The following is a 139,515-nucleotide window of genomic DNA, read 5'->3' as shown; positions in this document are numbered from 1 at the left end:
GATCGTTTGAACAATCCCATCATGTTTGAAAGGACATGGGGCTCTGGGGACACCTGTGCAGGCATTTGTGTGACCCAGCCTGTGTGTGCGGATACCCCAGGGTCTGAGGTTACAGCGGTGCATGCAGGGGGTTCTGGCATCTCTGCTCAGGGCTGTGCAGCCTTCCACGCCCCAGAATAATGCATGGGGCCATCTTTGTATTTCCCTATCCTCGTACTTCAGGGTGGAGTTGCAGGTTGAGGCTAGGAAGACCTTCAGCTGCTTTGGGATCTGTTAGTTGCCTGGGGAGGTCTTTTTGCACCTCGGTGCTCAGGCTGCCACAGCCTGCGCCACAATTCTTCCTCTCAACCCACCAAGAGGGTGAGGGGCTCTGGCACAGCAGACCCTGGGTGTCCCTTAGCTGCCAAGAGGCCGAGGGCCGGGCAGCACCAGAGCTGTGCTGCGTGCACTTGCTGCCGGTAGTAATTATGTTGTAGCTGGGTGAGATTAGGCAGGCTGGCAGGCAGCCGTGTCTGCGGTGCCGTGAGAAGAGCCTGGCTGCCGGGGAGAGGGCTGGAGAGTGCAGAGGGAGCGGGAACCAAACCCTGGCTCAGTGGCTGCCAGTTGGAGTGACACCCCAGGCATGTGGAGAGTTTGACCTTCCTCACTGTACTGCTCCATGTCGCGGGAGGATTGCTTACTGGGGAATAACTCATAGCTGCGTGTATCACCATGGATCATGGGCAGATCTCCCTTCCTGGGCTCTGCCTGTTCTGCCAGGCACAGGGGCTCTTTGGCTGACTAGGTTATCTGGTTGAAGAGATGAGCTGCTGTTTGGGAGCATCACAGGTTTTGGTGCTATCTTCTCCGCTGGACTGCTGAGACCGTGGGAGAGGATGGTCTTGGGGACTTGCACTGACTAATCCGTGATTTAAGAGTTTGCATTCGCCATCATCCAGAAAACACCACGTGCCAAAAATGACTGGAATTCACCCCATGGTACTGGTGAAGGTTCACATCTTCAGGCTGCAGCAAGCTTCTCTCCTGTCAATCACTGCCTTTTCCCCAGGCATCTAATTCCAGCCCTGGGAAGAGTGGGGAGCTGTAGCAAAGGACTCTGGGGAATGTGCAAGGAGAATGTTACACCAGAAGAGGAAGGAGAAAAAAAATATCTCTCTTGAGCAGAAATGAACCATCCACTGCTGAGGACCCTGGAGAGGAGGGGTGTCCATCCACCAGGAGCACAGGGAATAGTATGTACCGTTCACTTCTCATTAGCTGCTCTTTGCTTCTCCCCGAGGACCACTGGGAGACAGTGATGGTCCCTTCCAAGCAGGTTTATCTTGTCCTGCTCCCCTCCACTCTCAGCTTTCCAGAGCAGCTAAATCAACGTCCTCAGGGAAAACAAAGTGGGATAAGACACAAACCTTACAAAAATCCAGTCAGCGCAGCTGGCGGATTTGCTTGGTTGTCAGCGCCTGTGTGCCAAGCCCTTTCCTTCTTGAAGGGGAGATGGGGAGAGGAAGGGAAGGATGGGACTCCTGAGGACCCTTGCCTGAGTCTTGGGTTCAAATGCCAATTTCCGTGTGACTTCAGGAATGTTCTCATTCTCCTTTTTCTGCTGAGCCATTGGAGTATTTTCTTTTTCCTGGTGTATCATGACTTTTGTGGTACAGAAAATTGATTGAAAGCCCCCCCCCCCTTTCCATTCTTACAAAGAAAAGGAAACCAAAGTCCGCTGTGGGGGTAAAGAGCAAGACTCCTCTGATAGAATTCTAGCTGTAAATATTGGAAGGTGAAGAGAGGCATCCTCCTCCCTGACCTCTGGGAGCATCTCCTAGCCCAGGTGAGCTGCTAACTCACATGTTGACTGTGGTGGAAATCCTATGCTAGGAACACACCTGACTTCTTCTCTTTGAAGGCAAAACCTCTGGCCAGGCAGGGAGCTGTGCTTCTCCTGCTTCCCTGTGCTGCCCTCAGGGTGCTTCCCTGGGCTCCAGTGAGCTTGGATTTTACAGATTTGGTCATGAGAATGCTGCTTTTGTGCCTCGCTCTCTTTCTTGCTCCAGGTGTGTGGGCAGCGCTGAGCACCCTAAAATAGAAACTCACTTGGGTTCCTAGCTCCACACTGAGTTTGTATCTAAAACAGAACGAGCCATTGCCAAATGGCTAAAACTTCTATTACTTTTATTTGCATCCCAAGAGGACCTGAAGGCAGGTCCCGCAGCAGCAGACTGCTCTGAGCAGGGTACTGTACAAACACAGAGGCAGAGGAGGATGGGGGAGGTCTGTGAAGGCTCTGCTGAGTTGCAGGACCTGCAGACCTCTTGCTGCAAGGGAGATCCACCTCTGGACAAGACTGTGCCTGTCCCAATGAGTTTAAAGCCTGAGCAGATGGGACAGCTGTGGAGTGAGGGTGGATGGACACTTGCCCAGGTCAGTGGCACGGACGAGGAGCCTGCAGACCTCCAGCTCCCACCACTTTTCCCTGGAGAGGGAACTAGATGTGGTGGAAAAGCTTCTCTCTCCTCGATGCAAGAAGCCCCTCAGTGGCTGAACACTGTATAAACAGCAGCAGCAGGCTCCCTCCCCCTTTCCATTTCTGTTTGTTAAACACACGCTCCCTGCCTTTCTCTCATTCAGGAGCTAACACAGCATCCAGCTTTGTGAGACTGGGGCTGTCAGTCACCCTGCAAGAGGGTGCTCTCCAGATGCTCACGGTGGGGTACTGAAGCTACCCCCGGTGATGAAGCACCCTCCGGCAGCCCAGATCCTCGCCTGACTTCCTCACTGTTCCGAGGACAGTTGCAGAAAAGTGCTTTTCACCCCTTTGCCACAGGTTGATTCCCAGTGAGTGGAGAGGACCAAGCGCTCCGTCCTGGCCAGCAATGAGACGATAACTCAAGGTGAGCAGCTCGGTTCCTGAAGGAGAAGGATACTCTGGCCTTTGCAGGTGGGTTGGGGAGGGCTCATCTGAGTGGCAGGGCTGAGACGGGACCAGGTCTTGGCCATGCCACATAGTTCAGGCAAAAAAGGTCCAAGCATCTTTGGGAAATGGCATTTGGGGATGAACAGCCCTGAGAGCTGGAATAGAAAGTGAACAAGAAATACCAGTAGGAGAGTTTTGAAAGATCCCTGAGCAGAAGCAGGGAGTCTGGGAAGCAGGATGCTAAGCAAGAGCAGTCAGGAGAGCAGATTGCTCCAGGGGGCTGCAGAAACCCGGCATGTACCGCTACAGAGCAGTGTGTTGCAAGTGTGGGGCTGAGGTGCGTGGCTGCCTGAGAAATCCTGATCTCTCCCACAATCTGCCTCCTCATGGCTTGGTACAAACCTCCCGTCAGCTCCTCCGTGCTGGGACTGCACACGTTGCTGGCACTCAGCTCGCTGCCAGAGATCAGTGCCCTCAAAGAGAGAGATGCAAAGGGAGATAGGGGACTGCAGGAGGAGGAAAATTCGTGCTTGCTTGCTTTCTGCACTTACTGCATGTTAACTGTTGAACAGAGAGAGCCTCTTCTAGTCCTGTTGTAGCTCGTGTTTCACCTACAGAGTTTCTGGTCTGTCCCAAAGCAGGATACTGAGTTTTCTCCCTGATTGTTCTGTTAGGGACTCCTCCTTTGCCTCATCTACCCTGGACTCCATAAATTTCAGGGGGTCAGAGACTCCCCAGGTTAACCAGGATCCTTCCACCAAGCTGTCTCTTCCCTCCTGCAGCCCCGGCAGCTGGTGTGTCTCCATCGCAGCATCACCCACTGAGCCCTTCTCCTAGCCAGCCTTGCTCTACTCCCATGGCACATCCCACAGGGCGGAGGGCTCTGCACTGTCCCACCCTGCTTTCTGTAGGAGAAATTTCCAGGAGAAAGTGTTTATCCTTGCCAAATGGATCTCTTCTCATCACCTTCTTTTTCATCCTGTCTTGAGCTGAGTGACTAAGACATCCTCCTTGCCTCATTGCCTTCAGAGTCTTCCATGGCTCCAGCCTAGGCAGGAACATGCAAATATTTAGAGTGGGGAACCACAAGAAATCCCTGGTGTATCTCCACCTCCTTGCACTTTGTCTCCCAGTGCCAGTTCCATGCTGGGATTCCCAAAGAGCAGCTCTGGGGCCCTGGAGCTTTGCAAGTGCAGGGGCGGCAATGCATGCCTGATGCCATTAGTTTTTGCATCAATGGGCCTGATCTGGATAGATAATTTACAAAGCTGCAGCAGATGATAGGCAGGTTAGAGGGTCTTCCCTTCTCTCATAGTGTCAAAGTAGGGTGATCACTCCTTCACTGAAGATGGAAGAACCTGGGACAATTTCTGCCTGTTCTTTGGCTTCAGGAAATCATCCCAGGGGTGCTGTTTGTCCTGAAACCATCCCGTTGCACAGAGAAGGCAACCCCCCCTCCCCTCTGTCACTCACATGTTGCGTTTCCATGCAGCTCCTGAAATCTACATTCAGGTTTCATCCTGACAGATACAGAGTCCTCTCTGGTGGTGAACACAGGAGGCTGGAGTTAGCAAACTTGGGCTCTGTTTCCAGCCCTGCAGTGGATGTGCTGTGTGGCCTCTGGCAAGCTGGTTAACCTCCATAATATTTTAATTATTTATTATTATTATTAACATATAATAAGCATATATAACATATAAGAAAGATAGTTTATTGTGTTCTCCTCCTTTAGCGCTGTGCTGTGAGGTATAGGGCTGAATGCTGCTGCCTCACAAATGCTGTAGGGGAACATGAAGGTGGTAGAAGGTGGCTTGCCTCAGGGTGACAGCTGGGTTCTGGTGATGAGGGATGGTCTCAGACCTCCTTGCTGTGGACACCCGCGTGCTGCCAGGTATGGGGCTGGGGATGAGATGAGTCAGTGCTCCAGACTGGGCTGCTGGAGATGAAGGGCTTTCATGGAGTTGAGCTGCTTTGAGGGAAGGACACAGCATGAAACAAATCAGTGAGACAAGCCGTGAAAGTATCCATCAGCCTCAGCCCTCACACCCCAGCGCTGCTGTAGAAAGATTTGGCTGTCATTAGCCAGAGAGCCTAGCTGGCCCAAGCCCCTCCACTGCCTCCTTTCAAATCAATGATAACTGTGATAGAATTGTAATTCCTGGCCACGCTCAGAGCAGTCTTTGTCCTTACCTCCCTCTTCTGCGCACCCCTTGTCCCTATGCTGAGTGCTTGCTGGCTGCAGCAGCCCCGGTCTCACTGCTTGGGACAAAAAGAGGAAATTAATTAACAAGCTCTGTTTTCTCCAGCACTCTGTCCACAGCTCCAGTCCTGCTTTCTGAACCCTGCCAGGCTTTGAAGATGGCTCTTCCAGGTCTGGATGTGCCCTGGGGCTGTGGCAGGGACACAGGAGGGAGCCAGGGTGTCCCCAGGAAGCAGAAGTGCATGTGAATCCCGGGGCACCCAGTCTAGGCACTCTGTAGGAATGGATTTTGGAGCTATCACAGTGGTCGGTGGTCGCTGTCCCTCTCGGTCATTGACAGCAGTGTGCTTAGCAAAGGGCTGAGGTTTTGCACCTCCTCTGTGCTTTCTGCCTTCCCAAAGGCTGAAGCCTACTGGTGCAGGGAACAGCTCTCTGCCTCGTTGGGGGCCACAGAATCATAGACTCATCCCCCTGGGTCCCAGCCCTGCCTCAGGCTGAACCTCAGTTGGCAGAGAGGATCCAGGCAGTGCTCTGTTTCTGCATCCCTTCGTAGCAGCTCAGCACAGAGGAAAGGGCTTAGGGTAGTATTTCTGCCTCCTCCTGGTCTGCCCTGCTCTTTTCTCCCATAAGCAGTTGGCTCTCAGCTCCAAGGATTTTTCCATCTAGCCTGGCAGGCCCACTGGGCACAGGAGCATGTGCTCGGCAGCAGCCTACACATATGCCAGCACTTCCATTACTTGCTGGAATGGACCTTGGTCTACTTCTAGCAGCATCCCTGTGACCTCCAGGCAGCCCCTAGAGTGGGAACATTTATTATGACCATTTTGTCTCTTAATTAAAATGCCTTAATTGATTTTTAATAGTTCCCCTTTGGAAAAAAACATAGCAAAGCAAAGCAAATAATAACTCCATTAAGGCCATTCTGTTAGGAAGTGAAACAGCTCCAATAACCATGATGTTCCTGGCTCCTCTCAGATGGTGGATAGCTGCCAGTCTCTAGCGAAAGGAAATAGCCTGAGATGTGAACACGGGAATTAGCAGCGAGTTGGTGGGTGAGATGGGGAAAAAGGGAGGGGAGCGTCCATGGTGTCGTGCCAGGACTTGGGTACTGAAGATAAATGGGACAGGCAAGCCACAGAAAAGGGGATAACGAGTGATAGTGATAAAGACTATTTGGAAGGTATAAAACCCAGACGGAGAGCAAGCAGGGAAAGCACAGCCACTGAAAGCATGCCCAGCGCTCGCCCTGTTTCCTTCACTGATGTTGCTTCTTGGGCAGTAGGGTTTGCTTTGGGGCCAGCTGCAGCATGGGTGCCTGCGGGCTGCTGCTGCACGTGGGTTGGGTTCTGTTGAAGAGGCTGTGGCTGTGCCACCTTCCCGGGGCCCTGCCTGTTCCCCTGCTCTGTTTCCCGCTGTGTCAGCTGCATGGAGTGGCTTTCAGCTTCTTTCTCCTGCCTTGGAAGCTGGGACCTCCCTTTGGTCTTTGGGGCTGCCTTTCCAGGGCTGGGGGCGGTGGTGGAGGTCTGAGATCACCCTTAAGCAAACCCTCACCCCAGCAAATCCACCCCTTTTTCCCTCCCGCTGCTTAAAGCCACCTTCCTCCCCTCTTAGTCGTAGCTATATGGTCTCCATTATTATGGTATCTGAGCCGAACAACTTCATTTACAGGAATCGTTGGCATAAATCAACCAGCAGAGTTAGGCAAGTCAGGCAAGCCAACAGACATGGAGAGGCCAGGAGGAAGCAGGTGTGCCAGCAGGGGCGGTTTGCCACGGGCAGCTCCTTTCCTGGGTCTCTAGAGGGACCTGGGTTTGCAGCTGGTCAGGTGGATTCCTAGGAGCATCTCCCAAGGGGGACTCACAATCCTTCCTCTGAGGAGCCATGAAAGAACAAGCAGCCATTTATTATCCATTGCAATGTAATTGCTGCCATATTTACCATCTTGCCACCACTATTTTATGCTATTTGTTTAAGGAACTAGCTGACACGCAGGTGTTCTGCCCAGAAAACATTCTCCTTTCTGAAGGACAGGCTGTCCTTAAATATTTGGCTTGCAGGACACGGGACTTGTGGGAAGCCTGCCAGCAGTGCTCCCATCACACCTGGTACAAACCCAGACCAATTCCGTCCTCAAGGATGCTGAGAAGGTACCCAGCAGTCTGCTGCTAATTCCAGCTTCATCTAAGTCCTTTGCCTCCCTCCTGCAGTGGCAGGGTGTTATTCCTTCTCTCTGCGGGTCAGAGAAAACACGATGCTCTGCAGACCCCCTGTTTGGGACAGCAGGATGACTTGCTTACTTTTGGTCAAGCGTGCAGTGGGAGTGAGAGCCCCCCCAACAGTGCTGGGGAGAGGGGATATGTGAGGGGCCATGTCCACCCCTCTCCACATACCCTGGCAGCAATTCCAAGACATGGAGGCTGAGAAGGAGCCAGTAACAGAGCTGGCTTTTCTCCTGCTGTGTTTGGACCCAACGAAAACCCTGCTGTGACAACACTCTGCTGTTACAATGGCACCAAATGGCAGTCCTGGGCTCCAGACCGAGTCAGTGCTGGCTCATCAATCAGGCTCCCTGCTCCCAAAGCCACAGTCATGCAGACATGGGAGCACCACGTGGCAGGAGGCCGGGGCTTTGGCTCTCAGGCCTCTGTGCCTGGATGCTCAGCAACGACTCTGCGGGAGGCTTGTTCACAGCTTCAGCAGTTTGCTCCCTGCACATGCACGTCCCAGCAGGAGCTCCCTCCTCTGCAAAGCTGGCGGATGCCTGAGTGTCACTGACACTGAGAGGACAGACAGGTTCTTTCGGGGATCCTTGGCAGAATGGTGACAACACTAAATCGTGGTTACAATTAAAGCTTTAGTTCCTTAACAGGGTATTATGATTAGTATAGCACAGAATTTATGATTGGAACAGCACAGGATTTCTACAAGCGGAATCAATGCAGTACAGTCTATGAGTAGCATGATACAGATCTATAATACAACTTAACTTATGATTTCTAATCACCTGAATAACACAGAATTTATAATAAAACTTATAATTTATCATCACCTGGACCCTCTGCAGATCAGGTCAAATCCCAATACATGGTTTGCTGTATCAGTATAACAATCATAATCTAGACTCGAAAATCCTATGAAAGAACACAAGTCAGTCCTCCAAAGAAGCAGAGAGTGGGGGTGTCCCTGGCCATGGTGGGTCATGGGTGTCACTGTCCAGCAGTTCCCCTCTGAGGACTTGTAACTGCTTGCTGTTATGGACAGTGCTGTTACACTTCCCTGTCCTGTGACAGGGTCACTGACAAGACCGAGCTGGCCGGGTGCCTGGGACCTTCAAGGCCAGCAAGAGAGGGAGTAATCATCCTGGTGCCCAGCAACATTGATGCTGGCAGGGAGGGGAAGAAGGAAACTGGTTTATCTAGTTGGTTCACAGGACCTTTAGGGCCAAATAATGAGGGAACGGGAATGAATCCATGACCCAAGCAGCAAGAGAGTGGCTGCTTGCCTCATGAAATGACATTTGTTATGCTAACCACATTACCAGGGTCGGGAGCAGGGGGTACTGCTCCACTGGGTTAAGTTGAGTGGTAGCATCACTAGCAGGAGCAGTGGTGGAGACTCATGCAGAGACAGGGTGACATACTTTCACCCAGAGAGGTGAGAAATAAGAAACGGGAAGAAAAAGTGGTGCATCATCTGGGAATAAATTTTTATAGGGAAGTGGAGAAGAACACCCTGAATTTAAGTGTCTTGTTGTTTTCCTCTTTTCCCAGTTCTTAAGGAATTAGGGCATTTTTGTAGGCAAGTAAATCTCATGAAAGATGACTGACATCATCACTGATTTCTTCTGTACAGCTCCAAGAGGTCCCAAATTTTTGGTTTGTTTGAAGCAACTTCCCTGTTTTCCAAAGCCTGGCCTGAAGAAGCAGGAAAGGCAGTGTGCAAAGGGGTTCCCTCACCAGGAGATCTTTTCTGAACCTACCAATCTGGCTCTGACTGGTTGAGGGGTTTTATCCTGTTCAGTTCAAACAAACAGAATCTCAGAAACTTGTGTGAAAAGTTACATTTCCCCCTGACTTTTCCTTGGGGAATTGGCATTCAACTGATCATAGGCTCTAACAGGAGGTGTAAGAGAGCTGGAAGGCTATCCAGTGTGAGGAAGGATGGGGGGTAAGGGAGAAGGAAGGAGGATGTCCCTGCTGCTGCTGTTTAGCCCAAAATGCCATGTGGGACATGCCCTTTGAATCTCAGTTCTTGCAGGTGCTCTGCTGTCTCCCATGCTCTCACTTCTGCCTGTGTCTGTATTCCAGACCTCCTTTTCCTACTGACGGAAAGTCTCAGGCCAGGCATGGGACCATTGGAGGGAGCCAACAGCACCCTCACCGTGGAGAAGACAGTGTTAGAGAAGAAGCTGTCACAGGGCTGGCATGACAAAGACTTCGTCACTCCTAGCCAGGATCTCTCTGGATCCCGCAGTGTTATGATGGACAGCACCAAGATCCTGGGGGTCCAAGTTGTTCTGATTGCTGCGTACTCCCTCATCATTCTGCTGGGGTTCGTCGGCAACTCTTTGGTCATCTACATCATAGTGAAGTACAAGACCATGAGGACCGTCACCAACTTCTTCATAGCTAACCTGGCCCTGGCAGATCTGATGGTGGACACACTCTGTCTGCCTTTCACCCTAGTATACACACTGCTGGACGAGTGGAAGTTTGGAGCTGTTCTTTGTCATCTGGTCCCTTATGCTCAAGCTCTGAGTGTTCATGTGTCCACTCTCACCTTAACCGTGATTGCCCTGGATAGGTATCGGTGTATTGTTTTCCACCTGGACAGCAGGATTTCCAAGAGGCTCAGCTTCACAATCATAGCTATCATGTGGCTGGCAGCAGCTGTCCTAGCAGGTCCTCTGGCCATCTTCAGAGAGTACCGATATGAGGAAATTCCATCCATCAACCTCAAAATGGCTGTCTGCTCAGAAAAATGGCCTTCTGGTAATAACAGAGATGCCACTATCTACAGTCTGTCCATGCTCCTCCTGCAGTATGTTTTTCCTCTTGCAATTATTTGTTATGCCTATACCAGGATCTGGTTCAAGCTGAAAAACCATGTCAGTCCCACTTCTAGGAATGAAAACCAGTGCCGGAGGAGGAAGACAACCAAAATGCTAGTGATGGTAGTTGTGGTATTTGCAGTTTGTTGGCTCCCCTTCCACATATTCCAGCTTGCCATTGATCTTGATCTGGTTCTTATCTTCCATGAGTACAAACTCCTGTACACTGTCTTCCATGTCGGGGCCATGTGCTCTACCTTTGTCAACCCCCTGCTCTACGGATGGATGAACAAGAACTACCGGAACGGCTTCCTTATGTTCTTCCGTTGCCAGAACAAGCCAGAAAGCATCCACACTGAAGGCTCAGTTAGAGGGAGGTCATACATCTTCAGGGCCAACACCCTAAATGGGAGCATCAAACAGACTCCTGGCAATGGACCACTGCCCACAGAGGTTTAGGGATGTGACATCCACCTCCAGGACTGAGGCTGACTGAGCCCAGAGACATTCTTGGGTAAATGCCTTTTTTTTGGCAAAACATTGTGTTGCTAAAACATTATATCTACCACAGCCACATAGAAGTACCCCCCTGTATCTCTCAAAACAATAAATCTGGTGTATTTCTGTCTGACCAAACAAATGAATTTTTCCTTTCTCTGCGTTCAAGTTATGCATGCAGAAGCATGAAAAATTACACACAGAGGAGACTTTCATTTGGCCAGAAAAATATGCCCCTTTTTGCTATTTCCATTTGCCAAAGTGGGTTGCTCAACCTTTTACTTCCTGACATATTACGCGTTACAAATGTGGAACCTTTATTGTGTGTGCTTGTTCATCTGTACATCTACCCAAAAGCCTTAATGATCCATCTTTAGCTAATGCCTCCAAGGGGAGGGAGACCTAAACTCCTCTGTGAAAAGGGGCTGGTTAGTGCCATTGATCCACAGGCCTGGGGCGGGAGCAGGCTGGTGCAGGTTGAAGCTGGGCGGTTCATGATCTCTTGCACAGCGTTTGTATGAATCTGTATTTGCAAGCCATGGGAAGAGCTCTAGTCCTCAGAAAGCCCAGGAGGTGGCAGTGATACTATTTACCACAGTTTTCTTTGAGGACACCTCATTATCTAGAGCTTGTGAGCCAGTGCCCTGGATTTAGCAAGGAGGAGAGGAGGCAGAGAAGCAGATAGGAAAGGAAAGAGCTGGGGCAGTTATCAAGAGGACTGAAACAGAACCTAGGCGACTGGCAGAGGTGATCTCCTCCAGACCCTAAGATGTGGTTTCTGCCATGCAATAACTTGATGGGTGCCAACACGACCAGGGAGGAAAAACTGCCAGTGTCACCATTCTCCAAGGCACTCAGAGGGTTGTAAAGCTTTACTCTTTCTGGGGTCGGAGGTAGTATGGGTCTGTACATGGGTGCTTCAGTTCAGAAGACAGAGGTAACTGATTGCATGGTTATCACAGATGTGGTGTCTTCTGGCAGAAGAAGACATGGAGACAAAGGAAGATGTATTCTTTCAAACCAAAGTATATGTTCTCCTCCCAAAGGCTGTGTCAGCTGGGGAGCGTATTTTTAGCTCTGCCATCAAAGGAGCCTTGATTGCTACTGTATCTCAGCAGCTTGTCATTGGTGTTGTCTCTGAAAGTCAATGTTCATCAGATTGCAAAGTAACTCCCAGATGCAGGAAAGAGACTCAACGCAGACCTCCTCATTAAAGATAAAAAGGAAAGAAAAACTTTAATTTGTAGGTCTTCACTGGAGCAAGGACAAGAGGTAAGAGGACTTGCAGTACTGAGTATACCAGCTTGGATCAGGCTGCTGGGCCATCACACCTGGAGTCCTCAAGAGATGAATTGTCAAAGGGCTTATTTGAAAATCCATCTCTCCTGCCTCCTCCCCAGCTTGACATGCCTCTGGCCTTTGTTTTCCAGCTCAGTTTCCAACTGCCACACTAGATTTTAATCTCCCTGTTTGTTTCTGCTCTCTGATCCTTTGCTCCATTTTCCTATATAGGTACAAGAAAGTGGTGTCTGGTTCCTGAGACCATCACAGCCAGGCAGGAGCTGCAGACCACACTCCACACTTGGAGGCATGGGCATGCTCATGCCTAACAACCTTCTTAGCACCTGATCCTGCAGATCACAGCCCATCTTTCTTTTCAGGGAGCTTCAGGATTTATGAAAATCCTGTCAGGATGTCATAGATGTTCCAGTAAAAGGGCCATCTTCTTCCTGACAGGCCAAGACATGATGAGAGAACCAAGACACAGGCAAACCTTCCCTATGTGAAGTGCCATGCCATGGTGGTGGGAGTTTGCTTTTTCATCCTGATGCAAGAAGGAGGATATTCTCCTCCATAGCACTAGTAAATTCTGTCCCTACCTAATGAGCTGGTCATTTCTACAGTCCATCCTCTTGAAGAACTCTCCCCATATTTCCATCAAACTCCAAGACACAAGGAAATATTTTTGTTTCAAAAGCAGCTTAAATGAGTGGAAAGAATTCAACTATTGCCAATAAACACTTCAGAAAGTGATTTAACACTCAATAATATATGTCAGAGTAAAATAACACATTTAGCAATGCAGGCTTGGAAGCCAATCACACTGCCAGCTGAGATGGATGAGGAGCTAAATTGCTCTTCTAGGGGCCTTGCCAAAGGTTTTGTCCTGTGACACCACACACAGTATCTGATTGTGGAGCAAGGCAGATAATGACTTTATGACTGACTGTTTAATTTTGAGCCCAGACTTTTAAACTAAATATGGATAGATAAACAAATAAATAGATCACATCTCTTTGCAAATAATCACTGGCAGTGGCATTTATAGGGCAGAGGGATTTTTAAGCTGGAGCAAACTGAGAAGGAGAAACTATTTACTTGAAGTTTAACAGCAAAGTTCTGTTTGCTTTATTTAATAGACTTGTGCAGATTTACTGATAAGACTTCTGCCTGTGAACTTGCTGCTTTTTCCTTGCCATTGGAAAAAGTTACAACTTCCCACAGCCACTACTGGCAGGAAAATTGGCTCTCAGTTGTGTGTACTTGCCCCTGTGGAAAACCACAATGCCTCTATTGAGGGAAAGTGGCCCTAGCGTCCACTGTCAAACAGAACAGGAGAAGGCGGAGAGCAAGGAAGCAAAGCTTCTTACAGGAGATTGATTTGGGCAAATAAATAGTATGTTATAGAATTTCATGCCTGCACAAAGGCAGGAGTAAATTTGTTTCTATGAAACAGAAATCTCTTGGAGATGAAGATTCCCCAAATATTATGCTCCACTAAAGACAACCTTACTGCCATGACCAGTTCCATGAAACCACAGACCAGAAGAATTTTAAGTTTTTGTACTATTCAGAGCTCAGGACAGGGTATGACCCTGCTCTTTTGGTGTCAAGGGCAGGTCCTCTAGCCGTTACAGATATTCTTAGAGTCAAAGGCATCTTCCCACTGCCTGCTCCTTGCCAAAGGTGCCTCAGTGAATGCCTGCTAAGCTGGGCTCCTCTCTGCAGAGCTGGCCCTGGTGTTACTGACATGGGATGGAATGACTCATGTCAGTGGCACAACAGCTGGTAGGGATGAGGTATTTCCCTACAGAGTGAGAAGCCCAGTGACAAAAATGAAAATGACCAAGTGTTTCATCAAACCTTGTCTGGAAGACAGTGCTGTTCCCGGTGACCAAATGGATTTCCTCTAGGGCTCTTCCCAATTCTTGCTGACATTCTCCTCAAAGTGCTGCTTCACTGAGGTAACTCAAGGATATTTCACAGCTTTTAGGAGGGAGGTTCTGAATTCCCTGAGAAACACACTATTTCTCATGCTAGGACATGCTTTCTGGTCACTTAATACAAATCTTGTATTATAAAATGTACCACTGAACAGTTCTTAATTGCCAAGCGACCCCTAGCAGATGATTAACTTTGAGTAGACACTGCAGGTGGGGATGCCTCTAACTGTCCCATGCAGCCATTACTCACATGCCAAAGACAAGAACAGCTGAGACATGGCAACATCATCATTTAAAAACAGCAGCATCAGTAACTGTTGTTTCCTATTACAGGCTGCTCTAAGAGCTCTCGAGTCCCAGAGTCTCTTCTCAAAATTTCAGGCTTGACAAAGCACGTAAAAATTTGCAGAGCAAAGGCAGTGCTTTGGACACAGGAGGCTCTCTGAGCACTAGAAACTTTGCCTCTAAAACACTTGGTTTGCTCTGAAAATCCCTTCTCATTTGATTTCCAAAGCATATATGTCTATAACAAGGTAATGCCTGTAAAGAGAGCAAAGGTTTGGGCTTTTTACTTTTCCTTGTCTTGAGGCTATATATACAGCCGGTATTTAGATCAGTGCAGGGTGAGCTGGGTCTTTCAGTCGGGGCTCTGTTAGAATCAAAGATGTGGCACGCTCCTGCATGTGCTTCATCCTGCTCCTGTGAAGGCCAGGTCCATCCCCTCGTGGCTCTCTGCCCTGTAGTAACATGTGCCCTCTCCCATTACCCATGGCAGCGCAAGCAAACAATGTTAAATGGCACATGTTTTATTCACTATGCCCACAAACATGTTGGCAGAAACATTGCTCTGAGCTTTTCACAAAGGGTCTGTAGGGAAATACATACTAGACTGGGAAAGAGACAGTTCCTCTAATATATGCTAATGTGAGAGGGGCTGGAGTGCTATTCTGCTGAAGGAGGTCACAGACAGCTCAGCCTTTCCTCTGATATCAGGTGTTAATCTTATCATTGTTACAGCTAGCATGATCTGCAACCAAATTAGCTTTTGTTTGGGCAGGAGCTGTGGAGCTGGTGCTTTCTTTGCGTGCCTTTGTCTTTTGGCTCTGTTACTGCATGATTTCACCAGGGTGTCTGAAAATGCTGGGTTTTAAATAAGGCCTCAGGATCAGCTGACCTGGTGAAATCAGGAATTACTGCAATAATCCAGAAAAAAAGAAAGGTTTCTGGGTTCATATGGGTGAGCAGAATTTGGTCCCTTGCATCTGAAAAAACAGAGCTTTGTCTTCTTTTCAGTTTTCCCTTATCTAGCTTGAGATTCTTCAAGTGCCAAAAATAATATTGCATATTACTGCCAGAACACTTATCTTCTCTTTGAGCTCATTTCAGAGAAGGGATTTGTTCAGGAGGGCCTGGGAGGGGAAGAAGGCTAGGTTTTTAAAGCTCATCGTTATCTCTAGGCTCAGTGTTTTGTAAGTTAAAAGACAAATCAGAAAAAGACAGTCACACACACACGCCGAGGGAGGTACCCATTTATCTTCAGACAACACAACCTCTATTTAATTTTCTATCCAGACATCCCAGCACCCTTTGCCAAAGTGTTGTATGTATATGGGCTGAATGAGGTTGTGGGAGGAAAGAATTTTTCTGCTGCTAATGGCAATACCTTAGTGTCACTCATGATTTATAGCCAGCAAAGAATGCTTTTTCTGGTCTATGTTCTTCTCAGTGTAATGAGTACAGAAGGAATAGTGCAGATGCCTCATGGAGCTCACAGGAGGAGATCTTCATTAGTTCAGTCCTCTCCAGTGTGCTAGCAAAGACTGTGAGCATTAGAGGAGAAACCCTTTTGTTTATTACCAGCTTATTGAAGTGCGTGAGCATGGAGTACTCACCATGTCACTCTGCTAATGTGTTATGAACTTTCAGACACTGTTCATCTTGAGGATATGCAGGCAGCTCATCTGCAAGGTGCTTCTCCTTGCTGCTGCAAGGAAGGAAGAAGGAAAATAGGTCACAGAAGAAGATTTCAAGATATTCTGATTCTGGAGAGGATGCGCCCCTGGATGAAACCTGGAGGTTAATACAGTTCTTTATAGAGGTAGATTGTTGGCTCTATTGGGACCAGGATGAGGGGGAGAATGAACTCTGCCATGGCGCAGAGCCTCTATCAAATTAGAGACAAGTAAGAAGTAACAGCAGGTATAAAGTATTCCTTTCTTTTATCTGTTAAAACAAATCCTCTGATAGTTTCAGCAAATGCTCTCTGCTTCCAGTACCGTGGGGCTTGCTGAATGGCAGCTGAACCACTGCTTGCCCAGTGCCACTTTCATTTTGTAAATCTTGATGCTGTCCTTCTTCAGCTTTCTCCAAGTTCATCACATCTTCTTCTAAGGCAGCTTCTTCATCCCTGATCATCTTATTTTCTCTTCTGTGGATCTCTAGTTCCACAAATATTGCAATATGCTGCATTTTGCTCCTAATTCCTGTGAAGGAGTGGGATCTATCAGCTTTGTTCCAACCTTGCTTGACATCAACCATATGTGTTTTTAAGTATGTGGGGGGGGAAGGACATCTCTTAATAAAATGTCAGGCTGCCTTTCCCTGGCTGCAGCATCACTGTGTTCTTAATGAAATCTCATTACACTGGTCACTAAGTCAGTTCACTGAATCATGATACGCATCCCCAGTTTTGTTTTTGAAGATGGGAGCCACAAGGGCAGTCAGATCCCTACTTCACCTTGAACTCTGTATTCAATAGATTTATCAAGGGGCAAGACTGGAGTCCAGATGATCCTGATCCCAGACTCATGTCCTAAATCACAGCTTCATCTGTCCATTCTACAAAACAGAAAAACGAGGAATTGTGCATTTCAGGAAAAGAGTGATGAGTTTTGTTACTTGGCAACTGTCACTCCCACATATTTTAGAAGAATCTGAGAACATCCTGCACCTCAGAGAAATCAACCAGCTTAGGTGAGGAGGAAGGGAACTGGCAGCAGATCCCCAAAACTTTCAGCTGGAAAGATCTCTTGGAGCTCATGGAAGCAAAAAGTGCTTTATGTCTGCATGCTCCTTCAGCTTGTCTCCTCAACATGTCTGTCTGCATCAGTTTCTGGGCTCTTCATGGTGAAATAATCCGTTGTTCTGCCATTTCTGTCTCATAGAGGCATTTCACAGCCATCTGAATGTGCTCTAATCCACCTGCCAGCTGCAATCAGCACACAGCACGGTTGTGCTCCTGTCAGCCAAGATTTGAGCACCAGAAACAAAAACCTTCAAAAGAGGAATCAGCAAGAGATCTCCATGTGAAAACTGGGGAGGGGGCAGTCAAACCTGCGGGCTTGGTGAGTGTACACACAGTGATAGCAAACCCAGGCAATGAGGCCAGCATAAAATTTGACTTGCTTTCTGCTGTGGCTGTTGACTTCAGACAGGAATTCAGACATGATTATTAAAATAATAATTTACGGCTTCAGTTGCTGGGAGCTATCTCCAAGGTTGAACTCAGCAGATGGCTGTGTAAGTGGACCCCAGCTACTGCATTTATGCAGTGGCTCAGCATTTTTGGTCCAGCATTGTTACCAACAACTTCGCTATATGAAATCCCATTTCTTATTCCTAGATAAAAGAATCTAGTGGCTTCAAAGTGCAGATTTCAACTCTCCGAGACAAGCCTGCAGTTCGCAATTAAGTAAAGCTAAGAGAGCAAAACTAGCATGGCAAGAACTGATTGAAATTGTCTGTTGCTTCAAGGAGTGCAATAACACGAGACTGCTACTGTGGCAAAGACATCTTACCAAAGCATGGGGTTCACTGGTCTTTGTAAGGTCTGCCTGGCACTGCAGTTCTTTGTTGTGCGAAATTCCAACTGGCTTCATGCATAATTAGTAGAATTGGGTTGCTAATACCAAAAAGTTTGTTTGGAATTCTGGTCTTTCTAATTACGTCATTAAAAGGACATGAGCTAATCTCACTGCAACCCAAGCAGCTACAACAGCCTAGCAAGAACTTCTCTCTCTGAAATGCAGCTATTGAAGTACTTCTCATAGATTTCCCAGACAGCAAGGACATGTTCTGGGGTGTTTTAGTCATGTACATACTATAAGAATAGTATAAGAAAAGATCATAAGAAATAAATGGAAGGGAGTTGGAACTCCTCTGGCTAAATCACTGCTGATTGCAGGGTGTCTCACCTCTTCCAAGGCTCCTGTGATGGAGATTCCATCCACTCCCTGCACAGTCTGTTCTGAGCCCTTCCTAATGTCTAACCAATAAATCTCCTTTACTGCTATCTGTTACTTCTTGTCTCCTGGCAGACACAGATAATAGTTTACTACCTTCTATACCTCACCTTTATATATTTAAAGGGTATTATCATGCATCTCTTCCACCCCCTCCAGACTAAACCAAGTCATTTTTTAATGTCCTTCCTCACAGGGCTCATTTGCTGTACCTCTGTTTGTTCTTGCTGCTCTCCTCTGGACTTTCCGTGTTCAATAGCCAGTAGTTTTGCAGGTAAACAAAAAGACTGAAGGAGGTGAAAAGGTTCTGCAGAAACATTAGGTTCTCTGAGCAATCACTCTGTATACTAGAATGCATAATCGGGAACTGCTCTTTTCTGAACACAGTGACTGCCTCTACGCTATGGCAGGAGACCAGGGTCTTTGTTTCGCTGTCAGCAGAGCTATTTCCATGTTCTGACTCATTGATGGCTGTTTCTACACAGGTAAAAGCTGCAGCACTTTGCAGCATTATTCAAGCCCTCACAGGTGAAAACAACTATGAGGCAAAAGTCTCCCTACAAGTCGCATCAGTCATGTGGAGTTTTGCACCTCGTGCATGTGCAGCTCTGGGTATGTCCATAGCGTGACCATCCATGTGGCCCTGTTCTCTAGGATGCAGGGACACAAGCAACAAGAGGCCACAGTCATCACGTCCAAACTTGCCTCTCCTGAGGAATCTGGTGCCTCGCACACGTGCCTCTCTGAGTCAGCCTCAGGACTATTTCTTGTGCTGCTTGAAAGCTTTCTGCACTCCCCATCCCTGCTGTGAGTGCAGCAGTCACTTCCTCACCCCCTTCCATTTACTAACAAGACCAGGGAAACTTCAGGCTGTGGTTGGACCCCCACTCTGGGATCCAGTGGGACCAGTGGAGGTTGCAGTCCCCAGCCCCACAGAGGTGCCTGAGCAAACAGCTCTGCCAGAGGACCACCAACAGAGGGGCAGTGCTGACTTCTCACTGTCCCTGGCATCTGCTGTTCAGGAGACCTTTAATTGCTACTTCTTCCACTTTGCCTTGAAGAACAGCACTTATATTGTATTTTCTTGTATTACGGATAGAAAGTAAAACTCTTTTCAGCTGGTTCTCTTTTCCAGCTTTGTCAAATCCTAGATAAGCTCATCTTAAAATGCTGAATCTTGCTTTCCTCTTCTGTGGAACAGGACAAATGCAACACCCAGAGGCTTGTAAAACATGTCATATGTGCCAGCTGAATAGCACTGCTGCAGTAAAAAGCATTATTATTGAACACAACTTACAATAATTATGTTTTCATCAGTTGTGTATTAAGGAGGCAGACCTTACTTGCAAAGTACTGTTAAATACTCCGAGAAAAACAAATTTCGAGTTCTCAGGGGGGTAAATATTTATTCGAGACTCTCAAAAAAGTAATGATTTGTGAATCCAGGTGTGGGAAGGTTTTTAATGGTGACAGTGCCTGGAATTTTTCATCAGCATCTACTGCTTTCAACGTGGAGTACGAGTATTGACTGAAGGATGACCCCAGGCTTTGCTCCACTGCTCATAAGCATTTCTGAATTGTTTGGACAAGAATGGTTCTAAAGAAATACCAACACATTTGTTTTCTGTTCCAATGAGACTAATTCAAAAAAGCAGGTTTTAGCCAATTCTTACGGTTTTGTGCTTCCCTCCCTGATGACTGCTAAGATGTGCAGTTGGAAGAAGGAGCTTCCTCTGCTGAAACCACTTAGGAAATTGATAAGCTCTGGTCTGCAGCATCAGTGCAGCCTGAAGAGAAGGATGAGGCGCTCTGGCTGCAAAGCAAATTTACAACATTGGGTGCATACCTTAGCAATCCGCATGACAAAAAATTAAATTTAGGAGGAGTGCAGGGGTGACCTTCTGAGGCAGAACATCTATCACAGCCGGATTAGGACACTAGAAAGCAACCTGCTTTCATGGTTCTTATGATCAGGCCATGTATTTGCTCATCTGTGGTCCATGTTGCACCAATTATTTGAAGAGAAATTTATTTCTCCTTTTTTTTTTTTTTTTTTTTAACAGAATACTACACCACCATCCCACCCCACCCCAAACTTGCAAGCCTTTTATTCAAGGGTCTCAAGATTCCCCAGAGGCTGGAGTCAATCCTGGTAATTGTTTGAACTGCTCCTTGTGAAAGTGTGAGCCGCAACTCATAACAAATACATTTGCTAAGAGTTCAGTGAGCCACAGAACAAGGAAAACCAGGTTTCCTGACGGCCTTACACTTGCTGCCTGTCTCTCTGGTGTCTAATAATGCACCAGCTCACACAAGTGGCACTCTCTACCTGCTGTGCTCTTGCTCAAAACTTTTCAAATAAAACATCGTGAGACCTTGACCCCTCTGTCAAATTTTGTTGAGATTCACCAAGTGGTTTAAAAGTTCAATAGGGTTCAGTTGGCTCTCCATGAATTTTGCAGCCATGGAGCATGAGGGTAATTGGCTTTCTAACGAACTGTATCTTGAAGTTACCCTTCACCACAGGACACCCTAAAAGATGTCAGTTGTTATGTGCGTGTCAGCAGCCTCTTCTTCTCTTTTTCCTTAAAGGCTCTTGTGGCCCCCTCCTGGAATTTTTAACCTACTTCTCCACTATTAAAGACAAATCACAAATCTGAGCTCTGGTTGAGACTTCTCATTAACAAGCACTAATGGGCATGGCACCAGCCGCACAGGAGTCCTGTCAAATGGAAGAGCTGGGGCAGAATTTCCTTGTTCCCTCCGGTGCACTCGTTACTGTTTTGTCTCTTCCAGTTCTGTTTCAAGTCATGGGTTTCCCTTGGTTCCTTACAAGGCCATTCCACAGATGAATGGATCCTACTCAGAGAAGCTGCTTTCTGTTTCTCAGCATATACTTCCCCTTTGTTAACAGTGTTCTCATCAGGTCTGGTCATGCTCCCATGTATTCTGGTATTTCTGGTACCCTGCACCATATTAGGAGAAATAAGTGAATAATGTACTTCCTCACATGCACACATTTCACTGTGCCCACTCAAAAACCAGAATGCCGGTTCTGTGGCAAAAGTTCTTCAGTTATGCATTCAAATGACAGGTGATTTATAAAAGCAAGTTAAAAATTAGGTTCCTAAACAGAATTTAATATATTCTTGTTGTTGCAGTGGTTGTAACTCAGTGCAGATTCGATGTTTTCAATCCAGAGTTGCAAGGATATGCATTCTTTTATCAGTCTGTTTTGAGTTAAAAATTCTTATCTGTGTTGTACTGTAGGCTCAACCTACTGTATTAATAAACTGCCTCTTGGATGTTTATAGCCCTTTGATAATAGCCAGGACTTCTCGAGTTTGATGGTTAGCACAATGCTATACAGAGCTCATACCTTATATTCCCATGTGGTTGGGCTAATAAATACGAGATAGATGCCTTTTGGCATTAACAAACAGGTGCAGCCCCTACAGTGCGACAATGATTTTGGCTGGGACTTTCCAGTAGTATATTATCAGAGGGGATTGTATAAACAAGCCAGCACTTGTTAGAAGGAAGCATGGGGATGTGACTTCATTCCTGGATATCATCCTACCTTAGAGTCCACAAACCCTCTGTAAGACACTGGAGGTCTGAAGGCTGGAGGCAGCTTGACTGTGTCTCTCCACGCAAACTGTGCAGCTAAGAGTTTGTTCAGGGACTCTCCAGAGCGATGGATATGCCAAGTCACTCCAATGTATTATGTGAAAAGAGACCCTGGCACCGAGTTCTGCTTGCCAGAGGCCTGCAGACATTTAGAAATGCTCTGTCAATGCAAGCTGAGCCACAGCTCCGAGTTCTTTTAATTCTCGTCATCAACAGACAACTGCTGAATGTGATAAGGCAAGGGCTTCAGCTCAGAACGGACTGGGGAACAGGGAGGGGAGAGGAGACAGTAGGCAGATACCAGGTAGGAGGTGCAGATGTTAAAGCTTTGATGTTCCCCTCTTCAGTGGAAAGGGTAGAGATGAGATTAGCAGTGTTGCATGCAGTAATGGTATTACCCTGTTCAAAACACCAGGAGATGCAGTTGTTCTGAATGTCACTGTAAAAATGCGAACTGTCAGGGTACTTGATTCTCCACTCAGTTGCTCTGTTTAAAATCAGATTAGCATCCCGCAGACCCAGGATTGCACTTTTTGTATTTGACAGTTGCAGCTGCTTTTTGTATTCAGAAAAACTGCCTCCTTGCTGGGGTGGCACTCCAGTACTTGTCGCAGAGCACTAGGTGGTGTCAGCCATCAGCTACCACTGAAGGGGAAGCCGGCGGATTTCTTTCCTAGCCATGCTACTGAAGGCCTGGCAGTGGTGCACACTGTCAGCATCCCGGACATACCTCAAACACGTTGAGAGCAAACCAGAGCCTCCTTGTTTTCATACGCACTGCAGAGCAGGCGAATGAGCAAGACTCTGGGGGGATTCACACATACTCTATGCAGCACAGACTAGCTGTACCAGTATCTGTACTCTTTCCAATATAGCATTAAGTGATTCACATCTCTCCTGTTGTTCATTCTCCCATTGTATCTCCAGAGGAAGATAAGTGCAAGGATTGTCCCATTCTCGTGGCTATCTCTAAAAAAATTATGTACTTAATTATATTGCAGGAGGCAAGATTTAAAAAAAAACAGCCTTGCTGCTTTTGGACCAGAAATTAGTGGAGTTTATTGCAGCTCCCAAGTCTTGAGGGAGCTCATTTTGCAGTCCCAGCTCAGCCCTGAGAAGGCTCTGCTCTCACCCACCCAGTCAGGCTTTACCCTTTATTGCGGGCAACCAGCTGTGCGGTGCCAGGAGAGAAGCTGTTGGCTCTTGCTTTCACTCCTGGCACTGTGCTGCCTTTTACTGTACATCCACACTGCAGTGAAAAGTGTGGCCATAACTTCTGTCAACCTTTCTGAGTAAGCTTTAATTTAGCAGGGGTGGGGACCAGCACCGCTGTGACACAGTGAAGCTCAGTCTTCCTGAGGAATCTTGCCCAGCTCCTTCAGAGCAGCTTGCTGCTGCAGCTACCAAATCCCTACCAATGCTGGCTGAGGTACAGCCATGCATGTAGCATGTGGGTCTTTTGTCTGCGTTGTAGAGACACTTTAGATAGTCTCAGCCAGTGAATGTGGGCCAAGACCTTGACTTGAAGATTCCCTTTCTTTCTGGCTTTGCATTTCTGAGAAGGAATTAAGTTACGGTATGGGGCCACTCTGGGGTCCTGCTGTTTTGGTGACAGCTGTGGCTGTGAGCAGCTGTGCTGAAAGGTGTAGTTTCACAGGGACAGGAACAGATGTTTATCTGGATCCAGTTGACTGATCTCAGGTTGAGAATATTTTAGGGCATCCCAAAAGACATGCTTGATTGTTCTGAACTCTCAGGGATGCAGGTGTACAGAAAGCTGTAGGATACAGATGGATAAAGCCTTTACAAATGTGGTTTAACGCCAGGTGGCAACTAAGTACCATGCAGTGGTTTGCTTACTTGCCCCCCTGCCACCTCCTGCAGTGAGATGTGGAGAAGAATCAGGGAAAAGGTAAAACTTGTGGGTTGAGATGAAAGCATTTTAGTAATTGAAATAAAATGAAATATAATAATAATAACAACAACAGCAACAACAATTGTAATGAAAAGGAGAGGGAGAGAGAAATAAAATCCCAAAGAAAAAAACTCCAAGTGATGCATCACACAGTTGCTCACAACACACTGATTAATGCCCAGCCAGTCCCAGAGCAGCGATCCCCAGGCCCTGGCCAACCCCCTTTAGTATGTGTATTCAGCATGACATTCTGTAGTGTGGAATAGCCCTTTGGCTAGTTCAGATCAGCTGTCCTGGTTGTGCCCCTTCCCAGTTTCTTGTGCCTCTCAGCCTTCTTGCTGGCAGAGCCAGAGAAACTGAAAAGGCCTTGACTTAGATAAACATTACTTAGCAACAACTAAAAACATCAGTGTGTTATCATCATTACTCCCATACTAAACGCAAAACACAGCATTGTACCACCTACTGAGAAGAAAATTAACTCTGTCCCAGCCAAAACCAGGACAACAGATTTCATTATTGTATGGCCATTCCCTGTTTGTTAAGCTGGGGGTGCTTTCCTCCAGCCCTGGCCCCAAACTGACTGAGATGGTGTTAGAACCAACAATTTGTGTCAACCAGTGATTGACCTCACCACATTTGTGAGGTATCAATCTTCAGGTATTCTTTTTCATCTCTTTGTGCTTCAATTTTTTCATCATTAAAATGGGGAGTGAGAAGCAGCGTTTTCCTGCCTCCCATCACATACCTAATTACTACTGTTGAGTAGATTTCACTGCTGTTGCTGGTTAAGTGTCATATTAGAGCTGCAACCCCAAATGACAAGTCTTTGAGTAGCTTTTCCTTCACAAACCACATAGACCAAGTCAAGCTTGTCATACTTAGCATGCCAGGCACAAAGGACACTCTAATTTCACAAGCTGCCTTCATAAGGCATTAACAAATGTATTTACCATGTACCATAATCAGTGAAATACATTTTTGTACTTCATAAGCTGTGAAAGTATCTGAGCAAACACATTGCTTTGGGAACAACAGGAAAAAACCCAACATGGAGCAAAATAGATAACACATCATTAAAGGAAGGAGGCGTTATCTTGATAGATTTCAGAAAAATGTTACAAGCTACTTAACAAAACTGTAATGAAATAAAGCACTACGTCCTGTCAGAGAGAGCAGCACAGCACAAATGCTGGAAAATAATAACAGTTCCACAGCTGCAAATGGCAGGAAGGACAGAATTCGCATGCTTGCTGGGAATGAGCTGTTGGGCCCAGCGCGCAGCCCTGTGCTGGCTCCATCTGCTCTCATTTACTACCATAAGATAATGACTCCCTCCTCTAATGCAGGTGCTGCTCCCATCCAAGCACAGAGCTGCTGCGCCGGCACACCTGCCCTGTTGCTGGCTGGCAGTCTTGCCTGCTCAGGAAGGGACGACGGTGCAGCAGCACTACCAGGGATGCTGGCTTTCTGCCAGGCCGATTCTTCCACAGCTGCACCAAGGCCTGGGCACTGTCATGAGCGTGCCACAGAAAGACCATGCAGCACCTCAGGGCCTCACTGTTTTTGGGGGTTTTCTTGCAAGCAAATAGTGAACATAACTTACAGATAGTGGGAGAAAACTCAGAATCTTTCTTGAGGCAAAACCATTTTTCTAGTTCTCTGGGGAGAACTTCAGCTACAACAGGGACAACAGCACGTTGTTCCTGACGTTCCTGGGGAAAGAAATGAGTAGGATAGAGATGTTTGTTTAAACAAAATATATTCAGGACTCTATAAAGTGTCAGACCTAGTCAAAGCTCTGTCTTTAATAGCCACCAGCACTGCATTCAACCCTCACCAATAGATATGAGGCCTTGGGGAACTTTTTCTAGTCCTTTAGATAGTGGTGAGTTTATTCTTTAAAGTTTTTTAGCTCCTACTTGTTCATCCCAAGGCAGTTTTCTAGATAGGTGCATTATCCATGTGAAGTTTGAGTTCTGGATACTTGCTGATGTGCTGCACTGTGCTGTGATTAACTGGCAGCAAAGCTGTAGGAATTTCTTCCTGTGAGCTTTGAGTGGTTATGCTTCAATTTCACTTTGCAAATCTGAATGAAATTAGAATTTTCAATTTCAAAAGCTATCCCCTTTCCTTTATTGGCAGTAAAGAAAAAATAGGAATGCTTGCCTAGCCTGTTTGGTACTGTTCATTATTTTACACAAATGCATCACTAGGTTTCTCTTCTCCTTCATAAACTCTCTACAGACAATGTTTTTAACTGTGCCTTTTCTCAGAGCTTTCATTATTTTCATCACCTAACATATCATACTTTTATACCTCGTTTAACAGAAAACTGTGTAGACATCAAATTTTAGTTTAAAATAGGAAGGTCACCTCCAAGCCTTGTTAACAATTTTATTGGAACAACTAGAACAGAGAAGTAATATGAATCATTGCTCCTATTTTACTGTTTAGGAAAAATTGAATGAATATCTTGAAAATGTTTTATGTAACCTTTGTACAAACGTATTTCACTTGCTGTAAAATGTGTGCTAGTTCAACTGCTGTTGAATAGATTGGTTGGATGGCAACTCAGAAATGAAAGCAATTTCAAAGAAGAGAGGTGGGTTCTGTTTTATAAACAGGAACCCCAAGTGCTACATGCAGCTATAGCCACCTCTCAGAGAAATTGAAATTTTTATGATCCTGGAAGACTAAATGAGAGGGTGGTACAACAACTCTTACTGTTTTAATGGCTGCTTTGTTTTGGATAAAACAAGAAGATAACCTTTTGGTACCTAAATCAAGTATATCACTTTTGGTCTCTTTTCTCATTGGATAATTTTGTGCTGAGAGTTACCTGTTCAATAAAGACAGCTACATATTAACACCAAAGTTTGGTTGTTTTGTAAACTCCCCACCACCTGAAACCTGTATATATAATTAGAAACATTGGAAATGTTAACATTTCTGAGATCCCTGATGTTTGTTCTTGCAAATAGCTCCCAAGCATACCAGGATTCATCCAAAATGTAACAAATCCCGTTTTACTTTTCCACTGGTGCCATTTTAAAAATAGTAACATCTTTATTGCAACATTTCTGAAGGAAAAGGGGCTCCTTTAGCCTTCCACAGACAGGCAGACGGTCCTTCTTTGTCTCCAGACCTCTGACTGCTGCTCTATCATGCTGCTGCAGTTACTATCAGCACAAAGACCATGGATGGCAGAGAGAAATGGGAGCTATAGCAGATGTGTGCAGAGCACAGAGGAACGAGTTCAGTGTGGTTTTACTCTCAAAGGAAAGCATAACCCCACGGTCATCAGGGTAGTGTCCTAGCAAATCTTAAGGTTTAAAATGACTTAGAAGGATTAATGAAACCTGTCACTGGTGACTATAGCTGATAACAGGTCTGCCTGACTGCTCCTAAATCCCCCCCCCACCTCCTTCACCATGGAGGAGGCTCAGAGTAGGTCCCATTGGGGTTTTAAGCCCTCCACCTCCACTGTGAAAACAACCCCTGAAGCTCTTGGCAGTGTTTTCCTTCTTGCTGTCACTCTGTCTCAACCTCATACAGCTTTTGTTTCAGGGGCTGGTGCCATGAAAGCCTCTTTTGGTGCTATTTGAGGGCTGACACAGAGATGATGTCAAATTGTACTCAGAAAAGATGCCTCGGCCCCACTTCACTTGCATGACAACATTGTGTTGATTGAATAGGAGAAGGGATTGAGCCTTGGAAGGCTTTGCAGATGAGGGAGATGGAGCTGGATGAAATTAATAATAATCTGCTACGATTTCTCATCTATTTAAGCAGACTCTGAAGTCAGCTCTTCAAAAGTAAACGCTGGTACCTGCTGTAATTCGGTGTGCCTGCCTGTCTTTTGAACTCCTTCAAAGTGGCCCTTTTACTTTATCAGGGAAATGAAGAGGGAGATCCCTGTGTAATATCCATCGTTACCTTTCATTTCTTGAGGTAATGATGCATAAAGTGTCCTTGGGGGAGAGTGCCTTTCCCCTCCTGACACAGCAGGTATTCCTTTATAACTTCTCTCAGGCTTACAATAGATAGCGCTAAATAGAAGCTTCCCCTGTTCCTCAAAATACTATTACAGCATAGTTAAAATTATATATGTCCTGTTAATATAATTTTTCTGAGATAAAGCCATATGTCCATGGAAGAGTCAAAATGCCAAATATAGGAAAGCGTTTGAGTTTCTAGCACCATCAACAGCATGCACGCCGTGAGAAACTCCTCCATGAATGACAAGGGACACATGGCTGCTTTTCTTCAAGTTTTTCCCCTTAAATTATTTTTTCAGTTGTTTGTTAGTTCTGTAAAGCCAAACAGCTTTTTTTTTCCCAAATATCTGTCTAGGTAATAATTCCAACAAAATTATAGTGGTCATATATTGATCCAAATAAAAGTATGTAGCTTTGGAAAAGTACGTGGGTTGGACAAAGCCACACAATGTTTGACATAGAACAGTTTGCCAGCAATTATTGCACATAAACCCTAGCCGAGCACATACATGACTGCAGGACTTTAGGAGAATATCTAACTGGTTGCAGATTTTGTACTGGCTGTTCTATCACTGCTTTGTGGGTTTTATTAATGACTTACTACACAAGAGGAGCCCTTATTCTGCTCCTCAAAGATCTGAGAAGGCACGAGATAGATGTGGTTTACATTTCTCTAAAGTTAGAAGTCATGATGTAAAACACAGAAATAGATATGAATAGACAAAAAAAGCTAAAATGTGTAATTTGAAAAACGTGTTAAAGCAATAGCTGCCCAATATCCCACTTTCCAAAAGATTCAAAGGAAGAGGGTTACGGGCGATGACAAACAGCCAAAGGAGGATTGCAAAGCCAGCAACCGATAAGGCTAACAGGACCCAGATACAGTGACTCTGAAGATTCAACGTTGTGGAATTAAGACAAGAGAAACATTTGCTGACCCATCAGTTGCTGAAACAAGCTCTACCCAAAATAACTTTTCCTCATTATAATATGATCATAATGGTAAAAAGTAACTCCCCTTGAGACAGAGACTTTAAAAAGGTAGCCCCCCACACCCTCTGGGGCATGTGTATTGTATATAACACTACATAATGAGTTATAGCCAGTCATGTTTTACAATGACTAATTCACATTTGTGGAACTGTATATAGACCTCCTACACCCAAGAAAAGTTGGGCCAGCTTTGCAGAGTTACCACCCAGCACCCACCGCTGCGCAGACATGAAATAAATGTTTCGACTCTGTGTTTCTATTTGTCTTTTGCACACCGGGTGAAGAACCTTAATTTTTGGGCAACATTTTCTGGTGACCCAGATGGGACAGCCATAAAGCCTTGCTCGGGCTGTCTTGCCATCCCCAACAGCCGATTGGACTGGACAGAGCTCCCACAAGCACTGACCTATTGACTGGGGACTCCTCCAGACTCTCTCCAAAGTCACGGTGACGAGTGACTCAGAGGTGCGATGCTCAAATAGGTATTTGCACTGGGGTGAAAGAGGGGTGAATCCTTGGATGGGTAAGTGTAAAATTTAATTATAAACTCAATTTCTTCCATGAAGATTAAAGTTGCATGTAGATGCTCATCAAGGGTTGCCTTAATTGACCAGTGGGGTCAGAGCTGAGTATGCATAGGGAGTAATTGGTATAAGGTGCAGGTAAATAATAAATATAGGTGATTGATATGGGATCAGGCCAATTCATGATTCCTCCCTGTAGCCCTTTGGGTTGTTTTTTGAAAAATTGGAATAAGTTTTGGGGTGATCTGATACTAAAGAGAAGACAACATGGTATTGTAATCAGTGGTGGCCTAATTATAAACTAGGCGATGGTGAATGATGACCAGAAAATGGATCTTCATAATACAACACAATATTACAACTGATGTTGTTCTGTCACCAGCTGGGAAAGTGGGATGAAGTCCCATATGTTGATGCATTCATGACTTTGTATAGAAAACCAGATATTTAGAAAAAGTGTAAACTGTGGGGAGATATGTTGATGCCGTGTGTGCCAGTAAAGGAGGCTGTATGTGGAAACAGTTGTAATAAGAGTGGGACTGCATGTTGTGGAGGGGAAGGAACCAGGATGTACAATTGCTGGTGCTCACAGCCCTGCCTCCATACAGTACAAATGCAGAAAAATCATCAGAAACTTCCAAAACACAGTTGGGTGACAAAAATTTTAGTCCTGTTTCTAGCAGGACAAGGAGGAAAAACCCAATCAGCAACTCTGAGAAAAGCAGTGGGAGTGGAGGGCTTGCCAGTTTTTGTACATGCACCCTTCACTACCTCTGATTTATTGAACTGGCAACAATCTGCAGATCTTATTGAGAAAACCTCAAGGGAATTTATCAGCTTTGGGAAAATATAATGTTAACACATAATCCTAAATAGGAAGATGTACAAGCTATGTTGAATACTTTCTTCAGAGCAGAAGAAAAGAGACTAGTATTAGATAAAGCTAAAGAGGAGGGTGGGAGGAAGGGAGAAGAGAGAGACAGCCTGCATCACCATAGTCTTCACCACAGGCTGCAGGGGAATCTCCGCTCTAGCACCTGGAGTGCCTCCTCCCCTTCTTCTTCTCTGACTTTGGGGTCTGCAGGGCTGTTACTCTCACATAGCCTCACTCCTTTCTCTCACTGGCACAGATGTATGCGGGTTGTTTTTTTTCTTCTTAATAGCAACTTTGTGATAGCCTACCACCATTGCCAATTAACTCAGCCTTGGCCAGGGGTGGGTCCATCTTGGAGCCAGCTAACATTGGCTCCATTGAATGTGGGGGAAGCTTCTAGCACGTTCACACAGAAGCTACCTCTGTAGCCCCCCACTGCCAAAACCTGGCTAAGCAAACCTGTTGTAGCACAATCAAACTAGCTGCAGCAAGGCTTTACTACCAGTCAATTCCTACTGCCCATACTGCTTCTCCAGAGACCAAACCCCACTCCTGCTCCTCCATCTAACCCCCTCTCCCCCCATCCTCAGTGCTATTTAACTGCTTAACAGGAACAAGCTACAGCTGCACATCTTCCATGTCAATCAACCCACTGCCTTCGTTCCTCAAGGCCACAGCTGCATATTATCAATGCTAATCAACCCACTGCCTTCCTTCCTCTACACAACCCACCATAAATAGGCAGGAAGACGCTTAGGACTATTTACCACTCAGGAAAAACCCTGAATGGGATCCCAATACAGGGTTAGGCAAACCAAAATTGAAACAGTATTAGCGGTTTTTTATCATACAGAATTGAGTATAAGGTGCCTGAACCAACAAATTTGTCAAAGTTACATGAGGTGAGATAGAGTCCTAAATAAAGTCTGTCAGCTTTTTGTGAAAGGTTATGTGAGATAGTTAAAAAGCAGACAGATTTGAATCTAGATAAGGAAGCTAATCAGAAAATGTTTAACATGTTATTTATTAGATAACTGTCACAAGATACAAGAAAAAGTTGCACATTGTTAATGGGGCGGGAGAAATGTCTATCTTGCAGTTGATAGAGGTAGCATATAAAGTATATAACAACTGAGAAGACAGAAAGGAAACAAAAAAAGTAGGATAAAATTGTAAGCATCTCTGTTGACAGCAGCTGTAACTGAGGCTGCTACAGGTAACAAAGGAATAGGTAGAGGAAGAGGAGAAATAAAGAGGGGAAGGGGAAGAATGGGATCAAGGTTGGGAAGAAAACCCTGAGGCTGACCACCTTTGGGACCAAATCAGTGTGATATTTGTAAACAGGAAGGACACTGGAAAAATTAATATCCCTAGAGGGAAGGTAAAGGGGAGCAAAATCAATCAGGAAACACTGACTTTACCATGTTGGAGGGTTAAGATAACAAATGAAGAGGACTGGAGGAGAACATTAAGGCTGCCCCAGCTGATCCCTTGGTTCCAATAAAACTGGAGAATGAGATTATGTATTTTTAATAGACAGTGGGGCCACCCACTCAGTTATAACTAGTTGCAAAGGGCCTCTCAGTAAAACTATGATCCCAATTGTGGGGGCAATGGGAAAAAGAATTTTACAGCCATTTTTACAACCTATGGGATGCATGACTGTAAATACTAAATTAACTTATAAGTTTCTACATATGCCTGAATGCCCCCTTCCTTTACTAGGATGAGACTTTGCAAATTAAATGCTCAAATAACTTTCTCTGAGAACACCATACTGCTCCACATCCCATCCGATATAGCCTGGAAAGCACAGATTTGCTTACCGATGGATAAAACTTCAGGGGAGCTTGAAGACAATATCCCAGAGGTGGTATTGAATGTGGTAGCCCTCTGGTGTGGGCTTCAAAGAAACCAGGTAAAGCAAAAAATATAATCCTGATTAGAATAGAACTGAAACCACGGGTAAGACTGGTAGGGGTAAATCCATCCCCTATTAGACTGGAAGCATGTAAAAGATAACAGCCCCTGATAAATACTTTTGTACAATATAGACTACTTAGAGAATGTCAGCCTGAGTTCAGTACAGTGGTCCTGCCTGTAAGGAAACCTTGCTCTCAAGAACATTAACTAGTACAGTATTTAAGAGTAATAAACCAAATAACAAAAGGTGTACATCCCACTGTACCAAACCCAACACCTTTGCTTACTTTACTGTGTTGGATCTGAAAAACAGTTTCTTTTGCCTTCCAGTGGATAAGCAGAGTCAAACTATTTTTGCCTTTGAACGGGAAAACCCTTCTACAGGAAGACACAGCTGTGCTGTACTGTTCTTCCTCAAGGTTTTAAAAGCAGCCTTACTTTATTTGGTAAGGCATTGGCCAAAGATTTAGAACAGTGGTGAAGAGACGGTGAAGTTACTCTTTTACAGTGTGTGGATGACATTTTGATCAGAGCTGACATGGAACAAATCTGCATGGAAGCAATGATAAATGTATTGAACTTTTTGGGAGTAGCAGGATACTGAGCTTTGAAAAGGAAAGCTCAGATTGCAAAGGAAGAGGTCTGCTATCTTGGCTTCAATGTATGTAAGGGACAATGAGCATTGGGAGAAGAAAGGGAAGAGGATCTATGCTGGATTGTGGCACCAAAGACTAAGAGACAACTAAAAGGATTCCTGGCAACAGCAGGATTCTGTTGCATATGGATCCCTAATTTCGGACTAATAGCTAAACCTTTATATACCACAATCACAGGTACAGGTAAGCTGTTGGAATGGACCCCAGAATGAAGCAGTTTTGATGAAATTAAAAAGAAATCAATGGAAGCCCCAGCCTTAGGCCTCCCTGATATGAGCTGTAACATAACTAAACCCCAAGCCCCATGAGTGATGGAACTTATATATAAGCCTTCAGGAAACCAATGCACTAACACTCCATGGGGCTGTCAAATTCCCCCAGTCTGGGAGGCCCCACAAACAGAAGACTGGGAATATGCTCAAACAGTTAAATGGTGTATCATATAGGAGGGAAATAAAGGAAATCCCGAGGACCCCTTGCAGGTAAAATTAGTGTACCCTAGTATTAATAATGCCCAAACCACCCTCAAATACCAAAAAAAAGAATTTGAATTGTACTAAGACATACAATTGTAATAGCTCAGACCCAAGGTACAAAGCATAGCCCCAGTTGCCCAGGCTTTACAGTTACGATGCATATGTCAAAACTATACTACTCCTTTGAATGATACCTGGTCTCTTTTAATGAATAATAATACCTGACCAGACAGAGATTGTACTCAGGTAGGGATTTTAGCTTTAGGACACACTGTATGGATTAGTAGTGGAGGTGAGTGGATAACTCATCTCCCAGTTGCAGGTCAGAACCAATACTGGACATTAGAATTGTTCACCTTATGCCCACTTTGGAGAAAGTAACTTTTGGGACCTGCCTTGTGGCAAAGGACAAAAAGGGAAACAAATCCAGAACTTTGGCAGTATCCTAGTACAGGAATTGTTGTTACCTGGGTACTGGAATCAATCTTTACACCCCAGATTGCAACCCTTGAGAATCCATTAATACCACACAATCTAACTTTACAAATGGAGGTGTTGGCCAATGCCACTCAAACTGGGATGGAAGACCTCTTTTTCTGTTGCAGGCCATTTCAAAGACAGCTTTACAGAATCAGCTGGCACTAGACTTCTACTACATGAACATGGAGTCTGTGGTTTCCTAGATCTTACAAACTATAGCTGTTGCATACATATTCCTAACATTACAGAGAATCTAGATAAACAACTAGATCAAATGAAACGAATAGCCCAAATTGATTTAATGAACAGTATGGAAAGTGGTTGGTTGAATGAAATCCTCCACAATTTAGGGTTTTCTTTGCGTGGTTGCAGAGTTTATTGCAAAATCTAATCATGCTTATATTGTTTATTGTGGTACTTCACATTGTTCTTGGATGTATGAAAAATTTAATAATGCGGTCTCTGTACCAACAGTCACAACACAAAATGGCGATGAGATTAGAAAGAAAAAGGATATACAAAGACATCAAAACGAAAGAAAGAAAGAAAGAAAGAAAGAAAGAAAGAAAAGAAACAAGAATAATGTCATCTATCAGAAAATATATCTAAGTCTCAAAGTGGGGAGTTGATGCTAAACAGCCAGAAAGAGGATTGCGAAGTAATGCCAGGAACTGATAAGGCTAACAGGACCCAGATACAGTGACTCTGAAGATTCAACGTTGTGGAATTAAGACAAAAGAAACATTTGCTGACCCACCAGTTGCTGAAATAAGCTACTCCAAAATAACTTTTCCTCATTATAATATGATTATAATGGTAAAAGTAACTCCCCTTGAGACAGAGACTTTAAAAAGGTAGCCCCCCACACCCTCTGGGGCATGTGTATTGTATATAACACTACATAATGAGTTATAGCCAGTCATGTTTTACAATGACTAATTCACATTTGTGGAACTGTATATAGACCTCCTACACCCAAGAAAAGGTGGGCCAGCTTTGCAGGGTTACCACCCAGCACCCACCGCTGCGCAGACGTGAAATAATATGTCTTGACTCTCTGTGTTTCTATTTGTCTTTTGCACACCGGGTGAAGAACCCTAATTTTTGGGCAACATGGGTAGAGAGCCCTATTTGTTCTTTGGAGAGAAAACCGGTATTTTTTAAGCGTTCATGAAAGCTGAGAAAACTATTACTTTGTTACGTATGGAAATTTCTATTTTTCAAAACTCTGAGAAAAATGTTGATAAAAGAAATGCTGGGACTCAAAGACATACCTGGGGTGGGTCTTGCACCCACAGGCATATTTCCTGCTGGGACCTGTGCCGGGGTGGCTTCCCAATCAGCTGGCTGTGGAACAACCACCCCTCAGCTGAGTGGCACCGAGCTTTCTCTGGTGGAAAAAAATATTTTTTTCAGCTGGATCTAAATATCAGGTTGCCACTTCATCTGCCTCAACACCGGGAAGTGGGCTGACTGCATTGGTGGGCTGACAGGGTCAAAGCTGAGGAGCACGGCTTCGTCCTGCTGCCTCCCTGCTTCACGAGGGGAAGGGCTGGACCTCTACCCTGTGCTCCGGGAGAAAAGCTGTGGGAAGCCAGACCGAAAGCCTGCCCAGCGCCGGTGAAGAAGGCAGGGACACGATGCTGCCCTGCGGAGCGCAGTCCTCGCTAACAGCGGCCCGGGACCTTTCTAAACGCGCGGTGCCCGGCCGCGCGCGCCGCCCTGAGGAGAATCGGCGGGAAGAGGGAGCGCGCGCCGCCGCTCCCGCCAAGCCGCCCGGGGCGGCCGCGCGCTGCTCCCGCCCAACCCGTCCCGGCCCCGCCCAACCCGTCCCGGCCCCGCCCAACCCGTCCCGGCCCCGCCCAACCCGTCCCGGCCCCGCCCAACCCGTCCCGGCCCCGCCCAACCCGTCCCGGCCCCGCCCCCTCGGCCGTCACGCCGTGACCCGGATGCTGTTGCGGGCAGCATTTCCGGCGGTGGCGAGCAGCCGCCGAAGCGAGGGGCCCGGTGCTGTCCCGCCCCTGACGCGCGGCCCGGGCCCGGTCTGGCAGCCGGCCCAGCATGCCGGGGCGGCCCGCCCCGCCTAGCCCGCCCGCCCGCTCTCCTCTATGCAGCTGGCCCGTAGCTCCGGCGCTGCCTCCTCCGCGCCGCTGCGCCCCGGCTGGGACGTGACCGCAGCTCGCTGCCTGTCCGGCCGCTCATCCCCGGTGCTGCCCGGTGAGGGAGGGAGGGAGGGGAGGGGAGGGGAGGGGAGGGGGGGGGGGGGCAGGTTCACCGGGGCCGGAGGCGGCCCCGCCGCCCCGCTTCACCTCGGGCGCTGTGGAGGGGACAGGACCTCGGTTTAAAGGGCTTTGGCTTGCCTGGGGTTAGAGGCTGATTGGGCCGAGGTGCGGGTCGTGCGTGGGCCGCCCGCGAGCACAGGTAGTGTTGTTGTTTATCTACTGAGGCGTCTGGTGTGCTCTCTGCCGCCCAGCACCCCGGGCGCTAAGCGAGGAGCCCCAGAGATGTGGTAAGTAAGAGGATTATGAGGTTTCCGTGTTTATTCAGCCTCTGGCCTTGCTTTTGTGAGTGTGGCTGTGATACCTTGTAGCTGGACACCTGCTTGCTGGGCGTAAGGCTTGTTCTGGGTTACCAAACTTATCTGAGAGGTTCCTGGGGAATGGCAGCTTTTGCGTGCAGATGCAGCATGTTTGCAGGGAGCTGACGGTATTGAGGTCATAGTAATAAAGATGGTTTTGTCTGAAAATAGATAAATAGCTAACATGTAATTATATTGGTTAATTAAAGTCAAACTTACATGCCAATGATGCTGTCGGTTTACAAAGATGATTAAGAGCCATTTTTGCTGGGAGAAATGTATAACTTGGCAAGTGTGTAACATAAAATATGTATTTTTAGCAATGGAGGCTCCATATGATGGCACTGAAGTAACTGTGGTAATGGAGGAAATAGAAGGCACTTACACTTACGCATCACCGGTGCCATCTAAGAAGAAAAAGAAATATAAAAGTACTGGTGATCATGGAGAAAAAGCCAAAAAGCCTAGGTAAGTTCCTTCTGTCTTCATTTAGCTCCTGTGTAGGGTATGGGAGCAGTTTTCCTTGTTTCTGATGAGACTGAGCTTTGCAGTACACTTGGAATACTCCATGATGTAAAACATCAGAGATATAAAACATTAATTTGACCCTTTGGGGCTGCTCTGACATCCTTGTTTCTACAGGTACTACCAGTGCTGGAGTTTGTATCCTCCAGAATAATTTACCTTAGGTTCTTTTTGCTTGCTTCAGAGGTTCTCCTCAGTATCTTCGTTTTCATTTGATTAAAAAATTCATTTAGAAGTAGAACTGGATGTAATGTGCTTGTCATCTGACCTTGAGATGAACATTAACATTGTGGATTTCTTTGTCCAAAGGAGTTTATGTAGAATGGAGTTAATATTCTGTTTTGTGGTTGTTTCAGATCTGCTTACCTCCTCTACTATTATGATATTTACTTGAAAGTACAGCAAGAGCTCCCACACCTCCCTCAATCTGAAATCAACAAAAAGATCAGTGAGAGCTGGAGGTTGCTCAGCGTGGCTGAAAAAAGCTATTACTTGGAGAAAGCCAAGCTAGAGAAAGAGGGATTGGATCCAGTAAGTCATCTTTCTGGCAGTTCTTTGCCATGTGAAGAGGCATTTAACTGCTTACACAGCACTGTGTGTGGGAGAATCATTTAACTGCAGATTCCAGTTTGTATTTCTGCTTACAACAGCCTACAAAGAAGCAGTGTGCGAGGCCACTGCCCCTTGTTTTTGCCTTCTGTTCAGTCGAGGGATAATGTTTTGAAATTCAAGATCGATATGTCTAGTACCTGCTGATGGGAATGGTAGTTATTTTTGTGCCATTTCATCAGGGTGGTAAAGTTTGATTGATGGTAAAGTGTAAAACCAGGGCTGGGAGGGATTCTACAGGCTCTGCCAGGTGGAGAAATTCCCAGCAGACTGTGTCAGGAAACTGTTTGAACTTTGGGCACTAAAATAGTACGACTGAGAACTGAATCTGTTCCTTTTCTCATATTCATTTATTCCATATTCTGATTTTGCCAACAGAACTCCAAGGTGTCCACTCGAACTGCAGTAGTTCCAGACATTCCAGGTTTCCGTAAGATTCTTCCTCGCTCAGATTATATAATTATTCCCAAAACCACTCTTCAAGAAGACAGGAGCAGGCAGTCACTGGAACGGTGCGTGACACAGGGTCAGGCAGCACCCGAAGGTTTAACAGCTTCCACTAACATCACAAATGTCTCCCGTGATGCTGTGCAAAACGTCCTTCCTGTGGACTCGAGCCATGTTGGCATTTCTGAGCAATGCATCGCCATTGAAGGACTAGCAGAAGAGACTGCTTCCTTTGGTCAGCCAGATGCTGTGGAAGAAGCGGTTGCGTCAGAGGTTCTCTCTCACTATGTTGGGCCGGTGACAGAGAAAGTGGCTGGAGATATCCTCTTGGATGAGGCTTCTTTGGAAATAGAAGGGCAACCCTATCAGGCAGCTCGGGTAGTTATTGAAGAGACTCTAGTCAGTGGCTCCACAGATGTCTCCAACGGGAGCATTGCTGTGGCCCGTCCTCAGGTTTCAGACGGTGTGTCTGTGGTGACTGTGGTGAGGGTAAGTTTTTCTAGTGAGACTTGGGCTCCTTCCAGAGTCTCACCTGAGTCCTGTTTAACATACTTTGCTTAAGATCCTTGATGGCTGCAGTAGATCCTCTGTTGCCCAGTGTGCTTACGCTCAGTGGTGAGGGAAACAGCAACTTTTGTAACTCGGTGATTACAGTGTCTGCTTGCAGGTGCACTCTGCCATATGCTGATATTGCTTGTGTTGTAAGATGACTGCTTGAGGTTTTTTAATTGTTTCTTATAACAATACTTGAGGTGGGTTCTGCTGTTGGACTGCAAAATTTTGGGGAGGAAAAAATGTTACCTCTGTGTTCCTGATCGCTGTCTTCTCAGTTGCAGAGGGGTAGAAGGCAGTCCTTTTAAGTTGAGCTGTTAGGGATTGATTATAGAAAACTACTCTGTAAAGAATCGGATCTGCTGTTTACAATTTCAAGCTGTGAACAGTTTGGTTGTTTCCAGAGTAGACCTGGTAAGGCCATTGCTTTTGAAATGATCACTGCTCTTTCCTGTTTTCTGGTCTCATCAGTCCTTAAGACATGTCTTCAATAGCAGTGTTCATGAGAGGGTGGGACACAGGTCATAATGTCTCTTGTTTTCTGCAAGTATTTTCCCTTTGTCTTCATTTTAGGATACTGAAGAGAGTAGTTCCTCTGCACCTGCTACGCAGTTTATTATGTTACCTTTGCCAGCTCATTCTGTTGTGGAGAACCCAGCATCAATTAAATTGGTAAGAAATCCAGTCTTCTGTGATAGAAAGGCATGACTATACTACCGTAGGTTTGTCATAAAGGTGCTACAGTAGGAAGGGTTTAATCATGGTTCAGTTCTTAAAGATAATCCAATTTGGAGTCCTCCTGTAAATTTCTTGTCCCTGGTGTTATGCCTTGTGTGTGCTAATAGGGTCTCTGACTTCCTAGAGTGTCTTACTGGAGCCTGTTTCTGCTGCCACCTTTCTCAAGGAGTTCTTGGAAGCAGATAGAGTAAATAATGCTATTGCAGCACATCTGGCCAGTAGCAGTTTCCATGTTGCTCTTTTCAGGGTCTGTGTAGCCATGTATGTCCTCTACTTGGATGCTGTTTGTCTCATAAAATGCCAGAGTCCATCCTTTCATGGGCAAGAATCTGCTCTTATGACAGGAAAACATGAGCTCCCGAGTCTTACGAATGGCTGTTGCTTTGGCCACGTGACAGGACTACTGACCTAATGTTTTGAGAACCCACATAAAAAGTTTTGCAGCCCATTGCATGAGGAAGAACAATATTATTTCTCTAATCTAACCACTCCATTCGCCTGTATTTCTGTAGTCACTGTAGGACTTCATTGTACAGTCAGCACTGCAGCTCCTTGTGTTGTGTAAGCTAGCATCAAATCCTGTTTTCCAAGTCTTCTGTGCTTCTAGCTGGTGAGACGCTTCAGATATTTATAGTGGCAGATAGTGTGATATTCTTCCAGGTATCTTGGGGAGAATGGAAATATCTCAGGTTTTTGTTCCTGAGAAGCACCTAACTTAAATTGTCTCATTTTTTTGAGAGGAGCACTTGCATTTTCAGAAGAAAATGTACCTAGTTAGGGACTTATAGCACAACAGCTCCCTTGGGAGTGAGTACAGAATATTGAGTGGTGTTGTGCTGACAAAACCTCAATTTGTTGGTGTGGTTGTCCTGACAAAGATGACAGATTCTGCTTTAGCTGTCTTTGTAAACAGTGCCTGGTGATGCTGCAAGTTACAATAAAGCACTGAGGAGTACTTGACCACTGCATACAATGACAAATTGCGGATGAAAATTGTTTCTACTTCATGAGTGCTTGTCTTCAAGTCTTGTCACCCTGTTGACATGAGTCTATTAATCACATCTTGCCTCACTGTGGACTACTGTTTGAATCATTTTTATACCATCTTACTGTGACTTATTCATAAGAGAACTGTTCTAGCACTGTGAATGCGAGGTTCGCTTCTCCAGTAGGTTATATGCATTGTTCATCTGCACTCTGCAATTTGATCTGAATTCTGGTGACACTGGAGATTTGTATAGACTGAGCATTGAGACTCTAGAGTAGTTATGGTGCTTACTCATGGTGATCCAGGTGTGTGTGGGCTGATCAGTAAAAGGAATCATAGTGGAAGGCTGATGATTTGCTGAATAACACTTGTGCTTGTAAGGAAAGAGGGAACAATGAGCCTAGCTTTGTGGGTTTTTCAGTTCTGTAGGAAAATTCTTGACAACTTTTGTTTCAGACAACCACCTATACTCGCAGGGGACATGGAAATTGCACCAATCCCGGCTGTTCCTTCACTTACGTCACCAGGCATAAGCCACCAAAATGCCCAGCGTGTGGGAACTTCCTGGGAGGGAAATGGATCCCAAAGGTAAATTTGCCTTTCCTTCCCCAATTTTCAGACGAAAAGTGCTGTTTCTTTGAATGCCTGTGATATTTCTAGACCTGTAGATTTGGAACAGGAGGTCAGATATACCAGAACTGATCCCTGCACTTAGGTTCCAGTGCTTGTGCTGGGGCAAGTACCATTGAAGAGGACACTTGACCAAGGTGAGACAGACCTGAAATCACCACACCTTGGGTAAAGACGTCACTTGCAACGGTGTCAGAACAGATGGGGCTGCATTCAGTAACTCTCTGTCATTGAGAGGATACACTCTGCCTGCATTATAGTTCCTGTGGCTGGGAGGCATTGCCTGTTCTTCCTGCTGCAGCTCTACCTAAGCTCAGGAACTTGGTTGAACTATTTGTTTTGTGGTAATTTATCTGTTTGAAGTTCTTCTACAAGTGGAGATTTCCTGTGGTCTTTCAACATTGGTTTTTCAGCAGAAAGAAGGAATAATTCTCAACTATAGTAGGTGTGTGATCCTTTGGGAGCTAGGTAATGAAGTTGATCTAGTAGAAGCTGAAGTGCTGTTGGCTCATGGCCATGTGTCTGATCATTCATTATGTTGTGACCTTTGACTGTAAGGAAATTCCCAGCTGTTGGTGGAGTTGTGAAATTGTTTGAATGGAAAAGTCTTTCTCCACACAATACCTATTTTGCTTAAGTTATTGGCATTTTTACTAGTTGTATACAGCAAAAAACAGTCGTTCCTTAGACCTTGGCAATGTCATGGTAATTAATCTGCTCTGAACAGCTGTGTGTTTATTACATTTGTCTGAAACAGCTTCTCAAGCACAAGTTAAAGGATGTTTTCAATATGAAAATTTGCACTGACATTCAGTGGCTTTATGTGGATTTGTTCTGAACCTTCATAGTTCTGTGTCTAGATCCGTTAAATGTTTAGGGGCAAGAACTTTTTCAGGCAGTTTACAAACTCTGTAGTGTCTGAGCTGATGGCTGGCTTTTCTGCGTGGTAGGATACAAATAGTGATGATGGTGTCTTAGTTTTTGTTCTGTAAACCTGCTGAAGTAGGTAGATGGCTAACTGCAAAAACATGTTTCTACCAGAGTATGGCATGCCTGCTCCTGTTAAATCCTACGTTAATTAGAACTGAAAGGTTTTAGAGGAGCTTTCTTTCTGTCTTCCCATTTTCTTCTGCTCTTCTGGGAACACATTTGCATAAACAGTTCCACTTGTTTTTATGGTGTCATGCCTTGGGGAAAAACATGCACCAGCAGTTTTATTTTAACCAGTAATAACATCAGTAGAACCGAAACTAAATATATACATACCTTCCTGTTTTGTAGAAAGGAAGGGACTTGGTTATGTCTGTTTTTAAAAGTCTAGATTATCCTTCTGAGATTGAACTCTATAGAGAGCTTAGAATTAATGTGTTTATTGTGCCAGAAACTCTTGGTTCCATTTCTGATACCTTCTTGCATGTTACCAATCCAGTGTTGCATCATGCTTTTATTGACCTCAATTCATGCCTTCTGTAGCCTTAGTCTTGAAGGTAACACTTTTCTTAAAAGTCAAAAAGCCTTCCTGAGTAATCCTCTGTTTCCTGACTTGCCAAGTGCATGTTTTTCTGAATGCATGTATCCAAAAGTTGCAAGTTCTCTATCTAGCTCCCTTTGGTTCCTGAATAGTGTGGAAGAACAGACGGTGTGAGAGAGCTGAAGCTATGCAAGGGGAGTGTAGGAGGTGGGTCCCTCTTACAGAGGGTAGTGGGTGAGTTTGAGTTGATGCTAACGACGGTACTTGAGGGAGTTTGAGAAAGACTGATTCTTCAAAGTAAACAGTGTCTAAAAATAATACATGAAGGGCCAGGAGGCTAGATAAAATGTTAACAGGGACTTTGCTGTAGTAGGAGATGATGTCTTCCTGCTCTTGTACAATTCATTGCTTAAATACTTAGAATTTTGCTGTTTTGATCCAGCATTAAATAGGCCACGGCAAACCTGGCATATGTGAAGGGAGCTTACTTATCTGTGAAAGCCTAAAGCTCTGAAATGTGACTATCTCTTTGTTTCCAGGAAAAGCAACCAAAAAGCAAATCTGAGCCAAATTCAGGCACCTCTCTTAAAACTCCAGCAGCTAAAAGAGGTCAACAGTCAGCATTTATAGAACCAGCAGCTGTTAGTGAGAGTACCTCCAAGTCGGCCTTGGAAAGCTCTGAAGCTGTCAGCCAGCTGCTGAATGCTGTGCCTGTTGGAGGGCAAATGCAGGAGATGGAGTGGGAGGAAGTGATCATCTCTGAGGCTCACATTCTTGCGAACAATGTGCCTGCTGAAGACAAACGGAGTGCTGTTGGAGTGATGCTGGGTCAAGAAAGCCAAAGGCTAGGAGACTGTTCTTCAGAGCAGGCAGAAAAAGAGAGCGTAGGGCTGGGGATCCCACCATCTTCCGAGATGCTGAGTCCAAATGCCTCTGCGAAAAAACCAACGGGGTGAGTCAGTTTTCCATATGTTAGGGGAGTGTATGATGTCTGTTGTGTGCTGATGAGGCTAATCCAAGAAATTGAAGGCTGTTGGCAGTGTTTCCAGTAAGACCTGTTCTGTTTGCTGTCTGTTTTGTGCCAGTTCAGGATTGTTCCTTTGAGATTTTGTCCATCAGAGCTAATTTTTTTTAAGTGACAATTAATTTGTAGTCACAGGGCAGATGTATCTTTAGCACTTTTTCATCTTTCTACTGTAATAGCTGTGATTATTGTGCTAATAAAGCACAGTTCAGGGAAGAGAAGAAAATTGAAACTGAGGGGGAATCAATGGAATATTTTTCCAATTGTAGCTCTTGTCTTTCAGAATCGATGCTCCAGCTGCCGCACACAAAGGACAAGAAGTAAAGAGTAAACCAAGACCCAAGCCCTCCTTGCTGGCTGCAGCGAGACCCATGCGAGCCATTCTGCCCGCACCAGCCGGCGTGGGGAGAGAAGCCAGCACTGAGCAGCCTAGCAACAGACAGGCCTTTGCGAATACCGGTAAAAGCAGTATACTCTGGTAGGGTTTGGGAGCGGTTGTCTTTCCTCGCTATGTTGAAGTGGTCTCTGTCAAGTAATAGGTTATGTCTGGAGGGGGACAGTGGCCTATGCTAAGAAAAAAACTCTTCTTGCTCTCTAACTGAGAGTAAATCGCCCATGAAACACTTACTTGGGTCATCTCAAGTTCAGAGAAAAAAAAAATCCCACATGACTATGGTGGCATTTACCAAAGATGTCAGGACGAAACAGGACCTGTTTTCTCCTAACTTGCTGCATCCCTTTCCTTCTTCAAGACAAGCATTCCCCTGTGAGAACATCAGGCTTGAAGCCCAGTACGCTGAAACAATTGGGCCAGTCAATTCTGCAGCCACCAAGTGCAGAGGAGCGAAAGGTACCTATGGTTTGTTCTTCAAATGTATATTATTTTCCTGGGTGTTTTTTTCCCCACAGGATGAGGGATATGACCTGAGTGGTGAGAAAGAGAACATTAAAATGTAGCAGCTTTATGGTGATAAAATCTGTGACTGACAGTTTGTATGATATGGCTCAGAAGTAGCATGAATGCTAGATGGGTGAGTGTAGGAACTGAACTGGGAGGTGCTGTTGGACAACCTTTCTGCTGGCTGCTTTGAGAACCCCTCAGCTACTTCCAGAGGATGTTCTGAGGATCTACTAGTGTTTTGATAACCTGAGGTGCAGTACTGAGTCTTTCACCTGTGAAATATGACTGAGTATGCCAAGGTGCTGAAATGCTTCTGTTTGAATTGTAATGCCTTAGTATGCAAAACAGTGTGTTGTAGTCCTCTAATATTAAATGAACATTAATTGATTTGGGGGGGGGGGGGGGGGATTGCTAATAGTTATTGCTTACAGGCTTACAGGATGTGTGTATTTAGTAGTAGGTGTCTTATGGGTGTTGCTTTTTCTGCTTTCAATCTCTAGCTCCACAGTGCTTTGACCAGCAGGGCATCTCAGGTGAAAGTAGTGGAGGTCAAACCAGACATATTCCCTTCCTACAAGTACAGCTGCACCGTAACTTTGGTGAGAATCTTGCAGTTGCTCTGATTTACACGGTAGGGAGTGTCATGTCTGGGGTGAGACTGTTCTGTGACTTCTGTTTTACTAACTTGCAGAAATGTAACTCGTATTAAATGTGAGATGATCTGTAGTTTGTATGTCACCTGTTGACCTAATCCAGGGTGACTGTACTGTGTTGCAGTCATGTCTGGGGCCTTGTTAAGAACCAGGTTTTTTTCTTCCATGTCTTAGTATAATCTCCATCCCCTCTTGAGTTCAGTGGGGATGATCAGTGGTTTCTGAATGAATTTAATGTGTGTTTCTGGTCTCTGGAGGTGGCCCCAAAATGTTCAAGTGCTAGTTAAAGTGCTCTGTGCAAAGTGACAGCGCCTGCTATTTGACCTTTAAACAAGGTGTTACAAAGTGGTGAAAAAACATGTGATATTCAAGCAGACTTTTCTAGAATCTTGTTGGCATAGAATCATTTAGATTGGAAAGGACCTTTAAGATTGTGTCTGACCATTAGAAGTCTAAGACATCTGAAAGTCAGGGTCGGCAAACGGTATTTTTTTTCTGTGTCATTCAGGATTTGGGATTGGCAACATCACGTGGCAGAGGGAAATGCAAGAACCCCTCTTGTAGTTACGTGTATACAAACAGACACAAGCCACGAATCTGTCCAAGCTGCGGATACAATCTTGCCAAAGATAGAACTGAGAAAACGGCAAAATCCCTGGTAAGGTTCGGAATAGTTTGTTTTATCAAATGGCTATTGTGGGGATTGGCAGGGAGGGACCTTAGTTTGCAAATGCCCATGGGAACATAATCTTTTTTCATGATGGTAAGCTTTCCTAACAGAGTAGTGTCCTACTGAAGATACTTGTGTTGATGTTTGTGCTATTCCAACTGCTGCAACAATGGTGCTTCAGGCTGAGAATGAGACTGAGTGCGCTCAGTTCTACCACTGGATGTCTCTGTAGCTTAAAAATGCTTACGGCATGTCGGTGCATACTGGGGAGATCACCCCTGAAGACACATTTGTTGTGTCAGCTTTGTTGACCTTCAGACTTCATCAAGGAAGCTTCCAATGTGCTCTGCTTTGTGACCAGGTTGTAGCTAATGTCAATTAAGTTAGTGCATCTTAATTAGAGCTTCCTATTTTTAGGAGTTTGTAGTGCAGCTCTACTTCCAGCCTGAATTTATTTCTGGATGTATTTTATTTCTGTTGTAGAAAGATGTTTTTCAGTTATCTGGTGATCTGCATGGATGTAAATACAGACTTCTGGGTTTCATTTGTTTGGGTTTTCTTTTTTGCATTTGAAGTTTCAAAGGTTAGCTTTTCTCATATGGAATTGTTTTGTTTGTGAAATTAAAAAAAAAAAAAAGAGTTGTCCTGTCCTTAGCTGAAATGGCCACTCAGCATACAGGCAGACTGCGTTTCAGTCTGTGTGGTAATATGACTCTTCCACTTGCTCTGTTTTATTTTGAAGAACATAACTTTGTGTAGTGGTTTTTTTTTTTAAAAAAAACCAAACAAACTGAAACAGCCTGTGTGAAGTACACGTAAGCAGCTGTGTAAGGAACAGCAGCATGCTTGGCTCAGCTTGCATTTTGAGAGGCATGTGGCTTGTCTCTTCCTCATTTAGTTTTTTCTTATTTTCTGGTTCTAGATGTGTTTAACATTCCTATCACACAGTTCATTGTTTTCTCTGGGCTTTGGACCGATCATTTATCTCGCTGTTAGACTAGACAGAAAAACAGGTTGAAATATTGGCAGAAGAGTTTAAGTGATTAAACAGATAAGCCTGTTTGCATTCTTGCTATTCTTCTGAGCCGCCTAGACTTTGGCTTTCCTGTGCTTGTGTGTTTTGTCTTGATGTCCTGGCTTTGGCTGGGATAGAGTTAATTTTCTTCCCAGTAGCTGGTGTAGTGCTGTGTTTTGGATTTAGGATGAGAATAATGTTGATAGCAACAACTAAAACATCAGCGTGCTAAGTAACGGTCAAGAAGTCTTCAGCTTCTTATTACTGCCCTGCCAGCAAGAAGGCTGGGGGGCACAAGAAGTTGGGAGGAGACACAGAGAGGACAGCTGACCCAAACTGGCCAAAGGGATACACCATACCATATGATGTCATGCTCGGTGTATAAACTAGGGGGAAAGCTGGCTGGGGGTTTCTGCTCAGGAATTGGTTAGGCATCGGTCAGCTGGTGGTGAGCAATTGTATTGCTCATTATTTGTTTTATATATTCTAATTCTTTTATTGTTAGTATTCTTTTCCTTCCTTTTCAATTAAACTGTCTTTATCTCAACTCATGAATTTTACTTTTTTTTTCTTTTTGAGATTCTCTGTCCTATCCCATGGGGAGAGGTATGTGAGGGAGTGGTTGTGTGGTGTTTAGCTACCTGCCAGGTTAAACCATGACACTTGATCGCCTATGTGTTGGGGCAGGGGGTGTCAAAGGACTATAGCTGATCAATTCTAATTTATTAGTGTACTCTGTATATCACAGCACCTAGTTCTCATTTAGTGCTTGTTTCCTGTAGCTTCTGGAGAGGTGTGCAGGCTGCCATGGCTGGCTGATCATGTTATACAAGAGAATGTGCCTGATAACCTGTGGAGAAAAGGCAGTGATGTTTTCCAGGATTATTGAGGTGTTTATGTTCCTGTTGGTGGTTGTCCTCACCTTGTTGAACTTCAGTCCCTGCACTAACAGTCCAGTTTAATGGCAAATCTGTGATGGTCTAGCACTATAATAGGAGTTCCTGAAAGGCTGGGCTGTAATAAAGTATTTTTGGTGAAGTAACTTAGGCTTGACGCTACTGTCTGGAGTCAAGGATTGATCAGTGGAGTAGAAGTCAAATCTGCTGGGTACATATGTTACTGTGTTTCTGCTGCCTTTTATGACTTTGGGCTTCTCAGTATGTCATCCCCATGCTTGCCTAGTTGAGTATGTGAGTGTTCTACTTGCTTTCTAGGAGGTCACTCCGGGTCAGTCTGATGTGCTGAACACCAGCGAGCCCCTAACCCCATCCCAGAAAGAGATCCAGCGTCAATCCACCCTGCAGCTGCTGCGCAAGGTAATGCAGATCCCAGAGAACGAATCGGAACTGGCTGAGGTCTTCACGCTCATCCATGAACTCAACAGCTCGCGTCTCATCCTGTCCAACGTGAGTGAGGAGACAGTCACCATAGAGCAGACCTCCTGGTCAAACTACTATGAGTCTCCATCTGCGCAGTGCCTCCTCTGTAACAGCCCATTGTTCAAAGGGGGACAGAAGTAAGATTCTGTTTTAGACTTGTGACTCTTTCAACCTCGTGTTGGTATTCTATGTTAGAAGCGTGCCTGAAATAATATTTGCTTTAGCGTCAGTGCTGAAGCTGGTGTAAGTGACAATGAATAAGCTACATGTGTGTGAAAAGGGTTTAGCTGCTTAGCAGTAAGCTGATTCTGTTTCTCCTGTGCAGTGTAGTTTGTCATAGTTACCATTTCTGTTAGCAGGAGAGCTTGATCAAAGAGTGACTGCTAAGTCTAGTATTTTTTTTCTTGAAACAGAGTCTTTTTGTTAGTCATCCCTTCTTTGTTTTCCATTCTGATGTTTTGAGGCTGACAGAGGCAAACCTGTGGGATTGTAAATGTGCATTATGTGATCTCCCTTTTTTCTCTCTTCCTGATCTGAATATTTCCTGTGTGGATGCTTATGGTGTTTTCGTTCTTTTCATGGCTTAGTGTGGGCTTGAGTGAATCCTATTTTTGAACAAATATCCAAATTGAAACCTGAAGGACTTTCAGAAACTACCACTGTATAGGCTAGATTACCTTAATTAGACTTTTATAAAAGCCTGTAGGATATCTTCTCACTGGGTTTGCCAAACATCCTCCTGTTGCTGAAAGCATAAGCTAAAATGTTTCTCACAGCAAAATGTTGGGAAGTTTTGTGTTGTGTTTCTTTCTTCAATGATAAAGATTTTCTTGATACCAATGATGGATGTTTGTTTTGGTCAGGCTAGTACTAATTGAGATTTTTCCAACAGAGGTACTTTTTATACTCAGTAATTTTTGCAGAACAGTGCTGTCTTGCATCCTGTCTGTCACTTGTGACTTACCAACCTGCACATTGTAAATCCTTGCTTCTGTGCTGGGCTGCTTTGCAATGCTCTGTGTGTGGGACTCCCATGTGTGCCTGCGTAGGCTCTAATTAAACCCCTGCCAGTGGGAGGGAGCTAGCTTTGACTCTGATTCCTATTTTCTCAGGTGGATGGCTATATTTCTGCCACTAGGGCACAACTAGCATTTTCTTGTCTGAACTTCTTCCTCGGCAGCTGTACTGTAGAGGAGCAGACCTTTCTGAATCTTTGTGTGTGCAGGGACAGGCTGTCAGGTAGAATGTGTTACTAGTCACCATTTGTTGTCCTACAGCAATAGGGCAGCAACAGAGCAGCTGGGACCATAGATTTTCTCCACCGTTCAAATACTGTAGAGCTGGAGAGATACTGTAGTGCTGTTAAAAGAATGTGAGCGGTGACCTGACTTTGCCGGTGGAATCCATTTTAAAATGTAAAGGGTTTTTTTCTCTGCTGTGAAATGATGTGAACTGGCTTTCACTGACATACTAATGAGCTCAATTCAACTAGAACTTTTTAAGTTACTGCAGGACTGGACTGAAAAACCTGTTGGCTTGGCTCTCTCAGTTTTCTTTTGTCTGTTACAGTTCCCTTGCTGGTCCTCAGGAGTGCTGGCTGCTGACAGCTAATAAATTACAGGTGGTTACAGCTCAGGTCAAAGTGTGCTTGAACCTGCAGTGCCTGGCTCTCCATAGCTTCACTGATATTTACACAGGTAGGAAAATGTAAGCATACCAACGTAAGGCATGAGTACAGTCTAAACCAGGGGTCCTCAAACTACAGCCCGCGGGCCGGATACAGCCCTCCAGGGTCCTCAATCTAGCCCCTGGTATTTACAGAACCCTCCCCCCCCGCCCCCCGACGGGGGTTGTGGGGGGAAACCAAGCAGCCGCAGATGACTGCCTGCCACTTCATCCGCGTGCCGGCCCCTTGGTTAAAAATTTTGAGGACCCCTGGTCTAAACCCTTCAGAAGCCTTGGGGCTGTGTCAGGGCATTGTCTTTGCACAGAAGAGCCTATTCCCTTCCCAAGTGTATTAGTTGTGAATTATTTTTGACTTGCACTATTCTTCTGCTGCTTCTGCAAGTAAATCTGTATTTGTGAGGAAAAAGATGTGTGAATACTTTGTTGAGGAAGACTGTGCCTTGCTTCGCTGATGTAGATCCCCTCTGTGTAAGTGGTAAACGTTGAGTTCTGCAAGGCAGCCCCTGAGAGCGTAGTCAGAGACACCTCTGCAGAGTGGTGTTTCTCAGTGTTGACTGGTGAGATGTGAGTGGCAGTCGCCGTGGGCCTCCTGCAAGGCAGCGTGGAGCTGAGGAGATGGATTGGCTGCTGTTCCTTGTAGCTTTTTAAATGTAAAGGCAAGTCTGTGAAAGGAGCTCATCTTGCTGATGTGCAGAGGGAACAGTCCCAGAAGCACTACTCACATGTTTCCATAATCCTCTGAACCATGCTTGTGTGAGTATGTTGCCTATCAGTAAGGAATATCTTTCTTTGTGAGGAAGATCTGGAACCCTACAGATAATAACAGTCTTGTTTTAACTGCAGGCCTTTTCAATGTGGGTAACAAGCTGCTAGTGAGCTTGGATCTTCTGTTTGCAATCCGAAACCACATTAAACTTGGAGAGGATCCCAGAGTGGCTGTTGGCAATATTCTTGACTCTGTTCAGGAGCAAACTGGTGGGTTGTCCTTCTTGTTTTTTTACCATGACACTTCCGCAAAACTGTGACCTGCTGATTGTTAGGTTATAAAAAGGCAAACCTCACCTATTGTAGTGTGGTATGTTTCTGTTAAATCACTTCCTAAACCCAACAGTACCTCTGTGACCAGTTCTTCGTAATGATCCTCTGGAGGACAGGTTTGATTTTACTCTGCATATAAGAGTTCTGCTACCTCCACTGTCTTTAGGAAGTGAAAGTTCTAACAGTGGCATGTTTACTTTTCAGAAAAAAGCCTGAGCCCTGATGAGCAGGTTCAGCTCCAGGAACTGCTGTGCAATGGCTACTGGGCCTTTGAATGCCTAACAGTTCGGGATTACAATGATATGATCTGTGGAATCTGTGGCATAACCCCCAAGGTGGAAATAGCCCAGAGGAATGTGGAAAATGTCCTGGCACTGAAAAATACAGAGGTAGGCTTTTCACAGGCTTCACATCCTGTTAGTGTTCAAAGCAGATCATAATGACTTTTGCTGACTCTGATCTTCATAATGCACGGTAATTACACGAGACCTCTGTGAGCAGTTTTCTGCTGATGCCTGGCAAGAGGATGTGGCTGGAGTGGTGATGCCTGAACTTCCTCTTAGAGGTGTTGATGTATGATTTGGGGAAAACAAGATACTCTGTCCCTGGACCACAGCTTTTGTCCAGCAGCCTCTGACAGCTGGGACCTGGAATGAAAGTTGCTAAACTTGGCCATCTTGCCTTGACACAAAAGCTTTTTTTTTTTCCCAGCAGCAGTTTCCTTGAGGTGCTGTCTTTTCTAACAAGGGAAAAAGTCCTACTAGTAGTATGCAGCATATCTGTCTTTTATGTCAAATAAATGGTTTTGACTCTCACTCAATGAAAAGTGATTGTGGGGAACTTTAGGAGCCTGAAGCCATCTTGTTATATTTGAGCTGAGCACTCCCCTGGGTAGCAGTCCTCATGCCTTGAGAGAGGCTGACATGGAACTGTCAAATGAATTACAGTTACTTGTATTTGACCAGTGTGTTTCTTGCTTTTTCTAGTTTACTTGGCCAGAATTCTTGCCATCGAGTGAAGTGAATGCGGAAGACTTCTGGTCCACAATGGAGACAGAGGTGATTGAGCAGGTGGCTTTTCCTTCTAGCATTCCCATCACAAAGTTTGATGCCTCTATTGTTGCTCCTTTCTTCCCTCCACTGATGAGAGGAGCTATGGTGATCAATACTGAGAAGGACAAGAACCTGGATGCGCAGCCAGTGCCAGGTAACTGCTGAGGTTGTGCTTATTAAGGGAGAGTACTTAATGTGGTGGAGACTTCAGTCTTTTAGTGTGATGTTTAGAGTTGAGAATTGATCGTTGTGTGACTCTTGAATTTGCTGAGAGAGGGCAAGAACACTGGTGTGAGTTCAGCTGTTCTCAGGATACTTATAGCTTGAGCTTTGGCCTGCCCAGTGAAGCTTGAATGCACTGGTGTGCTCTGATGCATTTGAGACATGGGGGACATGAGAGCACTGCACCCCAAATGAGATATGGTCTGATTGCAGAAGGATGCGTGCACAACTTGAATGCCAGCCAGTATTTGTTTCGTATTAGACTGATACTTGGACTGTGAAAGCTGCAGACAGTGCTTGGTATCTCAGTACCACGATCTCAAAAAAGGGTGTTTAAGTTCTTGCAGAACTTGTCAAAAGAGTAGGAGATGGATGTGCTAGTTCTGTTGTCACCATTCAGTATATCCAGAGCACTGACTGCATGTAACAAGAAACCATGAGATGAATAAGCTCAGATATGAGAGAGCTAAATTTAGTTAGCACCTGGTTCCCTTGACAGTTCGAGTATGAGGTATAAGAAGGAAAACTGGCTTTGCAAGCTGAACGAGTATATGAGTTGGCTTTGCAGACAGGGCTGCAGGTATTGATGAGCTGAACTGCAGAAGGGCTACAGGGGCTTTTGTGGAAGTGGAGCTCCAGAGAAAGAACCAGGGAGGAGATGTGAAGGGTAAGCCTGGAGCTGCAGTCGGGAGGCTGCAGTCACATTGCTCTGTGCTCTTCTGTCACTTGTTTATCCTCATGTCAGTCCAACCAGTCATTTGAAGGTTACAAACAACAGGGCAGACAAGTTAAGTGCTCATGGAGTCTCCAGCTCTGCTGGGTTCAGTCTGGTGACCTCACTAGCAGAGGGTTGCGGAGAAGTGTGGGCTGTGACGCACTTGTGAAATAGGACTGTTCGTGGCTTTCTCTTGCCAACAGTTGGTTGTGCAGTCTCTGCTTCTGTAGTTTTCAGAAAAAAATATTTTGGTGACTTCCCTTCCTGAGAATGAGTGCTGAGACTTGTTTCCTGCCTTTGCAGGTAATGGGAGTGCCTTGGTGAGGCTCCTTCAGGAAGAAATCTTCAGGCTTGAGCTGATCAGTTCTTACAGTGAGGAAGAGCTGCAGGGCTTTCTAACACAGTGTGGCATCCCCTGGAAGGCTTCAGATACAAAGGTAATGGCTTGTTTGCCCACATTCAAGGCCCGCAGGAGTGGAGCTGTTCCTCCCTGACTTTCCCTCATTCACACTTGCCATCCTAGATAATTAACGTCTCATCTGACTACACTAAGGGCAGGGGTGGTTTTGAAGCGAGTGCCTGCAGATTATAGGGTAACTTACACATGGTGAAATAAATTGAACCTTTGTGGGCTAGAAGAAAGGAAGCCTGTAATTACCTTGTCACAGGCTCAGCATCGTGTAATTGCTTGTCATCCTCATGGTGCTGAGGGTGGGATTAGGAAGTTATTGGATGAAGTGCAAATTAGGATTTAGGTGACCTTGCCTGCAGCATTCTCCCTCTCTGGAGGAGTCCGTTACTTTTAGCCACATACAGACTTTCTCTGGGCCTGTCTTTTCTAGGATGAGCTCTGCTACTCCCTCCTGGCTCTCTACGAGTTTGTACAGAATGGGACAAGCATCACACCAGCCTCTACTCATCACACAGGAGGGAAGATCTACAAAGTTTGTCCACACCAGGTAAGGGCAGGTGGAGTCAACAATCTTACCTTGCTATTGACGACTACCTGACTTACCAGTGTGGAACTCCCTCATTAAATCGAAGCAGTGGAGTGGGCCTCTCTGAGCCTTGGGAATGAAACACAGTGCCTTGGGGGCTTGGAGTAGGAGCGGTCCTGCAGGAGATTTCAAGACTGACTAGTGATCTGAAGCCCAGTTTTGATGTTGCTGCTGAGGTGGAATTGAAAATCACCTCTACCTGAACAAGATAATGTGAACATGTATGAGGAGGAAACAGAGTATCTTTAGAGAACGTAGCTGTGTGGTTACTGCATTGTCTGGAATACCTGAAAGGAAGCTTGAATTTATTTTTTTTTTAAGACTGAGTTTTTTTTCCATAAGCTTTCAGTGTTACTGTAATGTTTGGTCTTAATCCTTTTCTTTCCAGGTTGTGTGTGGCTCAAAGTACATAGTAAGAGCAGAAAATGCCCGGGATCACGTGGACTTGTTGGTTTCCTCACGTCACTGGCCTCCAGTGTATGTTGTTGATACAGCCTCTTCAGTGGCACTGTGTGCAGACATCTGCTGTCCTGGCCTGACTTCCCAGATGTGGGGGAAAAACCAGGGCTGCTTCTCTGACCCCATGGATCCTCCAACAGTAAGTTGTGCCCACCTTTGCACTCTGCTATGCCTGTCCGATATGGAAAAGTTTCAAGTGAGATTTAAAATAAGTAAATATTTTTTAAAAAAATTATGTGTAACATGCATTGTGCCTCAAGATAATTTGACCTACTGAGTGTCTCCTGATTCACAGCTTTGCCAGTGTGTAGCTTCTGAGCATAGTGGAAAGCTTTTCATGTTGCTTGGGGTATTGTGTTAGGTTCATGCTCTGTAATAGGAAGCGCTGTGCTGGAGGTGCATTGTAACAGTTCAAATCGTGAACTTTGGAGTGTGTTGCTTATTTTGACACAGCAACTCAATTCTCTCAAACTGCAGCTATTATTTGAGAAATGGGAGAGGAAGAGGGTTGTAGTGCCTTGGGATTATCTCTGGGGGCATACAAGTGAGGAGGGAGTGTACAGCACCACCTTTGTGGCATTTAGGGGAAGCCTGAGCCAGTTAGCCCTCCCTCTATCGTGTGTCGCAGTGCTGGCTGGAGTTCAGCCAAGCAGTAATTTTGTCATCATCGTCTTAGTTGTGGGAAAGTTGCTTCTCGTTCTACCTGGTCTGTGTCTCTCTCTCTCTCTCTCCCAGTATGTGTCCTGCCCTGAACTGCTAGACCAGCACTACAGCGTAGACATGACTGTGGCAGAGCACTCTGTTCAGCACCCAATCACCAAGTCATCAGCACGCCGGATTGTTCACATGGGTTTGGAGCAGAACAGCCACCAAGATCCAACAGCTCGGCATCACTGCATCTCCCTGTGCCGAGAGCTGGAGCCTTACAGCGCCATCATTGCTGCTATCAATGACAGCAAAACTAGCAACATCCGCCAAAGGCCCATCACCTTCGACAATGCCACACACTATTACCTCTACAACCGTCTCATTGACTTCCTCACCAGCAGGGAAATTGTGAATCGGCAGATCCAGGAGATTGTACAGAGCTGCCAGCCTGGGGAGGTGGTAATTCGTGATGCTCTGTACCGGCTCGGAGTGGCTCAGATTAAAACGGAAACAGAGGAGGATGAAGAGGGGAAGCAGGAGGATGATAGAGGTTGCTGAGTAACAAAACATCTTGTTGGTTTGTCCCTGGTTGTGTGGATGGGTGGGCTGGGCCAGCTTCTGCAAGGTTTGGGCAGCTATCTGGCTTAAGAGTTTATTTTTACAGGTTGGAGATGTGATGCTGGTGGCTTTGACTGCTATTAATGACCAAAGAGCTGTGTGCTTCCGTAGTGTCATGATGGCTGTTGTGAGCATGGGTCTGTCACCTGCCTTGGTGAAGGTGGCAGCTGCCTCCCCAGGTGGGTGACAGACCTGCTGTTCAACGGTGTGAAATGTTGCCCTCCCTATAACTGGTGAGTGGAGAAGGGAGAGGCACTGCTGGTAGACGGGGAATATGCATGGTCAAGTACACAGGTTTTTTAATTCTGAGTCTTGCTTGCTGACTTCTTTGTGTGTATTGGTGGTAGGGCTGGGGATGTGGGAGGAGGCACAGAAGGCAGAAAGCTAATATTTCCCCAAAAACGTTCTGAATAGATTAGTCTAGGACACTGACTCCTGCTTGGAAATCTTGCAGAGGTCTTGTATGCATTGGCTGCGAGGAGCCTTTAGTTGAGGAGGAGGAGGAGCCATGCAGCTTTAACAAGCTGTATCTGGGGAACCTCCATGGAGACTGCACTCCTGGGTCCAGGATCATGGATGCTTCAGCTGCAGAAAGTTTCTACAATTGTCTGTCCCTTCACATAAGCACTAATAATTTAGAAGCTGAAACATGCAGTGAGTGAAGTGTGTTCTGTGTGTTAAGGTAAGAACTGACTGGGTGAGCCTCAGGGGAACCAAGCTCGATGGAGGGCTGTATGACCACTGCGTAAGGTGGGGGCTGTGGAAAGGGGAAGGACGCTGAAAACTTCTGTGCTGTCCTCCTGGATGCTTCTTTTTTTTAAGCAGCTTCATTCTGTTCAAGGACTTGCATTTCTTTGTCCTGCCCTTAGAACAGAATCATAAAGGCTGTCTGTGGGTTCAAGGAAAAACGAATGCAGTGTCACCAGAGCGAGCAGGGTGTGGTGTTCCATCCTCAGAGGAGGTGCTGGGAGAGCTGTATCCACATGTGCAATTTCAGCACTCTGTCAGATGTCCTATCTGCCTTGCCTGTGTCCACACAGTGCTGTGTGGGGTAAAGAAGTCTCATGCTGCCCAGGTTGCTTTATCAGCTCCTTGAAAGGAGGTGGGCTGAGACCTCTGCCCCCACAGCGCAGCGGAAGAACGCCTTGGGCTGCAGCTGCTGCCAGCTCCCTTCTGGCGTTGCTGGTGATGAAGGTGGACGGATGTTTGCTGTGACCTGCAGAGGCGGGAAGCAGGATGCTAGCCTGCCAAGTCACTGTCCAGGGAGTTTATTTTGTCTGAGTGAGCAGTGGGGAAGATTCAGAGGCTTGTGGTGTGGTTGAAAACTCCCTTCTGTGAAGGGGAACCTATTGAGTACCATACTGTTAAAGTAAATGTATTAAGTCTGAGCAAATGCAGTAATCATGGCTTGGGGTTTTTCTGTTAAGAACATTAACTTATTATAAGAGACATTAGTGACTTTTTTCAGTCAGTGATAAAGTTTAATAAATTATCTCCAATTTTTGGGGTGAAACTGTGGCCAAGTTGACTTGGGTTTTTTGTGTACAAGATCTGGAGGACTGTAGCAGGAAAGGGCACAAACAGTGTGTACATGTATACCAGGATTCCAGTCTGCACTGCCATGCAGTGGGGAAAGGCCTGGTATTCTTAGAAGCAAGGTGTTCTGAGAGGGAGGAGTTCAAAAAATTGCTTGGATGTCAAAGTTATCCTGCTAAATATAGCTGAAGTATAGTTCAGTAAGTGGCAATGAAGTAGCTTCTGCAGATGGCCAACTCCAAGGGCTGTGTGCTCTTGCTCTGCATTTCCCTGCACAGGGCAGCTCTTGAGGTGACTTTGATAGGAGAGAGGCTGCAGCAGGTGACATAACTTCTCTTCAGGGTGTGTTCAGTAGCCTGGGCTGGGGCTTCAGCTGCATCAAAGCCACTGCTGCAGGAGGTTCTGCCACAGTAAGCGTCAGTCTCTGGTCACCAGGGCCCTTCTGCGTCTACCCTGCCCTTGGCATTCCGCTGCCACATGCCCATCTCAAATGCAGTGACTGTTGTCACGTCATCACAATTGAAATTGCTCCCCCATTACATCCATGTGCAACAGGGACTACTTCATTTTTTTTCTCCAATTACACACAGGCCACGCAGAGCCCAGCGCTTTAAAACCTTGCTTTTATTAAGTTTCTGCATTACATGAGATTGAATGGTTTTGAGAACTGGTAATGAGAAATGTGTCTGAGGAATTGGAGCAGAGCTGGAGGGTGTGAGAGGATGGACCAGTGCATCACTTGTGCTCTGATCTGTTCCCCCCTGAGAACAATCCTTAAAGCCCTGGAAGAAACTTACTTTGTTAAACATCTTATTCTTTATAACGCTGACAGATACAAATACATTAGCTTTTTACTTAGTAAAGAGGAATGAATTGGTGTTAGCATAAAACCAGGTTTAATATAATCAGAAGTGGCTCATGATATAATTGCTCACAGTATGACAAATGCCACCTGTGATACAGGAGTTCTGTCTTGTAGTTTGCCTGAGCCCTGTCAGTGCTTGTACCTGGAATACTGATCCTTTGCCTATGGAATGAGGTGAAGCTAAGAAGGTTACTTAGCTACTTCTGATGGCTACACAGGACCAGGTAGCTGTGGCATTAGTAACCTAAACCAAGAGCTAGACAAGAAACAAGTTTAAGGGCATTAGGCTCCAGCTTATGGGAAAAAACAATAGCTGTACTATTAAAAATACACTCAGGAAGATATGTACAAGAACATGTCTGTAATCATGACAAAGGCAGTGATTGCTACATGTTTAATAATTCAGAAGTTTTGTAGGATGTGTTATGTTGATCATTTCCAGATCTGTTTAAGCTGCCATTCTTTCCTGGATTGGGTTGTGTCCAGTGCTCTTGTGGAAGGGCACTGGTTACTTCTGTGTTCTACCTGAGAGACAGCTGTCCCTCTGTCCTGTTACTGGGGCACAAGTTCACATAACTCCGGGGTTGTCTCCCCGAGCTTCACAAAACACTCCCTGCAGAAGCATCATCTGCAGAGAGGTAGATTGCATGAGGAAACACAGGCTAATGCATATTTAATGCCGAGTAGGGGGTTTACCTGTATCTGAACACTCACTCTGCAACATCCAGGGTCAGACTGACAAAGGGAAGAGAGCACCAAGAAAGAGGGCTGCTGCATGAGCAGTTCCAGCTTCAGGACTTAGTTCAGGACATGCTCATAAAACACAGGGGTTTAGTCATGTGAGTGACTTTTGGAAACTGCTTACTTGGCTACAACTAGTATTTGAAAAAAAAAAAACCACCAACCTACAAAACCCAAACTCTCCACAGCCTCCTTGGGGGCTCTCTGTACCTTGTAGAGATGGAGCATGTTACCGTCCTAACAACTCTATGCTATGCTTGTGGTAAGACCTTGGGGACCCCATGGTGCGTCTTGGTTTTGAGTCACTCCAGCACTGTCCTTTCAGCGAGGGGAGGTGGTAACACTTGTATTTTGGAAATCACAGAGAGGAGGGCCAAAGCAGGAGGCACCTGTGTCCTAGGGCAGGGCAGAACTGTGCACTCTGCAGAACTGGGAGGACTGGGATCTACCCTGGGGTGGTGGTACCAGCTAACAGAACTGATAGTTGTTGCTCTTAAGAAGGGGCTGGCCACTCTCCTCTTGCTCGCAGGACTCCTCACAGCAGCCAGAGGTATCGCAGCCACTGTCTTCCTCAGCAGTGGAGGGCAGGTTGGTGTAGTCCTTGAAAGCAAAAAAAGGAACACAACCCCATCCCACCTCAGGTGTGTTTCAGTCCCTCCAGTGGTGTACAACATCTGTTTCTGCACAGACAAGCAGCTGGGGACGCTAACTCACACTGCCCTTTGCTGTGCCCACAGGGCAGGGCTAGCCTGCAGACAGCTGGTCCCAAGCCAGCGCATCTTTTGTCCGGCTGCACCCCAAATCCAGGGGAGCAGGGCAGGGCTGCTGCACTGGTACTTGTATCGCTGCCCATACTGCTGCCCGCAGGGGCTGCTCCAAAGCAGCTGCATTTCTTCGTCTACCCTCCTTTGGTCACAGTGGGGAGTGACTTAACTGTTCAGCATGGGGAAGGTAGATGCCTCTCTGCACTTCCCACCAAGACTAAGCTGCTCCCATCAGTTAAAGGTAAGGGTCATCACCAGGAAAGTTGCCCAGGAGCTATGTTCATGTAGGGGGAAAGCACCTGTCCCTTCCCCCTTCTCTCCATAGATTCTCACCTGCTCCTTCTGCGTCTCCAGCTCTTTCTGGATGAAGCAGCTGATCTGGTCAAAGGTAGGTCTCTGGGTGGGCTCCAGGCTCCAGCACGCCTGCATGATGCTGTACCTGCGGGGCCAACAGGGGCAGGGCAGTTACATGGCACTGCTGAAAGCTGCTTCAGGGTCTGCACCCCCAGGCCCTGCCTGTAAAACCCACGGTTGGTGCATGTGTAGTACTCTAGCAAAAGGTGAGCACAGAAGCAGATGAAGCAAACTAATTATCAAGTTTTGTGCTTGTGCCTCCAGTACTTTTTTCTTTAAGCTTAAACTCATTGTCCTGCTGTAAGCTGCTCAGGCCTGTCTTCTCATAGTCCTAGAGTCAAAAGTAGCTGACTGAAAAAAAAGAAAAACCCCTACAGAGTTCAGGAATGTAGACATCTAACATGAGCTCTCCCATCTTCATGTCCATAAACGGAGGAAATAGTGGACAGAGCATCGTAACAGACTGCCCCAGGTCCTGCTTTCCTAGGGGGACAAGGAGCAGCCTGGTAGGATCCAACCTGAACCTCAAGGGCAGAGGCACCCAGGACCAGCAGGCAGCCCTGTGACCGGGGTCCCTGGGCCATCTCCCTGCCTGCCCACGAAGTGGTTCCAGCCACCCTGTCACCCATTGCGTGCACCTTGGCGCATCCACTCACATTTCCAAGGGAGCGAAGTCAGGCCTGGCCATCTGGTACCCCTGCTTCACCATGCGGTAGAACTTGCTGTTCACCACCATGCCTGGATACGGGCTTTTACCTGTGACGGCGACAGGAGCAGAGGTGGCTCTCAGATCAGCGGCTTACGGGGTTGCTCCAGCCTTACAGGATGGGAAGAGGCAGCCTGGGGCATCGCCTGAGCCAGCGCTGCTCCTCAGGGAGTTCTGAGTTAGAGCCAATTAGCCAGGATTCTTTGTTTTTAATGATCCCTCTGGAAGCATAACACAGTGTTTTAAGGCTGTGGTAAAACCTAGATTTTTGTCAACCCTCCTTTCTTGGAAACTTTTCTGCAGAAGTATTAGGGCAGTGGTAAGCCATGGAAAGCAAAAGATGGTTGCAAACTTGCTTCTTTCTTACCAAGGGAGAAGATCTCCCAGAGGAGGATGCCGTAAGACCACACATCGCTCTGCACTGTGTAAATGCAGTCAAAGATGCTCTCTGGGGCCATCCATTTCACGGGCAGGCGGGCCTGGAAGGGCAGAAAGTACTGCAGGCTGCGCCACCCTGTCCTTTGTGTTCCACCCAGCCCCTACCCTTGCACCCTCTTTTGTCCCCGTTTCAATTACTTACATTTCCTTTTACAACATAATTCGAGTCATTCATGATATCACGGGCCAGGCCAAAGTCACAGATCTTGGCTACCCGTCCATCTGATATAAGCACGTTCCTGGCTGCTAAGTCACGGTGGATGCACTGGGGAGAAAGAAGCACAACTGAGATCCAGCCAACATGCGCCAGCAGTCCCAACTAATTCCCTATAGCCCAGGCGTGTCACTGAAACAACACTTATAGGGACAAGGGGGACGTGTACTGCTTGAAAAGCCCCTGTAAGAGGCACTGTGTCACATAGGAGGAGTATGGGCTCTTTCAACTTCATTTGCAATGCTAAGATGTGACATTTCATGCCATGTCCTTCAATCACATGGGGCTGTCATCTTCCCCAGGGGAGGAGGCTGAGAACCAGGGGCTGTTGACTGTTTCGGAGATGAGGATACAGTGTCGTACAGTTAATCTGTGATACTCTTTAAGTGGAGCCAGCTCTGGCAGACAGCTCAACAGCCGCTTTCAGTTCCTTGTCCCTGGGGCAGTGGAGAAGCTGTCAATGCGAGAAAGCTTCACATCGAAGTTCCTGACCTCATGTGAAAGCTGGGGAGAAAATGTTGAGACTAGCACAATGCACAGCCCTGAGTTACCCCCCCATAGCACTGCCCTGCTGCTATGGCCTGTCTGGAGCCCGTGGGAGACACATGCTCTGAAGGGAACACCAGTCACCATGGCTCAGCATGTCTGAACCCCATGAACAGAGCAAAGGGGCCCATTTCCAGCAGCAACTTGCTTGAGCTTGGCCACCCCATCCAAAAACATCCTGAGCCTCATGCAGATGGGATGGCTGGTGCCTGCTGGCTGGAGTGGTGTTTCCCAGTTGGGGTGCTGAGGGCAGTTGTCCTCTTGGCACTCACGTTCTTTGATGCGAGGAATGCCATGCCCTGGGCCACCTGGCTGGAGAACTGTAGCAGGTCAGAGAGACTGAGGGGACAGAGGTCCTCCCTGGTTTCATCTTCTTCCTCCGAGCTTTTCCCTGAAATTCAAAGCAAAGTTTTAGAGTTGCTGCAAACCTGTGGAGTAATGCAAGGTATGCTATATCATGGATCCCCAGAGCTAAACCAGACAGGATGGCCAGAATAAAGAAATCATGGAAACACAGAAATGAGCCTTTAACTCACCCCTAGCTTGCGCAGAATCTGATGACGCCGAAGATGATGATGATGACACAGGCTTCATTTCAACATATGTTTCCAAACCCTGGCTCGAAAAGCCACTGTCACTGAGTCAGAAGTAACAGAGATGGAGGCAGCCTGTTAGCAACCCTCCAGTAGTACCTTCTGCCTTTCTCCACACCCACTGAGAGAAGAAACCACATCCCTGCCTGCAGGAAGTGGCTGAGCTAGGGCTTAAGGGCAAAGGGAAAGTCTGCGTTGAGGCTGATTTGAAAAGGGGACCTAGGTGCCCTGTGGTATGGAGCTCCAAGTACTGCTCCCCTTTTGTCAAGGGACTGCCCGTGGCTGATGGGGAGCACTCAGCTTCTTGTCCTACAAAAGCCACGTGCCCAACAATTTAGATTGTGGAAGGGAAGACTGGACTGAAACCTGGATTTATTGTGGGATATTCAACACTTGTCAAAGACTGAAAAACTTGGAGAGGTAACTGAATCTAAACAAAGGCAACCCCACTGGTTTTTACAGCCTGGTGTTCCCCAAGTCCCCAGACCCCTGGCTTTAATATCTCTCCAGAACAGCTCTTTGCACACTTTGCCCAGCAGGTACCCAGGCCCTCCCTGCATTGCTCAGTCCTGTGGCCACCTGAGCTCTGCTCCTACCTGCGGATGTATTTTTTCTCTAGGTCAATGTTTTTGTAATCAGCAGCACTGTCTAAAGAGGTGTCCAGGGCAGAATCCTGGATAATGATGTATTCAGCCTTCTTCCGCAGAAAATTCAGCAGATCTCCATAGCGACAGTACTCAGTGATGACAAGGATTGGGCCTGGGAGAGAGGCAGAAGGGGTTCATTAAGAAATGATGCTGTGACCTGCCCTGAAGATCGCTTTCCCTGGGAGGGGCCGCAGAACCCATACTCCACATAAGCATATCTGGAAACGGCCAGCCCACAGGCCCTTGCAAAGCTCTAGGTTCAAAAAAAGACCACCAATCTCATCAGCTGTCTCTGTTGTGAGACTGAGGAGAAGTAAGAAAGAGCCTCAGAGCAGGCCATGGGAGGGGTCCATGGGGGAAGGAGGACTGGGGGATCCTACCTCCATAGGTACATGCTCCCAGCAGGTTAACGATGTTCTCATGGTGTCCCAAATGACTCATGATCTTCAGCTCAGACATGAGAGCCTCCTGCTCATCTGTGTCTGCTGATGCTGCAAGAGGAGAAGGGCTGTGTGAAGGAGAGAGGGAGGGACATAGAAGAGATTAAGTGTGAGGACAGAAAAAGGTGCAGACAGAGATATGGAACAAAAGGAGGAGACACACTCAGAAAGAAAATTGTGTCCTCTGTGCCTCTGGCCACATGTGTCCACAAAAATGACAGCAGCATGATTCCAGCACCTAGTACTTGTCACAGAAACATCTAAAAGTAGATGTTGCAGCCTGGGAGCACCGACACATGTGGTAAACATGCATTACATCCTGCCCAAAGGAGCTTGGGGGATTTCAAACTTTGCAAATTGCTGTGGGCTTACACTTTAGCATCTTCACAGCCACTTTGAGGACTGAATCCTCTTTGCCCAGCCCAAAAGCGGTGGCTTCTACAACTTTTCCAAAGGCTCCTGCTCCAAGAGTTTTTCCTGCAGAGGGAAAAAAAGTATGCTTATAAAAATGCTTTACAGAAAAAGAGTGAGCAGTTGTCCTGCATGCACCTGCATGCGGGAGGATGTCTGCTGGGTGGGGATTCCTGCTAAGCCCAGACAAGATGACACATCCCTTGCTTAGGAGCTGGTTAACATCTGAGGGGAGCTCTACTGTGAGCAAAGAGGCCATGTTCAAACATGGGCTTACTAGCTCTGTGCATTAGGAATGACCCACAAGAGGAGGGACATGATCCTTTCAACCTTCCTCAGAGCAATGGAAGGCTGGAGCAGGTTGTACCCCAACATTTACCAGCTTGTGTGGAAGAGGACAGCAAGACCTAATTAAGGATATTACTGAAATGTCTGAATGCAGCTCTGGATATTGCCCAGTTGCTTTGGCTCTGTGTTTTGGAGCATTTCAGCTCTGCGGTGAGCTGCACACCACCAGGCAAGCAGCAAGGAAGGTTCCTTACCAAACTGGAGGTTATTCCTGGGAAACTCCCATTTTTCATTGTATGGCAGCTGAGTGGGATCAATAAAGATGTAGTTATTCCCTTCACAGGCCTCAATGATCTTCCACCGCACCTGGTACTTGGGTTTCTGTAAGGAGGAGAGTCCAGTTATCCAACGTTCCTCAAGTCCTGAGGGTTCCCCAGGCCCAGCGTGCACTCTAGCTCTCACCCCACAGGCACAGAGGGAAGACTTAGATTTCAGCCCACCAAATATTTCTTGCTTTGAACCTGGATTGAAAGAGGGGGACTTTGTCTGTACAGCCCAGTCCTTTTGCTCTTACGAAGTCCCTCTTGTTTAGAAGTAGCGCGTTGCCCTCACTTGGCCTGGCAGAGCCAGCACATCGCACCAGACAAGTAGCTGACAGTGCCCAGCTGGTGCTGGAAGACGATGTCCCCACTGTGCCTCCTTGGTACCCTGGGTTGCTGAGCGTAGCAGAACAGTGGAGCTGGCCCAGCCCTGCTTCCCTTATGGGGAAAAAAATAAATGGAGAAAGAGAAGTAAGAATTTCTTCTCTTTTCCACGAATTGCAGGGCAGAAGTAGCCAGGCAAGGCAGAGAGAAGCAGTGCTGGAGCCTGTGAACAGAGGCAGTTGCCAGTTTGTGCTGGGTGCTGTCATTCACATTGAGAGGGCTAGGGAGCCAGCTGGAGGCACAAATACAGAGAAAGGCGGTGAAATAGCTGCGTACGAGAATACTGCATGTGGCCTTAGCTCCTGTACGAGGAGACAGGCAAGGACCTGCACCCCAGCAGGGCAAAGGTAGTCTCAGGTCTATGAAGGCAGACGCAGGGAAGGATGGGTGGAATGGCCACTGCTGTGATGAATCACCTTGTGCCCCAGCTACTGGGAGGTGTGTACTGAAATGCTTCTCCTCACCACTTCGCCTGGAGAGCTGCAGAGAAGGATGCAGCATATGAGTAAATGCTCAAAGCTGGGTTTGCACAGGCATGAGGGACCATAACTGAGGCAAACAGATCCGCAGTTTTGATGCAAAGCATCTGTTTGTTTTCCCCCCACCACTGTTTCTTTTTAATTTGCCTGAGATTTGAATATCCATGCCCATGCAGGCTGTTGAAAAAGGCCCAGACAGGTTGCACCAAGCAGTACAGTTTCTGGTGGAGGTCCCTCATGCCACATGCACTCAGTTTACATGCTGTGGCCTGCTCCCAGAGGGTGAGCATTGCTTCTTTCTGCTCCACAATTCACCTGGCACTGCAGCAATCAGCTACGGCTTAAGAAGCCCATGGCTGAAGCAGGTAATATTATTTATAAACACGTCCTGCTTCTCTTGGGCTTGCAAGACCTTCCCAAAAGCTATTTCTTCAGAGCTGTGCTTACAAAACAATCCACCCTTCTCTCTCTCTGTCTCTGGACTACTGGCTAAAGACAGCTCTGCCTGTGAAGCAGTAGGTGCTTGCCTGGGAGAGCACTCTGCTGGATCTTCTGACAACTAGCACAAGAACTTTGCTGCAAAATTTGCTGCCTTGATGGGCTGTCAAAGGAAAAGTGCCAAAAGGGAGAGCTGAAAACCAGGAGATTTTCACCCACTGATGAAGCAGAGGTGGCTACTAATTGATACAGTTTATAGAAACAACTAAGTAGGAATCCAACCAAATGCTGAAAATGAGTCTTGCAGAGAAAATGGGGCAAGTTCTTGCATAAAAATTGTGACCAAGTCTTCCTGGAGACAAACGCCTTCTAACATCATCCTGTTTCCCCATAAAGACTTTTTTTTTATAAAGTAGGGAGGAAAATAAAAAGTAGATGCAAGCTACAAACCACTTTTTTTTCCCTCCTTAATTCAGTCTGTGGATTCACTGACAACTGACAGCACAGAGTGAGAGCACCTTTGTCTGACACCAAGGAATATCCTCATTGACCTCGGGGCTACAAGACTGAGGGACCGGAGTGGGAGAGGTGTTAACACCAGATTTGATGTGTGAGCCTTGTCCTGCGGCAGCAAACCCCTGGGCAAAGTTGGGAGGCAATGGAGATGGAAGTAGCTTGCCTGGTACCTCCAAGCTGAACGTTCCCTGCCTATGGCTGCCAGCTGAGGCCCTGTGGTCTCTGAGGCTGGGCAGCCCTTGCAGCCCTTGCTATGCAGCAGGGAATCTGACCTGGTTGTACTTGTAGAGGAGGAAGAGGAGGAGCAGTAGCAGCAGGACCGATGTGCCTATGCAGGTGGAGAGAATGGGGCTGAAGAACTTGTTTGGGGGGGCCATGACACTTCCTAGAGGAACAAAAAAATGCGGATGAGTAAAACACTCATGTTTCAATCCCATCTCTGGGAGCATTTTGCCCAGCTGTTCACTTAGGCTTCCCCTGTACGCAATATAACCCAGCACTGGCCTCAGACACTCAAAAGAGCTGCTGGGAACTGAGGGAAATTCTTGACTCAAGGCTGCAACAGTTTCCTCTGTGAACCCCAGTTCCACACAAACAGCACCAGGTGACCAAGATATGTGCAGCAAGAACAGTCCCATCAAAAGATGCAATTCCTGGGCTCCAGTGGGCTGATAGACAGCTGACTGTGCTGCACCCTGGAGCTACACCCTGCAGTTGTAAGTCTTCGTGGCACAGCTCAGCCTTTGGCACCAGGCTACACCCAGCCAGAAATTCCCACATAGCTCCTAGGACCGGCAAATGCCAAAGCTTCCCACCTCCTGTGAGGATAGCGAGCTTGTGGAACCTATTCCACCTCTCTTGCAATACACTAAAGATATACACATATAGGAAAATGGGCCCTCAAAAGTCCCCAGATTCTCCCCCACTCTGCCAAGCTATCAGTTTGTATCTTACTGGTGATGGTGAGCGAGTGAAACATGTCAGAAGCATTTCCCTCTCTGTTAATGGCCACACAGCAGAAGGTGAAATTGTCACCCAGCTCCTGGAAAGGGACAACGCTCTCCACCTCCACCTCTCGGAACGGCAACACGTTCACCACCTGGGGACTGGAGTCATTCAATAGCAACCGATAGTCCTCGCTGTATCTGCAGAGATACCAAGCAGGAGAGACTGAGCATTCCTCTGCAGCACAGTCGCTCATAAATGAATCTGTGCCTGTCTCAGACTAGAGAGGAGGCGCAGGGGATTGGGGCTGCAGCTCTATGAGACGTTACTCGCCACCTGGTTAAAGACCTCTCCCTGAACACTGAAGTCCTGTATAGACAGGGCCTTAACTGCCTCCACATGACTACAGTTGTCTTCTGCCAGCAGTTCCCTCCTTGAATGGGGCTGGTACTGAGGCACAGCAACCTCTGTCCAGGCAGCTCCAGTTCCATCACATTGTAGCTCAGTAAGCCTGTGTTCTGCAGAGCCTCAGACCTGCTGGAGGTCCCAGAAAGACAACTAGGACCAGCCAGGATGTAGCTCTACAGCAGCATGCATCAAGGCACTTCAAATCATCCACATGTTCCTCAGAAAAGCATTGGAAAACATGAATCACAGGTGGTTGAACTCTTCAAGCTTACGACTTCGGGAATAGTACCTGCTCCCTGTCCTCAGACAGTCCTTAAGAACCACTTTTTTTAGCAGAGCAACATCCTTGTTGATGTTACTGAACAGACTCTGCTATATTGCCTGTAAGCAAGCCGACGTGGTGCTACTCAGCAAATAACAGCATCGCAAGGGCAAGTGCACACCTTGGAGGTCCTCAGTCTCCTGGGCATTTCTTACCTCTCAGAGTGAAGAGGGCACTGGTACCACTCAATGCGCGGGACAGGGTAGCCGATGGCCATGCACTGAAGGATGCTGGAGTCATTGGCTGGCACCTTGATTTTGCAGATCCTTGGAGGAGCTGTTGGGGAAGGCACATAAACTGTGAATGCTATGATCAGAGGAAGAGCACATTCCTTGTGCTCTGATTTACTTCCCATGTGTGCAACAATAAAACACCAGGACGTAGGTTTGGGCTGGGTCCCAGACGCAGTCTGGCTGTGTGTCTGTGGGTGCTGGGCTGGAAGCACACGGGTACTGCACCCTACTTGCTGCCAGCTGGGTAGCAGCCTCAGGGCAAGCAAAGAATGGGCAAAGCCAAGCACTTACATTTCACAGAGATACTGAAGGTAACTGATGCGTTGGTCTCGTTGTTGAGGGCATAAAATGTATAGAGACCTCCCTCTCCTTCCTGCAGGCGGTTCAGGAAGAGTGTGTTGTTATACCTGCTCACACAGAGAGAGTAACCACCGTGAAGAAAGCTGTGCCGAGGAAACTCAAGCACTCACACAGCTCAGCAAGGTGCTGTTGCTTCCTGCTCCCTGCAGTGGGTGAACACATCCCAGCACTAAGCCCAGCCCACGAGAGGAGCCTGCTGCTTGCTTCTTCAGGGGAAGCAGGGAGGGTCTGATCTTTCTTAGAGGAAAGATCTCTTGCCACCAAGCGCACAGCATTTCTGAAAGGCTACAGGTGGGTGAATGCTCAGAAAGAAGCGTTTTACATCTAAATCGTCACTTTTGAAGGGCCAGAATATGCCGGTCCTCCTGCCTTTGGCAGAATGAGTTATTCCTCCCATTTCTTAGCTCATCAAGTGCCCACTCCCCTCTGCCCCCAGCCCATTTCTCAGACCCCGATGCAAGAAAGTTTGCCCTAAAACCATCATGCTTGCCAAGAGGCACTTCCTCTTGTGTATTATTTTTTGGTTTCTAAGAAAATGAAAGGGGAATTGCCAAAACTCCCCAACAAATGGAATTATTCTCTTTCTTTCAGACTCCTTTTCTCCTCAGTTGTCTGTAGGCTTTGGAGGAGCAGGTCTGTGCCCTCCATCAGGTCTTATCCACACAGTGATGTTTCTGGCTTCTCTTGACATGGGGCATATAGTGCCCCTTGGTACATACACTCTCCAGACTTCAAGGCATGGGACAGGTCTGAGAAGCAGCAAGGGAATTAGATTTTTTTGTACTGTTCATTTACCTCTGCAATTTCTTCCTGCAAGGAGAGTGTGAACTTGAACAACCAGACCACTAATGTAATACTGTCTTCCACAACATTTTCTAAAGAGAAAGCTGCCAAGTCAGACAGAGGTGGTGTCCCCCTTAACCTGATCAGACCTGCTCACTGTGGCTTGTTAATAATAGTGGAAAGATAAGAAAGGCAGAACAGTTTCCCTCTTTGAAACCAGAGAGTTTTCTGTCAGCCAGTAGCATGAGATCTGCTTGTCTCACAAGGAAAAAACATTGTTGGAAACATGTCGTGGCCAGTGTAGAAGAGAGAGAGAGCACATACCAGTTGTTTCCAGAGATCATTACGCCCTTGGATGTGGTGGTCTCAGAGTTCTTCAAGGGATTTGTGTGCTCCCAGCCCCAGTGAAGAAGTTTTGGGTAAGCCTCGATGTGGACTTGCAGCTCCAGACTCTCTCCCAAAGCAATCTCCTGGCTGGCGGCTTGCACTGGGGTCAGGAACACATAACCTCTCTCTGCGGGATGGAGAGCATGACCATCAGCAGTCATGTCCAGAGACCTGAAACAAGCTTATACCAGCTTCACAAATGGGCCATTACTGGAAAAGGCAGGCTCAGCTGGGAGACCGCAGGAGGGAATGAGGCCTTACACAGATTAAGTTGCCAAAGGAATGCTTTTAAGTTGCTGCTTTGTCATGGCAGCTTGGATTACACTCTGCCTGAGGAGAGATAGAAAATCTTAGAGAACTTTCATGGGGAAAGAGAAGCACGAAGCTAAAACTGTATCTTCTGATTGTCCATAGACAACAGGCCCTTTAGCTAAACTCCTGGCTTCTCACTTAGAAACAACTCAGACCAAGCCTTCTTTCTGAGCCATGGTATGCAGTGGCTTTGGATCATCAGCAAACACCAGCCTAGAAGCTGCAAGGATGAATTTTCTGTCTTGAGATACAAGCAAGTGTATAATAAACTTGAGTCCTTTTATGTGGATTGTTATTGGATGAGACAAAGATCCATTCTCTACTCATGTGGCTTGCCCTTCCTTCTAGCCAGCCTTTCCTGGTCTTCAGGATAACCTTGCCCATTCTTTTTTTTTATCTTACAGCTATTTATAAACACACAGAAACTGAGAAGAGCTTTCCAATTTTTCATCCAGAATCCAAAAAATTTCCTCCTGCCTCTCAAGACAGTGAAGGGAACACCAGTTCCTTTCCCAGCAGCAACACGGTTCTCATGTGAGCCTTCAGGCACAAGCAAGAATGATGTTTCCAACCACAACACTAGCAACAAGATGGAGGCAGAAGCGACAAATACTCAAGTCTAGGTGTGATTCAGCCCACACCTTGCTGGTCTTTTGGAGAAGCACTCACCTACTACCTGAAGCATTGTCGAGGCATTCCTGAAGCCTGCTGAATTGTTAGCTATACAAGTGTATTTCCCACTATCTTCCATGGTCACTGCTGGAACAGACAGGATGTCGCTGATGAAGTAGTTCTCATTTTCAAAACTAGGCTTTTTAGTTCTCCTGACCTGTCAGGCAAAGAAGGAACATTAGGCATTTTCTTGGAAGGGCAGAGGATGGAACTGAGTATTTACGACAAGTGTACCCAGCCCCTCCTGTTCTGGACTACTAAGCTTTGTTGTAGAGCCCCTGCCGCTGAAAGCCATCTGTGAGGAGACCAAGAGGCATATTAAACCTGGGTGTTCAGGGCAGATATTCCAGAGCAATTAGGCTTACAGCTGTTGTTAGCCTTCTGACCATAAGCTGGCTTTACAAGATGTGTTTTAATCACACAAGGTGTATTATTTCAACTCCTTAACAAAGGCATCAGATATAATGAGGACTTCCAGCAAACCTTATCTAACCATCTAGCAGTTAAAAGTCAGCACAACAGGTTTTTGAAACGCGTTCCCTTTCTTCACCCATCTTTTCTCCAGGGAACTGTGTGTCCTGGACTTGTTTGCTGCCTTATAAGCCCTGGCAGAGCTGGGTGGATAGATGTTGCCGTAGTAGGTATTGTGGCTCCTGCCCAATGAACTCAGCTGAAACAACATACTTCACTTCTCTCTTACAGCAAGGTCCTGACAATGGGCAGGTGTTTCTTAACCCTGTGTCATCCTAAGGAAGGAATGGCCATATTCAGATTTCTACGGCTTTTTCGAATAGCTGCTTTGGTTGGGCAGTTCAAGGCTTTGCTGCAGGTGACTTGGGTCTGGACAATTCTTACCACCCTGTGTCTCAGTTTCCAGAAAAGCCCTATAACCCCTTGAAGCTGCAAAACTTACGTTTTTTGCTGTTGTCACCCATCTGATGTCATACTTATGGGATGGAGCAATTACTCTGCAAGTGACTTGGAAAGGTTCACCCACAATTCGCACATGGTCTATAGGGTCCATCATCACTGATACAGGCTTCTCCAGTGCTACATAAAGGCAAGCAGGGAAAGATTCAGTGTCAGCTGTCCAGTGACCCCATGTGCTTTGGAGACTCCCTAGGGCCTAGATACCTTCTCCTTTCCATCCTCTTCAGTCTCTCTACCCCCAGCCTTCTCCTTCCCTAGCAATCATCCCTCCTTTTTGTGCATGTGTCTATGGGAAGCAGTGCAGGCAGGGGAGAGCACAGCAGTCAGCACTATGGGTTGAAAGCGAAGGGGAACCTTCTGCCATGGTTACACCCAAGCATCAGAGCCTGAGGACCTGCAGAACATCAGGGAGATAGGCTGGCTTTTTACTCTTTTCTGTGATAGCGCCTGCAAAGATTTGGACACTGCTGAACCCATGGAGACCCACCTGAAAGAGCCAATTTGCCAGAGCATAATGGAATTCAAATACCCTTTAAAGATTGCAGGTTCATAAGGTCTTTCCTGCCACTGGTGAGGAGCTTTTCCTTATCTACCTACTAACTTAGCTATTGCTGTCTCCCCGAGGACAGCAGCAACCCCAACCCCTTACCTTCTTCCACAATCAGCCTTATTCTTGATGACTTCTTTATTTTTCCATTTATCACTGCTTGGCATCGGTAAAAGCCCTTCTGTTCGCTTTGCACATTGAATAGTGTTATTCCTTTCTCATTACTGAAAGAATAGTTGGTCCCAGGTGAGAGATGAGATGTTTCATCCATTGTCAGTGTCACACTGGATCCGTACTCAGGGGCCGTGATAAGACAGGGGAGCTCAGCATTACTGCCTCTGGTCACAAAGATCCGGAAAGTTGGGGTGTACCAGACATTACTAGGATCTAAAGAGGGGACAAGGTAGGCCAGAGAACAGGATTAGAAAAGGCATCAAAGCTGAGAAACACATTCCAGCAAAGGCAAGTCTCCAGCACCACTGCACAGTGGGAGTTCGACGCTGGGGCAGCCCTGCTCAATGCCTGCCTGACTCAGCCTCCAAAAACTCACACAAGCAGCCCAGCTCCAGCTAAGGCGTTAGAGGGGAGCACAGCAATCAACTCACAAACGTACATAGGCAAGAGAGGCGGAGAAGTATGCTCGCTTCTCAACTTTTCACCAAGGTGTTAGCTTTATTTATCAGACCTCCAGCTTCCCAGTCCAGGACAGTGTCTCCAGGACAAGGAAAGGAGTGAACTCAAGTGGTGGAGCTACCACAGTGTAACTTCTGGGGTAAAAGAATATTTGGGGTTCAGGTCCTGTTGTGAGGATGAAAGTCATGTGATTCCCTTATCTAGGGTGCTGGCAATACAGTTCTCATTTCAGTGCTCATTCCAACATTGAACAAATTTTCAACCCTGTTTTTTCAGGAAGGGAAGCCAAGGTAAACTGAGGGAGAGGTCCAGGCCATTCCCACATATGCGTGAGGTGCAGCTGCGTACTCTGCCCTAGTGCTCCAGCCATGGGCACGGTTTTACATGGGCTTACATGTTTGTGGGTGAGCCCCTGCCACACTAGGAGCCTACACTGCTCCCCAAACACATGTACAACCACAGCCATAGAAAGGACCCAAGCGATGGCTGTGCTCCCTGAAAGGAGGCCATTGTGCCAGCAGAAGAGGAACGCATGTCTACCTCGCACAAACAGATGCACAGTTGCAATGCCCTTGTCACTGCTGTTGACATAAGCACACTTATAGGTGCCTGTATCCCTGTAAGTGGCCTTGAGAATACTGAGTGTGCTGCTGGTGTGGTTGCTGAATGCATCCTTTTGGCTTTTCCATTCAACTTCAGACTCTCCTGAGCAGCGCAAGATGACTGGATCACCCGTGTTGACAACCAGAGCAGGGAGGTCAGGGCTGATCAAGGGGGACGCTGAGCCTACAAAAGAAAAAGAGAGGATGCAAACATGATCCTTAAAGATGCTCTGTTGGATTTCAGTCTGGAGCATGGAGTAGCTCAACATCAGGAAGAGATTGAGCTTAGGATTCAGACAAGCTTTTCAGTTCATATCACTCCAGCCATTCCCAATACCACCAGACCAATATGGCCTGATACTCCAAGGAATGAATTTCCAGGAAGAGAGAAAACCCCACAAGTGAACATAGAGCACTGGGACAGGAAAAGCAATCATCTGGAGCCAATTAGGTCAGATGTTGGCCTGGAAAATTTTCCTGTCAGGTTTTGCCTCTTCTTGCAATTGTTTTCCTTTTGTGGCAGAGCTGGAGCTACTATATGAACTTGGTTAGCCCATAACACCATTTGGTGAAGTTTAAATTTAATCTCTGTTAGTATGATGGCACTATGATGAGATACAGCAGACACGGAAAGCTTCTTTCATGTCTGAAAGGATCAGAGCAGGAGGTCAGTGCATGCCCTTGGCTTTTTGGGTGCCAGGCACTGGATTTTGAAGGACACCTACTTATGCCTTACCACAGTCACACAGTACATTCTCCTTGCAGATATTACCAAAATGTTACGAAGTGAGTCAGCATTACTATCCCTATTTGGGGGTAGGAAACCAAGGCTCGTGAAAGCCCACAGCTGCAGTTGTACATACAGCACACCAGGCCATGCCGACACTGGCAGTTCAACGCAGCTGGATTTCTGATGCCATCTTTACTTTGAAGATGGCTTCTCTGCTGGCTGAATAAAGGGGAACCAGGGTCCCCAGTCCAGCCTTTTGTGTCAGAAGGAAATATTTTTTTCCCTGTTTTGCCGCATCAGCGAGTTCTTTGAGTCACTACCTATATTTAGGGTGGGGGGGGGAAGTGAGAAATGAATCAGTGCCGCGGGGCTAGGGAAGAAGTGGTACTACCACCCCCACGCCAGGCCTTTGGGGAGGACAGGAAACACATTGCAAATGGCTATCTGTGCTCGGGGGGCTCTGCATCCCCCTCCGGCCCCTCTCCAGGGCTATTCTCCCACTTCTGCTTTCCCTCCCAGTTGCTAACCCATCCACACATCTTAAAGGGACACACACACAGGTTCAAATAAAACTAAATATAAAGGTAGCCGACCAATTTACCAATTTGTTGCTTTTTGCAGAGGAGGTCACCATAGGCAGTGCTCCTCCAGGGTGGCAGCAGCAGAAACAAGGGCTGAGTTTGGTCTTGCGATGCCTCAAACTCTGCAGTAGACAGCTCTGGATTCCCAGGAGCTCTTTAGTTGAAAGATTTGTTGTCCAAATGAACATAAAAGCTCTAACTTTTCAGGAAGCAGGAGAGGGTAAAGCACCCTATAACGGCACCACTAGTCCAGCTGCACTTGCATATCCTTCAAAGGGAAGGGGAGCAGTGGCCAGATGATGCAGCCCTGGTCACAGGGAGAAGAGAAAGCTGCTACTTCTGGTCATGGGTAGCAAAGACTGTTTAAAGCAAATCTGTGCCTAGGTGCTGCCTTGGACACTGTCCCTGTAACACAGCCAGCAGAAGCAGAACACACCTATCCTCATGCACCCCTGCTCACAGCTCATTTAGTGAGGAAGACTATGTCTAAGGTACCAACATATGTCCTGTGCTACCAGCTGTGCTCAGGGCTGTAACACCAGAGCCCATCCATCAGAACTCAAAGAGCATCTTTTAAGCGGTCCTGAGCTGATGCCTCCCTCCACTTAAAGGGTCAAGAATGAGACTCAAGACCCTGGAGAGCATTGCAGGTGCATGACAACAATATAGTTGCCCAGAGGAAACCCAAACAAGGCCTGGATCAACTCTCAAACCCTGTTGGAAGAAACAGAGGACAGGGAGCTTCAGAGTATGGAATATTTGACATTTTATCTCCATGTTGTGGGGTGGGGTTTTTTTTGTGATGCTTCTATCTTTCTGTGGAAAGATTAAAAGCCTCATTTATTCCCATAGCAGAGAAAAAGATATCCCAGAATCCTTTAAAACCACATTTTCCACACGTCTGAGGTACAATGTTCCTCCCTTTTTGCTAAGCTGCATCTTGTAGCAGGGCTTGACACATTTCTGTTGCTATAACTCTGTCACTGGATGCTTTTCCCTCACCTACTCTCCACTTCAGCTATCCCTCCACATCCAAGGTTTCAGCACCATTTGATGGGGCAGCCAAGCTCCGTGACTCAGAACTGTGTTCAGATTGGCTCAGGGAAAGACCATGTTATAACTGGTCCTTGGTTTGTCCACAACAGGACAAGAAAAACAAGAGTCATGTCACTCCGCATCCTTGTTGTCATCAACTCTGGTTACTACTGAGATGCTATGGTCAGAAAAGGCTCAGGATAGGTACTCTCCATAACAGTGCAGAAGCCAGCAGCCTTCAGATTATCACTGGAGACTCCTGTCAATGGCACAACCACCACACAAGCAGAGTGAGGACAGACAGGGCAGAGCCACTAAATGCAGGACAATGCCAGGTGAAGGTCACCCAAGCATCCACACCTTCATGTGCGCCATGTGTGCTGGGGGATGAGACAGACCAGCATGTCCCTTTCCAGAATGGGGAAGCAGGGCTGCTGGAGGAGGCTTTCTCCCTGCTGACCAGTGTGCAATCTTGCACGAAGCCCAAGGATGTCTCTTTGCTGCTCTCCAGCAGCTTCCGCAGCATTACCAGTAACTGCTGGCCAAAGGTTTTACCACACTTTGGTTGTGTAACCATGACCTCTAGTTACAGCTGCAGGCTCTGTCCCTGCCTCTTCCATGCCCGTCAAAACATACTTTCCTCTGCTGAGGGTTTGGAAATGGTGAGGAAGGAGACCTGAAGGCTGGTAAGACAGATGATCAAGAATCTTACCACAAAATCCAGTCATCAGGACCTTGACATGATCCTGGGGGATAACCAGCCTAAGATCCGGCCCCGTGAGGGACCCATACCAGGCCTGAGCTCTCCTCTCAATGATGGCAAGGAAAAACTTCTTTTCTGAGGACACATACCTTCACCAGAGCCATCACCTACAGTATCAGGGGGGCAAGGAGTGGGGAAAAGGGTGCTCATCACATCTCTGCCTGGGGCTTCTACCTCAAAAGTTTAGATTAATCCACAATAAGAAAACAAAAGAAACCCAGGAAGACCTCTCAAGATGGCCAAGAACACAGATGTGAGCTGATCAGGTTTCAACTCTTTGCTCTGCTTGACCTGAAGCTGAGATTTGAGCACCTGACACTCCCCCAGCAAGAGCCCCCATCAGACTGGTCATACCACGTCACCCTGGGAACTCTCAGAAGATGCACTTGCAATCCAAGAGGTATGAGAAGGAAGTCAGGCTCTTGCTTGACTAGAGGCTGTTGCTTTGGGCAACCTTGACATGCTGCAGATGGCCAACAGCGTTGTACTCGGACAAATGTGTGTCTTAACACCCTGACATGGCAGACAGGCCTGATGAGCATGTCACAGCTAGTCACCTGCAGTGCTCAGTGCCTCGAGAAACCTTCTGAGAGATCCTATCAGCTATTGTTATGATCTCTTGCAGATTTGTCAGACCTGCCTAGCCTCTATTATCTTAAAAAAAACCGTATGAAATTAAAAATCCTGCAGCCTTCACAATCCAGATCCTAGCACAGCAGACCTGGAAAAAGCCTGCTCAGCACGTCAATGATGTGACTTGAAGCGAAACACCATGCAGTGCAACAGCAAGAGGGATACAAATTTCCTGGGCTGAAAATACAAACACTGCAGTGGCTCAAGAGTGGCTCAGACACCGCCTCCCCGTTACATCTGTTACATACTGAATGCTTTCCCCCCAACGCTGCCCCCTTTCAGGGGGAACTTCACACCAGAGTCTCGTTGTGTCCCCAAGCAAACTCCAGAGGAAAATGAAAGAAAGTGCCACAAAAGACCTGAGAGGCTGCCAGCACTTGACGTAAGATTAGTAATACTGGTTTCTGTCTGTTTGGTTGAAAACCTCAAAACAGGTTTAGTGACTCTTTCTTGAGGTTGATGGGTTATTGCCTCTTGGCCATCCCCGCAGCCTCAAAAACCAGGCGTATTCACCTTTCCCTTGGTTCCTTTGGTTACCCTTGGCTGCCTGAGGTCAGTTTCCACCACATCCTGGCTCTATACCCTGTCATGTGTGCCAGCCACACAAGAAAACAGCAGTTGTCAAACATCTCCAACTGGGCATGAGGTACATTGGAAGGACTGGTGCAGCAGACTTTCCCCACTCTCTCACCTGCAGGCCAAGCACCTCCAGCTCTTGCCCCATTTGGGCAAAGCGTTATTTCAGAGACTGCTTCCCTCAGGAGACCCCACTGAACCTCTCCTTCCTCCTAATCCCTGCCCAGACCCTAACAGTGGGAAGCTTCCCTTTCCCATCTCCCCACTGCTGAGGGTCTTCCTGCGCTACATGCACCTTTCCACAGCCCTTGGCCTTACCCTGGCAGCACTGCAGGCAGCCAAGAGCAAGCCCTCAGCACCGCTGGGCTCCAGAGCCAGCTCGGACTAGCAACACACCCTCTTTCAACCACTGTCATCCCTCTATAGTGACAGCAACTCTTGATTGTCTTCAGAAATCTGCTACAGCCAAGTCTGCACTAAATGCCAAGCCGGTGTCCCTTCCCTGCTGTGCCATGGAGCAGACACGTTCTCTTGCCAACTCCCTACCCACACCAAAGTTCCTTGAACCTGCCCACAGCAGCAGTAGCTACTTTATGCAGCAACTTCCAGAAACAGGGACCATCCCAGCCTACGGCAGGTTTTTGTTAGACATGAGTGGGAGCCAGGCTTCACCCTCCACCACCAAGAGCTGAGTGTCCATTAACCCAACTTCAGCATTGCCCCATCCCCACCGAGGCTACCACCCATCCTCGCCCCAGGAGGGACCGAGCACTCGCACCACACACCCAGAAGACCCCTTGCCATACCACAAAACTGCCCCAGAGTGATGTGGAGACACCAGAGGGCTTTGAGGTGGGCCAATAGACCTACCATGCCAGATGCCAGCTGTGGTGAGCAGCAGGAGGAGAGCAGGGCCCATGTCCCCGGGGACCACCGTGCCCCCAGCGCGAAGCAGGGAGGCGGCTGAAGGATCCTCTCAAGCAGCGAGCACCTCTCCTTGTGGGCACCGTCCCCAGCACTCCCTCGGTGGGAGCTTCTCCTTTCTGAGATGACCACAAGTTAAGAAATTCCCTTTTTTTTGTTGTTTGTTTTTGAAATGGGAGGGGGGGGGGGGGGAAGCAATGTTTTGAGACGTCACTGGTGACAGAGGGCCTTGGCAGAGGTGGGACCGGGCATGCACCCCACTGCAGGGCCACCCTCCCACCTCAGAGGGGCTCAGCCTCAGGCACTGCCCAGCAGCTGGGGTCTGAACCCACCCTGTGGGCCCTGGCTGCTGCCACCCAAGCCCCCCAGGGACTTCTATACTCTCTCCTCTTGCCTGGGGACACAAAGAGCCTGGCTGGGACCTGCCTTGATGGCAGGAGACTCCATTTTACCTCAGGGCTGGCGGACCTTGCTGGCTCCTCGTCCTGAGGGCACACACAGGAACATGGCTGACTCCCTCACCACAGGTCCACAAGGATGATTCAGCCTGAGGTAGCACCCAGGTGAGAAGAATTGAAGACAATATGTTACCTTGTTTTAACCACCCTGGTGCAGAGAGGGGTCCTGTGGCCACACAGGGTCCCCCCAGCCCCACGCAGAGGCAGGGTTGAGCCCAGCCAGCTGCACACTTGCCTTCACCACCCTCCTCAGCAGGGAGACATGTTGGGGTGCAGCCTGCAGACCTTTCCCTGTCCCCAGCTGGGCTGGGGGACACAGGGGGATCCCAGGTCTCCTCCTCTCCCAGTACCTCCAAGCCTGGAGCTCACAGCAACCCAGTCACCACTAGGCAGGCACCAGGCTCAAGCAAAGACCCTTCCTCCCCAGGAGCCCCTCTGCACAGTCATACTGCCTTGCTGGTGGGGAGGCCATTTGAAGCTGTTTCCTAATTGACAACCTGGCAGGCACCTGGGAGCAGTAATTAGGCACTTTGTTAACCCTTCCCTGGACCATGCCTCTTCCAAAACAGGAGGTGAGGCTTGCAGCAGAACAGTTCTCCTAAGGATGCTCAAGTCAGCAAGATGCTAGCAGACCAAGTCAGACACAGGGTGCCCCTTGCTCTCTGCTCTATCTCTGGGTAACCTCAGGCTGCAGCAGAAGTTCACAGCAGCAATGGAGTGGGAAGTTGTGGCTACCACCTGACAGCACTGGGAAGCACAGGGGGGGAAGGTTCTGCCTGGGGTGAGCCAGCCAGCTCTGCCTTAGCTGCACCCAGCTACAGCCACCTCGGTGAGGGGGTGACAGGGACGCCGGCTGTGAAATGTGGGCAGAAAGAGATGACCTTTTCCAAAATGTCTGCACGGAGGTGGCTGTTGAGCCTGCACTTGCAATGGAAAGGTGCCAAGCAGAGAAGTGCCCCTGTTGCCTCTGCACACCGGAGGGGAATGAGCTTCTCCAAAGGGGGCAATCAAAGAGGTACCAGCAAGGCAAGGTCTTGGGCCAAGAGATGAGAGCATGGCTGACTGCTGGAGATGACTAAAAGTCATGGGAACAGGGAGACAGCTCTTGGTTTTGGCCAGAAGGATGGCTGGAGAACATGAGGGAGTCCAAGAGAAGGAAAGGCAGCTTTTGGCCAGAGAAGATTTCCTCTCAGCAGTTTTTCCTGGCAGGATGTGGGGAAGAAGAACATGAAGTAAAGGCAGCATGGTGCACTGGGGGGCTCCTGCCCAGAGCTGGGGGGCTGTCAAGTGGCTGGGCCACAGGAGATGTCTGCCTGATTATCCTTTCCTCCTTTTGAGCCAAAGGGGCTTTTTAAAGGATGTTTGTTTCCCTCCTTCTTCTTTTTAAGTTTGGTTTTGTTGGGTTTTTTTTTCCAGGAACAAATGCCAGCTCAGAGAGAACTGACTCACCAGTGTTAACAAGTATCAAACCAGACAGGTTTAATACAAAGAAGGGAAACAATCTCTCAGCCTCCCTTCTCTTTGAGGGGGCCCCTTGCAGAGCATCTCTGATGGCAGTGGTCCACAGGTGACAAGTCACAGCCTGTACACACAAGTCCCCAAGCTGGGCTGGGCACAACTGGGGATGCTCAGTGGGACAAGCTGTCTGCTGAGGTTCCTCCCTCATTAGTGGCCATCTCTTCCTGCCTGCAGGCTGCACCCCACATTCTGTGGTTGCAAACAGCAGCTCAGCCACAGGAGTGCTGCTGGGGCTCGCATGCCCAAACAGCTCTGAGCAAGGGGCAGAGATGCTCTCAGAGGAGCTGCAGCCTTACTTTGAGTAACTTGAAGCCCAGGAATGTCTGTGGAGGCCCTGATGGCCAGGAAGGCATGCTGAGAGATGGCATGAGATTTGCTCAGTGCCTGGCTAGCTGCAGGCTGGCTGTGGAGGGGAGAATGGAGGCTGCTGTGAGCACTGGTTGGGAGCACTGGGATTTCAGGCTTGTTTCCCAGGCTGGGAGCAGGGCTGGATCATTCCAGCCCTACAGGACCCCTGCACTGAGTATAGCTGGCCATGGTGTCATGCCTGTCTGAACTGCCCTGCAGCAGTCTGGGGACACACGGGACACCCATGTACCCAGTGAACTGGTAGTACCCAAACAGCTAAAAACCCTGGTTGCAGCAGGCCAGGGTTTTTATCTGCAGTCCAAGTTTTTCTGCTTCCCTGAGCTCTTCCATGAGGTGTCTGTCTCATCACTGGAGAGAATTGTTTGAGAGTAGGGAAAATGTCCTGCTGGGAGTTCCCATGTCTGGCTACTCATTCCCAGCGCCATGACCCCTCTTTGGTGCATCCTGACAAGCAAAAGGCCTGCCAGGCAGGGATAGGGCAGTGGGAGCCAGCTGGGTTCAGGGCTGAGGTCTACCAGTTCCCCCTCCCTGCTTCCTCCCAAGCCTTTGCCGCAGCCTCTCTGGAGACAAGGTGATTTTTTTTCCCTGGCTGATTCAGCTCCTGGACAAAAATGCCCTGTCTGCCTGTTGTGGCTGAACCGTGCCAGGTGACTCAGAACATATCTGGGAAGAATCAGCCTGAGCTCGTCAGGGGGTCTGCAAACCTCCTCTCCGGCAAACTGAGCAAAGTCAGGAGCCCAGAGCAGACCATGCTGGAAGGGGGAGCCTTGCTGGGACCTGTCTGCTGCTGCAGCCAGTGCCTTCAGCCTTTGGGTACACAAGGGGTTTGCTGAGGGAGGCACGTCTGCTGCCAGTGGTGACTTGCACCAGGGCTGCATCATGCAGCCTGAAAACAGGGTCAACATAAATATATTTGAACCTCAGTTCAAAATCCCCTCTTCACAGCAACCCCAGGCTCTCCAAGCATGTGGCTCAGAGCTGGCTGCAAACAGCTCCACTCAGCAGCCGGGGGCATTTCCAGGAGGAGCAGTTTCACTGGAGCCAGAGAGGAGAAAACAGGGCTGGACTCAGAGGTGCCTGCCTCTCAAGGCACTGGGGGACCCCAGCACTTCTGCAGATGTGACTGGGGAAAGGTGAGGGGAGCAGGAGGAAAGCAAAGGGACGTGAGGACCTAAGGGAGTGGCAGTGTGGGGAGCCAGTATTTTGGAGTTGCATCTTTAAAGAGTATCAGCAACTTCCTCATCCCAGAGGGAGGGGAGGAGAGCCCGGCTCAGAGGAGGGCTGGACACGGTGAGCCCTGTGCACTGTTGTGTGGCTCTTGCTGGTGTCCTCCCCATTGCTACCTCCAGTCTCTCCCACCACCCTGAGCTACTAAACTATGTGGAAAAGTCAGCAGCTCTGTGGTGTATCCCATTTCCTTCAGCCCAACACTGTTCAGTCTGGCATCTCCCACATCCCTACCCTGATGTGAGGACAAACACAGCAATGCTCCCAAGGAGCGTGCAAGCCCTTGTCTGGGGCTACTGGCCCAAACCTCAAACACTGGGAATACACATAGGAACTGCTCCCGGTGTCCTTCCCTCCACCTGCCTCCTCCCAATGCAACACAACCCACAAGCTTGCCAGCTACCAGAGACCCACAAGCTGGCCAGCTACTAGAGACACTGAGCAGACCCTGCCCTGTTTGCAGCCCCTTTTCCTTACCACGTCTTGGGCTCAGCTGTTGCCTTGCTGTGCTTCTCTCTGCCTGGCTCCCAGCTTAGCTTTTGCTAAGCGTTGGGGTCATGCACAGCGTATTAACATGCTTACCTTCCACCACGACATGGTTAAGCTGTATTCCCAGCCCCATCTGAGTGGGAGCAACCAAAACCAGGCAAACATAGGAAGAGATGGAACTTTGCAAAAAGAAAAACACCTTTATTTTTAGACTCTTTCTTTAAAAATGTATTTGTAAAAGTTTACAGCATAAAAATAATATCTCATGGCTATAGATGTGACATAGTACAAATCCTACAAATACATCTGTAAACCTAGGAAAATGTTAACTCTTTGGTACCTTAGTCTGAACTCTGTTTTTTCCTTTGCCCTCAGGATGACAAGACAGCATGGAGGCAGGGGCTGATTCTGTTCAGAGATGCTGCAGAGTAACAGTGCGATGCAGCAAGCCGTCGCAGCAGGAATGGGAGAGGGCAGACGGCACGCTTTGGGCAAGCTTTGCAGTTCTGGTGCAATCCATGGAGGAGGAAAGGACAGGAACGATGGGACATTGCAGGCCTTCCAGCAGGAGTTGGCTTCTCTGCCTCCTCCCACCCCTGCAAAAGTAATTTCTCCAAAGTGCTGCTGGAGCTGAACTGGAGCAATTCCCCAGCCTTTGCCAAAGCCAACTGGATCCATCTTGGCATGTCCCAGAGACTTCAGCCCTTCGGGTGAAACATGGGAATTATGCTGGGACCCCAGCAACCCATGTGCTGCCCCATGAAATCTGACTTTTTAAGAATACCTGGCCTGCCCCAGGCAAGTCCTGTAGACATCATGGTGCTGCCACTGTTACAGTCAGCGCTGACCACCCATCATCCAGGCAGGGCTGGGATCTGCTGCGGGAAAGACCTATGCATGGCCTGGGAGCTGCTGGGTACCCAGTGAGGACCTGCAGCTGCCCTGGCTGCTCTCTGCCTATGCAACAACCTAGGGCAAAGGCTGCCAAAAGACTGCCGAGGGCTGCCAAAGGGCAACCTTCACGTTTCCAAGTGGGAGGGCAACCAGGCTGCATCTGGGCTCCCTGGGTCTGGCTTGGCAGCCCACTGCTCTCCTGTTTGTATGGGAGATCCCGTGGTTTGCACTGGGAACTGGGAACACTGATCCTAGGACCTGAGCTAAGCACTGAGCCCAACCAGAGCCCTTCCTCGTGCCTGCGCGTTGGAGCATGGGGTTTGCTTCCTTAGCACATTAGCTGACATCTTGTTTTAGAAAAAGCCCCCAAAAGGAGACATCTGTGAAATCCCCTTCTCCAGGTCTGCCCAGCTTTACACAGGCAGACCTTGGGCTTCCCCATTGCCCAAACCTAACCCACTGCCCAGCACCCTGTATCTGCGGTGCTGTCTCTCCCCCAGCTCAGAGCCCTGACTGGGAAGAAGGGGAAGAGCCATTTCTCACTTCTGGATGACTTCCTCCTGGCTGCACATCTGCACTGCACTTCTGCCTCCCGTCCCCATGGGACTCTACCACAATCCCCTTGGCAGGTGAACAGAGACAATTTAGTTACAAGTAAAGTCCGCTGTGCTCTAGATTTCTTAACACAACACAAACACTAAACGTGACATTCTCACTTAAAAAAATAATAACACGCTCAAACCGAGAAGGACAAAAGGATTAAAACCTGTGCACACATCAGTCTGAGAAGCATCTTAAATGTGGAAGGAGACACCAGAGTGTCGCATTAGTTTCTGGGATACACTTAGGTATGTATGAAATAGTGACTGGCAGTAGGATTATGCATATACTGGTGCTGATAATGACATAACAGCTGTAGAATAAAATATAATCTACAAATAAAAGATATTGCACTAGAGATGAGCCCAAGCTGTGGCATGTGTCCCTTTTAGGAAGGCTCAGTTTGGGTCCACCTCTAAACACAAAACCACAACCAAACAAAAATACTGATCATTGAAATTAAAAACCCAGAGGGACCGGTTCCTTTCAGAGTCTCACCGGAGAATTTATGGCTACATAATTGATGGGCACAGAACAACTGACCATTTCTCCAGGCCCTTACCCACTGGGCCAGGCAGGGACTGGAATGTCGGCAGCAGAGAGAGAGGGAGCAGGGGGCTGGAGCTGGCTCCCCGAGCAGGGGGAGCTTAGCTGGGGGGCTGCTGCAAGCCCCAGCCCTGCCAAGCCCTCTCTTTGAGGAGAGTTGCAGGGATGCTTGGCACAACGTTGGCCTTGCCCAGCTGCCAGCCTGTTCCTGGTTGAGAAGATCTGCTTGCTGCAGTGGGTGTGCATGACCTCACAGAATGGTGATGGGAATAATTGAGTAAGGACAGGAAAGTACCACAAAGTGCAAGACTAGGCCCTTGCAATCGCTGGGCCAAAGGCAAATATTTGGTCATATTTCTCTGGAGTGGTGAATGGTACCATTGTGCAGACAGTCCGGCGTACCTACTTTAAGAAGGAAGAGCGAGGTGGGGTTAGCACCCCACCCGCAGCCAGAACAGGTTTTGGTGCAAAAAATAATTGCAAGAAATCTACAAATGGGACAAAATGCAACAGGCATCCAAGTGTAGCTAATGCCTAAATAATAGGACAGAGTACCTGAGGTCCCCCAGCAGGGAGATGAAATAGATCTCTTCTTTCAGGACTGTGGAAACTATCTGATAGTGGGGAATTAGTAATTCGATTAGTAATTAATCTGTACAAGGTGAAGTTTAGTATGGGATTTGTGAAGTTAATAAGCAAATGGCCAAAAGGAGGGTGAGAAGGGGTTAATTGATGGGGAAACTTTTGGCCTGGACAGAGGTAGTAAAAGTAGCTCTCTAGGGTTGCTCCTGATGCTAGAAGTATTTAATATTTGTATTAGTCAGTCCAGCCCAAAAATAAAAGTTTGTTAACAAAATGTGCTGATGACCCAATGTCTGGAACAGCAGGGAGTATCTTGGTTAGAAATGCTGGAAGAGGAGAAAGACATAGGTGCTTAGATTGGTCAGAGGATGACTCCAAACTACCACTCTGTTGTGCCTGGGAAAAGGCCAACATTACCCAAACCCACACCAGGCAAGTCAAATCCAGTACAAACCAGAACTATTAATGCCCTATGCGAGGTCTAGACTTGACCTCACCTGGAGTACTGGGTACTTCTGGTCATCTTAGACAGAGGATGACAATTTAATGGAGCTGGTGCAGACAGGGGCTATTAGGATGATCTGATGTGCCATCCTATGGGCTCAAGTTGCAGCGACATGGATCCTACCAAGCACCTTACATGTTAGAATAATAAAGTGGTCTGACCCTACGGTCTCATAAGTTACTGCTTCTCCACAGTTAGGATCATTTCTGAACTGCGGCCATAGAAAATGGCTCCTTCATTACAAGCCGGAGGAACAGAGCATGGAAAAATAGTTGTCATTCACAGTGTGTTTCCTATGGATGGTGCAGAATCTGACCACATGGGCTGAAAATATACTCCACCGGCTGCCAATAAAAGTGCTATTTCTTCTGTTCACATTTTACCAAGGACGTCAGCCCACAAAACACCTACTCCTCTTCTAGCTGCATAAATGGCAACACTGCAACAGTAGACAACTTAAAACAGAAGCTGTTTTGCTGGGGATTTCTGGAAGTCATTTAATATTTTTGAAAGAAAAGAAAAATTCTCAGTGGCTCTGAGATGGCAGAAGCCCAGAAAGATGCTGATTGAATTTCTGAATTTTTAAACCTGCCTTTGCAGTTTTCGTAGGATGCACAGAGAGATGTGCCTAAAGTAGGGCAATGAAAGGGTTAATGGGAGCAGTGGGTATGCATCGAACAGAGCTCTGTGCAAACTCTGTGAAACTTCTCCTTTCAGAAAAAAACCTGCTAGTTTCTATGGTGTCAGACCTGTTGTTTTTTGGGGTCCAGCTTTCATCTCTGTGGAGGCTGGGTTCACTGATTTCAAAAGCCTGATGTTCCTCCTACTTTGAGTCTCCTCATTCAAATGCCAGCTGAGAGCACAAGAGCTCCCCGGCCTGCCTGTGCGAAGTAAGGAGGTGAGAAGCAGGAGGAAGGTTTCTGCCTTTTCATTCTTCCAAACTCTTTCCAAGAGAGAGGAATCCTCCCCAATTCCTCTTGCTCTGCTTGGTTCCCCATGATGCTTCATCCACAGCCCTGGCAGGCTGCAGGTGGCTATGCCTGGCCCTCAGAAAGTAGCAAGTGTGAGATACAGCTCAGCTGTGACCAAACAGCTTCCCAGCTTCTCTCCCTCTCTCTCTTTTGAGGTGTCCCTGGGTTAGTGTTCTGGCATCCTTATTGCTCCCCATAGCCTTGCTAAGACTCAGGAGGGACCGGTGGGACCTCCCATCCTGAGAAAGGGTCTTCAGGTGAACAGTCTATCAAAAGGGAGCACATGCTTCCCAAAGATAAGACACAAAGGTTTTGCAGCTGGCAGGTTTATATGATTTCCCAGCAGATGAGCTGGGCTTAGTGGCAGTAGGTTAATGAATAGCCATATTGCTTCCTTATACTGGCCCTGGCTAGTGGATTAATAGTATATTTTTTTCCCTTTAAATCTTCAATGGAGAATAATTAGCTTACTGTCCACACAGACTACACAAACAACACTGGACTGCCCTCTTTGCTACTGCAACAGAGTCCTTGTGAGAGCATTTGGAGTTCCTGGCGTGCCCTCGGGGCTCCTGGTGCCTTTCTGGGCACAAAAGGGTTCAGGGCGTGACAGCCCCTCTAGGTGGGTGCAGAGCTGTGCCCCAGAGCCAGGGGCACCTGTAGTGCTTGTGACACTCTATCCACCATAGAAGAGCTGTCAAGAAAAGAGAACGGTGATTCAGGATCTCTGAGACGCTGGCTGGTCTCTCCAGGACTTGGCTGTGCTTGGAGAAGAATCTACCAATGTACTCTTGATCTGAAGCAGCTGCAGGTTGGTGTTGCAGGTTCTCTACACCCCAGCAATAGGCTCCAAGCAAGTCCCAGTGGCATTTCACAGAACCACGGTGTGGCTAGTGCTGAAACCATCAGAGAAGTGCTGGTGCAGAGGAGATGAAACTCACTGCCATAGAGGGGGAAGAGGCTGGAGTATCATCTGTAGCAATGCAGAAAGTGTCATCTCTTATGGAGATTCAACCCACATCTTCCACTTGAAAAGAAGATGTTGGTCTGTGAGATGTCTCCCTCCTGCAGTGGTTTGATCACTGAGGAGGATGTGGCAGTGATCTGGAAGGTTGCTGGCACTAAGCCACTTCTTTGTAAGGAAGAAGGGGATGGTAATGGGGAAAAGTCTTTCATTCCCCATCCAACACTGGGAAACGGGAAGGAAGGAGGAATGGTGGGACAGGTGGGGATGTCCCAATGTACAAGCCCAAAGCATGACGCTCTGTGACATCTGGGTCAGCCCCTCAGCTGGCCTCTCCGTAGGGAGATGCAGAGTCAGCCCAGCTCTGACTACAGGAAACTCTCCTCCACCTCTTGGTGCCTGGTGGTTGGCTCCTGGCAGCCTGGGTGTGGGTCAGAATCCTGGTCCTCATCCTGCCGGAGGCCCAGTGGGCTGTCACAGGATATTGTAGACGATGTGTTGGCCTCATTCAGCATAGAGCTGAAGGGAGACAAGAGGGAGAGAGAAATGAGTGCCTTGTCCCAATTGTCCTGGTGGGAGAGGATTCCCAACAGCTGAGAAGTGTGTCAGGCTCCCAGCAGCCCCACTCCGAGTAGCTTTCCACAGAAGAACAGACATTATCGGTTGGATCTATTCAGCCGTCAAACACAACACACAGCCAGCTGGGTTCTGCAGACCATGGGCCCCTGTGTGCCCTTCTCCTTAGGAGTGGGTTCGTTAGTCCCCAGCTGTGCTGGCTGATGTACAAGGTTGTGACACAGCACCCTATCTTAGCTCATGTCCCAGCTCTTCTGGTTCCTGTCCATCCCTGCGGGCCCATGCAAGGCCACAGCACCTCAGATGGAGGTGACACTTCCCTCCTCTCCTGCTAAACCCACCTCTGGTCTATCCCTCAGCAGAGCATCCCCATTTCCTTGAGGCCCCTGTTTTCAGATTTGGGCAGTCAGGTGAAGGGATAACATTCAGAAGCAATGTTTTTACCTGGCCCGGCTGATGGAGGCCTCCTGAGGAAGATCACAGATTGTCTCAGGTTTCGGGTCGGGAAGAGGGATGATATAATCATTCTCACCCCCGTTCTGGTGCACGGCTGTGTAAAGGATGCTGCCAGTGGGGGAGCTGGCAGCAGCCCTGGTGTTGTTCAGCCCAGGGATTGTGGGTCTTGTACGAACAACAGCAGGGTGGTCACTCTTCATGAACTCTTCATCCACCTGGTGGTACCTCTGCTCTCGCAGGGCAGGTTAACAAAGAAGCAGGAAGGTCTCGTAAGTGGAGGAAACGCACTTGTGCTTTATTTGCTTTCCCTGTCTGCTAGGTTTTTTCTGGAAGGGCTGGCATCTTCTAGCTGGGTTCAACTACCCTGACTCCACCAAAGACAGATCATGAACATTTCCTAAAGGAGAGATCTGGGGCACAACTCCACGGTTCCAAAATACTAAACAGTTGGAGGCAGGTTTTTGATCTCCTGCCAGTTCTGATTTCTGCAGTTGCTGAGATGCCAGCTGTCTGTCTAGTGATGCCAGTCGTCTCAGCAACGTTCCCAGGATGCCCAAACCATCTCCACTGGCTGTTCAAACTAATGCAGCCTTAGTCACAGCAAAATCTGCTTGCACAGCAGCACTAAACACTGGTCTCAAACCCTGATCCATGGCCTTAACTAAGGGGGCATCCTCCACAGAGCACTAATCTTCTTCTGTACCTCCAGCACAGGGTCCTTTGAACATACCTTTCTGTAGCAATCCACCAAGAGGTTTCCCATAAGCACCACCAGCTGTGAGAAGGATGGTCTGATCTCAAATTTCTCCTCCCAGCACTTCTGCATGATATCATAGCTAGCAAGAAGGAAGAGAGAGGGTACTCTGGTGACTTAGCAGTGGGGAAAACAGAGGCAGAAAAGCTTCTGCAGTTTGTGTAGGGCAGGCCCAGGGCAAATGTATATGAACAGCACTTACATTTCATCAGAGGCGTGGGTGGGTTTGGACATCCGATAGCCACGTTTGATGGCATTATAGAACTGTTCGTTCATAGGCAGTTCGGGGTACGGAGTCCCCCCTGGGTGTAAAGGGAGAGCATGAAATCAGGCTGGTGCATTGTCTGCCACCCCCATGCCAACATGCATTTCACACCATGGTTTCCTTTTTTCATTACCTTTTCCGTTTCATTTCACTTCCAAATGGCAATGTCAGCATGGGAAAGAAGGAGACAGGGAATGAAGTGCTACTCTGACTGGTAAGGTTGGGACTGGGACTTGTGGATTAGAAGTTAAATTCTATTGTCTCTGGGAAGGGATCCCTGCTAACACGTTACCAGACCTATAGACACCACCATGATCTCCAGGACACTTACCTAGAGTGAATATCTCCCAGAGGAGAATCCCAAAGGACCACACATCACTTAGGGTGGTATAGAGGTTGTTGAAGATGCTCTCTGGAGCCATCCACTTAAGAGGCAAGAAGGTCTAAGAGATAAAAAATGGAAAAAGAGAGTCAGTTGCATCTACAGCACTTGTTTTGACAGGTGAGACCTGACACCCAATTTACAAGAAGAGAAGACCCTTCAGAGCTGCCCATCAGCTGAACACATGTGCTGACATCTGCTGTCAGCCACTTCTCAAAAGGATCAGTTTCCTCTTTCCTTGTGCAGGATGAACTCAGCAGGCAGGAGGAAAGAGTGTGTGTGCCACAACCATTTCCATCACTGTCTGCCATGATGAGCTGTCATGGTGTGCATTCTCTGTTCTCTAGTTCTTGGGAAGCCCATCACTGGCTGGCACAACATGATCACAGCACTCCTGAAGGGAGTCCAAGCCTATCTGGATTATGGAAACCTGAGACCAGGCTGGAGAGGGCTATGGGGTGACCAGAAAAGAGCTGAAGGACACATCCAGCTTTTCTGTGCTCTTACTCAGAGTGATACACAAAAAGGAGCCTCACTTGACCAGCTTGTATGCAGCCCTGGCTGTGCTGTTCCTGGGATTTGCTTGCACAATGAATACCAAAATAATCTCCAGGAAGGATTGCAAAGGGGCCCAGTTTCATTTCCTGTTTTGGAAGGAAAAACAGCTACGCCAAGGCTGGACTGGGAACCCAGCCCCTCTGCAGGAAGGTCTCCCTGCCCAGGCACTAAGTACCTGTCTGCCATCCTGTGCAAAGGGAAGAAAGCATGAGTGAAATCAAGTAGTTCATAGTGTAGATAAATATCGGGATTTGAGGGGCCTGGCTCTGCTCTCAGCTCCCCCAGACTCCGTTTCTCTGGGAATCACATGGCCTGCTTGGCTGGGATGTATATTCCCAAATGCCCCAGGGCTGGAATGGACATGTTGTTGTTGAAGTCACAGGGGAGGTTCTGGGGAAGCTCAATTAAAGCCTCATCCTCTCCTGCCTAGAAAGATTGGAGCTGTCTTTCTGGAAAGTAGCTGCTCGCAGGAAAACACTTCCTCTTACCCTGTGGTCTAGTGGTTAGAGCAGAAGTCTGTGAACCTCTTCCCAGAGTGTCCAGTGACTCACTGGAGCACTGTCAAGCTGCCTAACCTTGCATTCCTCCTGCCCGCAGCTCAGGACAGGACTCAGTGCTGTGCAGGGAAGGGATGCAGCACTGCTGCCAGTGATGGGCTGTACAGGGGATGATCCTTAGTTTTGCTGCTGCTGCCCAAGTTCTTCTGTAAGAGCCTGGAGATATGGTCATGCAACTGCTATTCCACAGCATGCAGAGCGCATCAGGTGCGGGATGGATGGCTGTTGACACCATCTCCTGGGAGTTCTGCCCTGCGACCACCCTTGGGCACAATGATGAACAGACAACTCACAAGGAGAGCATGTAGGGGGTGCCAGGCCCAAAGCACCAGGAAGGAGGGGCTTGATTGCTCATGGTACTCACGCTGCCTTTGGAGATATAGTTGGAATCCCTCATGATGTCCCTTGCCAGGCCAAAGTCACAGATCTTCACCAGCTTTCCCTCACAGATGAGGACGTTCCTGGCAGCCAGGTCACGATGCACACACTGTAGGGGGGAGACAAGGCACTGTCACCGCAAGGGGCCCCATGCAGCCCAAGGAAGCAGCCCAGCTCCAGCGCTAGCACATTCCTGGGGCTGCAGGAACAGGAGTCACCTCACATCATCTCCTCCATCTCTAGGGACAGCCATGGCTCAAAGCCACTAGCAATGCTACCACATTTTCACTGCTCATCTGGACTGCTACCCCTGTGACAGCAACAGGCATACAAATCTGGCAATGGTAATTTGAAAAACCCAGCAGAAGGGGGATTGCCAGGGCCTGACCAAGCAAGGGGGCTGGTGGGCTGGCAAAGAGGGGATGTCTCCATGTCTGGATGGCCCAATCCAGCAGTCTGAAGACATCAGAATTACACCAGCCTAGCTTGTGCCTCCTGGTTTGCCAGCATGTTGGGTGTTTTCCATATGAACAGCCCTGAGGTTTGCTCAAGACCCTGCCAGACACTACTAGCAAGCATGGTAATTTCGCCACTGTAAAGTGTGACTGTGGGAAGCCGGGACCTCCTCTTCTGTGCTCTATAGGGGAGCGCTGACCATACACTTTTGGGATCAGACTGGCTGGCTGGAGGCAGAGAGCCAGGAATTTCTCTCCACACATCATTGATGCTATCCCTATCTCTTCTCTTAGCCCCACCCTGTGTGATGTTTCACATGGTCCAACTACATTACTGCCTGCCCTGGGCTAAGCCAGACCTTAGGAAATCCCAGAGTCAAGTCCTCTGCAGTGGAGAGGATTAATTTCCACTAAACAAGCACTTCTGATGAGGCCTGGGGGGCTCAGAGCATGTGGTGCAATAGGGGTGTCCATGGAGAGTAGTAGCTCTGCTGCAGACTGCCCTGTGCTTTAGCACAGGGAAGCTATCACTGTTCGGTCATCCTGGTTAATAGGGATGATATAACACCACAGCTGTGCCGCACATGGCTTGGGAGGAGCCCAGAGTCACAAAATTTGAGGTCTGAAGCTAGATCTAAGCCAGGGTTTGCTATCACGTGCAAATATAGTCATGCTGATCCCCAGGGCTGTGTTTCCAGAGAGAAGTGGTCAGCAGCTCTTCAACTGCACGACTACTTCTCCCGTGAGGATGTTGGCATGGACAGAGGGACAGTGAGTAGAAGCTGACCACAGGACATGGCAGAGCACTGTTGGCCTCCACCACTACAGGCACCATGGACCAGCCAGCATACGTACATTTTTGGAAGCCAGGAACTCCATCCCATTGGCCACCTGGAAGCTGAAGCCCACCAAGTCCATGTAGCTGAGGAGCGGAGACTCATTTATCAGTGTTACCCGGTCTGTTCTTTCAGGAGCTGGAGGGCAAACGGAGATGGATGTTGGTGTTACTCAGCACACTCATGGGCTGCCAGCCAGCAGAAGGACCCACTGGGGAGTGCTCTGCCTCCAGCAGCAAAGGGAGAGAGCTGGGAGCTCCCGTATGAGGGCATCTGCCACCACTGCTGGATTCGTCCCAAAGGTGACCTTTGCAATATGGACCAGCTCCCTCTGCAAGCAAAGCCATCCAGCGCCCCAAGTGCAAGCATCTCTTCCTCCTGCCGTGGCTGAGCTGTTACCTGATGGGGAATAACTGTCCAGCTCGTACGGGGTGCCGTAGTTAGAGGACTCGATGTCAGCATACTTGACTTCACCCTTCATGTCGGACATGGGCACATAATCCAGGGAGTCGTCCTTGCTCATGTCCATGTAGCCCCCATCGCTCTCAACAGACAAGGAGAGGTGACTGTGGAGGGTAGCAAAGAGGCTGTTCAGATACAGAGGAGAGGAGGAGACACAGGGGATGGGGCAATGATTTGTGGGACTGCAGCTGCTGAACCCCGGCACTGAAATGTCCCACACAGCAGGGAAAGAAGTCATACATCACACATGGGAGAAGTGCAAATGGCACCAGAGACCTCCTTCTACCACCTTGTAACAGCTCAGGTGTCCTCAGCATTAGCTTAAACAGCCCTGCCATATTCCCTTGTGGGTCTCCAGGTGTCCTTGCCCACAGGCTGAAACTTCTTATGCTCACCTTGCCTGGCAGAGCATAAGCTTGGATCACAAGCTCGGCACTGGAGAGGGCAGGAAGAGGAACCAGAGCCACACAGCTCCCCAGGTGCCCAGAGGGCAGCAGAACATGAGACCCAAGGCAGAGTGAGCAGGCAAACCCCTACACCTTGGCTGTGCATGTTTCCAGGTTAGTCAGGACTGGCCTGCAGAAGGCTGAACGGCTGAACTGAGCAGGCAGAACACAGCCCTCTGTCCGCAGCTAAACCTCGCCTGTTTGCATCAGCAAACATCTGTACCCCTGAGCACCTCTCCCTTGAATTAGCAACAACTGCATCTGGGAAGGAGCACCTTGAGGCCTTCCATGTGCTGATGCTGGGCAAGGGAAACCTGCTGCAGGACCAGAGCTGTAGGGCATGTCCCCATGGGCTTGGAAGACTGCACTTAGTGCTTAGGATCTGAGTTGCCTTCAAGCAGAAAGTGGAGGGGGCAGCTGTGCTGATGTCCTAACACTGCTCTATTTTACTATTGTTTTGGCGTGCTGAAAGGAAACGCTGCTTTCTAACTTCCCATGGGACTGTTTCTCTGTGCCGATGTGCCTGCATCCCTTACAGCTGGCAACTGGACGAAGGACCATTTCCCTTTCCTTGTAGCACCTCTTGTGCAAAGGCAGTCCTTCTAGCACTTCTCCCTTAGGCCTGGCAGCCATGCAACCTGTCCTGAAAATGCAAAGCTGAGGTCTCCAAGGGTTAAGACATGCTGGGAAACCCTTTGCCTCTGTGCTCAATGCATAGCTATGGTTATGCCAATAAAGTTAATGATGCCAGGGAATATTCCCAACTGGCATGGAGCAGCCAGCATGTGTGCTAGCAAACTCAGCCTCCAGGACACACAGATTGCCTCCACTAACTCCCCATCTGCCAGGAGCTGTTTGGAGGTGGCTGCTTGGCACACGGGCTGGTCTCACGAGGTAACAGAGCGGCCAGCTGTGTCCCAGTGCTGGGCCAGAGTTTATTTTACTGGTCTGGAGGAAATGTAGGTATTCTTCCTGGCAGTACCAGTCGCCCTTGTGGATGGGGGCTAGGATGGGGTAGGCACCAGAGGGGAGGGTGCTGCTTTCCAGGTACCTCTGCACATGGTCCTCCTTGATGGTGTTCCCGTACAACTCTGCCTCTCGCCGTGCCTTCTCACCATAGGACTGCAGAAAGGTGTGCTTGTTGCGGTGCAGGTAGTCCACCAGGTCCCCATAGCGGCAGTACTCAGTGATGATATAGATGGGCCCTGGTGGGAGAGAGCACCCACATCAGCCCTGCCTTGTCCCTGCTTGCTCCCCAGGGCAGAGAACTTCACCCCACATGGACATTACCAGATTGCAGGTGTCTGGGCAGGGCCAGGGGGCAAAGCCACCTTTCTGGTATCAAGAGTTTTTGCAATTTGAAATTTGTGTTTGGGGAGGGAGGTGGGTGCTAACAGAAACATGCCTTCTCTGTTTCAAACAGGTTGAAAAGAAAGGCTTTCAGAGCCCCACAAGGCTTTCCTAGACGAAAGGTAAATCATTCTGACCCAGAAAACAGGAATTATTCTGAGGACAGTCCTCTTCCTTAACACAGTCCTGGGAAGCCGGGAGAGGAGACAAGGCACCCAGCGCTCCCCTACCTCCTTTGGTGCAGGCCCCCAGCAAGTTGACGATGTTGAGGTGAGGTCCCAGGTGGCTCATGATCTTCAGCTCGGACATGAGGGCTTGCTTCTCACTGCTCCGGGCAGTGGCTGTTGGGGAAAGCCCAGTGTGAATGGGAGCACAAGGAGGGCTGTGCATGGGCACTGTTTGGCCTTGTGGGTTTTGGGTGGGGGAAAAAGGTGGTGTGGGGGCAACTCACACTTGAGCATTTTGACTGCAACTTTCATGGTGGACTGCGAATGGCTCAGGCCATGGGCTGTTGCCTCCACAACACGTCCAAAGGCACCGGAGCCGAGAGTGCGTCCTGCAAAGAAACAGCAAAGAGACAAAGTTGGTCCTCGCAGAGAGGTGAGGAGGGGAGCTTGGAAAAGTCCCCTGTCTGGAACCCCACCAGCCTTGCTAAAGTCATTCTGGTGGGCATGGAGGCAGTCTTGAACTATGATGTTTGGGGCTAGGGCTGGCTTACATCTGACTAGGAAGAGAAGGATCCTTCAGCTGCAAGAAAAGATGGCCAGGAATAACCCAGTACTTCATGCAAAAGGGAGCAGCTGGCCTCCCACTATGGCCCCAGATGGTCCCCCGGTCCCAGGATCACATCGTATCTGCAGGGATCTCTGTGCCTTTTCGGGGTTGGTCTGTTTTAGAGATCCCAAGCCCAAACCTATCACTCCCAGACAGCCAGGACCCCAGGGGTCCATCAGAGGGACCTACAGAGCCTTTACCTAATACCAGCTTGTCCCTGGGCACCTCCCAGCTGGAGTCATAAGGGAGCTGCATGGGATCCACGTAGATGTACTCATGCCCGTCAGAGCTGACTGACTCAATCACCTTCCAGCGGATTTCGTAACGAGGTTTCTGGAAAGGGGAGCAAAGGGAAAAAAGATATCTGAGAGGCTGACAGTCAGAGAGGGCATGGGGGATGTGGATGGGCTTTGTGAGGGAGTCTTTGGTCCCTGCAGCTGTTGCCTCATTCCACGCCTAGCCTACAGATGCCAGGGGCATGCAGAGACTGATGGAGTCCCATGGTTCCTGGCACAGGTGGGACATCAGCAAGCCCATGCCAGCAGGAGTTCACAGCTTTGCTCTTCCCAGCCACACTGACACAAGGATACTACTGTGGCAGCCTGGGAGCACTCTCCTCTTTTACCTTCTGCCACAGGACGATCAGGATGATCAGGGAGATGACGGTGAGGACCAGCAGGGCCAGGATGACAGAGATGATGACCACCTTGAATGGCAAGGCTACAATGATAACAGGGACAGCAGTCAGACTCCTCCACCTCTGCATGGTCTGAGTACCCTGGGCAAAGGAGGGGACAGCAACGCAGAAGGGTCCCTGCACCCTTCCCCTTCTCCCCTCTAGCCACTGTCCCCCCTCCTGCTACACACCTTCCCCTCAAAAAACATTGGCCCTGAGCTCTCCTCTGCATGGGGACAGTCCTTGTCCTCTCCTCCTGGGCAGACCTGCCCAGTACTGGCAGGGCCAGCACCCCAGAGATACTGGGGTGATGGGTTTTGACAGCCCATTAGAGGGCTTGCTGCCTTGGGAGAGGTTTGGCCATGGTAGAGTGTAAGGAGCTAGAGGGGCTGGTTTGCTTGGGGGAGGGCTGGAAGCTCCGGGCCTGGGGTTAGAGCATCCTTCCTCCTATTTGGGATGTTCAGTGCATGGATGTTCGAGTCCGTGGCACCATCTAGTGACCCGCAGGCTCATAACAAGGCACCGGGGACCTGTTCTGGCACTCTGATCTCGCCTCCCTGAGGGAATGACCCTGCCAGTGGTGGCAAGAGGATGTCCATGTCTAGTGGACATAAGGGCTCCAGACTCCTCCTGGAGCAGCCTTTCCTGCTCAACCCAAAGGAGGCTTCATTTTGGGCAGAAATACCCAGCTTTCCTGCCTTCAAGGACTGCTGTCATCAGAGGACAGACCTGGCTCCCAGCACCTCCGGCCTGGAGACACAGAGAGAAAAGTCTAGCTCCGCACCACTGACCCAGACCGTCCCCTCAGGCCTCACCGTGTGGGACCAGAGTGATGTCCTGGGAGTTGGTGCCCAGGAAGTTTTGCACGGTGCATCTCAGGAGCAGGGGCTCATCCACCCTGTGCAGCTGCAGGGTGCTGTTCACGCGGTACACCTGCAGCTCCGCGTGGTACGTGGCGTTGGTCTGCAGACCAATCTCTGTGGACTCGTTCCCTAGCAGCCGGGTGGGCTGCCCCTTGGTGCTGCACCTGGTTGGAGGGAGGATAAAGGCACCTGAGAGTTGGGACCATGTACCACCATGGGATGCCTGGGAGTGTAGGCCAGCAGAATACAATAAAATAATAGTTTATTATTCTAATAAATGCAAGGGTCCAGCCATTCCCATGGGCTCCATCACTCCACTTACCATTTGATGTCACTGCAAGTAGACCAGCTGATCTCTGGCAGGGGCATGCCTTCAGCAGAGCATGTTACAGTCTGCTCCCCACTGCTGGCACTGCTGTTCTCTTTGAGGTCCACCACTTTGGCTGGCACTGAAACCAAGAACGATGGCAGTGAATTCTCCTTTCTGACTGCAGGATGGAAGCAGAACTTGATTCCACTATACCCCTAACATGGCCTGGGGGTTAGGAGACAGTGAGGTAGGACTCAGCATATCAATTGTGTTTTATTTTTGAAAGCTAACAGCAAAAAGAGAAAGATTTGAGGGAACTATGGAGAAGACCTGCCCCCATCTAGCTTGCTTGGAGAACACAGGCAAGCACAGAGAAAAGTCCTGGACATCAGAGCTGCACAATCATCTCTGCATTTACTACCCTGTGCAAGGGCATGAAGGCCAAACTGCTGGTGTCTGGACTGCCTCCCTGTCCCCCTTGCTGTGAGACCAAGTGTGAGATATTGCAAACGAGCATGTGTCTTGCTCGAATGCTCTACCTTTAAACAAAACCACTCTGGAGCTGTGTAGTTAGAGGAGTAAGGACTTCAGTCTGAGAGTCCTGCAGCAAAGGATGGAGCCACCTCCTGAAAATCCCCACACACTCCTCAGCCCCATGTCTGCATGCCCATCCTCACCATTTATCTGCAGATGGAAGGACAGCTCCTGCTCATCATCCTCATTGGAAGCCCGGATAGTGTAAAATCCTCCTTCTTCCTGCTTCACCCGCACAAGCACCAGAGCTGTCTGGTACCTGGAGGAGTGGAGGAGACAGTGATTTGTATGGGAAGGTGCCCGGGGACTGACAATGCTCAGAGGCAACCAGCTCCTACCCATCTGAGGCATGCTTGAAATCCACTCATGGAAAGGCATTCAACCACCAACCGTGTCCAACCAACAATTTGAAGGTTGCTTTGTGAATTATACACACACACACCCCCTGGTGAGGAACGATGGGCCCTCACCTGGTTTCTGACAGGTTCCTGCTGGTGATGGTGAACTCGCTGCTGCTCTCCATGGTCAAAGTCTTGTTGTTCTTCAGCCATACAATGCTGGGCTGTGGGTAGGCTTCCACCTCCACCTGAATGGTGTGGCTCTTGTGGACCTCAGCATACACCGTGTTGGGTAGGTGGGTGTGGAAGCGCACAAAGCCACGCTCTGAGAGGGGGTAGGAGGGATAAGGGGGTCAGAGAGAGAAGCAACCCCCTTTCCAGCCCTTTGGACAAACATGGGTCTGCAGAAAAATGCTGTGAACACCCAGAAATGGTGGGGCAGCTCCAGATCCATCTCTCAAGGCTTCAGGCTTGTGTCTGAGAGGAGTGCAGATGCAGAGCTGCAGAGGAGCTCACGGGGCAGGCAGCATGCAGGGGAAAGGCTGTTACTTTGTGGAGATGGGGCAAGTTCCCTCAAATTACACAAAAGTAGGACAGACTGGAGATAACAATATGGCCTCACATCACCTTGGCATTGCATTGTGCAGAAGAGCTCTTACCCGTACCCTCATGTGACTTAAAGGGTCACAAAAAGCCATAGTGGGAAATTTGGGATGTTTTGAAGCCAAGAAGTGGGCAGCGGTGATGTGGGGTGAGGGAAGGCTTTTTGTCATGGTTATTTAGGGCAGAGGGGAGTAGGAGAGAGAGCTGGAGGCCATGCAGAGAGAAGAGGGTCACTCTGGGGCATCATGCCCGGACGCCATGTGGTTTGCTGGCTTTGGGCATGTGGGCAGCAACGCACCGATCACATGGATGGTGATGTCTTTCCGGTCTGTCTTCTCATGGTAGCCCTCAGAGACATTGCAGACGTAGGTCCCACTGTCCTCTAGCTCTGCGTTCTGGATGATGAGGATGGAGCGGATCTCATGAGTGGATCCAGGTAGGAAGTCAGTCACTGGCTCCACAGCCTTCCCTGCCTGCACAATGTGGACAGAAGATACGGTCTAAGAAGTCAAGAGCATGTTCTGCCATTGAAGCTGCAAAGCCAGGCTCACAGGGAGGGAGGAGGAAGGGGTAGAGGACCCCAGTTTGGCTGCCACAGGGACAGGGAACATGTGCTGATCAGAGGCCACTGAGACAAACAGCCTTAATCCAAGGATAACCCCATCAAGCCTCCCTGTATGGCAGCAGCAGTATCCCACAGTTTCTGCCATGGGGATATTGATGAATGATTGTCATGGGACATCTGGGCAAAGGCTGGAGCTGCTGCCCGGAGCCTGTGGGGCTGGAGTACTCACTTGCTTGCGGGGATAATCCCAGTTGAAGTTGACTAGCTCATTGCCGCTCACAGTGCACATCAGGGTAACATTTTCTCCTTGACGCACTATGGTCTGCACTGCGCTGATGGAGACGTTCACAGATGACACTGTGGGAAAGGTGAAAGAAAGGAATGAATAATGAAGTGGGCATGCAGTCCATCTATCCTGGGTGGACTGGTCCACTGGGAAGTCTTTTCCCTGGTGGATGGAGTTGGCACTTCAGCAGAACCCATTCTCTAATGGAGACAAAACTAAATTCAGCCTGCAAATTGATGAGGGGCATCACTAAGGAGGCAGGGGGAGAGCTTTGTTGTGCCCTGCCATTGGGCTGAAGGAACAGCCACAGCAGGTGTACAGGTATGCTATGACAATGGCAGCTCACCCTGGATCCTATAGACATAGAAGGTGTCTGAATCCACCTCCTGGTCATCCACAATTGTCCGGCAGAAATAGGTCTTATCCTCAAAGAAGCCTTTGAATCCCTGTTGTGGGTCATAAGCAGCTGGGATGGGGTTCTCCACCTTCTTCTCATAGAGCGTCACCTGCATCTGTGGGTTGGTCACACGACATGGGATGATGGCCTCTGTGTAGCCCGTGATGAAGATGAAGAGCTCTTCAGAGGTGATTGCAGGGAGGAAGACTAGGGAGGGATCTGTGGGAAAGAAGGAACGTTGGTTACAGAAAGCTGCTTGAAGCTGAACCAGGGCTTCCCTGTGCTCCTCCAGGACTACAACACAGGGCTCTGTCTCCAGACTAGTGGGATGCTTCTTCTCTTACTCCCCGTGGAAAAGTAGAGCTGCCATGTTGTGGGTTTGCCAAACCTCTCCTGGGGAGGGTGAGAGAGACCCAGACACTGCCACCTAGCACCGTTGCCTCCCTCCTGACTTGTCCCAACACACTACCCATGGGCCTCTCTCATGAACTGGCATACCAAAGACATGCCACAGCCAGATGACCTGCCATGAGGGCTCTCCTACAACGGGAGGAAGGATTTTGGGGAGCCAGGTGCTTAGAGACAGCATGATAGTTCAAATCCTTCTTGCTCCTGTTGGCTAAACTGTGTGGGAATGCAGAGACAAGGACATGCTGTCCCCTACCTGGAACATAGATGTACAGGGCTTTCCTCTCTGCTGGCTCTGGAGCATGGTCAGGGCTGTAGGTGCACGTGTACTCCCCGGTGTGACGACCCGTCACGTTCCTGAGGGTGAGATTGCTGAAGAAGACACCATCCCTTTGCTCCAGGGATGCAGCGAGGGGCTGCCCCTCCCGTTCCCAGACCAGCACATTGTCCCCATAGCACAAGAGGGAGAAGGTGCTGTGGAGGCCGAGGACAAGCTCAGTGTCTCTGGGTTCGATGTGCAGCCCACTGCCCCCCGACGTTACCTCCGGCAGACCTGGGAGAGGAGGGAGAGAGGATTTGTTTTTTGGAATTGGATTCCTCTGAAGTCCAAGGTGAAGTATGCTAGAGCACAACCTCATGCCAATGTATTTGGTTTGTTGTGTTAGCCTTTACACTGAAAAATAACCTTGCTGGATTTGTCCTCTTTGGCATAGCCACCACTCACAGACATACTCTCCTCAAAACTGTCCTGTCAACCTAGACCTTGCTGGGTCACCCTTCATTCCCTGTACCTCCTGAAACCCTTACTGGAGAGGAAATAAGACATCACGGGGTTTAGCAACGTTCAAAGTTGCCCATGTTGTCCTTGGCAATTCTGGGTGGAGAACCCCCCATCTTAAGCTTTAACTCCATCTGTCCCTGTCCAACCTTTCTGCGAGGTAACTGCATCCTCAGTGCTGCCCAGTGTCATCAGGCGGTGAGGAGCAGAAGGCTGGCTCAGGAGGGATTTGGGGCAGCTGCCGAAACTGTGGGTGTAGACAGAGCTGCGCTGGGACGCAGCCATGCTGTGGTGCCGCTGCAACAGCCCAAGGGACATCCTTGGTAAGGATGGGGCTGGAAAGGGGGGTGACCTGGGCCTTCCCCACATTTGCTTACATTCTTGGCTTTTATGCATCCTGTGAGTTGGTGTAGATGGCTCAGGGAGCTGACAGTACAGTACAGATAGTACTGCCAACCTCTAAATGAGCCTGTCCCTGTAAAGGCAGAGGTAGGTCTCAGATGCACCTTCAAAGGCCATGCATTTAGCAAACAAGGGGGAGAGGAGATGATGAAGCTCCCTGCTCTGCTGGCTGCCTCTCCACAGGGACAGTGTCAGACGGGCACAGACTAGGCTGAAACAATGTCAGTTTACAAGAAAGTGAAAAGGGAATGAAAGCAAAACCTTGCAGGAAATCCTTTGGAAGCAATAGAGCAGGCAAGGTCTTCCTGAATGGCTCCCCATGTCTCTCCCAGCTTCCTTGCTTCACCCTTTGTCTGGATGTCCCAGTGGGGCTGGGACACGTGCTCCTCCCTGGTGTCCCCACTGGTGGGCAGGGCAGCTGGGGACAGTCCCCAGGTACTCGAAGCACTGCTGTAAACAGCCCAGATGCAGCCAAACGTCCTGTTGCTTTGCTGCGGGGGTTTATAATATATATGGGGTCTGATCGAATCCTTCCTGCCGTGGGGGTGTCGGTAATGTCCACCTAATGCAGGTTGTTAGGTGTCTGCTACGGGCTGAGCACACCTGGCAGTACTGCCTCTGCAAAGGTCTCCTCCTTCCACGCAGCTGCATGTCATCTTTACATCCACCCTGCCATGGGACTGGGGTGGCACTAGCCCATGGACCCGAGTCGTTAGGAGAGACAGATGTGCCTGGAGCATGCTGTGCACCCCAGTGCCTCCCCACGGCAGTGCCCTTTCCTCCCCCTCGCCCTAAAGTGAGCATCCCAGGGCAGCATCCCCACGCAGGGGCCAATCCTGCACACGCCTCCCTGGCCACAGTACTCACCAGTGAGGATGAGGAGCCAGAGAGATGTCTTCAGAGAGGGGTGCAGCATGGCGGGCTCTGGGGCTGAATCCTGCCAAGAACAAAGCGGGATAAGCACAGCACTGCCAGCAGAGGAGGGCTCCCTTGGCTACCCCGGGCAGGGGGGGCCCGGAGCCCCTACCCAAGCCCCAGGTTTCTTTCTCCACCTCAGAAACCTCCCATCTCTTTCCAGTTTCCAGCCTTTCCCTCCCAGCGGGGTGGCTGGTTCCCCCTCACGCTGAATCTGCAGAAGGAGCTGTTTCTAAGGCATCTCCCGCTGGTAAACAGGGGTTTTGCTGGAGGCTCCAGCAGTTGTGTCAGCTCTTGCTCATCTCTGCTCGAACTGCCGCTCCCCGCACTGCAGAGCCCTGCCTTTCTCCCTCCCTCTGCTCTACCGCTAGCCTTTTTCTCCCTTAGTTTTTGCTTCCCTCAGTCCCAGTGAGATAAAACTTGCTAGAAAGCAGATTCCCCTCCAACCCTCCCACATTTTCTGCTCCCTCCAATGAAATAAAGCAAGGCCAAAGAAATTCCACAAAAACCTGAGTTTCTTATATATATATATACATATATATATATATATATATAAAGGGAATATTTAAGAGAGCTTTTTGGTTAAAAATCCCTTTCATCAACATTTCTCAAGAAATCTTCCTGAGAGCATTTTTAGCCCTCCCAGATGCAAACCAAGAGCCCAGAAAAGATGAAGCCAGAGGTCTCTAAGAACAGTGGGGTCTGTCCCCTATGTAATGGGGTGATAGGCAACCCTCCTCATCATGCCTCAGGAATGGGGATGAGTATTTCTGAAAAGCAAAATGAAGAAGCTAACAAGGGGAAAAGTAAGGGGAAAGGCTTCCTCTGTGCCTGGGCGAAGCTGGGGGGTAAATGGAGTTCAGCTGTCCTGAACTTGGGGATGCTCCTGCATGGAGCTCAACTTCACAGCTCAGCCACACTGCAATCTAGGGCTGAGCTCCTGCCCTGCCGCTGGACCACCTCCCCTCTCCCAGTGCAAGAGACATTTTGAACCTGCTCCCAAGGCAGACCCCGAGGAGAAGCCCCCATGACACTGGTACGTTGCTCTGCGGAGCTGCTCGCCAGGCATGAGGGCAGCTAGTGGCAATCTGGACTTGCTGACCTGGCCCCAGGCACTGTCTCTTACTGAGCGGCTCTGCTGCCTCTTGGCCCTGGAGTGGCCTCTTGGTCTGCTTGATGTTAAGGAGGAAATGTTTTTTAAATGACGTGAGCTTGTCAGATGTTTTTATTATTCTCTTGCTTTGGCTCAACAAAAGGCTGATCTACCACCAAATCCTTCCAGGTCTCCAGCTTATTCAGCAGCTTCCCTGTCCCCCCTCCAGAAAAACCCTTCTGTGATTCCTTCTCTCTTCTGCATTTGCCAGAGGGGATAAGAGAACTTACAGGGAAGAGCTGGGGGTGCGTAGGATGAAAGGACCAAGGTGAAATTCAGGCTGTAAACGAACATGACTTCACTGCACCCACCCTCAGAGAGCACCAACCTGCAGGAGAGAGGAGGGTGATGGACAACCTAATCTCAATGCCCTCCAAGGCACTGCCATGAGAACAGTTAGATTTTTTTCCCAATTCTCCCTTGCAGAGGTTTGTGATTCATCTATTATTCAATGTCCAAGGTTTTAAGGACCACTGGGATCCTCTTCTTTCACCCCTCCCTGCCTGCATGCACAAGCCAGGCTGCATTCGACCCCTCCCAAAGTATCTCCTGACAGCACCTAAGGTCTTCCCAAACTCATGCCCAGCTTTTAGCTGCCTGTCCACCATCTTCATGGCTGTCACTGTTGGTCCTATTCCAGGTGAGATCTTGGATTCCTCTTCCCACAAAGACAGATCCTTCACTCCACCAGTGATCTCTGTAGGATAACTGATAGGGCAATCCATGGCTCTGCCAGAGCTGGCTGCAGGTGCATGTTGATGCTGGGCTAGCATGGCTGCTGGTTCAGCGAGCAGTGGGAGCCCTGCAGCCTTCACCTGCTGCCTCTGGCTGCTTCCCCTGTGTTCATAGTTGTTTTTAATAAAGCTGCTGGTTTTGCAGAAAAGCATTTCTCTTGGAGACACTTCCCAAGCAAAGTGGGAGGGTGGCAACATCTCGCAAGAAGTGGTGAGCTCTCCCTTGTTTGTCTGCTCTGGCCAGGGCAAGACGTATGCCTGGAGGTGCTGAGCTCTGCCCGTCCTGCAGGATGCACGCAGAACATGGCTAGCAGAAGGACAAACCTTTTTCTCCCTGTCATGTGCACACAGGCATTTCACAAGGGATGCAAATACCCCCAGCTCACTGCCAGCCTTGAGAGCACTTGTTCTGCTCCTCAATCTCAGCTTTTGTTCTCAGCAAGAGCAATAAGATACACCCTATGAGTGCCAGACAAGGAAGAGCTGAGGTGGGTACAGCCCCATTCAGTGATCCGAAAGCAGGGTCCCAGATGTTTTCCCACCCAGAGACCCAAACACTATGGGTTAGCAGGGTGCCATGGACCCCTTAGACTCCTACAACCTTCCCATCAGCCAGGACCTGAGGATTTTCAAGCCATGGGACTACTTTCTTCCATCCATCCTGGTACATGCCTGGAAGCCAGGGAGGTCCTGCAGCAATGCCACCTCCAGCGCCCTTCCCTCAGCCCTGCGGCTCTGCAGCAGCCTCCCACCTTGCAGCTGCCAAGGTGAAGTCTGAGCTCTCCATCCCCACGTTATACCCCTCACCATCCTCTCCTCCCTGCCAGCACAGGTACAGACCTTCCTCTGCCCCTCTCTGGCACTGTGATGTGAGGGCAAGCTGTCCCTGGCCCAGCAGGGCAGGGAGCTTTTCTGTTAAGCTGCAGTGTTTATTATTCTAAAAGAGGAATTTGGCTGGGAGAGAAGACAGGAGGTCAGCTGGCTCGCAGGGAGGCTGGGCTGGCTGGGCAATGCAGCTCTGTGCCCACATTCAGGCCCACATGCCTGTGGGGTGGCCGCGCTCTCCCGGAGTCTGGGGTCCCTGGGGCCATGCTGGGGCTCTGCCAAGTGCCATGGGGGAGGATGGCTCCCTGCCAGCCTGCACACCACGTCCCTGCTCACCTCTGCGCTGCTGCCCAGCGAGGCTGGGATCTGGGCACTTCAGGACAGTGAATATCTGGGAGGGTTTCGAGTCCAAATGAGACACAGATACAGGCGACTGTCCCTGCCCGGTGACAGGGCCACATTGTCTGTCCTTATCTGTCCTCTGTAATCACATCAGCCCAGCGGTGCTGCACGTGTGGCTTTAGGAATGCGGCCGCTCCTCCTCCGGACAGGAGTGGCGAGCGGGTTTGCTGGCGAGATGGGAGAGCTGAGCCAGCTCGGGCTGCCGGGTTTCCCAGCCCGCTGCCGCACTGGCAAAGGGGCAGCATCCCAGAGCTGGCTGTGGCCAGGCACCGCTGAGAGCCTGCCTGAGCAGCTCTACCCTCATGCTTTTGCAGCATGTTGCATGGGGCAATGGGATAAATGGGGGCACCCCAACATCCCTGAGCAGCAGCAGCAGCGCTGTGCAGAAGGCACCCTGGGCTCTGATGGCCCATGGAGCCATGCCCTCACAGACGGGACACAGGAGAGAGAGCCAGAGCAAAGAGGTCAGACGGCACGGCCAAGGCCATGTGTCAGGGCCACAGCTGCGCCAGGACCAGTACTCAAGTCTCCCAATTCCCCATATCATGACTTCACAGCTTCTCCAGAGCAGCCCCCTCTCATTTCTCCTGCATCCCAAATCTGAAGACAGCTGAGCTTTCTTCTCCACCTCCTCTCCCACTCCCCGGCTTGCTGCTGCGAGTGGTGGCCAGGGGCTGATGCCTCTGTGGCTAATGAACTTGGAGAGGAATTTCTGCAGCGGGAGCAGGGCTACACCCAGGGTCTTGGATATGAGGAAATGCTGTATCCAGCCTCTTCTGGGGGTGGTCACATCTTTATTTAGTAAGTACCATCCCTCCAGCCATCTCTGCCACTCTTCCCACTTCACAGTGCCTTGCTCAGCAGACCAGGCATCACCAAACCTTATTGATTTATTACTGTTCCCGCACTTCAGACCTATCTCTTCTTTAATGATGCTAGTAAGCCAAAGATGCCTTTGCTAATGCCCAAAATATGTTGTGTGGGCTCAGTCTTGACTATTCCTGGGAAACGAGGCGAGAATTTCCTTTGACTTAGCTCAGCATGCCCTGCCACACCTCTGAGCTCCCTTCCCTCTGCTGCTGCTCCCAGCATGTGTACGGGGCAGTGCTCCTGGCAGAGCACCACAGCACGTATGGCAGCACTGGCACGAGCATCGCATGACACTGCCCGTGCCCAAGCATGGATCATGTAGGATGGGGACATTTCCAGCACTGCAAATGTCTTAAACCATGAGCGTCCACACCAAGGGGGCCCTCCCAGGCCACTGCCCTCCTCCCAAGCATGCCTAGCCTATGTTTCTTGCCTTTCCTCCACAACCACTAACGTCCTGTGGAGAACCAGTATGGGGGTCCTGCGAGCACCTCCAGTGCCGTGGGAGCCGGAACCAGCCTTAAAGCTAGTGCATGGGGAAGGAGATGGCTCGGCGTGCCAGGGAGGGGGAGAGCAGCCGCAGCTGTGCTGACAGCCACCTTGGGAGGAGCTCTGGTCCCTACACACCAGCAAGGGGATGTGCTATCTGCTGGAAATCAGGGTGCACAGACCCAGCTCAGCAAATTTACATTACCAGGGCAATTCCTGCACCCATTGCCCCACATTGCTTTTCTACACTCACTGTGCTCCCCTGCCCCAAGCCTCCCTCATCCTGCAATGCTGGGCAGAGGTGCTGGCTGCCAGCCCGGTTTGCCAGGGCATCTCGGCTGGCGACAGGACGACCGCGGTGAGAGAGGGAGTGGAGAAGCAAAGCCAGGCCTCTCGCACAGCCTCTGGTCCTTTCTCTTCCTCTGGCTTTCTATTTCTAGCAACTTTTCTTGCTGGGGCTGTGCTTCCAGGCGCTCCCACAATGCTTGTTGGCCCTGCCGTCCTGCCAAGCAGGCGAGGGACATCTGGTGCAAATTAGCGGGAAATAAAATATACTTTATTTCTTCTTTGTCTAAGCGCATCTGAGTCATTAAGTGAGATCGTGGGTGCCCGTATGCAATAAAAAAAGCAGCCCCGTATGGATCCCATGATCAGTGCTACTCGCAGCCAGGGAGCGAGGGCTTTTCCTGGCTGGAGGGAGCACCGTCCCCCTCTTTCGACAGCAAAAAGCTCCCTGAGCAAAGGCTGGAGACTCCTGAAACCCAAGCTTTGCTTGTCTGGCAGTGAAACTCTTTGGCTTGTCCTGTGTTCCTCTGCCACCCTCCCTCTGGCCTCTGCAACTGCTTCTTTCCCACCCTTTAATCTAAATAAAACTGAGTGGTTGGTGGTGGTTTTTTTTTTTCCATTTGGCTGGAACCATCCGGAGTTGCAACATCTCTCCTCTGGGGTCCCTTGGCTCTCATGACACCGTGTTTACTCACAGGCCAGATTATCATCACAGAGTCCTTTTTCTTTTTCCCAGCACATGGCTAGAATTAGGCAGGGCACACACATGGGGAGCCTGCCGTCCCAAGGCCCATAAACAGCTGCTGATAAAACACAGAGGTAGGAAATCTGAAACCAGGCTGAGGGGCAGAGGGGAGGGGAGTCCCTGGGGTCCCACAGGCCATCCCTGCCCAAGGGATGAACATCTGGGGGCAAAACCCGCCTCACCCAACCACCTGCCAGCACCAAGGAGTTCTGAGGCTTTACCCAGGCACCGGTGAGACCAAGGGATGCTGAGAGCCCTGGGTGCCTGTTTGCAGCGTGCCTGAGTTTGGGGGTTCCTTGCAGAGGTGAGGTTTTGCAAGCACTTAGAGGCAGCACTGCTAACGCCTGAACCCTCCGAGTGGTTTTGCCAGAGCTCTTTGGTCTGTGAAGATGTGATTAAAGCCACAATTCTGGTGTGGACCACGCTCTTAGGAGATGGTCAAAGCAGGGGCATATGCCACCTCCAGGGCAGTATGAGCTCAGGGCCACCACATAGCCACAGGTGGGGACAGCTTTCCTGCTTGCCTCTGCTGCAGAAAGCAGGGATAGTGTGACCAGAGACCCTGCCCAGGACCTCAGATCCTGGTCCCCTGCTTCAGTGGCACCTGGAGGAGGTGGTTGTGTGGTCATGAGGGCACTGGTCCTGCAGCCAGATGGCAGGACATGAGCTATCACAGGCAGCCTTCTCCGGGCCAGCCTGCCACGGGCTATTGCAGGCTTTGACAGCATCTGTCAGAAAGCTGAAAATGAGGATCATGACTCCAAAGTAGGGAGGGAAGCTGCCGGGGAGGATGATGAGTCCGCATTGAGCCCTGGCGGTATGATTCAGCAGCCCTGGGGTCAGCCATGTGAGGAATGGGGTGGGGTGGTGAGCCCCATGCAGCCCCATTTCAGCTGTGGCCACCCTCCCCATCCGAGTGTGGGGTGACTGTAACGTGCACGCATGCGATCCAGAAAACCTCAAGCCATGGGCTTTCTCGCTGCGAGGACCTGGGACAGGGGGACATGGGACCATGGTGAGCCCTGCACTCTCAGCTTTAATCCCCCCCCAGCTTTCCCACTCCATTTTAAGCCCATGGGAGATGGAGGAAAAAAGCGACCTATTTAGTGTAAGTTCAAAATAAAACAAAACATCTGTTTGGAGACGTGCCAGCATTACAAATAATCCCCCAGCCTCGAGTGCTGGTATTTGTGGCCCTTTCAGCTGCATATGCTCCCCTGCTTCCACTTTCGGAGGAAAGGCCATGCCCCAGGGCTGACAGGGCTGCTCCCCAGAGCCTGCGAGCTTGGCCCAGGCTGTGGGAAAACCCTGGGTGAGGACCAGGGCTCACCTGGGGTCGGGGAAGGAGGAATGGGGGTGTTAGGAAGAACGGCTGCCACGTGCCAGGCAAAGCTGAGGCAGTGCCTGGCTGTCCCTTGCTGCATACCCTGCTCCTCACCCCAGACAAATCCTGTCTCCCTTACCCTCCCTAGGGCAGCCAATCAGTGCCAGGGCCATGGTGATGCCACGACGGGTCCATGGTGGTGCTGGGGACTGGCCAGCATTTCGGAGCACAGCCCCGAAGTCTGGCGTTGTGTGTGACAAGGGATGCTCGCACCGGGTGTGGGGAGCAGGGCTTTGCTCAGCCTTGGGGCTGGCCCAATGCAGTGCAGTGATCCCCTGGGGAGGCACAAATGTGCCCCTTGGGAGCATTTCAGCCTTTCCCAGCACCCTTCTCCAGCAAGATGCTCTAAAGGATGCAACAGAGCCCAGCTGGCTGTCCGTTACCGTCCCCCAACTTCCCCATTGCCCCGACAGCAAAGACATTTCAGGAGAACGCATCACGCGAGTTATGAACGTAGCTGCAGGGCACCTAAACCACGGCTCAGTACCCACACAGCTCCCTGCATTGCTTCACTGCTGGCCCCTCCAACCAAGCAGCAGCACCTCAGGGCTGGCTGGCAGCAGTGACTCAAAGAGCTCTCTGGCCCCTCCACCCCTGAAGTGGCATATTGAGGGCTCCCAGCTCCCAAGCACGTGGGGCTGGATGGGGCTTGCCTCTCCGAGCAGAGCCCACCTGTTTGCCTGCTGGTTTTCCCCACCACTGGTGGAGTGGAGGGGGCAAGCAGGGGATGTGGGACCAAGGGTTAGGCACCATCCTGGCTGCTGGTCTCATGTCCTGGCACCCCCAGGGCTTTCCCTGCTCACATACCTTGGCTGCCAGAAAGCTGCGTCTGCTTTCCCACGGAGATGAGATGCAAGGGAAGCGCTCTGCTAAGGTATACATGAGGAGGAAAATAATCCCCAGCATGTCAGCATCGCTATCACCTGCTCAGAGTTGCTATTTGAGGGTGGCTGCTATGATGGGGCCAGGGCTAGAGCCAAAGGTCCCAGCTTGCTCTAATTAACCACTAATCATCAGCTGGGAGGGGAGGGTGATGGAGGCAGGAGAAAGAGAGCCATCCTGAGCCCTGGTAGGATGTAGGGGCTTTGCAAAGTCCCAGGAGCAGTCAGAATGTTGTGGTCTTATTAGTCCTACATAACAGTGAAGGATGAGCAACCTGATCCTTCTCTGACAATTTCCCTGAGACACAGATCTACCAGGGAGGAGGAGATAATCTGTAGATGCATCAGCTCTTCTCAGCTGCCTGAGGGACCCGAGCTTAATCGCTTTGTTCTGGAGTTTTAAACTCTCGTATCTGGGATTAGGCACTCATCAGCTCTGTGGTCAGGGCACCCTTTGCCCATCTGTGGGACCCAGAGAGGAGCCTGGCACTGTAGCTGGGGTGGGAGAGTGCAGCGCCAGGTAGTGCTGGGGTGTGAAGGGCAGAGGCTGCTTCCAGAGGGGAGCTGTGTTTAATTTGGCCCTGCTGCTCCTAGGTTCCTGGGAGGAAGCAAAATGCAGCTGCTGGTGCAGCTCTTGGTGCTGGGGACTGATCCTGCCCCCTCCTCCATAAGCTTACCTGTGGGGCAGGAGGACCAGGGTGGTGGCACCCAGGACAGTAGAGGGCTGAACCATAGTGGTGGGGCAGCCACCCTCATCCCATCCCATCCCCCCTCTCCTGTCTGCTGGCAAGCTGGGGTCAGACCCCCAGGAGGCAATCGCATATGATGTAGGTCTGGCCCCCACCTCCTTATAACAGCAGGACCTGGGGGCAACGATGGAGCTTTCTGGAGCAGGGGGTGCAGAAATCCAACACGTTCCCTATGTATCTGCAGGTTGCACAGGGGATGCCTCCCTCTTGGATAACCTTCTCCTATGTGCTCTGGCCAGGCTCTTGCCATCCTGCCTGCAGGGTCCTCTATAACCTCCAGCAGTTCCTCTCCCCTCAGTCATGGAGCAAAAATCAGCTTCCCTGTGCACCCATGCTCTGCAAACAGCCCCTGCCCCCCAAACCTCGCAGATCCTCTGGAGGAGAAGCTAAGACAGGACTCTGTGTCAGGGCTAGCAGCTGCCATCACCCCCTGCCCTCCCCTGAGCACAGCTTTAAAATGGGCGCCGAGTCCTGCTCCCTGCACAAGGAATTCCTGAATCAAACCATATTCTCCCAAACAGCTCCCAGGCTGGAGAGTGAAACTTGGCAGCTGCCTGCAGGAGAGCGGAGGGGACCCCTGTCACGATGCCGGCAGTGCTTGGCCCCGAGGAAAGCAGGGTTTCTGTTCTGCAACCATTTGCTCAGCAAAGGCTGAAACCGAGGTGACTTCCAGTTTGCGAGCAGAGAATGCGCTTGCAGAGAGTGGAGCTCGAAATGGTGTATTTTCTGCTGGCCCCAGTTCAGACAAACCCACAAGCAAACATATTTTTTTGTATAAATAAGACAGTGTGTCTCGCCAGTTAAAGCAATTCAAACATGAATGTAGCAATTTAATTGGTGCCAATTACTGTGTCTCTGTAGCATTAAGATTTCAGTCACAGACCCTTCCGCGTGGTAGATGGGCCCACAGGGGGAAGGCAGAGGGACCAGCAGGATGGGGTCCCCTGCCTGCTTTGGGACCCTCATCCCTCCGAGCAGCCCTGGTGCTACCCATGGGGACATGCTGAGAAGACCCTTTCCATAATGGGTAGGTGGTCCCTCCTACTCAATCTGTCTCCTAGTCTGCAGCCCAGGGTTTGACGGCCAGCACAGTGCCCTAGTTAAATCCCTGCACTCTCCAGCTCTTCCCTGCTCCTGCACCCCACAGCATCCTGCAAGCTCCATGACACACCAGCTCTCATTGAGCCTGGAGAAGAACATAGGGTGGCTGTTGGCAGGGACCTGGACAGATGAGCAGATGCCCCTGCAGGCATGCCCTGGAGAAGATGAGTCCAGCCATGGGCGCAAGACATACACCATTTGCACTACACCAGCCTGGCTTTCCTGGTAGCAGCCTTTCTGTGGGAGCTTTTGTGAGCTCCCTGCTCTCTGCACAGGCTCTCCCCACCGTGATCCTCTGGCTCTGCAGGCTGGTGGTTGCAAGAGAAGGGCACAAACACAGACCAGGGCATGCCACAGCCTGTGTGCCAGGTGTGCACCCAGGAACAATGAAAAAGCAGGGTGTGAGGGGCAGCGCATCACTGTACGTCTCCTGCTGCCAGGCTGGAGGGCCAATGGACCCTTGTAAGCACGTGATCCATCCCAGCACCCCTCTGTGCATCTCTGGTATGTGTTCCTGTCCCTGTCCCAGCTGGGTCTGCTCAGTGTCCCCCATGGTGTCAGGAAAGCACTGCACTTCCAGGAGGAGTTGTCCCAGTGGGAGCAGAGCAGGGCAGAGGTGCACTTGGCTCGGGGAGCCTAATTAGGCAACCAGGGAGAGGAGGAGGGGAAACAGCCACCCCTAAAACAAGCCTGGTTATGTCCAATTTGACTGGTGGAGCGGAAGGAGCCTCCTGGAGCTGCTCCAGCCTCTGAGGAAACAATACCCAGTCTATACCCTCCCCTTGCAACTCCTCTCCAGGGGATTTCTTTGCCTTGGTTGAAGTACAAACAAACAAACTCCATGAAGTGTTCAGCTCAGATCCTCCCTTGCAGGGATAGGATGCATCCCACCAGCCCCAAGCCTGCATGGTCCCCAGCTCCCCCCAGCTCTGGGCCAAAGGCAGCCCCCACTGCCAGCACCAGAGCTGTGCTCCTGTGGGATTTGGCCACCACGTAGCTCCTCCACTCCCTGCCCTTTGCTGCTGCATCCTGGGAAGACACTTTGCTGGAGCCTGACCCTATGAACACCATTGCAATCCCATCCCACTCCAGTGCGGCATCAGGCACTGGGGCCAGTGGGACCTCAGGGCCTCCTGGCCCCAGGGTGGAGCAGGGCACAGGAGTCCCTGCCCGGACCCTCTGGCAGCGGCCCGCAACACCTGCCTGTCATTTGGGTGATGCTTCGGCCAGCCAACATGGTCTTTCTTTGTACAGCATCACTATCGCAGCTAGAGATAGGTTCTTAACCTCAGCTTTCCTCCAGTACTCACCAAGGCAATTTTGTCTTGCCCTAGTCCTGGAGAAGGGCTCAGTGCTCTCCTCTCTCTAACAGTGTTGTTCTGAACGCTTTGGAAATCCTGTCACAGACCCATCAAAAATGAGGCTGAAAGAGATCATGGGGTCATTGCCCTGCTTGCAGTGCCCCCATCTCCCCAGCCAGAGGTTTGCCCAACATGTCTTTTAAAGCCGGTAGGGCTGAAGGCACCCAGCCTCTCACCTTTAAACCTACAGACATTTCCCCTGAAAGCTAACTTGTTTCTTTGCAGTGACCTTTCCCTTGCATGAAGACTGTGCACTACATCCCCACAACATCCAGTGACCAATGAGCCCCATCAACCCCTCCCCGAGCCCTCTGCATCCTCTTCTGGGCTTCTGATCCCTCTCTGCTCTCCCCAGCCTTTCCACTCTGTGGACTGGAGCTTTTCTATCCCTGATGAAGTGCTTGGCATCATTTGCTGGGGGGACTAGCTCCCCCCACCCTGCCTGTTCATGACGCCCCCAGCCACGCGCCTTTTGGCACACCCCATGGGAAGAGCTGTGGGTTTCCCCACACCACGCTGCAATCCGGTTTGTGTCCACTATAGCCCCCAGATCCTTTCCCACTGCATGAGCTGCCTGGGCTGTTAGCTCCGAAGATGACACACAGACATCTAGTATTTCTTTCCTAATGGCAGCGTGCTGTCACAGCTTGCTGTTGCTGATCCCAGTGCCCTTGGGATCCTCCTGCACTCTGATCTGCCTGCACACCAGCTGCCCACCCAGCTTGGTGCCAGCCCAGAGTTTAGCACGCGTGCTTGTCTGTTGCCCAGGCAGTTAATGTAGAGATTGCAGAAGACCAAGCCCAAGTCAGAGCCCTGTGGGACCCCACTAGAAATGACCAGGACTTTGGACAACAAGCCATGGCTAACTTCTCCCTGACTGCAGCATCACAGCTGGACGTGCTTGTATTCAGATCATGCTGCCCGTTCGGACTATGGGCAGCCTGAACCTGCAGCCCTGTGTGGGGATGCAGGAGAGGAGCTGAGGGCAGGTGATCGGGTGGCCACAGTCCCTCCGCCTGCTCCTTCAGCGAGGACCCGCCACGTTGTTGAGCTGGAGAAAGGGGCAGCTGGTTTTTAGGGAGAGAGAAAATCCCTTTGCATGCTGCAAATGGGTGGCTGTGGCTTGATTCTTCTCCAAACCCCTGACCCCTCTTGATGCACCAACTGACTTAGAAGTGTTTCCTGGACCCAGGGACATTGTCAGGGGTTGGTGACTGCCACATCTCACCCAAGCCTGGGTGACATCAATGTCAAGGAGCAACTTCAAGCCTCATGTCAGACCATGCCCAGAGTTAACTGTCAACCAAGGCGGCTACCTGGCGACTCCCTCTCCAAGCCAGCACATGGCCTCTGCCAGGCAGACCTATGGCTTTGCCACTGGCTCCGGTTGCCTGAACGAAACGTGCCCCTTTCCCAAGAGTATGGGATGCACAGTCACCTTGTCCTGCAGAGTGCTGAGGGGGAAATGACCCTTCAACCAACGCCCCAATGACCCCTGGGGAGCACTGGGGCTCAGCATTACCAGTCCTTGCCATTGATAGAAGACCTTCTGAAAAGATTTGGGACTGCCAAGCCCCTGCAAACAGGGCAAGGATGGAGCAGCACAACATCCCTTTCCACCACAAGTCCTACTTTGAAAGTCTCCTTGTTGGCGGATGAGTGCAGGAACTGGATGCCCTGAGCCCGCAGTGGTCCCAGCATGAGCACCAAAGCCCCACAGGTCATGCAGCCCCTGTCCCTGGACTGTCAGGGCTGCCTGAGTCAGCACAGCTTTATTCCACACCAGTTCCAGCCTGCTGGAGATCCTCAGCTCCTGGGCACTTGCGACAGCAGAGCGGTTGCCCATATCCATGCCTAGAAGGGTTTTACAAGGCTCTGCCCCTCCAGTACACGGCACTCCAGGGTGCAGGCCCTGAGCAGGGCTTGCAGACATCCCTCTCCACTTTGGCCTGGTCCACGAGGACAGGAGTCCCACCAAGGGCACAGACCGAAGCAGCATGGTCCTAGGAGACCCTGCATTTAGGGATGACCACGGGTATGTTCAAACAGTCTAATGCTGCGGTGATGCTGCTCTGCAGTGGGGTACACTTACACTTCTAGAAGATGTCTTGCTAGGGGTGGCGAGCAGTCCCTTCCCCACGCACATCCCAGCCCTCCCACAGCCACCAGGCTGCGAGAGCCAGGGTAACCCTCTGACCCAGGGAAGGACCGAGAGCTCCCCAGGGAGAAGCAGAGATCCACTGGGCCCTGCTCCCGCTGCAGCACTATACCCCTCCAGTCCCTCGGCTCCCTGCAGTTTTCCCAGCCTAGGACCTGGAGAGAGTGGATGGGATGGCTTTTCCCGTGGGATGCCGCAGAGCTCAGCTGCTCTTCATCAACCACCACCTCCCCAGGGCCTGGCAGGGTGTTTTGTGGTGCCAGCCCCATGCAGGCGAGCAAAGCCCCTTCCAGAGCAACTAGGCTAGCTCGAGGAGAGGATCCCTGGGGTCTGTACCACCTCCAGCGTGCGGCTCCCTGGCCAGAGAGCCAGAGCAGAGCAGGAGGGCCAGCTGACCCCTGGGTGGGTGACACGAGGGCTTACCTTGGGCAGGGTCTCACCGGCAAATGCCTGTGCCGCACGTCCCACGGGCGCTGGCCGCCCCGAAATTCCTTCCTCTCCTCCTCCGCACTCTTTATCTGCTGCCTGCCGAAGCTCTCCCTGCCCTCCCAGCTTTCCCCAGCTGGCAAGGCTTTTCCACTTAAAGGAGAAAAAGAGGGAAGGGAAGAAATGAAGTGGAGGGGAGGAGGGGAAAAAAAATAAAATAAAATCAAAAGGAGAGGCAAGGCTGTGCCAGGGCTGGGCTGCAGCCAAGCCCTTGCTCTGCTCCTCTAGTGCATCTTAGCAGCACCCTGGGCAGCCCCCAGCCCACCTGGGAGGGGGTCCAGCCACCTCGAACCCCAGCGTGGAGCAAAGCCCCGGGCTGAGGGGTGTGCACGCGTGTGTGTGTGCGTGTATAAATAAAAGAGACCTCGGGAGGAGGAGAAGGGGGGAGGCTGCCTCGCCAATGAGGAGCGGAGTCCCTCCGACTTCCTCCCTCCACCCTCTGCGGGGACCCTTTGCAGAGCAAAACTTGCGATTAAAGCCCAGCAGATGAGTGTGAGGGGAGGGAAAAAAAAAAAAATTGAGAAAGGAGGAGAAGCCAAAGGGGCTGCAAGAGAGGGGAGTTTTGCTGCAGGCTGCCGATGACGGCGAGAAGTGAGGGCCTGGCTAACGGGAAACAAAAGGAGCCCAGACCAGCCCGGCTCTCGCCTCCTTAAACCGGAGGAAAGGAGCTGCTCTCTCCCTGTGTCTGCTTTCAATTCTGGCCTTTTTCCCTGTTTTCTTTTTTCTTTTCTTCCCCCCACCCCCCCCCACCCCCACCCCCCCCCGCTTCAAGCCCCCCTCCCCTTTTTCTTTTTTTTTTTTTTCCTCCCTTTCTCAGGATATGAGGGGATGTTTAGAAAATCCGCTGCCCACGCCAGCAGCTGACTCATGTTTTTATTAAAGAAGGCCTGTACTGAACCGACTCCGCATATTCCCCCCGGACGCCTCCCCGTGCCGTGCCGGCACTGCGCCTCCCGCCCCGCTGACCCCCGGCTGGCCACGGCCGCTCGGGGACCGCCAACGCGCCCTCCCAGCCCTTTTGTTTTTTTGGAAAGGGGAATAAAAGGTCTTGTGCGACTGGGATGCTGCAGCAGACGGTGGTTTGGTTGTGGACTCAGGGCCGTTTGGGCTGCCGAGGGGCATGGAGCTGGGAGAGGCAGCAGGAGTTTCCACCTCAGCCATGCCATCATCTCAGATGTCCTGCACCCCTCCTGCTCTGGCAGGGTGGAAGCCAGCTGAGGAACATGCTGAGTCATTTGATGAGTCCAAATAGTTTCTGAGAGTCTCTCAAGAGGCACAGCATTATTGTTTATCCAAAAGAGTATTATTTTTTTCGATTTGTTTCAGGACTGTAATGAGGTGCAGAAGCTCTTTGGATCAAAATTGTTGTTTGACTCATCAGTTCTTGTCACCATTTCCATCTTGGGGATGTGCTTTTGTCTGATCCAGACAAGAAAAACTGCAAAAATACACTGGCTATCCTGAAAAAGGAGACTCCCCTGAAAAGATGCTTTTCTATCTTTCTTTCTTTTCCTTTCCAAGAATTAAAAAGCCCTTCCCGTAAGGACAACATCACTGAAATCTATGTTCCTGGCTTGTTTGCAAGGCAGACTCATCCCCTTCTGCCTCACTAACGAATGCCTGCACAATGGGCACAGCTAATGATTCCCCAGCTGGATGATACCAAGAGATTGCTACTTATCATCCTTTATCTCAGTGTTTTCTTTGCACTGCCAAAAATCAAAGGGGAAAGCCTTTGTTCTGTGCAACCGCGGAAGGTGAGGAGAGCCTGGCTGCGGCACCCCTGCAGCTGCACAGATACAGCTGTGGCACCCCTGCCGCTGCACAGGTACAGCTGCATGCAGGGCAGGGGACATGCGGGTCTGGCTGAGCCTGGCAGGAGAGGGAGGCTGGGGAAAGGAAGGATGCTGAGAGGCAGCCCCCTGGGAGATGGAGGGGCTCCTACACTGGGCTGGGGCAGAGAGGGTGTGAAGCAGTGGTGGCTGGGTGAGACCCCGCTGCTCCCCTGTGCTGGGCCGGCCAGATTCCCTTACTCCAGGTGTGGTGGTGGCCACGTGTTGGGGGTCCTTGGCAGCCCCCCCAGAGCTGAGATGGGCTGTAGTGCTGAAAAGGAGCCAGCAAGCGTGAGAGCAGTTCATATGGGGGGCAGACGTCAGAGGGGACGTGCTGCGCACATGGCTTTTCCCAACACTTTTCCCAAGGGATAAAGATGTGTCTGACGGGTCGCTGTGCAGGGACATGTGGGCTGCTGGGAACAGCCCAGCAGAGCTATTTCCTGGTAGTATCCTCGTGCCAAGGACAGCATCACTGCTCCCAACCCAGCGGGAGATGGAGAGACCCACTGGTACAATCCTGCTGGGCCCCTCGCACTGGAGACGGGCTATCTGGGGTGGGCAGAGGGTGGAAAACCTAGCATGGACCCCGCTTGAGGGCAGTGCATCCTGATCCCAAGGTGGGATATGTTCCCCTGTCTCCCCCCTGCAAATGGGTCACCCCAATGCCTACTCCCGGGCTGGGAGCAGAGACAACCTGGGCAAACAAAACACTCTCCCAGAAGTTGTCTGCAAAGGCCAGCAGGGTTCATTGTTTTGGGATGCTGGGGGAGCCCTGGAAAGCCGACAGCATCCCAGCAAGCACACGGCGGCCCGTGCTGTATGTCCCCAGGGAGCATCCAGGGCTTGCACTTTATTTAAGAACAGCACATCGGGGTTACGGCAGCTCCTGGGAAAGGCCAGCTCAGAGGAAGCAGCGAAGCCAGAGGGACTCGTCTGTGTGAGTGCGTGGGTGGAGTGCAGCAGCTCAGCTACCTCTGCCTCATCCCCCCTTCATTGCTCACCTCTATTTTTGGTGCCTGCATCCCTGTTTGTGGCGCTTGCAGGACTTAGTGATTCCCCCAAGGCTGGGACAGCTGCAGTGTGGGCTGCCAGAGCCACTCTCAGCTGAGATTTCCAGCCTCAATAAGCACCGTTAAGTGCTAGTGGGAAACTGGGGTCACGTAGTGCTACGTCTCTGGAGGGGACAGCAGCCACTGAGATAGGGACACTGCAGTATTTGGATTGTTCTGGCATCACCTGGATCAAAGCAGCTCTCTGATCTCCTGCCCCATCCCAGGTGGAGCTGGGACCACGGGGAAAAGCCCATATCCTGCACTTGACATGGAGAAGAGACACCAGAGCCAGGTGACCCAACACAATGTTGGGAATGGCCACGCTGGAGCCAGCAATGGGTCCCATGTGCCAGCAGGGAGGCAGGTAGGAAAGAAGAAGCAGATGCTGGTTTTCCCCACATCTCCAAAGGTTTAACAAGGGCTAGACTTGCCCCTGGCTTCGGTTCCTCTGAGCCTCTACCAACTCCAAGTCAGCTCAGGAATTTCAGCATCGCTCTGGTGTGGTGTCAAGCCACAGACCACAAGAGAGGAGCGGCGGGTGCCAGGGAGCACAGCACCACATCTGGGCAACCCACCCGGTGTGGCAGCTGCCAACACTTGCTCCTGGCTGGATCCAGCTCTTGGGCCCTGGGGAGAGCTTCATGGAGGCTTCATCCAGCCCTTTCCAGGGCTCTGACCTGGCCTCCAGAGGAACGGCTACCCTGTGCATGGTCCTGCTTCGCCAGGGTGGCAGTGGGGGGCCCAGGGATGAAGGGGAGGCAGAAGGTGCTGGGCTCCTTCCAAAGTGACCAATGTGCCGGGGAGCATCCTGGGCTGGGGAGCATCCTGCAGCACTGTGAATGCCAGCCACGGACACCGCAGGGTGACAGTGGTGTCAGGAGGTAGCACTCACCATATGCCATACAGTGCTGGGACCCTACAGATGCTGGCCCGTCCCCTACATCCCCTGGGTTTGGCCGTTTGGAGGAGGCACTAGCCAGTGGCAGAGGATGCTAGCCCGCTGCCTTTCCCTGCCTTGGGGCCTTTCCGCCCCCGTCCCACGCACTCTTCCTAACCCCCATGATGAGCCTCGGTATTAAATGTGCTCCGCAGAGCCCCGGGAGGCAGCGGCAGGCTCCTGGGTGAATACTAATAGGGATGCCGTCCGGTCGCCCCAGACTTTCCCACACATCTGCAGCCACTTAATGTGGGAATCGTTAACCCTCTGCTTACGCAGCTCCTGAAACACAGCGAAGGAGCGAAACATGGCCAGGATGCTCCCTGCCAGGCCCTGGCCACCTTTGGGACCCCATGCCTCCTGTCACAGGCTGGGTGGGTGAGCCATGCTCAGCACCCATCAGCTGCATAGTGAGCACCCAGCTCTGTGCTGGTGCAGGGGGAATTGCATCACCAACTCAGTGAGAGCAGAGGCCCTGCATGTGCTGGAAAGCAACATGCCAGCATGTGTCCCTGTCCCTAACGCACTCTTGAGGATAGTCCCAAGATTTGTGGCATTTGCATTTTGCCAGGAAAGCTGATCCAGATCCTGAAGAGCAACACCAAGCCCAGGGGTGGGGAGACGGGGGCTGTACAGCAGTGCTGGCAGCACATCCGTCTTGGGCTATCCCAGCCCAGCACTCCTCTCTCTGGAGAGCAGCTCTGCAAAGCCCACCTCAGCACAGGGCCACTAGTGCCAGCAGAGACACGGTTCAGGCAGCTGGGAAAAGCCAAAGGGCATGCAGGAGTCTGCAGTGGGACTGATGGAGCTGGGACAGCAGGTTGTCCTCTGCAAGAGGGTTGCACTGATGTCTCTGTTGCCAGAGAGGAGGGGATGCTCTCGGGGCATTCAGTGGGGTGGCTGTGCTTGCCCCAACCCTCCCTTGTTCTCTAGGATGGTGCTCCAAAGATGTACGGCAGGAACGATGCATAGCAGATGTGCTGTGCTCTCCCTTTCCTCCTGCTGCAGGAGGGCAGCAGGAGAAGCTGGGGAATGGGAGGAAGGTGCTGGCTGGGCTGAGGTGTACATGGAGCCACGCAGCTCTGGGATGTGCTGGTCTGAGGCCACAGGTTTGCCTTTGGGAGCAATAGGCACTGGGGGGAGTGGGGAGGTCATGGGTCCATGGGGCTGCCAGGGCAGTGGTGGGGCAGGAGGCTCTGGGGTGAAAGGGGAGCAAGGGGAGGCACCTGCTTGACCCTTTGTAGGCATCTCCCTGTCCTGCTGAAACCAGAGCAAGCTGGGGGAAAAGGCAGGGCTTAGTTTCCCAAGGCGAGAGCCTCCTCCCTGGGAGGAGGAGATGGTGGGGTTGTCTCCCCTGCAAACCTGCTCCATCTGTGATAGCTGTTTGCAGCCTGGCCCTGGGGACCTCCCAGCCCTCCCTTTCCCAGCCCTCTTGCTTCCAGGAGATGGCATCACTCGATCACGGATAGCAGCACCAAGGCCCAGGGAGTGCTGGGGGAACCCTGGCTGCTCTCCCCTGAGTCCACCTGGTTCCACCAGGCATCTCAGGTCTGGAGGAATAGCGGGAGCTCCCCAGGCTGGGTTTGGTGCTGGGAGTCTCTGGGGTGGATGGAGAGGTACTGTCACCTTCTCTCGCCCAGCTGGGGACTCCCAGGGTCTCTGGCAGCTCCTGATCTGCTCACCCATAGGACCCCGGTGCAGGTGGTATCCTGGGGCACTGAGGGTCCCCAGCAGCACCTTCAGCCCCAGTCTAGCAGTTAGGATGCTCCTTGGGGAGCCCATGGGGGGTTTCTCACCTGGCTTTTCCCCAGCATAAACTCTGCCAGCCATAATCCCCACCAGCAATAAATAAGCCAAAGAAAAGGAAAAGAGGGAAGTCGTTGTCATATCTTTATGGCCCGGTTGTCTTCCCCTGCCCCCTTCGCCCTGCACCGAGGGAGTTGGTGGCATGGCTGTTAGCAGGCACCTGGCAATGCTGCACCCTGCCGAGCCCTTTATCTGCCACAGGGAGGATGCAGGTGTGGGATGCTGCCCCCAGACCCCTGAACCCCCTGGTCCCCAGCAGCCGCCTAAGACCAGGCTGCCTGTCACTGCCCATGGGAAAGAGCCAGTGGCAGGAATAACCCCAGCATCCCCCGTCCCTGCAATGCAGCTGCCCCCAGGATGGGACCCAGCAGCCACCTGCATTCCACCGCCCCTGCCACCATCTGCTCAGGGAGGGGCAGGGGGGCATCTTCTTTTTTCCCCACTCCCTGAGCCAACGCCTCTTTGCTGGCAGGAGGAGGAGGAGGAAGAAGGCCTTAGCTCTCTTGTTTAAACAAAGCCATGGCTGTGCTGAGACCTTGGGAAAAATCCAGGATAGATGCGGTTATACGGCTCAGCAACTGATCTGTGCTGCTGCGTGAGCTGATAGTCACTAGGTGGGATGGTTACGATGGTCACCTTTGTCACAAGGGAGGGAGCTGGGGCAAGGCTGGGCGATGGGCCAGAGACTCTGGGGAGCACATGGAGGGTGCTCCAAATTGCTCACCTCTTGCAGTACCTCGAGCCATGCTAGGTCTTGGGAGGCAGAGCCTGGGTGATGCCAGCTCTGGGGGTGATTTCCCATTGCGGGGGTTTTAGTCTGCTCCCTTCTTGCAGACCAGATCCCTTACCTCTTACCCCATCTCCCTTTGATCTCATTCTGGCTCCCACCTCCTTGCAAGGAATGGATATGGTACGGGGGTGTCTGTGCAACGTTTTCACCCAGTTTCAGCTGGAATCAGCACCGGAGGAATGGGACAACGTGCCCAGGACTGATGCAGAACCACTGCGGGTCCACAGCTCTGGGCTTGAAGATGCTGCCCCATTATGTCTTCAGCACGGCGTGCTTGGTTGGAGGGTGGGAACGGCAGCAGCCTGGCCTGGCTGTGGCTGGGAGGGCTGGGAGGTGGGTATGGTGGGCTCTCGCAAAGTCCACCTTGAGCAAACAGGTGACAGCAGTGCTGCAGGGTCTCGGGGACGTGTTATCCCTCCATGAACATGGGAGATCTCAGGGTGCTGTGGGGAGGAAGCACTGGTGTGGGGATGAGTGGGGCCCCAGGGCGCGCTGATGGCCAGGTGCTGTCCCCAGCCCAGGGACATCTGCCACCAGCTGCAGAGGGGGAGAATCAAGAAATGTCCATGCATCAAATGTACTAAGCTCCTCAAGTCAGAGAGGCTTTGCTGGTTTTGTTACCATTTTCCTTTTAACCCCAAAAATCTGGCAGGCAATCTGACACTGGAAACACTTCACAGGTTCATATCTGCCATCAAGAAAAACTCTGAAAGTCTGTTGTTTTATCCCCTTCTCTCTGTTTAATCCTAAATCTCCTTTTTCCCTGCATTTTTTTTTTTCTCTGTTTCTTATTGTCAGGTTCCAGGCTGTTTCTGTCCTGGGAGGGTAAGGACCAACCAGTCCTCACCCCACTCATGTTTGCAGAAAAGGAAGGGGCTGCTGCAGAGAAGCAGGCAGAGGTGGCCTTGGGGAGGTGACAAAACACCCTTCTAGAGCCTTTGCAGGGCTGTGCTTTGGTTTGAGGAGAAAAAGCCAGCCTGCAAATGATGACTGTGACTACATGCTGGTGGCTGGGCACAGCCAGAGTGTGACACTGACAGGGAAGGGGACACAGGCAGGGAGGAGGCTCCCAGCTGCAGGTGATGGGGGTTTCTGGGCAGCATGGCACAGCGCTTGTCCTCAGTTCCTCGTCCCCCTCCGCAGTGGAGGTGTGTCCGGCTTGGCGGGTGATGAGTGGGCAATCGCTGCTGGGAGCTGGTTTTGGCCAGTGTCCTCCTCGCACCTTGCAGGGAGACACAGCTTCATGAGGGTCCTGTTTCTGCTTGGTTTTCCTTATCAGAAAACATCTGGGGGATTTTTTCTTTTTTAAGGGAGAAAACAGGAGAGAAACTCCTCTTGCTGCAGGGCCATGAGCCCCTTGGAACCATGTTGGAGCCCACAGACTCCCTGTTGGGTGGGGGCATTCCCCCTGCACACAGCCTGTCCATCTGTCCTGCTCTCTGAGCCTGGGCTGAGCTTTGTTGTTGTGGTTGGAGGTTGGGTTTGCCCCTGGATGGACTAAACGCAGGGGGACTCAGAGCCTTCCCTTCCCACCAGCCCCCCTTTTCTGAATCAGGCAGATGCTGCCTGGGAAAACACCACCCCAGGGCAAGGGTTTGGTGGATGGCAGGCACAGCCCAGCTTGTCCCCTGCCCACAGCCAGGCTTTAATACAAGGCTCAGCTCAAGGCACCTTGCTCCTGGGGTAGGGATGGCTGCAGGGACAGGGTGGGCTCCCTTGGGGCATCCTTGTGGGTGACGCCCATGATGCTTTAGTGTCTCCAAAGCTGGCTGCTACAAAGGGACCACATCCAGTGGCTTGGGGACACCTGTGGGGTAGTGACAGCAGCGCGGACATGGGGTCCTCAGTGGCCCCCAGGGTCACCCACAACCTCATCCCCCTGCAGCCAGGGTGGGAGGTTTGAATTCGCCCCTCTCACCCGCTGGGGTTCCTGCACTTTGAAATGCAAACCTGCCTTTCAATGCAAATGCTGCGAGAGGTTGGGCCCAATAAAAGCCCGTGGGCAGGGAGGTGCCTGGCCCCAGGACACAGCTCCCCAAGGCGCCCAGGTGAGTGGCGGCGAAGGAGGGGCGGCCGCCTCCCTGCCAAACCGAGCCCGGCCGCAGTCGGCGGCACGGCAGCGCAGCATGTGTGCGGAGCTGGACGGGGAAGATGTATGTAGGTTATCTTTTGGATAAGGACACCAACATGTATCCCAGCCCTGTCCGGCATCCCAGCCTCAACCTCAACCCCCAGAATTACATGCCGGGGCCGCCCCAGTACTCGGACTTCGCCAGCTACCACCATGTGCCTGGGATTAACAACGACCCGCACCACGGGCAGCCAGCAGCCGCCTGGGGCTCTCCCTACACCCCTGCCAAGGAGGACTGGCATTCCTACGGGACCACTGCTACACCTTCCACTGCCAGCCCAGGGCAGTTTGGATTCAGCCCCCCAGATTTTAACCCCATCCAGCCCCCAGGCTCTGGACTTTTGCCTCCACCCATCAGCAGCTCGGTCCCCCAGCTCTCCCCTAACGCCCAGAGACGCACCCCGTATGAGTGGATGAGGCGCAGCATTCCCAGCACCAGCAACAGCGGTAAGGTAACCCCCCCAGCCCTGCACCCCGCACCTTCCCCGCTGCAGAGGATCACTGGGCTTGAAGCTCTCCCTGCATGGGGACTGCTGGGAGGGACAACATGCTTGATCTGCCCTCCGCATGGCGCTTGGTCCCCAAAGAGCAGGGGGACCCCACTGCTGAGGTAGCAGAAGATGAGGATGGGAAGGGAAGATACTGTCCTTCTGTGTTGCTGACAGCCAGGGTTATATGGTTGGAAAGTCCTTTTCCTTCAGCTGGCCTCTGTCCCTGCACCCCTGCCCTTGTCTGCCACCACTGGGTAGGATGGGCAGAGCCAGAGACCCCTGGGACCTCAGGGCCCTGCCAGCCCTGAGGGGGTGCTGGGCAGGATGTCCCATGCGTGCAAGGTTGAACATGGGGGGCTGCAGCTGTGCATGAGAGTGTGAGTTAGCGAGCAGCTGAGTGTGCGAGCCTGTGTATGGGAGGTGCGCACATGTGTGTGTGCCAGCTGCCTTATGCTGCGTACATGTGCAGTGTGTGTATGTGTGCAGGGAAGGTACCCTATGTATATACACAGAGGGAAGGTGCTGTGTGTGGGGTGTATATATATATATATATATATATATATGTATATATAAGATGTTCAACGCTTGTGAGGTGCTGTAGGCTCTTGTGTGGTGTGAGGTACCATAAGCAGTCTGTGTGCATGGGGCTTGCTGCGTCAATAGTCTCACCGAGTGTGTAGGGGGGATGCTACACACTCAATGTGTGCATGCAGGGTGCTGTTTGTCAAGGATGGTGCTGTGCGTGGTGTGTGTGCAAGGTGCAGTGCGTGTGTGTACATGTGGTGTGTGTGCAAAGTGTGGTGCGTTTGGGGACAGTGCCACATGGAGGGTGCATGTGGGTGCTCCGGGTGCAGCATGCTGTGCGTGCATTGGCGCAGCTTGTGGGTGCCTCTGCTCCTGTGCCCACTGCTGCTGGGGGCACCTGGTGCTCGTCATGTCCCCAGGGTCCTGTCCCCCTGTCCCCAAGTCCCCGGGGTCTTGTCCCCGCTGAACTCCTGACCTGGAGGCGGGGCGGGGGGGGGGGGGGGGGGGGGGAGGTGTCTGGGTGACCCCAGCTCCCTGCCCGCTGGGCTGGGGGCCCTGCTGCCCACTTCAAAGGCACTGGGCAGGTCCCCCTTGGGGCCAGCCCAAATTGACAAGGGATTTGCTTTGTCATGGAGATGGTGGCCGGCTCCTTTGGCAGTGAGGTGAGGTGCAGGGCCCTTTGTCCTGTCCTGCCCATGCCCTTTCATCTTCCCCTCCAGGCTACGATCTATCGCTGCTGCCAGCCCAGTCTGGACCCATCCTGCCCACAGGGGGACCCTCTGCCCACTAGGTTTGCCTGAACCTGCTGTCCCAGTCCCTCTCCTGTGCTGGCCATGAGCTCTGCAGAGCACTGCTGGGGCCAAACTCACTACAGGAGTGGCTCTGGCCATCCCTCACGGGAGAGTTTGCTTTTTGCTTTTCCCTTTTACCGCTGCCCCTTACCCCTGGGATGAGGGCTGGGGCTCCCTGTTAGCAAAGTGTCTCCAAATTTAGGCTTCTTTCTGGCTCCCTGCTGGCCAAGCCCCGTGTAAAGACCCTCACACAAGGGGCTCATGCAGAGAGGTGTCTGGGGTCTTCCAGCATGGAAAATAGCTCCTCATGTTCACCAGATCCGCGTGGCAGGGATGGGGATGGGGCTGTCCTAGTGGGATCAGTGGCTGCAGTGAAGCAGGCAGAACATCCCGATAAATGGAAAAAAACTGCCCCGGTCTGGAAAGAGGAAGGGAGAGGCAGGATTGGTATTTCCTGGCCCATTTTAAGCACTGAATATACCTATTTAGGAAAAATGTCTCCCCCCATACCCAGTGATGGAGACCCACAGGCATGCCAGGGCTGAGGGCTTCCCTCTGCCGGAGGGTGGAAGGGGGGTGTGATCCTGCAATCCCGCCATGCAGCTGCGAACCAGCCACTTCTGCAGGTTTTGTAGGTCTGAACATCTCCGTTTCTTCTGAGAGAGGTGAGAGGGAAAATTAATGAGGGAAGAAAGACATCAGCACACATCTCCTCTGGATCAAGGGCATGGTTTTATACCCAGCAGTGGGGCCCGAGATAAAACAGGGGCTTGAAAGTGCTTCTGATTGAGTTAGATGACAATTGAGTTGATTGAATTCTGGAGAGATATCGTTAGTTGCTTAGTTTGTATCTCTTAGATTAAATACATACAAAGGGACAAACAAATCAGCCTTGTTCCCTTTACATGCAGAGGAGGAGCTGCCCCAGCGTAGCCACAGCGATGCAGGGATGGGTGCTGGGGTGAAAGCCCCTTTCTTGTGGTGCTTGCTTAGGATGGATGACCAGCAAGGTCTCTTTTTAAGGCACTTGCAGATTAAGGACATGTCTTTGTGTCTCTGATGGGTCCAAACACAGCGCTACTGGTGCCAGGAGGCTGCAGGATTCAGCCATGATGGGACTATGTACTGGGAGACAGTGGGATGCAGCCTGTGTTTTCCAGGGCTGCCCTTTAAATAAAAAAAGAGCCTTTCTCCGTTAAGCTTGAAAGAGAGCAGGGAAGAGTTGAGCTTGACATAGATAGGGGTGGAATTCTTAGATGAATTGTTTTATTGAAATCAATAAACTAGACTTTAATCAGTCTGGATTGATTAACTACCTGTCTCACCACAGTGGGAATAGGAAATGAATACATGGAGTTTTTTGCTATAAATATCAACAGTTTCTTTGTGAATGCTATAAATCATAATACTTCAGAGGGTTGTAAATTAAGGTTCCCTCTCTATCTTGCCTTGTATAAACAGCTCTTGGCTGTAGTTTGAAAGCTTTTGGGAAAGAGCTGTGCAGTGGTAAGAGAAAATGTTACGCAGGGAATATGAGTGTGTTGGGGATTTCTGCAAATGCAATCTAGAGCCGAAGAAAAGCCAACGAGAAATCTCCCAGTGACTCACTGCAGAGTTAGGCTTTACCAGGGGATGATTTTATATACCTGTTGCTAAATATGTGCATGCTTCACCTGGCTGAGCCAAGATAACCCTGCAGCAGGAGGGACTGCGATGCCAGAGGGCCAGTTGCTGGAAATTGGGAGTTAAAGGGAACCAAGCTGGAAAATGTCCCCAGGCCTCATTTCTCTCTCCGATGTCACCTCTTTTTCTGCTCATAAAATCTTCACGAACAGCGTGTCAGAGCCTCATGCTTCCTCCTTATTCACAATTATTTGCAAACTTCCCTGTGAATTGCACCCCAGCTCTATAAAAAGCTCAGGAAGGCGGCTGGAAAGGTGGCTGGCTGAACTTTGAAATTCACCCTCTGCTCTTTAGTTATGCAAATCCTCAGATACTGCCTTGGGTCTGGCTTTTAGGTCACTAATCGAGCCAGGGCCACAGCAGTGCTAAATATTGCAAGTGAAAGTGCAATTGGGGCATCCCTTGGGGAGGTGTATGGGCTAGGGGCTCTGTGTGGTATCGGTGCCCGCGGTGCCTGGGCTGGTTTTGGGGTGATGGAGAGTAAACAGTGATGCTCCGAGCATGGGCGAGTGGTGATTTGCTGGATATGCAGTTTTCTGTCTCTGTTTTCACTATTCAGTTTTCCAGCTCTATTTGTTGCCTTAGTGAGGTCCATGAAAGCTGGAGGAAAAAGTAAAATTTGCAATAATGAGACAGAATCATTTCCCCTGGACAGGCAGCATTCCTGCCATGCACGGTACGTTTTGGAGTAATGGCTGGAGGGCAGTGCATTTCCACGGTTCATCCCTGTGTGGGGGACCCCTCTTTAGCACACAGTTGCTCCCCATGATGAGACCCTTTGCTTCCCTGGGTCACTCGGTGTGTGCATGCATTGGGCCCCATTGGTCTTCTCCCCTTGAATTATTAACCCACAACCTGCTCCTGGCCCCAGCTGGGATTTGTTGACTGCTTAGCCTGCTGGCCAAGGTACAGGCCTTTCAAACTTTCCTAGAATTGACTTTCCTTGAACAAAAAGGGCTTCCCTGGAGCACTGGCGGTACCTACGTGATGGGTTTGGCTGGCTAATTCCCCGGGATTAGCAGAGGGACACTTTAAACCTCTGGCCAATGACAGATGTTTCCTACAGGCAACCCTTCAAGGACGCCCACTCCAGTGCTGTTAGCTTTGTGATCGCCTGGATAAGGGGCTGGATCCTTCCCTTGCGCTGCCCCCCGGTAAGGATGGGCTGAGCCGTATGAGGCTGCAAAGCGGGAGAGGAGACCTGGTGCCCAGGCAGGACCACCGCTGCTTTGCTGTCCTCCTCCTCCTGTTGCAGCTGGGCCAAGCCCAGACAGGTGGCAGATTTGGATGAGCTGGATTTGGGCTCAGTGTTGCAGGGCTGGCATGAAGGTGATGCTCTAAACCACGCTGTTTCCAGCCCGCATGCGCTGGCCAGCACATGCACTGCCCTGGCACCACTCCTTGCCTTCCCGTACTGGTATGGTCTTTGACCTGGCCCAGAAGCCTGACTGATGGTGCTCAGCTCAGCACTCATAGAACCATAGAAGCAACTGGAAGAATCTTCCCGTTGCCAAAATAAAAGGTAGAATCATTGCAGGGCTGGGAAATGCTTGTCCCAATGCCCTGCCTTAGGCTGCTGCCCCCAGGGTTGATGCATCTCCTGTCGTGTTGCTCTGTGCTCCGTGTTCAGGGTTGTGATGGGGAACTACTGGCTCACTGCAACCGCCTTGGGTTGGGTATGCAACTTGGGGTATGCAGCTCCTGGGAGGAAGATGAGGCCTGCAAGGGGGGTGCTTTCACCCTCGTGTGTGGGTGCGGGTGCAGATCTGGCCCCATCCTGCTGTGCTGGCAGTGCAGAGCCCAGCTGGGGCCAGCCTGTGCTGCTGTGCACCGGGCTGCACTCCCTGCACCTGGCTCTTTGCCCAGGTGTTTCTGCCCCTTCCCAGCAGCCAGGCTGCCCGGTGCAGCTGTCCCGTACACCAGACCCCGGTCTCTGCCTCCTGGCTCTGCCAGACCCATAACCTCCAGGCACATAATCCCCAGTCACACACTCAGCACAGCTTCTTAGGAAGCACCGAGCTTGATCCTCTCTGTGCAGGAAACTAAAAAGCCATCAAGACAAGTGGCATGGTTTTGTAAGTGAAACATTTCCAGTGCATGATGTACCGAGCTGAGTCAGGTTTTATTGCTGGTGGGTGCCCACAGGAGCACTGCCATTTGCTCTGAAGTCTTTGGCACCAGGAAGAGATTCCCAGGTTGGGTCAATGTCAGGCAAACAGCCATCCAAGGAGCTGCCCTGGGGGTAGGAGGGTCACTGAGCTCCTTGGAGAGACCTCTAGCACAATTGCCCACAGATGAGTCCTGCCTTCAGGCCGAAATGCCCATTTCCTCAACCCGGAGCATAGCTGGGGGAGTCTTGGCAGGGTCCATCGGATGAGCATTCATCCAGCATCCTCTCCCTCTGCAGTATAAAGACATTAAATATGTATGTGGGTGTGGGGTGGTTTCTCTCACCCAGTTTTTGACACCTGGCAGTTGTCTGAATCCAGCCTGCTTTGGCAGGGGTATGCTCTCAGGCAGGGATCTCAGGAAGGATTGCCCTCTGGAGGGGTTCGTTTTTTGCTCGAGGTGATGAAGCAAGCCACACGGCTCCAGTCCTTTGCCCCGTTTCAGTCGCCCCATTCATCACCCCTCTGCTTCCAGCGGCAGGGGAAAAATAGCTGATGATATTGAAGCATGCACGGGAAGGGGGAGGCTTGTGAAAACCCTGACCTGCTGGTTCCCAGCACTCAGGGAGGGTGAGGGGCCCAGATTTATCCCCTCTCCCAGACCACAGAGCAGCGTGGGTGCTTTGGGGTTGCTGCTGGAGGGGAAAGGAAGGGAGCAAGCAAGTGTGGGCAGAGGAAGCACAGGGAGGGCATCAGGCAGCTCAGCCCCTGCCACTGTCATTGCTGACCTTAGGGTTCCCGTTTCCAGTAGGTTTAGGGACAGCGCCATGAGCTGGGCTGTCTGTCCTGAGCACCAGCATCACCACTGCCCAGCACGGCTGCCATCGTCACTGCTCGGCAGAGGGAGCATCGACCCCTCCGCACAGACAGCTGGAGCACATCTGGCTGCCAGATGAGGGTGGCTCCAGCCAGCCTGGAGGCTCCTGAGCTATAGATGCTGAGCCGCCTTCTGGGCCTGGGGTCTCTGTCATGGGGCATTGGTCTGCTGGCTGTCCCTGTCTTTGCGGGGAGGGGGGACAGGGGAGACAGGGGGACAGCTACCCCCAGGGAGCTGCAGATCAACACAAGGTTAAGCTGCTCGGGGAGTCCCACCAGCAATCAGAGCCCATAGCTCTGACCCTGGGGCTCCACTCTTGTTTGGAGTCACTTCTGTGCCTCAGTTTCTCCATCTGTAGCATGGCCTAAGATATGCTGGGGGAAGGGGGAAGTTTTTTTTGAGTTTTCCTTGATTTTCACAAATTACTTTTCCCTGGGAAGCAATGGCAAATCCTGATATAGCACTGATTCGTCTGGGATGTGAGGATTTTATCCTTTTTGCAAGTAGGTGCTGCTCATTCAGAATGAAGCAGCTTTATCATGGGAAGAAAGCACCCACCCAGGGGGAACAGAGTTGTACCCCATTCTTGCTGCACTTTAACTCCACTGTGTACAAGTTCTCTCCCTGGTGCTCACTGGTGATGGGACTTCCACTCCTGATGCTTTTCAGCATTAGGATATTGTAGTGCCATCAGACGGAACCAGCTACCCAGTACAGACAGACGGGCAGACTAGGCTGTACAGATGGAGCCAGTGTGTGGCCAGAGCATCGCCAGGAAGGTGTGACCACGCAGGGTGGGTCCAGGAGCACGTTGCCCAGACTTTTCATGTCAGTCATGCGAGGAGCCACCATGCAGTGGGGCGTGCAGAGCTGCTGAGCAGCCATGGGGCCGGCCAGCCTGGCAGCAACAGCTCTGTCCCCCATGCCAGCACCTCCTGTGTAAAGCACCATGTGATGTGCCCATGTCCCCAGGCCTCGGGGACTTCTGCAGTGGGGCATGACAGCCAGCACCATGGTGGGCTCTCATCCCGGTGGCTCCAGCAAGTGGGTCGGGGCTGCTGTAACCCGGCTGCCCTGATCGGAGCCCTGATGGCTGCGTAGCCCATGGAGCCAGACTTTGCAGGTGCTGCAATTTTGAGCTGCTTTGACCTGTGAAATAGAGACCTTTAGAAAAGCACAGGTTTATGTTCCTCACTGCTGGCAGCTGTGCTGCTCCTGCTGTGGCTGGGAGGTCTATGTCCTGCAAATCGGGACCCTCCATTTGGAGCTGGCCCCTCTTAGCTGTGCCAGGCACGCGGGGCTGGGTGCCTCATTCTGTGAGACTCCAGAAAAGACAAGTTCCAATTAACACATGCCAGCTCTTAGTCCTTTGCTATTTCCCACCTCCTCCCAGGGTGACACTGCCACCTCACAGTCTCTTTCCTCCCTGGTTTGAACCAGCCTCTCTCCGGCTGTTCTTAGAGCTGCTCAACACCAGCATCAAAATACCCCTCTTCCTTATCTGTTAAGGTGTTTGGGGCAGTTTCTTATTGAAAGCCATCCTCTGGCAGGCCAGGGTGAATTACCACCTCTCTGGCAGCCTCTGCCATGGCCATGAGGGTGCAGAGCCTGAGATGGTGGCTGCAGGGACCTAGTGTGATTTCCCCTTCCCCTGCCAGGCTCCCGACCTGGTCCAGGGCAGGAGCTCCAGCACCCCCATCCCCAGGGCAGGGATGCCCTGGAGAGGAGATCCAGACTGAGGGTTGAGACCCCGTCCCCCAGCATGTGTGCGTGTGCCTGCACACTCAGGAGCGCGTCCCTTGGGATTTGCACAGCACATTAAAGCTATTCCCTTATCTAATCATGGCTCAGGTGAGTGCTATTAGGGTTATACATTAACAGTAGTAATGATACCCTCTCCCCACGCAGCCATTGGCCCTGCCTTGATCCCAAAGCTGAAACCATTCCCACTAGCCCAGCAAAATGGCTTCATTTGACTGCCTGAGCAGTTCCTTTGCCTGGTCTTTTGGGGGCAAGCAGGAAGGACTTTAAATGCTAGGAGGCATCACCACCACCCTCTTTGCACCCCGTGCACTCCATCCATGCTCCCTCCCAGTGCAGGAGCAGCATCATCTCTGGGCTATCCTGATCCACTACCACGGGGCTTCACTTGAAATGTGGGAGCAGCTCCATCCCTCTGCTCGGCCATGCTACCCGCTGCAGGGCCGGGGTTTCACAGAATCACAGAACAGTCAGGGTTGGGAGGGACCTCTGGAGATCATTTAGTCCAGCTCCCTGATAAAGCAGGTTCACCTAGAGCAGGTGGCATGGGATCACATCCACACAGGTTTTCAACGTCTCCAGAGGAGACTCCCTGTAGGTATGAGGACTCCCCGTAAGGAGCTCTGGCTTGTCCCAAATTTCCTCTTTCCTTTCACAGAGCCATAAAAACTCTCCAGGAGAGAATTAAGTGTAACCCAGCATCCATATTCAAGGTAGTTGAATTATTCATTGTCAATAGTATTTCTTGTGAATCCTTTTCTTTTCCTTGTGAATCACCCACAATACATTCCTGAATTCAGCAAACATCGCTGAAACCAGCAATTAGTTGAGATGAATAACTTTCAGTTTCTGGCTTGGTCGTGAGCCCTCTGCTTTGAGTCTTTGCTACCTCATACGGGGCAGTGAGAGAGTGGTACCCAGCTCACACAGAGGTGGCTCTTCGGCAGGGCCGGGTATCCGCCAGGTCCCAGGCAAAGCACAGTTTTCATCAGGGGTGAATGGTGAAGAGGGAATAACAAAGAACAAGCTGTGATGGATCTATTTACAGCTGCAGCAGGAAATGATAATTCCTGCTGAAATTCATGGCAGATGTTGTATTCACAAACTGCCTTATTTCTTTTTTTTTTTTTTTTTTACTTTATCTGTCAGGTTTTTTCTCCAAGCAGTGGTGTTCAAATAGCAATATTGCAAATAAGATCATTTTTAAGTTATTATCTATTCAGCGAGGTTTTTGCTTTCAAATTTAAAAAAAAAAAAAGGATAACTATATAAGAAAGAAAAAAACTTGTCGCAGTCCCTGAGCCGGCAGCAGACAGAGGGAGCTCCGTTTCTCAGGGAGCTGCTAAACCTTGCTTACATCTCAGCCGGCACATCTGGTTCACTCTGTAGCTCCCCAGGAATCACCGCGTTTGCAAATTCAGCACAGGTCCCCCCTGGGCTGGCATACAGAAGTCCTTCTCACGCTGATAAGCCCTTCATATGTGGGGCAGCAAGAGGTGGCACCGACCCCCTGGGAAGGACAGAGGCCCCGTGGAAGAGTGAGGGGAGAGCGAGGGGTCCCACGTGGGCCAGGTGCCCCTGGCATCACTCCAGCCTGGCACTGTCCCATGGCCAGTTTTGTTCAAGCCACCATAGCTGGTGTGTGCCAAGGAGGAGACAAACACCCAGCAATGCTGCCGCCGACCCCTCGCACACCGAATTGCTGCAGTTCAGCCGTGTGTCTGCAGACATCTCCATACACACCTTGCTCAATCAAATTACCTTTTTACCCAGTTTTTACCTGCAGAGTCACCCTGTGTGGCCTCAGGCAGGTTTGCCCTCGGTGGTGGTAGGAAGGGATTAGGTGTTCGCTTCCAAACAGCCCTGGGTTGAGCTGGGCTCCCCACCCTCTAAGGCGGTGGCTGAGTTCATCACACCCCTCAAATACGAGTTAGTGGCTAAACCCCAGCCCTGGTGCTGGGAGGTCTGGTTTCTATTCCCAGTCATGTTGCAGCCTTTGTGTGCTCCTTTCCTCCTCCATAGATTGTTGGAGAGCTTCGGTGCATCTTGGGGACCACACTGGGACCCTCGGCCATCACCCTGCTCACATTGTGCTGAGCCCGTGCCAGCACCTCTGGGAGCAATGGCAGGAGGACACAGAGAGTGACATAGTCATGGCAATTGGGTGCTAACCACAGGGCTGCTGCTTTGTGCCTGGGAGCACCAGAGTCAAGTCCCAGCAGGGCAAGACACCTCCTGTGCCCACCCAGCTCCTGCTTGTGCCCAAGGGTGTGCACGCACTCGTGTGCTGCCACACATGGTTTGCTCGGTGGCCAATGGCAAGAGCTGGACCTTTGCTGGCTCTTTCTTATTTAGTAGAAAATCAGCTGCCTTTTTGCATCCCATGGGATGCTGTGAGGGAAATGACCTCGAGGGAGCCCCTCTCGCACTCACAGTGTGCTGTTGCCATGGGTTGACCTGCCTCCTATACTCTTTTACACTTGTCTTTCAGCATAAGAAGTGCCTTAGGAAAGACCCTGTCTCCTTGTAATGGGGTAGCAAGGGAGAGACACCCTTAAAAATAAAACTGAGTTGGTTGAGAAACAGATTTGCAGCCTGCGGGTTGGAGTTTTGCTCTGTGGAGATTCTCTGATGTCTGATTAGAGCTGAGTCCATTCTGGAGTCTCTGAAGCACAGCTTTGCTCTGCGCCACCCAAACTTCTACTTTCACTATGATCAGAATTTAATACTGCTGAGGCTTCTTCGCCCAGTTTGGCCCAAACTTGCTGATGTGCCAAGGACTTGTTAGGAGGAATGGATTAACAGAATGGCAGGCACAAAAAAGTCCCCTTTCCTGGGGGCAGCAGGCTGCAGATGAAATTGTACAGGTTGCTGGATCACCAGAAATCTCTCCCTGCACATCTGCAGCAGTGATAGGCAGTATCCTGTCCATGCTGGTACACCCAGGGCAGCCCCAGTGATATCCATGGAGCTGTTCTGGGCTTGCTCCTGCCCCTTCCCATGGCAGCACTGCTTTCAGCAGCAGAAATTCATAAGACGGGCAAACATGTTTGTCAGGCAAACAAATGGCTGGGTTCCCAGTCAGAAGGACGGTGGCTGCTTAGCTGAAGGCATGGCTCCATCCCTCTTGATGCCCTGGAACAGGATTTTGCTAATTTGGGTGGAGAAGCAAATATTCACAGCTGTGTTTATTCTCCACCCATGGGCTCTTCTGCAGAGGAAAGAACCAGGGACTTGTTCCTTCTGGTCATAGGTGTCCTTCCTTGAAGTGCTACCTGCACACCCCGTGACCCCCAGCCCAGGCAGAGTTCAAGCCATTGGCTCTTGCTCCACAGCTTGCTCTGTGTGTGTATGTATTAACGAAGGAGCTAACAGAGAAGACGGCTGGGCTATTTTTGGCTGCATTTTTCTGCTAGAAAGCAGCCCTCCCAGGCTGTATTTTTGCAGGCGGCTTGTCCTCAGCCCACAGCAGGGCTTGCAGCTCTGCTCCTCTTGGGGACAGTGTGTCATGGTACATGGGATTTGTGGTCCGTCTTCTCAGGATGCCTCTGAATCTCTTCTGCTCTTTCCACTAAGCAATTTCCCCAAAGCCCAGGTACTTTTGAACACAGAGAAACAACCTGGTGCTAATGGGCATTAAATTCAACAGAAGCCTCATGACTTTCTTTTCCACTGGTCCAAGGGCATTGCCATATTTCTCCTGAGCTGTCCACAGGTGGTTGTGTATCAACTCAATGCCCTTGGGGATGTTCCTACCCCTCCACTGCTCCCCTTAATCCCCTGTCAGCTCACCCCAACTCTGCTCTCTCTGCCAGGCAAGACCAGGACGAAAGACAAGTACCGGGTGGTGTACACGGACCACCAGCGCCTGGAGCTGGAGAAGGAGTTTCACTACAGCCGCTACATCACCATCCGCCGCAAGGCTGAGCTGGCTGCTGCCCTTGGGCTCACCGAACGGCAGGTCAGTGCTGCGGTGTCCCAGGAAAACCACATCCCGGCTGGAGATGGGACTGGGAGGGGGAGGGCTGCAGCCCAAGGTCCCACCTGCTCCACCGCTCTCCCTTCTCTTCCACACTCTGGGCTGCACCCCCTGCCCCAGGGGGACCCTAAGAGTTGTCATCCTTTGCTGCATCCACCCCCATCCCTTCATCACCATCTTTGCCTTTCTGCAGGTGAAAATCTGGTTTCAAAATCGGAGGGCGAAGGAGAGGAAGGTGAACAAAAAGAAGATGCAGCAGCAAAGCCAGCCCACCAGCACCACCACACCGACCCCACCAGCTGTTGGCACACTGGGACCCGTCGGAGGCCTCTGCAGCAGCAGTGCCCCGAACCTAGTCTCCTCGTCCCCACTGACCATCAAGGAAGAATTCATGCCATAAGCCCCTTCACCAGCTACAGACACCAAGAGATAAGCACTATGCAGCAGAGCCCAGCCGGTCCGTGTGCTCTGAAGAGTGACAGTCCCTTCCCAAAGACACAATGGTCCCCGGCTGAATCAACAGGGCAGCCAGCGCGGCAGGGCAAGGTGGCACCGGGACCTTGCCGAGGGGTCGGTGGGCTCTCTCCTATGTGAAAACCATACATTAGGTAGTATTGCTCTCCTGTAGGAAACGTGCACCGGTCTGGTCTCTAGTATTTGCAGCCCAAAGCAAGGTCCTAATGTCAGCAGAAGGAAGGGGGGTGGGGTGGTGAAGGATGGCTTTCCTACGGTGCCTCAGGTGGAGCCGGTAGGATGCTTCCTTCAGTCCTCCTGCCAGTCCAGCTGCCTGGTGCTTTTGCGGCAGTTCAAATAAGACTGAACTAGAGAAAAGACCTGGCTGGACTCAAGGCAAAACAAATTTCTGCTGAGCTGGTCTCCTGGATCCGGCATTCTGGGAAGGGGGGTGCCGAAGGCAGAGCAAGTTGGACTGCGGGAGCCAGGGAGGACCCTCAGTCGTAGGATCTGAGGGGGGATTCCTTAAGACCACCGTGATGGTAACAAGCTGGAGCACATCCTTGGAGAGAGTCCCCATGCATCCTCACCCCCGTTCCCCAGCTACCCCCAGCAGCACCTGGCTCCTGTGCCCCCAGCTCTGTCCCTGCAGCCACAAAGAGCCCCATGGAGACTCTTCCAGAAGCTCCAGTGCCCCTGGCTGTGCCATGGCAAGGTGGCACCACAGCCACCCTCCACCTGGAGCACAGGGAGAGGAGAGAAGGGAGCCAGGCACAGACACACCGGAGGCAGATCACCCTGCTGAGACCTCAAACCACCTTCCTGTGCGGAAAGGGAGGAGGACAAGAAGGTCTGCCATTGGGACAGGGTGTAAGAACCAGCCCCAGGCTGTCCAGAAGGGCTGATACTGGGAGAACTTTGGGGGGCTGCTCCAAGGGAGTGCAGCTGCCACAGGCACTAGGAACTGCTGCCAGGGTGGGCAGGGGCTGTATCAGGCAAAGGGCTGGCACGTACCCTGGTGTTAGGTGATGGAGAGGTGGTTTCCAGAAAGACAGAGAAGTGTTTTTTTCCTGTTTTCTTCAAAACCCAAAGAACTCCAGGTTTTGTTCTCCTTATCTCCCCTCTCCTCCATGCACTGTACCACCTGTCACCCACTGTGTGCCCGAGGCCAGTAACTAATGCCCCTCTTTTTCTGCTGGTGAACTGCAGCTGAAATGTCCCTTCATGCTGCTGAGTCCTGACTGCTGCATTGGCCCAGGTTAAATTACAGCCCAGTTTCAGATGTCCCAAAGGCCAGCTGGGCACAGCTGGGACACAGGAGGGTCTGCAGCACCTGCTCAGGGCTGCTCTGGGTGCTCCTGGGCTACAGCTTCCCAAGACCAAGACAGGAATGAGGGTGCACGAACCTTGCATGGCAGCTTGCATGGCCTTTCCTAGCACCGTCTCTGCAAGCTCCAGAAAGGTGGAGCAGCAGACGTGTCCCCTGCTCCCTGCAGAGCACCCAGCCAAGCCCTTGCGTCACACCCGACACTGGTGCATCGCATCATTCAGCCGCCCTGTCTGCCGCCAGCCTTGCACCACTCCCAGCCCATCCTGGCCCAGAAAACAAGGTGCCTCAGGCACACTGCAGCTTTTACAGGCAGGTCCCTGCCATCCCACTGTGCCTGCTGCCCCACTCCAGCCTTCACAGGATTTGGGTGTCCCTCCTGCAGGGGCCAGTGACACCTCCCTCGGCCATCATTGCCAGCTGCACCCAGGATGAAGGTTTGCATTGGCTCAGGACTTTGGCTCAGTTTTTGTGTATATAAGGCAGAACTGGTTTTCATTTTTATTTTTTAGGCATCAGTGAAAATAAAAGCCAGCAGGAATCCTGCATGCCACAGGCTTGTTGCTATCTCCTCCTGGCCTGCAGTGCTGCGGCTGGGGAGGAACGCCAGCGCCGGGGGTCACACCAGTGCTGG

At 50.1% G+C, this 139,515-nt stretch overlaps 5 protein-coding genes across 7 annotated transcripts; 3 read left to right on the top strand and 2 right to left on the bottom strand.

Moving 5' to 3' along the window:
• Positions 1–2,651: 2,651 nt before the first annotated feature.
• LOC130154068 (neuropeptide Y receptor type 2-like) lies at positions 2,652–10,734 on the top strand. The gene is made up of 2 exons (XM_056349790.1): positions 2,652–2,885; positions 9,416–10,734. Exon 2 carries the CDS (start codon positions 9,454–9,456, stop codon positions 10,615–10,617), a length of 1,164 nt encoding a protein of 387 aa, XP_056205765.1. The 5' UTR covers positions 2,652–2,885; positions 9,416–9,453; the 3' UTR covers positions 10,618–10,734.
• Positions 10,735–35,552: 24,818 nt separating this feature from the next.
• HMGXB3 (HMG-box containing 3) lies at positions 35,553–56,727 on the top strand. 2 transcript variants are annotated; one of them, XM_056348496.1, is made up of 20 exons: positions 35,553–35,810; positions 36,492–36,639; positions 37,053–37,227; positions 37,684–38,241; positions 38,878–38,976; positions 40,487–40,618; positions 42,671–43,083; positions 43,439–43,614; positions 43,908–44,005; positions 44,557–44,655; positions 45,218–45,367; positions 47,609–47,910; positions 49,343–49,470; positions 50,303–50,434; positions 50,702–50,886; positions 51,484–51,703; positions 52,790–52,923; positions 53,329–53,445; positions 53,873–54,082; positions 54,679–56,727. In XM_056348496.1, the coding sequence occupies exons 1-20, from the start codon at positions 35,702–35,704 to the stop codon at positions 55,147–55,149; spliced, it is 4,056 nt and encodes a 1,351-aa protein (XP_056204471.1). In that variant the 5' UTR covers positions 35,553–35,701; the 3' UTR covers positions 55,150–56,727. The 2 variants fall into 2 exon arrangements, with proteins under 2 accessions (XP_056204471.1, XP_056204472.1); XM_056348497.1 differs by lacking the exon at positions 35,553–35,810 and adding an exon at positions 35,874–36,102.
• A 623-nt stretch (positions 56,728–57,350) lies between these two features.
• CSF1R (colony stimulating factor 1 receptor) lies at positions 57,351–78,395 on the bottom strand. The gene is made up of 21 exons (XM_056348498.1): positions 78,212–78,395; positions 72,962–73,207; positions 71,891–72,175; positions 71,225–71,361; positions 70,309–70,468; positions 69,265–69,454; positions 68,089–68,204; positions 67,720–67,840; positions 66,844–67,034; positions 66,162–66,274; positions 64,007–64,133; positions 63,426–63,530; positions 62,994–63,104; positions 62,563–62,725; positions 61,910–62,010; positions 61,646–61,764; positions 60,756–60,878; positions 60,543–60,654; positions 60,126–60,225; positions 59,449–59,554; positions 57,351–58,951 (listed from the first exon to the last, which is right to left on the bottom strand). The coding sequence occupies exons 1-21, from the start codon at positions 78,258–78,260 to the stop codon at positions 58,820–58,822; spliced, it is 2,907 nt and encodes a 968-aa protein (XP_056204473.1). The 5' UTR covers positions 78,261–78,395; the 3' UTR covers positions 57,351–58,819.
• A 4,111-nt stretch (positions 78,396–82,506) lies between these two features.
• PDGFRB (platelet derived growth factor receptor beta) lies at positions 82,507–116,783 on the bottom strand. 2 transcript variants are annotated; one of them, XM_056349443.1, is made up of 24 exons: positions 116,273–116,783; positions 104,096–104,193; positions 102,665–102,734; positions 100,874–101,170; positions 100,159–100,428; positions 99,756–99,883; positions 99,260–99,434; positions 98,491–98,683; positions 98,164–98,279; positions 97,499–97,625; positions 97,129–97,340; positions 96,263–96,357; positions 95,838–95,970; positions 95,315–95,419; positions 95,094–95,204; positions 94,565–94,718; positions 93,005–93,171; positions 92,625–92,743; positions 91,301–91,423; positions 89,771–89,882; positions 89,377–89,476; positions 89,151–89,256; positions 88,409–88,647; positions 82,507–87,907 (listed from the first exon to the last, which is right to left on the bottom strand). In XM_056349443.1, the coding sequence occupies exons 3-24, from the start codon at positions 102,711–102,713 to the stop codon at positions 87,757–87,759; spliced, it is 3,282 nt and encodes a 1,093-aa protein (XP_056205418.1). In that variant the 5' UTR covers positions 102,714–102,734; positions 104,096–104,193; positions 116,273–116,783; the 3' UTR covers positions 82,507–87,756. The 2 variants fall into 2 exon arrangements, with proteins under 2 accessions (XP_056205418.1, XP_056205417.1); XM_056349442.1 differs by lacking the exon at positions 104,096–104,193 and having other exon boundaries at positions 116,273–116,428; positions 116,601–116,779.
• Positions 116,784–124,771: 7,988 nt separating this feature from the next.
• CDX1 (caudal type homeobox 1) lies at positions 124,772–137,551 on the top strand. Its single transcript, XM_056350162.1, has 3 exons — positions 124,772–125,333; positions 136,938–137,083; positions 137,295–137,551. Exons 1-3 carry the CDS (start codon positions 124,907–124,909, stop codon positions 137,499–137,501), a joined length of 780 nt encoding a protein of 259 aa, XP_056206137.1. The 5' UTR covers positions 124,772–124,906; the 3' UTR covers positions 137,502–137,551.
• Positions 137,552–139,515: the final 1,964 nt, after the last annotated feature.

Source organism: Falco biarmicus, chromosome 8 (genome assembly GCF_023638135.1).
Source record: "Falco biarmicus isolate bFalBia1 chromosome 8, bFalBia1.pri, whole genome shotgun sequence".
Lineage (NCBI taxonomy): Eukaryota > Metazoa > Chordata > Aves > Falconiformes > Falconidae > Falco > Falco biarmicus.
Note: the sequence above shows the minus strand (reverse complement) of the source record. Positions and strands in the feature narration are given on the sequence as shown.

What these genes read in the sequence shown, in the direction of transcription:
- LOC130154068 (XM_056349790.1), top strand. Translation starts at nt 9,454, where the DNA reads ATGGGACCATTGGAGGGAGCCAACAGCACCCTCACCGTGGAGAAGACA.
- HMGXB3 (XM_056348496.1), top strand. Translation starts at nt 35,702, where the DNA reads ATGCAGCTGGCCCGTAGCTCCGGCGCTGCCTCCTCCGCGCCGCTGCGC. An exon ending in AGAAAACGGCAAAATCCCTG is followed by an intron (nt 45,368 to 47,608) that starts GTAAGGTTCGGA and finishes CTTGCTTTCTAG; the next exon opens with GAGGTCACTCCGGGTCAGTC. An exon ending in CTTCACTGATATTTACACAG is followed by an intron (nt 49,471 to 50,302) that starts GTAGGAAAATGT and finishes TTTTAACTGCAG; the next exon opens with GCCTTTTCAATGTGGGTAAC.
- CSF1R (XM_056348498.1), bottom strand. Translation starts at nt 78,260, where the DNA reads ATGGGCCCTGCTCTCCTCCTGCTGCTCACCACAGCTGGCATCTGGCAT. An exon ending in CTTCAGTATCTCTGTGAAAT is followed by an intron (nt 67,841 to 68,088) that starts GTAAGTGCTTGG and finishes CTTCCCCAACAG; the next exon opens with CTCCTCCAAGGATCTGCAAA. An exon ending in CATTCCTCGCATCAAAGAAC is followed by an intron (nt 60,879 to 61,645) that starts GTGAGTGCCAAG and finishes CTTTCTCCCCAG; the next exon opens with TGCATCCACCGTGACTTAGC.
- PDGFRB (XM_056349443.1), bottom strand. Translation starts at nt 102,713, where the DNA reads ATGCTGCACCCCTCTCTGAAGACATCTCTCTGGCTCCTCATCCTCACT. An exon ending in GGGATTATCCCCGCAAGCAA is followed by an intron (nt 99,435 to 99,755) that starts GTGAGTACTCCA and finishes CACATTGTGCAG; the next exon opens with GCAGGGAAGGCTGTGGAGCC. An exon ending in TGGTGGATTGCTACAGAAAG is followed by an intron (nt 88,648 to 89,150) that starts GTATGTTCAAAG and finishes CTGCGAGAGCAG; the next exon opens with AGGTACCACCAGGTGGATGA.
- CDX1 (XM_056350162.1), top strand. Translation starts at nt 124,907, where the DNA reads ATGTATGTAGGTTATCTTTTGGATAAGGACACCAACATGTATCCCAGC. An exon ending in TCCCAGCACCAGCAACAGCG is followed by an intron (nt 125,334 to 136,937) that starts GTAAGGTAACCC and finishes TCTCTCTGCCAG; the next exon opens with GCAAGACCAGGACGAAAGAC. An exon ending in TTGGGCTCACCGAACGGCAG is followed by an intron (nt 137,084 to 137,294) that starts GTCAGTGCTGCG and finishes GCCTTTCTGCAG; the next exon opens with GTGAAAATCTGGTTTCAAAA.